The sequence below is a fragment of the Diadema antillarum genome, unplaced genomic scaffold (assembly GCF_040938485.1).
Source record: "Diadema antillarum isolate AM-2024a unplaced genomic scaffold, OU_Dant_1.0 seq00001065_RagTag, whole genome shotgun sequence".
NCBI classification, from domain to species: Eukaryota; Metazoa; Echinodermata; class Echinoidea; order Diadematoida; family Diadematidae; genus Diadema; species Diadema antillarum.
Genome location: NW_027271891.1, coordinates 65,371 through 209,549, shown reverse-complemented (window position 1 = coordinate 209,549; position 144,179 = coordinate 65,371). Strand labels below are relative to the sequence as shown.

At 38.3% G+C, this 144,179-nt stretch overlaps 3 protein-coding genes across 3 annotated transcripts; all 3 read left to right on the top strand.

Moving 5' to 3' along the window:
- Positions 1-23,212: 23,212 nt before the first annotated feature.
- LOC139743282 (mitochondrial enolase superfamily member 1-like) lies at positions 23,213-52,664 on the top strand. Its single transcript, XM_071653775.1, has 14 exons — positions 23,213-23,340; positions 30,644-30,752; positions 31,579-31,694; positions 32,967-33,053; positions 35,546-35,572; positions 36,311-36,351; positions 37,112-37,182; positions 38,143-38,225; positions 39,200-39,322; positions 40,745-40,879; positions 45,182-45,353; positions 47,696-47,795; positions 52,027-52,108; positions 52,410-52,664. The coding sequence occupies exons 1-14, from the start codon at positions 23,257-23,259 to the stop codon at positions 52,515-52,517; spliced, it is 1,338 nt and encodes a 445-aa protein (XP_071509876.1). The 5' UTR covers positions 23,213-23,256; the 3' UTR covers positions 52,518-52,664.
- Positions 52,665-61,053: 8,389 nt separating this feature from the next.
- On the top strand, positions 61,054-86,372 carry LOC139743287 (voltage-dependent calcium channel subunit alpha-2/delta-3-like). Its single transcript, XM_071653781.1, has 22 exons — positions 61,054-61,166; positions 61,606-61,755; positions 63,127-63,278; positions 64,145-64,297; positions 65,652-65,816; positions 66,462-66,590; positions 67,568-67,696; positions 68,970-69,091; positions 69,647-69,750; positions 71,359-71,612; positions 73,219-73,363; positions 73,972-74,118; positions 74,985-75,095; positions 78,513-78,618; positions 79,074-79,302; positions 79,977-80,132; positions 80,556-80,764; positions 81,438-81,639; positions 83,378-83,588; positions 84,202-84,340; positions 84,890-85,052; positions 86,159-86,372. The coding sequence occupies exons 1-22, from the start codon at positions 61,074-61,076 to the stop codon at positions 86,370-86,372; spliced, it is 3,483 nt and encodes a 1,160-aa protein (XP_071509882.1). The 5' UTR covers positions 61,054-61,073.
- A 32,731-nt stretch (positions 86,373-119,103) lies between these two features.
- On the top strand, positions 119,104-136,096 carry LOC139743288 (patched domain-containing protein 3-like). Its single transcript, XM_071653782.1, has 5 exons — positions 119,104-119,260; positions 128,846-130,014; positions 131,502-131,812; positions 131,955-133,287; positions 133,970-136,096. Exons 2-5 carry the CDS (start codon positions 129,009-129,011, stop codon positions 134,074-134,076), a joined length of 2,757 nt encoding a protein of 918 aa, XP_071509883.1. The 5' UTR covers positions 119,104-119,260; positions 128,846-129,008; the 3' UTR covers positions 134,077-136,096.
- Positions 136,097-144,179: the final 8,083 nt, after the last annotated feature.

The following is a 144,179-nucleotide window of genomic DNA, read 5'->3' as shown; positions in this document are numbered from 1 at the left end:
GATTTCTGATTTAAAAAAATCCTTCCAGACAAAATCTTTGTAAGAAACTTTCAACAACTACAAAAACGAAATGTGAAGAAAAAGTCATGATCTTTAAGTAAGGGGAGCTGAAAATGTTTCCCTTCTGAGTAGGATATGAGTTTTAGATAGTTGTTAGTGCTTTGCAGGGGAAGATTTAATATTAACTTCAAGATCACCAAAACAAAAACAACAACAACAACAGCAACAAAAGGACCCTAGTCATCATTGAGCGTATAAGAGCAGACTGCCAAGTGACTGTGTCTCTTCGATTTGAATCCCAAGCCACTGGCGCTCTGTGCCGGCCAATCAGAATTAGTCAGTAAGAACCGAATTTTAAAAGCGAGTTTAGGGATGTTAAGTAAGAATTGCATTAGTACGACGATATCTTGGGAATTACCGTCTCTATTTCCAATGTAATTAAGACACGTCTTCAGCGAGCAAGAAGGCAGGACGTGGGGGTGTGTGAAGATTTGCTCGGCGCCTTTAAGCTGTAACGTCATCCCTATAGAGGATATTACATTCTCTTATACTGGAGCTACTGGGACTTGGATGGACTACTTTCACTGTTCCTGACTAAATGAATTCATCACATTCCATTCACTCACACACTCGTCCTTGTCTCCTTTAGTGACCTCTCCGTCTCGTCACAAAGAAATTCATTTTGTAGGGTCTTTTTTTTTCTCTCTCTCTCTCTCTCTCATCATTCAATCGTATGATCCCATTAAATTCTTGTATTCTATGATTCTTATATCATCCTCTTCGCATTCCTTTTATATTCTTGTTCTGTCAATCTATTTTTTTTGTGTGGAAATTCCTCCATGTTTGTCCCTCTTTAACTGTTTTTACTCTCACGTTGTCTTATCACTTTCTTCGCTAAGGTAACCGTAGTCCGCGATGTTTACCGTATTCTTCCTAGTTTCTCTTTCATATAATCGCGTGTTGTTTTTCTTTGTAACTCATTCTCTTCCTTCATCACATCCTCCCATGTACCACTCCCTCACCCCCCTCCTTCTTTCTTTCTCGCCTATCCCTTCCACTTTGTGTGTCATTGTAGTATTTAAAGACAGATTTTCTGGGCATCTCTCTCTGTCACTGTGGTCCATCCATCATTTCACGGAAATATAACTCTGGCAGGCTTTCACTTGATTTCTTTTCTTTTTTCCCTTTCTCTTTCATACATAATGTATCCATCGTGGAGGTGATTATCTGTAAAATCGATTTTCTCCAATCTCAAGCTTTCTTGCTTCAAAACAGTTTGAATCCCAAAGAGTTCATCTTCTTTACCTCACAAGTTCACACCATTATTTCCTTGTAATCTACTTTATCGTGTCAGCAAACCCGTCAGTCACGGAAATCTTTCTTCTTAAGCCTTGACTTTGTAGTGTTAAATTAATGGATGCATGGGCAAAAAACAAACACCTTGTAAAAGAACAATTAAAAGAAGCCACTGGAGAAATTTCTCTTTATTTGTTACACTTGAATTCTGAAAGGCAAAGGAAAATAATGCTGATTTAAATAACTATGCATCATCACCTCCAAAATGAATCTTCTATTTCTTATGTCTCTTCGCTTTTGTATATTTCAGTGGTCCATGTTTTTCTGATGGTCATCTGGTCATTTTGACTCTCTTTCCCATCCAGTCTGTGACGACAGGATGACGAAGTTGAGCCATAATCTCTCTCATAGCAAATAACGAAGGACGTTTTTCTTGAGACAGCTAAAGCCACGTGGCCAGATTGTGAATTAGCTGTCTCTACACTGCCTTGCTCACTACAAACATGATAAACAAAAGAGTATGATCTAAATTTGTCTCAGCCATGGAACTCCTCCCCCTTCCCTTCTTAGTGGTCTGTCTATAGAATCGGCTACAAATTTTCGTACATAAAACTCATGATTGGCAATCGATCCTCTTACAATTATCCTGATTTTATACAGTACAGTTTGATTACAAACAGTTATGTGGAAGTAAAGATACAGATGATATGAACTGAGCAAAGGTATTCTATGTAGATTTCCATATAACAATTTACTAAGCAAGCTAGTAAAAATATCTTTCATGGAATATATCCACATAAGTAAAGCTTTTATATAAAGTGATATTTTCCGCCCTCTTCTCCTAATTGTTATATAAATATCAATTTCCCAGTGACTGAAATTCTAACTTAAACTCACAGTAGACGCTCCCAAAGCTTAGGTCCTCGCCATGGGGAGGTTTACTGCCATTTTAACACTTACATACATACAACGTCTTCATGGTTCATCCAAACCATACTATCATTGACATTCCTACAAGGTATCTAGTCCTACCCTAAGTAGAGAGTATATAGCAGTGACGACAACGTCTCTTGCTTGTTCAAGAACATATCATTTCTGTGCAATGATAGTCCATGAAAATTCACATCAACAATCTTTAATAACATTCTCTATTTTAATGACCCGCATGACAATAAAATCACATTCAAAGAAGGACTTGTCAATATGTTCTTTTGTTTGCTCGTCTTAATAGCTCTCTTGCGTTTTGCATCAGATGAATATAAGAATAATTCGAATCAAACTATAAGTTAATCAACATATTTGAACTGTCCTTGAACTGTCGTTGCACTTGCCCACACAAGCATCTGAACATGACAAAATGTTCATGATATGTGCAATAAAGCATACATGCACACACATACGCACATCATCAATTCAAAATGAAAGGAATAGTCATGAGACATGGCAAAAATACATACAGCAATAAGAAGCATGGGATGAATATACAGTAATTATATAAAAAGAATAGATTTAGTTAGTCGGTTGGACCTTCTTCTTCTTTTCCTGCGTTTTGCCCCCTTTTTAGCCCAAAGCTTTTCATTATCTCTTGAGGAGAAATCTTTCTGAAAGATGTGTGCCGCTGACAAAGGAAAGTTGAGTCTCGTTTGTCCAGAAAATCCCCATCAGTAAACCCTAACAGGTGGGAGTGGATGCTATCGTAGGGAGGAGAAATCCTCCCAGATACGGGAGAGGAGAGAGCAGGGAGACCGGATAGAGAAATGAGAAGGGAAATGGGAAGGGAGATTGAATCACATCCGAAAGCACCTGTCATTCCTTCCAGATTAATCAAAGACTGAACATGATCAATCGCCCCCACTTTGATTCCGTGGTGACGAAAATGACAAAGAATTGCACACATACACGCACACCTACACACAGACTCACGGAAACAGTCACACACACACACACACACCCACCCACACACACACACACATACACACACACACATATCAGGGACAGCTGAACAAGCGGGGGAGGGGGATGGGCGACTGTGGGTAAAGCCCCCCCCCCCACACACACACACTTGCGGCTCTTCCAAGAATAAGAATAATGATGTGATAAAATGATGTAAAAATCCCAACAAAACCCAATGACGGTCTGAAGGTTCCTCCCCGATATTCTTCCCGTCGAATGGGGGGGGGGGGGGGGGGGGGGGGGGGGGGGGTTGGAGGTGGGGTGCATGGGGCGGGTCAACCATTGACTCTTGACCATCCAATCGGCCCATTGCCCCCCATCTCCCCCCCCCCCCCCACGTACACACACAAATTATGCGGTCCCTGCATGCATGAATAAGACTGTACTAAATCAGTAATTTCGAAGAGCTAGATTATTATGTTCTGTGCTGGCTTTCAATTAGTTGAATTTTGTAATTAGCCGCTTAAATATTTTTTTCTTTTAATAAATGAGATCCTTCTACATAAGTACACAGTAGACATACATACTTACTATACATAGTATCCGTGTATAAAGGCACAGATGGTTATTGCCTGTTATCTGGTACATACTCAGGGGTATTGCACGAAAGCATTCTACATTTGCCAGCCAAAGTAAGATTTGAATCCGACTCTTCTCAGTTGCTCCGGCTGAGGTATCTCTTTGCATTATCTTGCTGATGTCACCTCTGTGTAAACGACCTCTATCTTTCACATCCTAAATACACCGTGATAAACACCACAAGGGACTAACTCACAATACTAAGAGCAAAAATGCTGAAAATAATAACAAGAAAAAAGAAAAAATAACATCAGCCAACAAATAAGCCTTATACGTGATAAAAATTTGAATTCTCTTCTTTATCTATAGTTGCATTGACCTGTTGTCTTATAATTCCTGGGAAAAGAACGAAAATCATTTTTCACGTGCTTCATTACATCACGTGTCCATTTTATCTATCTGTTTTTGATATTTCTTATTACGACAATGAGCAAAAAAGAAAAAAAATAATAAGAAGCTAGATGCCATCAGTCAACAAATACCCATTAAAGTAGCGAAAAACCGCAATCATCAAAGTAATCGTGAACAGTAATCTCTCCGAATTTCTTGAGAATAATTGCAACACAAACACCAACAACTTAATTGTCGTGGATTGCAGATAGATGAACGCTGATGACGTAAAACCAAAATGTAAATTAAAAAGAGCAGTAAATAATACGTAACACAAAATAATAAGTAACAATCGTCCAACACAAGATAAGAAGTTAGAGATAGGTAACTTAAAGAGAAATGAACAAACGACAAGATAACGGGATAGAGATGCATTATATGAGATGTATCACTGCCAAGAAGGAAAAATGTAAGATAAGGGAACAAACTCACATTATCAGTATCGCCATACCTACTGTCTGCTGACTGTGACTGTTGGTTATGACGTCATCAGTAGCTCTCTGACGTACACTCTGGATCGTTGATCGGTTACCGTTTGGACTGCTGGCCCAGATTTCTTTCTCTCTCTCCGGCTTTTTGCTTCCTTTGTTCTCTAATGAGAGAAACTACGAGTAGAGGAAGCAAGAGTGAGCGTCTCGTGATAAATCAGGCTTTGGAATCAATGAAAGATAATTGGCTGGCCAGTGTGAGGTAGATTATCTCGCTATGGGATCTGTGCTGCAGGTTTTGTGATGAGTACTTGGAATTTACCAAAAGCAGACTAATGTGATTAACGGAATTCATCCCCATAAGGTACATCTGTACTTTTTCTTTTTGAAAGAAACAAATCTCAGTATAATATTTACGGCATAAATGTCTATCGACCAGGTTTTCCACGTACTGCAGTGATTTGACGAATAAACCAGCCGAGATTAAAAACTCGGGTAAGTAAGGAAATAGAAGTACTTTCCCAGGGACGTAGGCCTACAAAAGAACCAAAGTGCGCCCATGATGACATTGAATTCACTCGCGGTCTTTCCAGCTGACCAGCTACAACATGTGTAGGTATCATAGCCTTTTCTTGATTATGCAATTCCGATATTTTTTCTTTTTATTTTTCCTCCTTTTCGTGAGTTTTACTGAATCGATTAGAATAAGGTGAAAAAAACTTCAGCTGATAGTTCAATGGAGAATATACGAATGTATATTCTTCACTTGAATTGGTCGAAAAATGGAGACATTCATACACGTATTATATTCTGAATGATAGAATTCTATATAACCATATAGTTGCACAGTGAAGAATTCAGTGCAGTGATGTGTTCACATTGTGCTTGGGCATGAAATTCAAACCCCGAAATTCCCTAGCTAACTCACTGGTCATAAACGAACTATAACATTATCACATGATGAGCAGTATCTACACATTCACGTTCTGCGCAAAGTACAACTCTTCAAAATCCATATTATGCAACATTGAACGATAGTGTATATGAGGTATGGGTTCTCTTCAATTTGTCTGATGCCCTCTGTACAAATGAAATTTGTACGATCGCAAGGGCTGATCTACATTTTAACAACCTTGTCGGAAGAAGGAACCAGCGAGAACCGATCCTGTCATCGAACTCATACCTCATACCTTCGGGTGCACGTCATGAGCTCGACACCTACGAATCATACAGCCTACGAGTCCCGCCCATGAGTTCGGCACTAGGCAAACAAGGCCCACGAGACCGACACATTAAGCATGTGTAAAGCCCTGCATTGTAATGTCGAACCCATGGGCTGTTTTTACCTGTAGTGTCGAACTCATGGGCTGCATGACTCTTATCATGGGCTGTATGACTCATGAACCTTTTTTCAACGTCGAGCTCGTGGGCTGCATGACTCGTGGGTGTTGGTCTCGTGACATGACTCCATAATATCGTCACCCCTCTGCTTGATAATCTCTTTCTTTCAGTGTATAATTATTATTGTATACTCGCAAGAACTGTTTGCATTGTATCCATATTTTTACTGATCCATTCCTCCACTAAATCTCAAAAGTTAACACTGAATTCTATTGTGAACAAGGATATGACATATACAGAGATCATACCATGGTGCCGAATCATACTGCAGCATTGTGCCTAATAAAACTAAACTGAAGAAAGCGGCTGGCATGAAACTTAAACCACATGCACCTCTATCACTCATGGTTACAAGTGCAATCGACTTGACCTAAATTTGAGGAAACTTCAAGTATATCATGATGAGCAGTGGGGGGGAGGGGGGGGGGGGAGAACAATGATCACAACAAACACATGATCATCTAGCCACTAGTGTAATAATGGATTCCTCGGTGACAGAAATCGAATGATTTCTTCGGAAAGTAGTCTTATTCCTGCCACCTGGTTTTGTCAAATGTACTACCTGAAGAGTCCGACTTACAGTATTTCAACAGAGACAGACAGACAGACAAACAAACTTTTCCGCTTAATCGCCTTGAAGTTTACTGTAACAAGCATTGATTATCGTTTTGTCCAGTTTTTTTTCTTTGATATCCACATTGCTAAAGCTCCCGTAGCTCCTGATGTAAGTAGGCTAATTCCTATAATAAGATTTGATTGCTACTTGTAAAGATTACCTCACTATGTTTTGTTTTTTTAATTGCGTCAAATGTAGCTTGATCTATCGAAAATGTCCTCACACAGGCCTACAACAACTTAAAAAAGGGGTCGGGGAGGGAATGTGAAACTTCAAAGACTTTTGTTGTTTGGCGTTTACCCGACAAAATCTAAGACAAGAGTAAATAAAAATGTTTTCATGAAAAGTCTTTAAAAATAAAAATAAAATCGTAGGCATTGCAACAGTCAAAAGCGGATAGTAATCACTGAAATGTCACCTCGTGAGCCCTTTAAATCTAACCGGTTTCTCATTTTATAGCCACGCATACTCATTGCAATTCAAGTTTTTCTTTAAACCTTCTTGAATGAGCTAGCTATAACTGAAAGCAATGTGCCTGTTACCACAAATTATAAAATGGCACGACGCGGCGCTTTTGTTAATGTCTATGACGTGATATGTAAATGTAGAATTCGGTAGACATACCGATGGAACACTGATGATGTAATGAGAGATAAGAGTTGATGGGAGGTGAAGAGGATATAGATCACTAAGGGAAGATAAGACCTCTTGAGATTATCCAGAGAGGTCACCGCATCGATTAACCCTGTTATTGCCACAACTTTACTTTACTGCATAAAACGCTGATGGCATTTCAAAGTAGTGGTCCTAGGGGGCTTAACCTGACCTCTTCCAGTGATCAGACACACACTTAGATTAACATGAGGTTGGGGTACATTCACGCGCTAAGAAAGCAGCATTGTCGTACGGGGCGTCGCTTCGACGCCGGTTAATTTTGGAAGACTTTTGGCGCGCACGCGCGCGACTACTCGAATTTCGGCATATTATTACTAAAATGGATGAGGGAGGGAACGAGCATATTGTATGTATCTAGGACGCGAGCATGATTTTGAAAGCGTAATTTGCTTCCGGTGTACGTAATAGGCCAACATGTGGGCAAAAATGTCAAAGTGCGCCAAACTAAATGACGTCACGCTGCCTTCGGCACCTTACTTGTATCACCCCCAGCCTGGAAGGTGTGCATTGGTCGATTACCGGAAGGAATTCTGCGTTTTTGTCGTTTTCATTTCGTTTCCTTCCGTTGGTTTGTTTGCGCATCCTCACGAGAAATGTAGGCATAATGATAATAAAAACTCAGCAAAGCATAGTACAACACACATAACGGTTTGTCAAATACACACGTGAGAGTTGTAGTAAACGGATTATCAAATTCATTACGATTTTACCATCGTGCCATTCCTATAAGGAGGTTTATTTCTTCTCTCGTCAATTATTTCCTCTCCTTCTATCAAATTTCCTTCTATTTCCACTCTTCTTCTCTCCTATACTCCCATCTCCTCTATTCTTGTCTTCCCCTTCTCTATTTTTTCTCCACATCGCTATCTTCAGTGCAATACTGGTCATATTTTACTTTATATTCTTTTTAGTCTTTTCCTATACTTTTGCATCACATGGCTTTCTAGATTTTCTTTTCAAACGTTTTTGTTTCTCTCTCCTTAATTAGAACATCTAATGTCTCTGAGAATCTTCCTTCTTGGTACCTATTTTTTTTTTTTTATAGTCAAAGGCATTCCAATATCGGCACACTCCGGATCAGCAGATGTTATGCGTGGAGACCCCAACGCTTGCTGCGTCTACCACGCAGACCAAGAAAACTGAACGGTTACTTCAGCGTGCCTCAAACATCACAGCAGTCAGGACTGTGGCCAAGGCGCCCCTAAACGTATCCTAGCTGTACCCCGTTCCTGACAGTGAGTTTTTCTCCTCTTCTGCACCCACTTTAAAATCTAATCACTGATATGGATCTTCCTACATCCCATGGATCATTAAAGAACATACTCCAACCTGAAATCTTCCTTCAAAGGAGTCCATAGCCACCCTAAAACAATTTGTGTCAACATCCATTTCTACGTGGCATAACACATTTCAGGCATGATGATATATCTCCTTATGGTTCTATAGACTTAGCTCCGCTTTATTCAATTTCCTAACAAAATTCTATGTATTTTGTGCATTATACTCATTCGAATAATTAAAATCTGTGACCCTGCAACTATGGGTTTATTTTCCAGTAAAGGTCTGAAGAATAAAAATGCTTCCCTGTAAACTAGGTCTTTCAGGTTTTGGAAACATAAAGGAGTTAATTTCGTCAATGTTTACCTGAAACTTACAATCTTTTAAAATACGTTATATTCAGTATCAGGGGTACTTTTCCCTTTTTATTCCTGTGACTTTGATTAACTGTTCATTTTCAACAGATTTAGTCCATTACAGTCATATGGAAACTTGAAAAAAAAAACTGACCCAACACAGCCTGATAGAGCATAATTTGAATAAACCATCATATAGAATGTGATGAATAAGTATAAGGCCTATCATATGCAAAGTTTTATAGTAGTAAGAAATCCTTTTATAGTGGTTACTATTATGTGGTTCTATTCAGCAGAGTGCACTTCAACTAAAGTCTGCTCAACTAAAAAAAAAGACCTTCCTGAAGGTAACACTTTCTATTTTTTTTATATTCATGTAAAGAATATATTTGCTAAAGTTTCTTGATGACCGTGATTCAAAATAAGAATAATTATAGTATAAACTAGACAGATTGATAACTTTACATTTTGTGATACATGGGACTGGCATGGTGGAATGCCATGCCTAATCAGATAAAGTTTTCTAATAGACTCTCAATATTCAATAGAAGCTATAAATTCTGTCTTGTCTATAAGTATATATCATAAATTGTCAGCTCCATTTAATATATAAAGTGCCTCGCTTTGATGACTCTAACCTTTTGCCTTTTGTTTTTTTCCTGTAGTTTTCTATACAGTTTCTTGTATTACTGCACACTAAAATATGAAAATTGATACGAAAATGAAATGTGAAAATGAATTGAAATCAAAATTTGAAATGAAATTAAAATCAATGTGACCATTTTTAGCTGTAAATCTCGAGATCGGCCCTAGAAAGACCAACAGTCTGTTGACCTCCCTCCCCATATTGAAACAATTGTTTTCATGTTGTGTTTTGTCTCTTGTCAAAATGCTATTGCACTTTTTTTCCTGTATTGTTCCTATATTCTATGTATAGTCCTTTTATTCTTTGTGTATGCTTTTTCTATCAGATGTGGAAATTAAATGCGATGAAATGAAAATGAAATTGAATAATGTTTCAGTGACTTGGGAACATCCAATTTGGATGGGTTATAAAGTGTATATGATTTTAGATTTGAGAAGCCTTCCTTTCGTTCTAGTAAGGATATACAGCTGTGTTCATTCATATTTTACCGTGACTATACAATCAAATCAAAATTATTATACTATAGGCTGAGGTCTTGCATAAATGGTTCTTTCCGTATCATCAAATGTCTTGACAATGATGAAGATCTCTCAAAATAAGATTAAAGAATCACTTACAGAGATTAAAAATAAACACTGAGGCACCCAGGTAACATCATTATAGGTGCTAGTATACCAAGTATACGATACAATGGGTGTTATTTGGCAATCCTTCGGATCATTATGAGCTATCAATAGGTGTGGACAGAAATATACTTCGTTTGTTATGTCTTTCCTTGTCTATCATTGAAACCCTTTGCTATTAAACAGTAACTTTAAAATCATCTCTTGATATTATCTTTGTCTTTAATCTTCTAATATGCATGAATTTATTCATATGTAGGGAAAAGTCAGAGAAGGACAGGTTTTCTCTTGGGGTGAATTTTCAGTCGACTTCAAGTGGAGGAGCCAGATTTATGTACCCTCCCGCGGAAGACAACAAATCAACGGAGCGTGGAGGGACTCCAAAGGCGGGTGGTTCGGCGTGGCTTGCATATGAATAGAGGTCCTATGGGTCGAGGCTGCCTGTCTACCTTGGTCCAATGGAAAGTTCGGATGGAGATTCGAACTAGGGCCCTTATAAACGAAGCCGTAACGTCGCTGGTTTCATTGATGTTGTTTTATCCATATCAGTAGTTGAAACCATGCATGCGCAGGAAAAGTGTTTTTCTCTCTTTTTTCTTATTGTGGCGGTCGTAGTTGTGGCAGTTTATACGAGAACTGACAATAAGAATAGCTGGTTGTTGGTTTTCCAGTGGTAGTGGTTACGGTAGCACCATGACAGCAGCAGTATAGTAGTAAAATAATTGAATGGAAATGATAGAAATGACGATAGACAGCAATCGATATCTGGTATCTATTGAGATAAGACATAGTCACGGTGATGACGTTAATGCTACGATTGGTTATAGATTGATTAAATTATTGGAAGTACAACAGTGAAGATGGTTTTGCAGAATACAAGATGACCCCACCAACACGAGAAAACAGTATAGATACGATGAGCAGTGGTGATATACATGAGGAAAGAAGTCAGTAATCATTTCAGTATCACTAACTGCAAGGCTTTGTTCTGATATTTTTATGCAGGGTGTAGCAGCTGTCAAAATTGATCCTGTCTGTTTCCTCTCATAGGGCTACTGTTCTCTTTCTTGGTGATAATGTTTGTTGTTGTTGTTATTGTTTTTTTTAAGCACCGCTTGAGCATGCACAGATTTCGTATTGACAGAAATTTATTTCTTTTCATAACTCGGTTTGATTATTGGAGATAGATGGCGTCGCCAATGCCTTTGTGTGAAGAAAAAAAAAACCCAAACACAAACACAAACCCATGCATGGATTCGTGGCAGGCAAGTTCGTATAAGCATGATTCTGTATTCAACTCGAGCAGGGAAACTGGCGCGCGTAGCGTCTCTTCTTCGCCGCCAGACCTGGATGAAGACGCCCCGGCGAGGCCGAGGGTGTATTTGCTATGATTAATATTCAGAACTTGGAAATAACTGTGGGGGAAAAAATCAATCAATTTAATTCATGACTGCAGGTCAGACTGCGTGGTCCGATGATAAGTTGGTCGTCGGGGATCGAAGCCTTAATCTGACAGGAGAAAGAAAGACGGAGGAGGGAGCGGGGAGCAAGGCCTGGTAGTGTGATGATGACAGAAGAATGGGTAAAGAACCAGCAGACGCAGATTCGCAACGAGAGAACCAACCAAGTAAACTTTAGAGAAGGGAATATCATTGAGAGAGGAGGTGGAAAAGACACATAAACACACACAAAAATGGGGTGACGTTAATCTCCTAAGTATATAGAGAGATGAAACTGGAAACACGAATTCTTAGGATGAAGTTTGATACCATGTTAAATATCAAACGAATATCAAATAACGATTTGACGACGTCCTTCTGATTTTTACACAAGATGAACTTTTTAGGATTGCCGGTTGCGAGCGAAATAAGGATTATCTTAACAATGGATGGAAATCATTTAAAAATTCCATTGAAAGTTGCGTGCAGCGTATGAAATGCACTACGTTTATGAATTGAATGATGAAGAGTGGAGAAGATAAATTCCTGTCAATAAGCTTTGGACAAAGGACAATTCTAGACACAGTTATCCTACAGTGAATTCCAAGATTTTGAGAGGGTCCGTAATACACCGCAAGTCCAACCGTATGGTGCAGGTTAAGAACGGAAAGATTACATGCTTCTATCACGTTTCTACATCAATGAGAGGGTGAATTATTGATCATGTATTCTCTACAAAAAGACAACAACAGATAGATCTGGACAAATAAGAAAGGAAAAACGAAAAGACGACATGAAAATATAAGACAACGCAAAGGAAAGACTGAATAAACAGCCACAATTCGAGTATAGAGAACAGCGGCCCTCAGAGCGCACGCAAGTGATGATACAGCGCACGTGCGCGGGAGTTGATTGATTGGTTCGCCGATTCGGCAATGATTCACTCTCGAAAAAAAAAAAAAAAAATGCGCATGCGCATGCGCATTCATCTCGTATCCTTGTGCATGTATTTCAACCAAATACTAAGGTGGTATATTATGTATGCACTGGGCATTGTAAGGGAATGAGAAGGTTTTTCATGAACACAGCATCATTCTGCTTTTGCTATCCCAAGCTTATGTGACACGACACTGAATCCAGGCGTCAGTTCCAGCTCAGGCCCCACTCCTATCTCACCCCGCCCTCCTTGATTTGACAGCTAACTTCTCGTTTGTGAAAGCCTGCACCAGAATTACAACTAGGGCATATCAAACTGCGTGTAATGACTATCTCCATTGCTGTTCATTAATGTCGGTGATACACATAAAGGAATTACAATCTCGTTTGACAGAAACGCGAGTCAATCTCTTAAATGACTGAAGTGATTTGATCTGCAGTACTCAGAGGCACAAACAATCTTTTAGTAAGTTTACAAGCAATAAACTCTGTTGATTGTGCATTAGCTGCTAAAGAGAAAAGGTTCACCATATCAAGGACAGCTAAACGAGATCAAAATGATACCCATTTATTTCCGGCCCTGGTCAGCACATGGGTAAAAGCACATCTTTACCTTACGAAGACCTAGGAAACCTGGTTGCGTTCACACCGCCTCAGATGTCTCCGATTTCTCAGACCATCACCAACCCAAAACACGTGAAAAGAACTGTCGAAAGTTACTGTCGGTTGCATTTCCAGTAGGATCGATAGTTATCGTCGTTGTTATGTTACACAAAAATAATCTCTCTCGTCATAACAGATGACGTGTGGATTTAGAGTTTCACTTATCGGCAGACCAGGTGACTTATATCTTTCTCCCTTTTTGCAAAGAGTATGTTTGGCCAAATACTCAATCTTACATTTCTCTGAATCCCTCGTCGAACAATACATTATAGACTCAGGAGCTTACGAGGATTAGAATTAAATCCACATTATGTATCTCACGTTTTTCATCCTTGGTATTGCTTACGGGGTTGCGAATAAGTGGGACTAAACCAATTCGGCCACGTTCTCCCCTAGAGGAATTCGGCTCACTTCGATATGGCACGATTGATTTTTCTTCAGGGCAGGTTCTTTTCTTTTCTTTTTCTTCTATTTTTGTTGTCGTACACAATATAAAGGGGACCTAATAATTACTTCGATACATGCCATGAGAACTTCAAACCTCGTATCAATTAATATCGGGAATGGAAGGCCTACGTATACTGACGTAGGATATACCTTTACATCTTGTATACGCACATGCATAATTATACTAGTACATGTACACCGACATCAAGAATACATGTAATGATATTAACCTTCACTCACATCACACTTATACAAACATGCGGAAATACATACATACACACATGAAAATTCAATTAAAAATATTCTTTTATCAGTCTTTTTTTTCTTTTTCTTCTGTTCCCTTTCCTTATAGTAACCTTATGACACGATGCGACCAATCGCAGTCCACTTCTTTTCCTCTTTTTTTCTTCATTCATTTTATCGTTTATTGAATGGTTTATTGATCATCGAACTTCGCAGCCGAATGGCTGAATTGCGTCTGATAAGACCAAAAAAAAAAAATACAATTACAAAACACGAATAAAATACAATCCTTACACCAACAACAAAAACACCAACAAAATTCATGAGCATATAACGGACAGGTGGCAGAGGAGCTGTTATAAAAGCACGTCATTCGCCTCACTGAAAAAACAACAGCACACACACTCTTAATTTTTAGCTTTTTTCATGATTGTATTGTATTCTTTCTGTCGACTCTGCTCCTCGTCATATTACTTTTAATGTCATCATTTTTCTTCATTATTGCTGTAAGAAATTATATGTTCATATGAACCAATGATTCATGACGTCGATTTTCTGTGATGTGAATGGGTGCATTTTCGATTTTTTGTTAAGTAAGGTCATCATCAAACATTTTTTTCGATATATTGTATACTTGTTACATAACAAGAAACATTTTTTGAAGATAGTGATTATTATCACGTTATCATTTCAATCATTTCCTATTATTTTCAGCATTTGTAATCTCACTTATCTTAAAGTGATAAAAATGGATATATCTGACATGCATTACTAATCTCTTCATAGATTATAGTAATGATAGTGATACGTCAGAAGATTTGAATTGTAAGTATACGTATGACATGCAGTAGCATGCTCAAAAAAAAAAATGTTGCGTGTCCGTGCTTTGTTATTATGATCTTTGTTATGGTTGTGTAGATGCTGCATGACATCATAATGGTTGTTTTCGCTAGCCTTCTTCAAGCTTTTATTGATACACACAAATGTGAATATCTTCAACTGTACAAATCCTATCGACAAACTGACCTCTTTGTTGAGGTGGAGAGCTGAATATCTTGTGAGACTGCCACCGACACCTTTACACAAACTGTCCGTAGATGGGGCAATTTCATTTCTTTTTCTGTCTGGCTGCTGTACGCGTGCATTTTCTCCATCCAAAAATTACTCTCTATCCTTCTCCTCGTCCTCTTCAGCCCCTCATTCTCTTTCATCCTCCTCCGTCCTTCTTATTCTCCTCCTCCTTTCTTACATTATACTCCTTCTCTATGTTCTTCTTTGTGATTTCTCCCCATTCTTTTCCGTTCTCTCTGTCGATTATTAGATTGTGTCCTTAATTCTTGTCATGTTTGTGAACAGTTTGCCGTAGCGATCCGCACGGCGAAGTGCAGGATGATCAGATAGATATAGAATTTGCGTTATCAAATGTGGTGGGTTTTTTTTTAATTGTAAATGTCTTCTATTCATGAAATGGCATTTATGTACTTTGATAACCCAATATCATGGTGATGGTTCATGATCAAACAAAACGAATCGGGCTGAGGCAAATTTCCTCTACACATTTACGATCACAGAAGGGTGCACGTCACGAGCTCGTTATCCACGAATCATACTGCCTAACAGTCATACAGCCCATGAGTCATGCTGCCCAACATTCATACAGCCCATGAGTCATGCTGCCCAACAGTCATACAGCCAACGAGTCATGCTGCCCAACAGTCATACAGCCAACGAATTATAGACAGCTCACGAGTCATACTGCCTACGAGCTATTGACACAATGGCCCGAATTCACGAAGGTGGTACAATCTTTGTCCATGAACCATGGACAAAGACCGTAGTTTTGTATGGGGCGCCAAGTGTCGCATGGCCTATTTCGTTACGAAATGTTAACATTTCGTCGATGAAATGACTGATTTCGTAACGAAATAGGCCATGCGACACTTGGCGCCCCATACAAAACTACGGTCTTGGTCAATGGTTTAAACCATGGACAAAGATTGTACCACCTTCATGAATTCGGGCCAATTATTCAATTCAATTTATTCAAAAAACCAAACATAAATAACAAGATAACACAAATAATACGGCCGACGGGCTCAACACAAGGCAAATAGGCCCACAAGCTCGATACAATGCATTACACTTTTGGGCTTGACGTATACATTATATAGTGTCAAGCTCATGGACCTTATTAGCCTGTATAGTGTCGAGCTCATGGGCCTTATTTACCTAGTGTCTAGTTCATGGGCTTGTTTTGCTTAGTGTCCTGAACGTGGGCCTGCATGCTTTACTTGGTGTCTAGCTCGTTGGCTGTTTGACTCGTGGGTTGTATGACTTACGGATGTCAGACTCATGGACCTTTTTTTTTTTTTAATGTCTCTGACCCCTCAGACACTATAAGACAGTATTTGACAAAATCTCATTTGCAGCTATTCCGATCACATTTTCGTACTTGGATGTTTGTTAGGTTCAAGGTTTAGAGATGTACTTACCTGCGTCAAATGCATTTTCTTTTTGTTCCTACTCACAAAATTACGAAACTGCTGCGTGTGAGGGCAGATTTTGTCGCATTTGTATACACAACAAACTCAAATTAAACAAATGATAACCATGGATATCAGAGAGGATAATATCACTTTCAGGGACACCAATGCAAAGTTTTCAACATCACAAAGTTCATGCAGTCCATAGGTGGTGGAATTAGTAATGTATGTATTCCACACTACTGGTACATTAAAATGCAAAACTCTGTGATTGTTTTGTTAGATATCAAGAAATAAATGGATTGATAATACAGAGAAGTACATAGATAGGAAGGAGGGTTGAATAGAGAGGAAGAGAGAGAGAGAAAAACAATCCATCTGGAGACACGGGGGGGGGGGGGGGGGGGGGGGGGGGAGAATGGCCGTCAAAAAGTGATTCGCAATATGCTGCAGAGAAGAATGACCAGGCAATTGTAAGAATACATTTCGGTTTCAAAAATCGAGGAGGGTCGGCATATACCGGGGAAAATTGCAATCGCAATTTGGGATCACTCTCGTAAATCGTTGAGGTTTCAAGGAGTTACCCAGGAGCAATTTATATGGAAACAATGTCCTCCCAAATGTCAAAGCTATAGAGCCTCCGTGCACGCATTGGTAATATCAGGCTGAATAACATGGCTACGTGGGTGGGTAAATGGAAGCAAGACACAGAGACAGAAAGAGATAGAGAGAAAGAAAGAGATAGAGAGGGAGGGAGTGTAAAGAGAATCACATACATTGTTTCGCTTTCTTCATCTATAAGGTGACGAAGGCAGATCGCTGAATTTGTTTTCTCATAAAACAATTTCCAAATCGGAATGTTTTCTGCTGAAATCTCTGTTCGACTTAACAACCATGCAGATTGTGCTAGAAACATCTCATCTTTTCTTACAGTATGGAATATATACTTTGTATTACAAGTGTATATATCGGCCTTTGTTCAATGGAAATAAAGTAAGCAACTAAATAAAAAAAAATCTTTTTCTTTTTCATCACTTTCTTCTTCTGTTTTCACGCCTGACACAGTTCGGTTCTCAATTCATCAAATTTTGCCTGAATGACAAATAGTTGATTGAGTCTAAAAACCATACTTTACTTTCTTACATAATGGCAGTTTCCAAGTAACGCCTTTAGTTCCCTTTCTTTAATACCAGCGGACTAAATGCAGCTCAAAGTGGAGTTGTCTTTTCTTCATTCATTCATTCATTTCATTTCATTCATTCTTTCTTTTTTTTCGGCAAACATAACACGAAATGAATCAGAAGATATAACATAGGCATGTATTCGACTTTACATGGTAGATTATACCTAACAAATAAAAAATCATACATGCATACCGGCAAAATACAAAGTTATGTCTGGAGAAAAAAAAGAATTGAGAGGTCCACTGAAAAGCATGCTTGTAAATTGTGAACAACTCAACGTGCTTCGGGAAAAAAGAATCCATTTTCCGATGATACCTTATAGCGTTCCTCTTTATTCTATCTGATAATACTGTCTGTGGTCGGCCACAAAGAAAAATAGAATTCCATCCTTTGAGACGAAATTGACATTCAAATTAAGGTTTCCCCATATTTCCCCATAATGTGTACATTCACATTGACATTGACCCATACGTAATGTCATGTCGAGTTTAAATTCTTGACTGACTGAGTTTGTCGCATATACTACATATCGAAAGTTCACGAATTTTGATGAAGTTGTTTTTTATTCCATTCATACGCGGAAAAACATTGACACTTCATCTAACTTGAGCTATTGGGGATACTAAAATTAGTCCGTTTTCCAGAGAAGAATAGTGTCAAACCGATAGGAGTTCACTGTAAATTGCAACTGGAGAACTTTTTGTATACCTGTAACCCAAACTTCATCTAACAGAGGGAGGTGATTAGAAGTAAATGTCTCATTAAAGTCATCTCACTACCCGCAGATTAAAAGAGCAAGGGGTTCAGAAAGAGGCAGGGATACCAGTATAAAAGTTAATAATTGAACAACATTGAAGAAAATAGAACCCCAAATAAGCTAAAGTGAGGATATCTTATTGAAAGACTTTCAAGGTAAGGCAAACACAAGCTTTTTATAGCATTGCTTCAAAATAAGCTATGTAGAATACGAAAGTAAGACCTACATTCCAACCAACCAAAAAGAATGCATGGGACTTCATATTAAGTAGATGTATAAGATGAAGGGATTCCAGCAAAATAAAGAACATCGTGTTTACTGTTTATGAAATTGTTTTGTGTTGGCACGAGACGATCCTGCAAGAAGGAAACTAGTACGTGGGCAAACTGAGAGAGAGAGAGAGAGAGAGAGAGAGAGAGAGAGAGAGAGAGAAATGAGAGAGGGAGATAGATAGATAGAGAGAGAGGGGGAGGGAGAGAGGGAGAGGGAGAGAGAGAGAGAGAGGGGGGGGGGGGGGGGGGAGGCAAAAAGAGAAAGCGAGAGAAGAACGAATGATCACTCAAAATTGTTTCAGTGCTTTGATTTAGCAATTTAGTATGCAGGGGCGAATGCCAGTAGAGGAGTTGAATTATCATCATAAGTCGAATCGAGAGGGGTCAATCGTACTTCCTGGTCTTGGAATTCTGGTTTGTTTACGAGACAATTTGCGATGACATTTCAGAAGATAAGAGCGCACGAACAATTTGATGATTCCAGAGATCCCCCCCCCCCCCCCCCTTGTTGGCTATCTTGGCCATAAATAATGATATCTGCTGAAACGAATGGGCTTGATAATTGAGTAACTTTACTTAATTAAAATATCTCTTATGGTCGTAGATCTACAATCACCATTAAGAAGTAAGAAAAAAAAAGAAACAGACACAACTTTGCCTCTTGTCTACGGGTCATTGCAAAAGTATAATGCTGTGCCATCCAAGTTTTAAACTTGGATGGCAAAGCATTTATGCCATATACGAAATGTTGTTTTGATTTTGTTCTGCCAGTGTTACTTTGTTATGCCTTCAGAATAGACATGAATTTGTTCAATGAAAGGCTATTATTTTATATACGGCCAACAACTGGCCATTATAGATTTTACTGTGAAGGACGTTTCTGTGTTATATCCCTCCCCATATCGCCATACATGACCCCAGAGACAAGAGTTTGAGGGTCATCTAGCGCAATTTCAAAAACATTTTTGAAGACAATAATTATTGCAGAGTACATGTACTTTTACATCTGCACTGCATATTGTTTTTTTATGTGTTTTATTGGAATAAAAAACAAATCAATACATACATGAACATGTAAATAAGAGCAATCATCGGGAAAGAGAGAGAGAAAAAAGAAGAAGAAAAAAGTAAAAAAAAAAACAGCAGCACTACTCAAGCAATAGCAAATAGTTCTAGATGTGCTTTAAAAGCAGTCACTTTGTCTCATATACAAGATATCTATGTATAACAAATATGATACGATATACATTCTTTTAAAAAAATAAAAGTAGATAACACAAAAATAACATAGATTATAAATTTGTGTTACGTATAATTGATAAGAGGAAATAATTATAAAATGCCAAGAGAATCATTAAACAACACCCACAGGAGGGCACGGGACTGATTTTTATGCACATTTTATCACAGAACTGAACAATTATATTCAAGACATAATTAATTCTAATACATTTGGATATACAAATGTGTAACTGAAAGAACAAAACAAATCCCATATCACTTGAAAGGAATCTCAGCCCATACACCCCCACGCGTGGTGTCCCTTGGTACATCAATTCAAATAAATAACAAATTGAACAGCGTAACGATTATCATTATACATTGTATTCATGTATTCTGCACTGCATATTGTCATGAGGAATTGGAATGACGAGCTTGAGAGTGAGAATATAAATCACGTCTTCATCGTGATGAAAATGATTGTCATAGTGATTGTTATGGTCTGACGACATAATGATTTAACTTGATGATGAAGATCAAATTTTGCAACCAAGACTGAATTTACATGCACGAGAACACACTAGAAAATTTACTTCTATACCTGGTCGTCAACAAACCAACAAACTTGAAAAGATCAGAAACTACGATCAGTTAAGATCAGTACGCATGGCATGCAACAGTTCAGAGTCTGTGCTTTGCTTTGACATTAAAATGTCAGTATACGTCCACTCACAATATATGCAATATATATAACACAATATATAGTATCCGTTGGGTATAAGATATATCCGTCTGGAATATAGTTTGTTGAGGATCCACTGGGCCACATAAACACAGAAGCACATCACTTTGAAAGTCAGTCTGCCTGAAGATCGCCACAGCATGAAACCGCCGGTAGCGGACAAGACGCCTAAGCACAGGTACGCCTATGTATGTATATACTGTGTATGTACAATGTATGTATGTATGTATGTATCTATCTACCTACCTACCTATGTGAATATGTATATATATATATATATATATATATATATATATATATATATATATATATATATATATATATATATATATGTTGGTTTTTCCGCGTCGAGACTCCTGAAGAAGGTGGATGGAAGCCACCGAAAATTTGAGTTGCATAATAAACTCTATATTGGCGAAATATTGCATTACCGGTTTATTCTTCGTTATATATATATATATATATATATATATATATATATATATATATATACCCTCAGCTAAAAAAGAAAGTAAACACTTTTTCAAGTTTATATTCATAATTGAATGTTAACCTAAACGGTAATGTATTATATAACATATGAAAGGTAATTCAATTGGCTATCAACCTGGTATGTCAATATATATGTAAATTTTACGCATGAGTGAACACCTTCGTTTTTCTTTTCAAAAGCACAAATGTAAAAATTGCAAAAAATAGCAAGTTCTTATTCATGCGTGCTATTCATAAGTGCTTTTCCATGTAACAATAAGGGGAAAAAGACAAAGTTAACACATTGAAAAAACATGAATTAAGTTGCAACAATGAATCTTTGACCTCTATAAATCTTTGAAGCCAAAACTCAATAAAGGCTAAAAAATATGGAGGAAAATGAAGAATCTTCTGTCAAATCCAGATTAAAAAAAAATGAGAGAAGAAGAAGCAATAAAAGCAAAAATGGTAGAGATTTGAAGTGATTTCTCATATTAAACAATTGTAAATGATATTTGACTCTTGAATTTGTCTGATGAATTCTTAAATTACTAAATTAGAGTAATGAAATAAAAAGATATTCTGTTTATCTAATCATCCTTTTCCCTTGCTCTGTATGTCATTTGACGTTTGAGTTGACAGAGTATTTTTATTTCCCCTTTTAGTTTCCAAGTTTGCTTTTGTTTTAGGCTATAAAGAAATAAAGAGATCGAAAACATATTTTCGCTATTTCATTCATGTCTCTCATTGTGTTACACTGTTTCATTTGTTATCATTGGTATCTTCCAAATGAAAAACAACATGTCATTTTTCGCAATTTTTTTCACTTTTGTGCTTTTTTTTACACAAAAACAAATGTGTTCACTCATGCGTAAAGGTTTCTTTTATATTTACCCATTAGTTTGATAGCCAATTAGATTAGCTGTAATATGGTATATAATACATTGATTTTCATCAAAATCTGCTTTGAAAAATATGAACTCGAAAAAGTGTTTACTTTTTTTTACTGAGTGTATATATATATATATATATATATATATATATATATAATTATATATATATATATAATGTTACTATTTTTTTTTGGGGGGGGGGGGGGGGGTATTCTGTTAAAATATGATTCCACATCACATCAAAGTTGGGTCACTGCATAAAAAGCAAAATTAAACCAACAGAGGTAGAGATTTCTCAGCATCAGACCTATAACAAGAAAGTTGTAGAATTCAAAAGTTTAACAATTTTTTTTTTTAATGAAACAGTGGCACCACTAGTGACAACCAAGATCAACTCAAATGAGATGATGATCCATGAAATTCCATTTCAAACCCATGAGAGGTCCAGCCGAGGGGAGTTTTGACAGCTTCCTGAGTTAATGAGTGCCTCAAGTTCAAAAAAATTCACGAAAATACATCCATACATCACAATGCTTTGATGGATTCAAAAATAATAAAATGGTGAACTTATATTTCAAAGCATGTGTCAGCAAACACTGATTGATCCATGGTCACATATAATTTTACATGAATGATTTTGTCAGCGGGTGGCACAAGTGCATTTCACCCCCCCCCCCCACATGAGTGGAGAAGCAATAATAATCATAAGAATGTGGTAATCAGTGATCAGTTATAAGTAATAGATAATCAGTTCGTATATGCACGGCAATTAAGCAATAGGTTAACACAGATTTAGAAATCCCCTAATTGATTTTCAAGGGTTTTGTTGTTGGTTCGGGTTTTAGGGGTTTATAATTCAGAGTATTTTATAGAGTTGAATAATAGTCATCCCAAGACAATCATCTAACAAATACCTACTCATGATGCAGGTCTACTTGTTTGTGTTTTTTTACTTTTTAAACGCCTCCTTACCAAAAAAAAAAAAAAAAAAAATGTATATATATATATATATATATATATGAAGTATAGATCCATACTAAAAGTAAAGAACAAGATTGCGCTGAGCAGCTGAGATACAACACGGCATGCAGCAGACTACTTTCAAGGGGGCGTTTTCCCAGGGACCGGTGTGGGAGTCGATGGGATGTAGGGGTACACCTGCGCCGCGCCTGTGCCTAGTGCCTGGGCATCGCATGCAGTGCATGCAGTGGGCACCCGTTTGTACAGCTTTAATAGAGAGGAGTCAAGAACAAGTCCCACCACCATGTCCAACGCTAAAATTGTGGAGGTAGACGTCAAGGACATCCGATTTCCTACCTCTCTCGAAGATCATGGATCTGATGCCATGGTAGGATTGTATGATTGAAGTCTAGGCCTCAAATATTTATCGTTTGACACCAAGATAGAGCTTGCGGCTTGGCATGGGAGCTACTAAGTCTGAAATATTTGTTTGTGTAGTCCCATGTACTGCCATGTACTGAAGTATGAGTGTGTCACTTTTGGAAACGATAACGTTTGCGATTAGAATTTTATCTTTAAATTACCAAAAGCAAACAGACCCTGGAGTGCACATATGAAAATGACAATGCGATTTATGAAAGTATCCTATAGTCCCTGAATTAACACAATCCCACTCTTTATCGTCACACTTACCAGGGGTGGATCTAGCTTTTTATAAAGGGGGGGGGGGGGGGGGGGGGGGGGGGGGGAGGTGTGGGAAGGGGGTGTCCCCCCTCCCACAGTAGGGAGAATTTTTGAAAATCTGTGTGTGAAAATGGCGTTTTCTTGCATCTAAAACACCACTATTTTTGGTATAGAGGTCATTGCCAAATTAAAAATTACAAGTTTAAAAAAAAAAGATAAGATTTAAAAAAAAATGGTCCCCGGATTTTTTTTTTTTTTTTTTTTTTTTTTTTTTTTTTTTGGGGGGGGGGGTTGCAACCCCCCCAACCCCCCCTCTAGATCCGCTTCTGCTTATGAGAGTCTACTAACCCTTTACAGGGCGTTAGATACCCCTTGAATTTAACTGGGCGTTAGCTCGCTTCAGGTGCGGACCTGAAGCAAGCTAACTCTCAGTATAAAAGGTCGAAAAATAATTAGCCCGAGCTAAAGTTAGTCCGCTCTAGGAGGGGGGGGGGGGGGGGGGTGGATCAGTGAACTCTTTGAACTAGCAAACGACATGATTTAGGTCTTGAGAAAAAAAAAGATAGACTGGCGCAGTGCGTATTACATGTAGATAGATAAAAAAACAAAACTAGAACAAGGTTCATGCTATATTCACCAACTGTTTATTTGTGCACACAAATTTTTGAGTGACTCGCTCTTTCTCGGGGTCATCCCACGAGACTGACACCCACGAGTCATACGGTCCATGAGACCGACAGCAATAATAGGTTCATGAGTCATACAGCCCACGAGTTTTACGGCTCGGGAGTCATACAGCCCACGAGTTCGACACTACACACAAAAGGCTCATGAGACCCACACTAAGCAGACACAGCCCACGAGACCGACACTAAGCAATAAAGGCTCACGAGACCGACACTAAGCATAGAAAACCCACGAGACCGACAGTAGGCAAAGAAGGCCCACGAGACCGACACTAAGCAAAAAAGGCTCACGAGACCGACACTAAGCAAAGAAAGCCCACGAGACTGACAGTAGGCAAAAAAGGTCCACGAGACCGACAGGATAAACAGCGCCAACTACATGTCATTTACCTGTACAGGGTGTTCCATGAACGGAAAAATAACATACTGGCGGGTGCAACTTCGTCAAGTGAAAGATGGTAACCACCTACATGAACGACATCAAATATGTATTTCTACATACTTCTAGGGGGCAGGTCTGTCAGGGAGCGACATTGTTATCAATTAGAAAAATAGAATTGTATTCTTCATGCCCCCCCCCCCCCCCAAAAAAAAAAAAAGAAGACAAAAAACACAAATGAAGTGATAAAAAAAAGACAAGAACGATGTATGGATTAATTTTAGAGCTTTGATAATGCTGTCGTGCTATTTTTAATAAGCTTTCCCAGTTTTTAGCTGGAAGATGGACAGGATGTACTTTTTACCTCTTCTCTTTCTCGATTTACCAGTTACTTAGGCTATATTAGATATCCTACCCTCCTGCTTAGACGTTTTGGAGTAAGATCTATTTGTAATTTTCTCTGTAACTATAATGTTACATGTAAATCAACTGATTAAAATGTTTTATGTCGCAGGGATTCACCTCAATTTGTGGCTTGTGTTATTCTCCTCCAAACAGTACATTTTTCGTGAAATACAATAGCTGTTTTCATGGATACATCTTGTTTTTTCCGAATCCCTAATGCTACCTTAATAGACGATTATGTTATTTTGTTTAATTTATACTAAATCAACACCCTCGCAAGTGACTACCCCCTATCCAGATCATGTAAAGCAGGAGTGCAATGCAACATTGACCATTTTGTGAAATATAATTCCTTGTAAACTTTATTTCTCTGCTGGAAAATTTTTTTCTAGTTGATTGATCTGAATGTCGAAATAATTTCATTATTCCCCTAGTAAGTGTATTAAATTTTATTTTTGGCGAAAAGGGACAGGGATGGCAGTGTTTGTTTGTTTGTTTGTTTTTCTTTAAGTACTTGTGTTTTGCGGAAAGGGAAAGGGATGGCATCGGGGATGAATTCCTCTACCTCCTCAAAAGATAAAGAAGGGATGGTGAAGGTACAATTTCTATTTCATAAAGAACTTAAAATTACAAATAAGCACATAAAAATACATGTATCTTTGTACTGAGGCGAACCTTTGATTTAGATCAGAGAACATTGAAAGATTGATAGGCATCATTATTATTTTGAACAATGAAGAAATGTGCTGTATAGGCAGGTACACATACGGATAGCCGAAAAAAAATATGAAGAATTTTGAATAAAAGGCAAATTGAATGTCTTCCCTAAAATGCTTTTTGTGAGTAATGAATTTCTTGTTGAGGGCTCTATGAGGAACCAATCATGATAAAAGAAGAAGAAAAATCGCTTGCTATATAATTTGACTGGCAAAAACTGTCATTACCGTATACATCATCAATTTATTTTTTTATACGGAGTCTCTGGAAGACTAGACAAGACCGGGTATAGTGTCTGTTAACTGTATTTACAAAAGAAGAAAAGGTAATGAAAAAATAACCCCAAACTTTTCAACGCAAGCAACCACACTTTTTCCCTTTTACTCGTTAAAAAAGGCTCCCTTTCAAATCTTTCGTTCCCGCTTTATTCTCTTATCTCGACTATTTTTTGTATGAATATTCTATTCAACTGTTATCCCCAGTCATCGTATGTTGACCAGATAGCGGACTATTTCATTTTTTTGCAACCATTTGCCAGACGAGAAGTGCATACTTTCACTTTAAAAACTTTTAAAAACTTTTTAAAAAATGTATTAAATTCTTGTCTGCAGCCTCACCTTCTCATCATGTAATTTAAGTGATGTTAATTTGCCAGTTCTGTACCGAGTTTTCCACAAGCAACCGCCTGCAAGAAGAAAAACGTAATGATTTTGGTAGCCACTTTGTTCATGCAGTTTAGATGGAATTGCACTAACAATTTTTCTTACAAGGCCTTTTTTTCTCTATTCAACCCATAAGCCTACTCGAATCATGCCGATTTTCACTCTATAAAATGCCTCTCAATGATCCCAATAGAATATAATAACAATCAGCGAAGGCAGATCTCTCTCTCTCTCTCTCTCTCTCTCTCTTTTTTTTTTTTGGGGGGGGGGGGGTAGGAATATATAAAAGATGTCAAAGGGTTAACTAGCAAACGAGGGTGTCTTGGAATCTTTAAGTTAATGTGGAAAGATCTGTTGCACACTTTTACTGAATTTTTTTCATTTTTTTTCACAAACACACACCCACGCAAACTCAATTAAAGATCTTGATCATTTCGGGGGTGGGGGCAACTGATGGGGTAACACCCTGGCAACTCTTCTTTTCCATCTCTCATATCTTCCTTATGCCATTATCAGGACACCCTATACAATTTATTGGTCTATAGGTGGCGCTGTTCATCCTGTCGGTCTCGTGGGCCTTCTTTGCTTAGTGTCGGTCTCGTGAACCTCTTTTGCATAATGTCGGTCTCGTGAGCCTTGTATGCGTAGCGTCAGTCTCGTGGGCCTTTTAAGTGTAGTGTCGGTCTCGTGGGCTTTGTTCGCTTGGTGTCGGTCTCATGAGCCATATGTGCGTAGTGTCGGTCTCGTGAGCCGCATAACTCCTGGGCTTATGTTACTTGACGTCCAACTCGTGGGCTTTATTTACACAGTGACGAACTCGTGGGCTGTATAACTGGTGGGCTGTATGACTTGTGGACTGTATGACTCGTGGGCTGTATGACTTGTGAGCTGTATAACTTGTGGGCTGTATGACTCGTGGGTGTCGGTCGTGTGACGTGCACCCCTCTTTCTCAACACTTGTGTGCAGAAATAAATCGTTGGTGAATACAGCTTGAACTTTGTTACAGTTTTGTTTTTTATCTTATTATCTTGCCAACACATGGACAACCTATATATATGTAATATATATATATGTGTGTGTATATATATATATATATATATATATATATATATATATATATATGCATACATTGTATATACATATATGCTGATAAATGGTTGAATTTCGCGAGTAACGTATAACAACGGAACTGAATTCGTACTCGTAAGTATAAGCATGAAAACTGTCACTAAATTTGCGCAATGGTGGGAAGGACAGCAGGCTGATGGGGGGGGGGGGGGGGGGGAGGCCGATAGGTCTGGTCTTGCACGTAACCTTGGGTGGTCGAGAATGGCAGTATAAAACGACTTAGCCCGAGCTAAAGCTAGCTCGCTTCAGAAGCAAGCTGAAAGTCGTGGGCAGTATAAAAGGGGTATATTTTGCATTTTGCATTGGAGTAGGGTCTAATTACGCCTTTTTGTAACCTAAAGTTTTATGGTATGATCACAAGAAAATTTTGACCTAGGGCCTGCTCACCTACAGACCTAGTTCTATCTGATATCGACATGTGATGAATGGTTTAATGGGCATGGCCAAACACATGCCAGCAGTGGCAGTGCCCCTAACTCTAGATAGATCTTGGCTGCAAGCCTCTAGATCTGTACTATATTTCTTGGTCTATAAATACATCATACATGCATACATCTCAATGCTTTGTAAAATGGGTTCATAAAAGAATCAAATGGTAAACTTATATCTTAAAAAATGTTGACATTGAGTCGTCCATGGTCACACATAATTTTATGTGAATAATTTTGTCAGTGGGTGGCACATTTTCACTTTTCCCCTTGAAACATGAGTGGAGAAGCAATAATAATCATAGACAGACATAAATGAATGTGGATCATAGGCAATCAATCAGTTAGTTTAGAATAACTGTGCATGGCAATTAACCAGTTAGAATCAGAGATCCACTAATTGATTGTCAAGGGTTTTTTTGTTGTTTGTTTGGGTTTTAGGGGTTTATCATCAAGAGTATTTATTTTCACACTGTTGAATATTTACGCCATCACGACATCACATCTAGGGTACAATGTATAGTTGCAATACAATTATTCAACCCATGCTAACTCATGATGTACTTGTTTGTGTACAGCTTGGGCTGATTCATTAGAATTTCTTTAGACTTTTTAAATGCCTCCTGAAAAAAAGAAAAGAAAAACAAATGAAGCATGTGAGATAAAAGTAAAGAACAAGATTGCCCTGATGTAAAAATTAATTTAGGAACCAAGACGGCATGCAGCAGACTATTGTCAAGGGGGCGGTATCGCGCATTTTCCCAGGGACCGTTGTGGAATGTAAACAGTAGAGGACATATAGGAATTGGGGCGCGCCTGTCGACTGGGCACATTTGTAAGCTTCAAGAGGAGTCGAGAACAAGTCCCACCACCATGTCCAACGCTAAAATTGTGGAGGTAGACGTCAAGGACATCCGATTTCCTACCTCTCTCGAAGATATATCTGATGCCATGGTAGGATTGTATAATTGAAGTCTAGGCCTACGACACTACGTGGCAAATATTTATCTGTTGACACCAAGATAGAGCTTGCGGCTCAGCACGGGAGCTGCTAAGTCTGAAATATATATTTGTGTAGTCCCATGTACTGAATTTTGAGTTTGGTACTTTTGGAAACCAAAATGTTTGCGATTAGAATTTTATCCTAAATTGCCAAAAGCAAACAGACCCTGGAGTGCTCATATGAAAATGACAACGCGATTTATAAAAGTATCCTCTAGTCCCTGAATTGTCACAATTGCACTCTTGGTCATAATTACGCCTGTCTTGTTTACAGTGTGATCACAAGACAAGTTTGACCTACTCACCTATTTCTATCAGATATCGATGTGCCATGAATGGTTTAATGGGCATGGCGAAACACATGCTGCCAGCACACCTAACTCTAGATAGATCTAGGCTGCTCTGCTCTAGATCTGTAGATTTCTTGGTCTATTATCAATATTAGAAAATACAAAACAAATGCATCGACATATTAAGCACTTAGTCTAGATTCCTGTAGAGGCATTACAAATCAAACAGCTGGTAAATCTAATTTAAAAAAAAAAAATCTGATCAAAATGATTATTTACGCAGTTTAATACACATAAATTTACACCCTCACATACTTCGTCCTTTTTAGACCTTTGCAATCACTACATGTACAATGTACAAAGAGAATGCTTTGTAATTAGCTGTTCAACTCTCAGTCAATTCTACTAGTACAGGTCTGTAAGGCTGTAATGAGGTGGGCGTCACCACCTCCACCTCTATAGACAGGAGCCACCTTTTACTCAACCAGCAATGCCAATAGACACTTCCTATTTACCGGGTACTTATTTGAATATAATCAATGTACTTTGGAAAGTAGAAAATCAAGAAAAATTGCAAGTGACAGCTGCACTTGAAGAAATTATTGTGTGTCAAAATAGTCCTGAAGGAGAATCATCGATGAAAAAAAAAAAATGATCTGACATGTTTAGCTATCCTCCTAGTAATGTAAAGGGAATCATCCCTAATCAGCACTAGGATCTTGAAGGACTGGTCCTTACCGGAAAGGGTGCATCAATGTAGCTTTGCCATTCTGGAACACTGCCTTTGTCCTACATGTACAGGAAATGTTTTGATTGTTTTATAGATTTATGCTTCTTTCTTTTGTTGTTGTGTGCTTTTGTTGTGTGTTATTTGTTGGGGGGGTGGGTGTGGTCAGTAATCTCACAAGAATTCCAGGAAAACCAGGAAACAAAACAAATCTGAATTCAGTGCATATTTTTGTGTAATAATGTATTATTTGATATTGTTTGTAACTGTGTTACATTGATATAGCTGATTCTGGTTGCATGCACTGGTTGTGGAGGAAGGCCCCGAGCCTTGGTGAGTTTGTCTTTTAACCTGTTGAGGACGAGTCTCAAGTATACTTGGGCAAGTGTCTATGGGAAATGCGTGTTATAGCAAAATCAGTCCGTCCTCAACAGGTTATAAAGTTTGTCTTTTACTCCGGCCGTGGCAACCAGCGATATGCACGTAGAATCACCACATCTTTATATGATTTTGTGTTTGTAGTTTATGTTGAAATGCCAAATAAATAATGATGATAAGCCAATGTTTGAAAATGTCTATTAGCACACAGATCCAGACTACTCCTGTGCCTACGTCATCATCAAGACAGATGCTGGTGATGGCCTCGAGGGGCACGGACCCACATTCACCATTGGGAGGGGCACAGAAGTTGGTAGGTAGCAACCATCATGCTAATGAGCCATTCACCTTGTATGCGCAAAAGTAATTAGATTGCAAAACTGTGAAGTTAGATTGCAAATCTGAAGTTAGATTCTGATTCTGATGATGATAATGATGGCAACAATAACATTTAGATACTTAGTGCTCGTGATATCAAGTGCATATTTTACCTGGAAGAGCTCAGATTACACTGCATATAGAAACAGATGCTCATACAGAAATACCAAATTATGTACCAATAGCAGTTTTTAAATATGACTGGAAAATAAGTGATGCTGTAGCATTTTTTGTTTGTTTGTTTGTTTGTTTCTTTTCTCATTCAGACTTGTGGTACACATTTATGTACATGAACAGTGGTGGGGAAAGAATTCAAGAGTGTGGTGACTGTTGGAGAGAAGGCTCTTTCACCATAAGTTTTGTTCTTTATTGGTTGGGAAGAAGGGGGGGGGGGTGTCAGAGTGAATCATATGTCAGAGGATCTAATGCAGGGAATTGTGCTGGAGTATAAGGAATCTAAGATAGGATGTGTCTTTTAGTAGTAAAACATTTCTTGGTTGGGTTTATGAATCTATGTTGGGATGGGGAACATAAATAATTTCTCCAGTAATCCTTATCAATGTTCTCAAAAGAGAGTGTGTTCCTTTCAGTAAAATTCATCTCGTGTTTGATTTATTGTTAATCCATTAATAGCAAAGAGAGGTGCTAGGAGAATTCTTTCACCTCCCTACTCACAGTGCAATGCTGTCAATATTTGAGCAATTTCTGATACTCTTGTGAAATATTCTAATACTGGCCATGATCGTTTATTGCCTTTGAAGTCGTGGCAGGGGTAAATGCTCTGGTTCCGTTTGTTGTTGGCGTCAACTTATCGGAGATCTTTGGAGATTTTGCTTCATTTTGGCGGAAGCTGACAAGCGAATCCCAACTCAGATGGGTAAGTGACTGATTATTAAGAATCATCCAAAAATATCCACCATATTTGTATACTGAAAAGAAAGTCTTTGTAGCAGAATGAAAAAAAAAATGTCTTAAGCAAAAACAGATGATTTTGTAACACATTACCATTGAGCACTTCACATCCACTCCCAAGGAGGTGTGAGTGAGATCACTGAATGGGAATGATCCTTTTTTTTTTCTGTACCGAGGAATTAGCATTTAAATTCATGATCCAGATCAAAACCCATGACCATTTCTAACATTTTGTAGCTTCTCACTATAACCCATTGAGGACAAGCTGATTTTGTTGTACCACATGTTTGTCCATAGACATGTGTCCGAGTGCACTCAGGATTAGTCTTCAACAGGTTTGATAAAAGCCATGTAATGTTCTAAAAGTATATTCCCTCAAAGTAAAAAATTTATATCATACAAGTTAATTTAGTCACATAGCAATCTATAATATGCAGATGTTTGCAAATTGAGCAGCTGATTAAAGGCATGATTTACCATTTGCAGCAAAAACAAAAAACCAGCATTCGTGCTTCAAAATAGTTCTAAAATGTGAGTTAGGGATAGAAATAACCACTGTAAATATTTGAACCAGTATAATCAATGTTTTAAGTATTGTTAAATGTACAGAATGTGAACAATACAATTGTAGTTATAATGAAAATGTTTCCAGACTAAACCATCTACAATTATGGTTTATTGAGAAAAATAGTGATATCTCCTTATATTTTTGGCTTTATTGCAAAAATTGTATATGGTAGGATGTTTTGTAATACAACTAATCTACACATACACTATGCATCAAATGTGATAAATCACTGCTCCCAAAGGTATACAGAACCTTTATTTCTCTCTGCACAATAGAGTGATGCAACTGAATATTAGTGTAAACAAATGGCTTTAAAAAGTTTGATAAAAACAGCAACCAGATAGACAGCTGTTGATAAGTCAGTAACAAATTTATCTTGAACATTAACCAGTTGAGGATGGACTGATTTTGCTACAATACACATTTTCCATAGACACATGCCTGAGTATACACAGGACTCGTTTTCAACGGGTTAACGAGTATAGGAATTGTGTATTACAGCAAAATCAGTTTGTCCTCAATGGGCTAGAGTCATGTAGATAGTGAAAAGGTGTACAAATTACCAACCCAAGGTATCAGAGAGATACGACAATTCTGGCTGGAGCTTGAGAACATCCAGCACGATCAGGTATTCAATTTCTTCTGTGTGCTTTTTTTCCCCCCATTCAGATTGGTCCAGAGAAAGGCGTCATCCATCTTGCTACAGCGGCCATGATGAATGCTCTCTGGGACCTCTGGGCCAAGAGAGAAGGAAAGGTATGTTTTTGATAAATTAGAAAAACAAAATGGCATCAGAGCCAATCTTTTTGCCATCCATGAGCTGGTGCCAGAGGTGTGGAATATGTTTAATCTTTATTCATGCATACAGTGATGGTACATATCACAGTGAAAGAGTAAACTTATTTATATGCCAAATTCGACTCAAAATTGTTGCCAAGATACCCTATCAATCCTTCTTTTCCTGTTGTTCATCCACTGCCAGATCTCTTGGCATGCATTCTTTAACTGAGTAGCACAGTAGCACAGACATCCCAAACAAACTATTGATCAGTGCATAAAAAGACTGTTGTGTTCAGACATCTAAGTGAGTTGCCTAACTTAGCTCAGGGGCAAGCCGCCATGAAACTAAGCAGATACTATGGAAATATAAGGCTGATCTGAGATATACAGAATAAGGACCATCCATCTATTCAACTCTTCAAAAACATCAGGCTCCCCTGGTTCCTTTCAGGAGCTTTTTGAATTACAAGCCGTGGCACATCACTCTGTTTGTTATCATCGATGTAATTTACATGGTATCTTTTTTTTATGCCTCCGCCACGAAGTGGTGCCGGAGGCATTATGTTTTCGGGTTGTCCGTCCGTCCGTCCGTCCGTCCGTCCGTCCGTCCGTCCGTCCGTCCGTCCGTCCTTCCGTCCGTCCGTCCGTCCTTCCGTCCGTCCGTAATGAATTTTGTGGACAGGGTAACTACCAAAATCTTTTGAGGTATCCTAATGAAACTTGGCATGTATGTGTATTAGGGGGTGAAGTTGTGCCTATCAACTTTTGGGTGCACATGCTCAAGGTCAAAGGTCAAAAGGTCAAGGTCAAATGCTTAAAATTTTACTATTTCCCCCATATCTATGCAATGCCTGAAGATATTTTCTGGAAACTTAGTGTATACATGTACTACCCAATTAAGATTCTCTGGTGAAAGTTTGGGGTCATGAGGTCAAAAGGTCAAAGGTCAAAAGGTCAAATAAAATGTTAAATTTTCACTTTTTTCTCTGTATCTTGGAAATTGTTCAAGGTATCTTCATGGAACATAGTATATATATGCATCTACTGACTGGCAGTGGTTATCTAGGGAATTTAGGGTTCATGGGGTCAAAGGTCAGGGGTCAAAGGTCAAGGGCAATACTTCAAAATTTTACTATTTTCCTTATGTTTATAATGCAATGCCAGCAGGGCTTTTTTTTTTAAAAACTTGATGTATGCATGTATAACCCAATAGAGATTCTCTGGGATTTTTTTTTGCCAAGAAGGTCAAAGGTCAAAAGGTCAAAGATCAAGTGAAAGTGCTGAACTTAATTCTTTCTCCATATCTCGGAAGTGGCTCAAGTTATCTTGAAACTTAGAACATGCTGAATTTATGTACATGTTCTGCCTGACAGTGATTCTCTTATAAATCAAAGGCCAGATGAAAATGATAACAATTTACTGTTCAATACAGAAATTGCGCTTTTTCTCCATACCTTGAAAATTACTCAGTGCATAAACTTATGAAATGGTCAAAGTCAAGTTAAAGTTCTTAAATCCCCAAATACATGCTCTCCTATTCATCCAATAAACATCTAGGTCAAGGAAGGTAAACATTCAATACATTTGTGACAAACATGTCATTTTAACATTTTGCCAATTTTGTGAAAATGTAATTACACATTGTCCACATGTACTATAGACCTACTAGGAGAATCATGCATTATGGCGGAGGCATACCAGTCGCCATAGCGACATTTCTAGTTTAAACCTGTCCTGCTAACTTCATCATCTTCAGGTGTGTCCTCCAGTCATGGTTTAAATCTTTATGTGCCATGGTGTAAGCCTCCTGTGCACCACATTATTCTGAGACAGCAACATAGTCATGTTTAGGCCATAGGGGAAACATTCTGTTTATCAAATCTCTGTAAATTTTTATAGATTTTTGTTACCCTGGACATGTAATGAACAAAGTTGTAGAGAAAATGCCAAGCTTTGCTTTCAGTTAAATTGTATGACAAATCTATGATTGATTTTCTTTCAAATGACCAGTAGCTACTTATAGAGGCATGACATTTGCACAATTAACAGTGACAGAAACTTAGAATTTACTAAAAAATCCAGTAGGTTACAATGCTTGATAGTCAATCACCACATAAGATGCAAGTTACATGTGACAGGAATGGAATCATGAGAAACACTTTCATTGTATGGTGGTATTTGGCAATTTATCGATCAGTTTGGGCAGGTTTGTGCGTTTTGAGCAGAATGTGCGAACTTGGCTCTCCATTGACTGAGTTGGCCCAAGAACTTGGCACATAAAGTGTTAAGGTGTAATGTTTAAGGCTGCCAATGGATTTTAAGTAAAAGTTTGATTTTAAATTTATAAGATAAAAGGTGTTTCCGAAGCATGAAGACTGGAACTTTGATACAAAATGCTAACTGAAAACATAAATCAAGTTCTAAATCATATCGTAACATCTTGATCTCAATTCATTTCTTTTTAACAGCCATTGTGGAAACTTCTGGTTGACATGGTAAGTATGGTGTACATTGTAGGATTTAGAGTAATACCCACCACCCTCGAATTCATTAACCAAAAGTGCAGCAAAAACTTTGATCAGCTTCCAAATATCAAGTGATGATAATGTCAAATGATTATTTATTCCAACCAAGAATAGGACTATTAATAACTGCAGAACTACTAGTATGCAGAAGGAAATGCTTATGCTTTTAGATTAAAGTTATAGTCTTATTTTTAGTCATATGTTTTTTTTTTTTATAGTGATTAAAAGTATTTCTTGACCAACTTCTGTGATATCACTGTGACAGAAAGGTGAAAGGGGATTGATCAAAATCATATATATATATATTTTTTAAAACCACGATTTAATTCTTGAAGCACAGCTTCCATGTAATTCAGCGACAAACTCACCCTTTTAATGGACATCTTGTATGAATATTTGTGAGAGAAATTTCTCTGATCTGGAAATCACATAGAATTAGATTGACTACTATTTTCCAATGAGTTGAGTTCATTTTCTCAAAATTCAACTTTCTATGTGTATGAATGAATACTGTCAGCATTGGCATGAAGTGAATATTGCTCCTTTATGTTTGTAGTGTCTACATTTTTTTTTTAAACAATGGGCAAGCCTCAGTTTAGAAAGCATACACCATACATTGTAAGGAGCATTACATCATGTATTCATCTGATTGAAATCTGATACTTGGAGATTAATCTTCATGTATTTCTTTACTTCTTCTCCCTGTAGACACCTGAGCAACTTGTCAGCGTGATAGACTTTAGATACATGTAGGTGAAGTTACTGAGTGGATGAAATTGTTGGACAATCAAAGGAAGGAGGCATTACCTGCTTAGGAAGCCATTTAGCATTGTAGACTTCCTTCAATTTGTGTATAATTACAATAAGAAGCAAATGACAGTTTAATGATATTGTTGATGTGATTACATGTTTTGATGCTGATCTATTTTAGCAGACATGGTAATGTCTTCACTCCCACCCCCCACCCCCCCCCAAAAAAAAAAAATTCAAGTTTCTGATAATAGATACAGTTACATTTTAAAACAGGCATGGCAAATGAATTAAGGCAAGTATGCATGCACTGTACAATCAAAAGTAGAATATTCCTAACTAATGCCAAAAGAAAATAAAACAAAGAAAGGAAGATGTAAATTTCAGGTTTGATCCCGAAATCTTTGTCAGTTTAGTGTCAATAAATTTTCAAACGACTGCTAATTAAGTACTTGAGTTAAAAAACACTATTAATTTGGTCATGTAAGCCGCTATAAATTGATATGAATAATTTTACCTGCCTTGAATCATGATATCAAAATGTCAATTACATGTATATGTTTTGTGTTTGTAGTGAAATGTGCCTAAAGAGACAGAGTGCCTGCTTTTGTTTTGTACTTATGATTTCACATGGACTATTTTAGTTGACCGCAATCCTATGTATTCAAAAGTTAGTTTTATAGGGAGAGTTGTTTGGGTAGATGATGAATATTCAAATGAGGTCAGACTGATGTTTGATGTGTTTTTTTCTCCACTCAGAACTGATGCCTTGACCAAGGAGGAGGCTATAGAGATCTTGAGAGCTAATGAAGCCACCAAAGGGGAGAGAGGTATGGTGTATACCCCTTGATTTTCTCTTGTTGTAGACATGATTATGATGTGTTTAAGTGCATTTTAAGTGCATTTAGTTGGCAGTGGGTTGGGTCTATCATTGATGATGGCCACTTGCTATTACACCAAGCACAAAAGTGTTTTCAAGGACTCATGGCAGACCACCAAACATAGTAACCTTTGATAACCTTTATTCAGGGTTTATGAAATTTGTGATATATTTGCACATGCTGTGTAGAAGCAATACCTACCTAAATCACTTGCATTGTTATTATCATTATTATTATTTTTTTAATCCTACACTACCAGTACATTGTAAACTGTGTTGTTAAAGAGGAAATCCAGTCCAAATATAAGTTAGTCTGATAGGAAAGAGTAAAATATTATGAGTTCAAGTGTAAGATTTTGATTCATTGGGAAAAATTGGGAAGTTATGACACTTTGAAGTTTCATTAATTTTTCAGGAAACATTTCCTGAACGGTCAATGTAAATATGCAAACGGTAAAGTGAGCATGTCATTCCCTCGCAACTTGCGATATAGTTTGTACATAAGATTTTGAAATGTCCAGTTTTTTAGTCAGATGCCATACGCCCGAGGCTCAAATCCTTGTATATCTAACTGATCACTATTCTGAAGTTATTTAGCCAGGAATAACATCATGTTTCAGACTTCAATGTCAGAAACATTGCATTTTCATCATTTTTTTTTGTACATGATCAATAAGAAATTGTGAGGTTATGACATGGTTAGCTCACTCATTTGCATATTGATATCCACTATACAAGAACTATTTTGCAGAAATTAGCAAAACTTCATAATGTTATAACTTCCTTATTTTTCCTCCGATTTCAGTCAATTTTTACCATTGAACTCTTAAGATTTTACTCTTCTTCTCTACAGTGTACATCATAGTGCAACTGCTTGATCAAATTCCCTTTTCAATTTTGATTCCAACAGAAGCAGAATTGATCAAAAATGGCTTCCCAGCATACACTACATCCACTGCCTGGCTCGGCTACTCAGATGAGACTCTGCGACAGGTAGAGAAACATAGAAAAGGTTGATAAAAACTTGGTAGAATGATGATTTGTCTCCAGATCTCAATGAGTATGTAAATTTTGGATAGCTCGTGTAGATGTCACTTTTGATAAACTCTTATCTTTATACCCAACATCAATCTCATTTCTTATTCCCCACACATGTTCTGTGTACAGTACGGGAATAAGTACTTCAACATTTTATAAAAGGAAATATATCTCTTAGGACAAACACTCAATGATATGCTATTCATTCATCTCCTGTATATTTGTCATATATAATAATTCTAAGTATCTTATATTCACATAATTTAATGAAACTTACCAGTGTATCATACTTGATGCATTTGCTGGACTGATAAAGAGAAAGAAAACAAAAACATATCTGGAAAAAGGGAGTTGGATGACGCCTTGCCTTAGCACATGGTTGATATTATGTGGTGAACTTCCCCTCAGGTTTGTCATAAAAAAGAAAGAAAATGATTTGCTTTTCCAACAAAGTCACCCATGATGAGCTCAAAATTTGGTCTAAAGGACATCATCATTCTATCAGTATCTGTAACCCGTAGCAATATTTTACATCTCTATGGCTTGTATCATACAAAAATTGTCTTTACCCCAGTGAAGGTTTGTTCCATAATTATTTTGCATAGTGGGTAATTTTGAGGTTTATAATCAAAATCAGCTGCCATTACTTTTGATACAGGGCCCTGTGGTACCAGTCTTAGAAAACTGAAGCCTCAAGGTCATGAAAAAGAGCTAGTCACAGACAAACAATCAAGTTAATGTTTTCTTCACAGCCACTGTATGTTTGATTTGAACGAAAGATGTACAAATTAATCATATGATTTTAGAAAACTGGTGCTCCTGGAATGAAGGCTAACATAGCTACTTTGTTCCAGGTCTGCACTGATTGAGTGCTATGAATAAGCATTCAGCAAGGAATCCATTCTAGCCTGTCTTCCTCCTTCATGCAGAGATGTCGAGCTGCTCTCAGTGAGGGATGGACGTGGTTCAAAATGAAGATTGGAGCAGACATTAATGATGACATCCGCAGGGCACAGCTCCTTAGGGAGGAGATTGGATACGACAAAGTCTTGGTGAGTTCACAGAAATATTCAATCATTGATGAGTAGGGCTGCATAGCACCATCAAAAGAAAAATATATCTCATCTTTGCAGGATATGATCAGAACCAATGGCATTGTTTATGACTTGAAAGTGCCTCATCTTTTGACTAGCAGTGGTACATGGAAAAAATATAATGAAAAGTGGAATGGTAACAAGATGTGAATGTATTGACAACTAATGATGACTTGATGATGGTCTTTATGGACTTGTGTGCAATTTATTTTTTTTTTTTCAGTAATCTTTATTTGATTTCTTCAATACATAATTCTATAAATCATTAACATTCAGTTAGATGTATATAAAACAGGCCAATGAAACTTTGAGCATGATCATCATTCATTTAAAAACAAATTTACATTGCTCATGATGCATAGATAGATATTGAATCATTCACCCACTTTGTTTATTGTTTTATCAATAATCTCTATAATCTCTCATTTTTAAGTAGCAAACCATCCGTCTTAAATGAATGCAAACAATATGCAATCGACAATAACTAGAACAGCACTTGGAGAGCGCAGACCTCCGCCAAGCCAGCAACTCATATCCACAAAACATGCATGCAATTTCCGAATATAGAAGCCTTTTGTTAACGTCATCAGCAGAGCACGCGCTGTAGTGCATGTATGTAAATCTCCAGTACGCGCAGCTAGAACTCCCAAGTTTATTGACCTTATATGCCAAAAGATTCAAAAATCCTTCAAAAATCTATTCAAATTCCTGGATCAAGACCAAAATTTAATCATCTGCTCCTTGTGTCATTATCAACTTTTCCTGCAAGTTTCATTCAAATCCGTTCACAACTTTTTGATTTATTTTGGACAAACCAAGCCAATGATACCTAACCTCCGCCTTTCTTGGCGGAGGTAATTAATTGAATGGATCATTATAAGTGATGTGACTTGGAGATCATAACATATATCTTAAATTTATACACGAACTTACACACAAAATAAAACTCTCTTTACCTACCCTAGGCCCCTTTACCCCCCCCCCCCCACACCCCTGCAGTCCTAGGGATCTTGCTCACATCCCACTCCCCCAATTCATAAAACCATATTGAAGAAGAGAGTTTTGTAATGTATTCATACCTTGTACACAAAGGTTGCTCACAGTACAATCCTGAAGCTCGTTTGAGGTTTGCCCTACCAAGTAGCAGCTAGAGTATGCAATGTGAATTCCAAACCCTTAAACAATGAATTAATGAACTGAAGGTAAAAGAAATCACAGCTCACTAGGCATGCAAGCACACACAAACACCTACACACACACACACACACACACACACACACACACACACACACACCCTCTTTTCCTCTGATCATCAATTCTCAGTTACATGTAGAGTTCTGCATACAATTTTGTGCTTCCTTCACTAATTGTCAATGTTAGATGATGGACTGTAACCAGAGATGGGAAGTGTCCCAGTCCATAGATTGGATGAAACGACTTGCAGAGTTTAAACCGTACTGGATCGAGGAACCCATCTCACCAGATGACATCATGGGTCATGCTACCATCTCTCGGGTAAGCCTACAAGTCAAATCTCAAGCCTTAGGTGTCAGACTCATGCCTCAGGGGTCTTCCTAAAGTTCTCATGCCTCACAAAATAAACGCTCCAAGCCATTTTGAGGCAATACACTCAGCAAAAGAAGGAAGTAAACACTTTTCCAGCTAATATTTATACCCCCGCCAAACGAAGTTTGAAGGGGGTATATAGGAATCAGCGGACGGTCGGTCGGGCGGTCGGTCGGGCGGTCGGTCGGGCGGTCGGGCGGTCGGGCGGTCGGGCGGTCGGGCGGTCGGGCGGTCGGTCCGTTGCAAATCTTGCGTCGCGAACTACTTCCTCAGTTTTCAACCGATTCCCATAAAACATGGCACAGATGTGTGCCTTGGGTTGAAAATGTGCAAGACGTATTTTTTGACAGTACCCAAAAGTACGTTGCCATGGTAACGGCATATTATGGGCAAAAATGGGTACAAATCTTGCGTCGCGAACTACTTCCTCAGTTTTCAACCGATTCCCATAAAACTTGGCACAGATGTGTGCCTTGGGTTGTAGATGTGCAAGACGTATTTTTTGACAGTACCCAAAAGTACGTTGCCATGGTAACGGCATATTATGGGCAAAAATGGGTACAAATCTTGCGTCGCGAACTACTTCCTCAGTTTTCAACCGATTCCCATAAAACTTGGCACAGATGTGTGCCTTGGGTTGTAGATGTGCAAGACGTATTTTTTGACAGTACCCAAAAGTACGTTGCCATGGTAACGGCATATTATGGGCAAAAATGGGTACAAATCTTGCGTCGCGAACTCCTCCCACAGTTTTTGATCAATTTTTATGAAATTAGGTACAGATGTTCATCTGAATATGTTAATGTGCAAGACACATATTTCCGCAGTGGCAAAAAGTGCGTTGCCATGGTAACGGCATGTTATTGGTAAAATATAGGGCAAAATGCTTCATGGCAAAACTGCTTCATCAGTGTTCTTCCAATTCTCATGGAATTCATATTGAATGTTTGTCTTAGGATATAGGTCAGCATGACACATTTCTTGACAATGACAAAAAGTATGTTGCCATGGTAACAGCTCACATATTATGAGCCAAAATGATGGAAAATTTTGTGTTGCAAACTACTTCCTCAGTTTTTGCCCAATTTCCATGAAACTTGGTACAGACGTGTGCCTTTGGTTGTAGATGTGCAAGACGCATTTTTCGACAGTACCTGAAAGTACGTTGCCATGGTAACGGCATATTAATGGCAGAAGATCAAGGAAAGATCTTGCGGATTTAACTACTTCCTCAGTTTTTTGACCAAAGCTTATCAAATGTTGTTTTGACCAAAGCTTATGAAATGTTGTTTGACGGGGGTATAACCAGTCGCTGTAGCGACATTTCTAGTTTTCATAGAAGATTTTTATAAAAATCAATGTGCCATATACCATATCAAAGATTATTTAATTGGCTATCAACCTGGTAGGTTTATACAAAGGGAAATTTTATGCATGAGTGAACACATTCATTTTTGTCCTCCAAGGCAGAAAAGTAAAAGTTGCAGAATTGGACATACTGAAATTCATTTGCAAATGCCCTCCAAGATAGCAATGATAACAAAAGACCAATTTAACGCAATGAGAGACATGAATGAAACAGCAGAAATAAGTTTGCGTTCCCTTGTTTCCCTTTGTATTCAAAACAAAAACATAGTGGGGAAACTGAAGGTGGAACATAAGCATTTTCCATCAATTCAAACTTTCAATGACATAGGGAGTAAGCCGTAAAGGTGATAAAATTGACAGAATTTCTCCATTTTACCTTTTGATTATTTAAAGGAATTAGACAAATTCAAGAACCAACTATTATATCAAATTTTGTTAATTTGGAATAACGTTTCAAATTTAATAATAATAATAATAATAACCAATATTTGTATAGCGCTTTTTCTAAACAGACACAAAGCGCTTCAACAATTGTAACAAAATACCAAAAAAAATCAACAGTATTTACAAAACAAAACAGAGAAAGTACAACTTTTAACTTTCTTTTTTACCATAATTTTGCTCTTATGTCTTTTGACTGCGGATTTGACAGAAGATTCTTCATTTTCCTCCATTATTTTTTGTTTTTCTTTTACTTTGGAGGGTTTCAGAGACATTATTGAGATCATAGGTTAATTTTTGCAACTTAATTTGCATTTCTATTTTGTTGAATTTGTCTTTTGTTCTCATTATCATACGGAAGAGCAAATACGCTTGAAGAACAACTTGTCCATTTTGTAATTTTTACTTTTGTGCCTTGGAAGAGAAAAACGAATGTGTTCACTCATGAGTAAAGTTAACATTTTCATTGACCTACTGGTTGATAGTTAATTAAATTACCTTTAACATGGTATATAAAACACCAGTTTTAACCAGATAGTCTATGAGAAAGATAAACTTGAAAAAGTGTTTACTTTCTTTTTTTGCTGAGTGTATATGTATTTTCTTTTTTTGTCAGAAAATGCCAAGATATTACATTTAGTATCCACTAGGTTGCATAATTTACAGCTTAAAAATGCTAAAGCTCCATACCATGGGAGGAGGGGAGACCCCTAACCCCTCCCCCCACTTCTGTCGTTCGGGTGGTGCTGATGCACCACAAAAATCCCACACCTAGTTGCCTTTGGCCTTAACATCTCTGGATTTGATGTATCACAGCCTTCTTAAGGTATTGCAAGGGATGGATGAACTCAAATCTAGGTATTTCAATTTTCAAACTGGAGTTAAACTTTCACAGTTGACTTAATCACAATACTAAAAATGTTGCATTTCGTTGATGTTCAGGTTCACAAAGTTTGTCCCATTTATAGAGTGTTGTGTGTGGTAATTGCTTCGGTGACAAGCTTTATAAGGGTAACAAACGTGTGGGTAGAATAAATCCTGACTATTGGGCTTTACCATAACAGGCTGAATTAATATCTACCCATGCCTTTAACCCATGGAGGACAGTTTGATTTTGCTACAACACGCACTTCCCATACACGCTTGCCCGAATATACCCGGAACTCGTTCTCAACGGGTTAATACTGAAGCCCCAGCTAGGTCTATTCCTGTATTGGCTTAATACACTCCTTCATTGATGTGAAAGACTGTCAATGGAAATTAAAGTTCCTTATCCTGTGAAGTATTTATGAGCTCTGTCTGTATTTTACATTAACAAGAACTTTCTAAGTTGTATTTAGATTTGTGCAAGATGTCAGGCCTGGCAAGTGCACGGAAGTGCCGTATCAAAACTAAGCTTGCTTAACAACAGCCTGAGAGCAAAGTCCAGCGCTGTAGACAGCATGAACCTACCCATTCTATACATTTTATATGAGAAGATTCATAACAGAACGTGACCTTATTTCTTTGCTTTTTCCATGCCTTGCTAGACCTATATTTGTCCTAGATTAGATTTTCAATCTGGTTGGATTGTCAACCCACTCACAAACCTCAGACTTGATTGGCCTGTGTACATAGATCAGCAATATTTATTTTTGTCAGGTTGTGAAGGCGGATTTTTATTATGAAATATGGTGGCCAATTCTCAGAGATAGACCACAAGAGGGCAGCAGATACATTCATGGCTCTGACTTCTTTTGGCACAAGCTTTGATTCAATTTTCTGTTTACATAAGACTCCATGTTATGATTTGGTTTGTAAGCCAGAGGTGTCTTGTTCTAATGTTTAATTTGTTTATACAATCCAGGATAGAATTGAGAATGTTTTGCAGCTTTATCAGGACAACAAGTACAATATATATTTGTGCGTGTTCTAAACCAATAACTGGAGCGCAACTCATTTCACATGAAATCATTTTGTAGCAAACACACACTCACACACACACACACACACACTCACTCACTCACACTCACACACAAACAGACTCAAATACCAAACTACCATGTAACTTCTAGCTGGGGTTTGAATTTTTCAGCTCTCTGATAAAGAACAATAATCATTTACTCCCATGTTATCATTTTATGGATCATAGAAACATTTGAAATTGTTACATATCAAGAGTTAATTTTTACTCAATCCCTTCAACGTAGAATACATTATTGTACCATACACACTGACAGATCACATGGCTTGTCTATGCAATGTTGGAATTATATGATTTTGTTTTCTGACCCTTATAATTGAAGCTGTAATAATCAGTCCCTTATGTTTAAATCCTTGTTTGCATCCCATTTCATAATGCAAAGCTACAGTAACAGATCAAAATTTTTCCAACAACTGTACTGACTCAAATGGTTTTATACAGACCAGCCTTTACCACCTGTTAAAATGCACCTCTTTCAGGCTCTCAACCCACTAGGGATCAAGGTGGCCACAGGGGAGCACTGTCAGAACCGAGTCATGTTCAAACAATTCCTTCAGGCAGAGGCGCTCCAGATTCTCCAGATCGACAGCTGCCGGATCGGTGGGGTCAATGAGATCCTCTCAGTCATCCTCATGGCCAAGAAGTTTGGAGGTTGGTAGGCAACAAGGGTTGGTTACCTATCAGATGATGAGTGTTGGTAGGCAAAATGTGACCCGCTACAACAAAATGGTCCTAAAGTCGCGCACAGTCGAAGCCGTGAAAATAGAGTTTGAAGTCAGAGCATCAAAATTGGCCAAAACTTATGATTTTCTGACTTTGACATATTATTTGAGTCTGACATGTCTGCTATCATCTGTCAAAATTTTGAAGCAAAATGATGAAAGGAAAGACCAAAAAATTGCATTTTTCTGGGCCATGTTTTTTGGCGTTTCAACGAAGCAGAAACTGGTTCGAACATTTGGATTGAGCGCCACACATAGGCTCCACCCCTAACAACGACCAGAGTGATATCATTAGTCAGTTTGCTGCTTGCCGCTTACCGAAGCGTGAAGCTCGCACACTGCCCAGTCGACTGGAGCGTGCTGGCGGGGTGTGCAGTATGCCCAGCTGCTTCTCCTGGCATTCTGGTCACTGATTGGTCGGTGAGGAGACCGCAGACGTTGTGTTTGAATGAGCATTTCGGGGGTTGCTAGGGCTTACCTTCTATTGTCCAGAGGTGAATACTAACTTGCGTGTCCCTTGATCGTGATTGCGTCGCAAGGAGAACTTTTAGGGCGCTTTTCTCAAAACAGTGATTTCCCAGACGTTTCGACATGCTCTCTTTTAAACATCGATATCTCTGCAGCCGATTATCTTTATAAGATGTGTTATATATCAATTTAAAGCAGAAAGATTAGGGAGTTGTGTCATGTAATTTTCAAATAATCGACCTCGCCCGACTTTAGGATCATTTTGTTGTAGCGGGTCACAAATGATCAATCCACAAGAGATGGCAACTCAATGAATGATTGAGATTAAGAGTTTGTCAGCAAGGAGATTGCAAACTTTGTTACAATTGTGACCGTGCATCACAAAACGGACAAAAAGTGGCATCCCTTGATTTTACGTGAGGACTCAAAATAGGTGAAACGGGTCAACTAAGTCAATATTGAGTTTTTCATATCTTCTGTAAGAACTACCCTTCTCCTACATTATTCTTAAGTTTGGGATCATTTAATGAATGGGAAAGTGCATTTTTAACAGTTTTTCTACATCTCTTTTACTATTGTAGAGTAGTGAGAACAGGTATGTCTTAGAGGCCCCTTTTATTTCTTGATAACCCTTTGCACACTCTTCACTTTCAAGTCTGATAACTTTTGAAGAGATAAGGCAATTGCTTTGAAAGTTGGCATTAATCATGTATAGAATCTGCAAATATAGCATGCTCAATTTCAACTTAATCTGATAATCCCTTCATTGTTGTTGCCTCAGTGGATTACATCATGTTTTTTGTCCCATTCATTGCACAACTAGCCCGGTTTGGTAAAGATTAGCGCTTGAATAGACAGATAGACCCTGTACTTAGAGCCTCTTTTCTCGGTTCAGACTTTTCTAGAGTATGTGCTTTCTTTCCAATATTTAGATAGGTTAGGGGAGTCCATTTCAATTGAGCTATGCATCATTTCAAAGCTTAGAGTCTGCTCTTTCAGAATCTACCCATAACTAAAAATCCATGTCTTGCGACTTTTTGTTTGTTTTGTGGTGCAGGGTCACAATTATACAATGTCATCAGGAGCAGAAATCCTGGGGGGGGGGTGGGGGGCTCACCGGGTGTGCGGCCTCCACCCTTTGATTTTTCCCCTTTTATTAGAAAAAGAGATAACAAAATTAAAGGGGATGGGATCCAGTGCACCCCCCCCCCCCATCCCAATCCGCCACTGGTCATTTTGATTGCTGCAATTCTGATTTGTCAAACAGTCCTAAATTCTGTCTTAATCAACTGCAAGTACTGCAAAATAAGTCATTTCATATTGTAACGAAATTAATGTAGAATAGATTTAAAGCAGCACACTGTTACTATCCTGTAGCATGATCCATTGTAGTCAACAAGTGACAAATTGTTTTGTGAAACATATTGATTGCTCAGAAACCAATGAAAGCATTGTCACAAACATTATTCAATTATCCTATTTTTAAAGAAATTCAAGTAATGGGACTAATACGTGACATTTGGTTATTTGACATCTATTCTTTCAGTGTTTGGTTTGTTTTTTTCTGAGCCTTGAATGCAAGTTTCAAACTATATTAACATTGACGCAACAATTTGACTTTTTGGTCCATCTTGTGCTCACAAAGTGCCTTTTTTTTTGGTTTCTTCATCCTCTCTGTATCATTCAAGAGCATTTACTTCAAGTGCAAATGACACATTAATATATGTTGAATGTGTCAAGCCATGACGCAGGTAGTGGATAATGGTCTGTGCTATATGTCTGTGCATACACCCATCCATGCAGTGCCCGTTTGTCCTCATGCCGGTGGAGTCTTGCTATGTGAGCTGGTGCACCATCTCAGCATGTTTGACTATGTCTGTGTATCTGGGACTAAGGAAGGGAGGTGAGTTCTTTGCTGATTGTGGCGTTCAAAAATGTCTCTGTTCAGACAGACATGCTTTATTACTTAAAGGGAAAATGATGAATGAGAGTGATGAATATACACATACACATGAAGCCAAGTTCCTTTCCAAAAGGTGGTAAATCCATTTTTCATCAAAGTGTACTTTTAGCCTGAATATATTCATTTTCAGCAGTCTCATACAATAAAATAAAATAAATAAAGTTTTGAAATTCATTTGAGGAAATACAGAAATCGGGCAATGAAAAATTAGTTTTGTTCCAAAATGTGCTAATCCATTTCTGTTCTGTTCCAAATGATGCTAAATCCAGTTGGATCCAATCAGAAACCGTGTGAATGCTTGTCTGCACTTTGATCCCATAGTAAGGCCAGGCTGGTTTAAAATACAGTGTAGTATTCCAGGGTCCCATTTCATAAAACTTGTTACGAGTGACAAGTTGTGATAGTTGTTACAAGCTACAGAAATCATTGCATCTGATTGGCTGAGAGCAAATTTGTCGTAGAAATGTGGCACTTGTCACTGATAACAAGTTTTATGAAATGGGGCCCTGGCTGCCTAGCTGCCCAGCTTTACAGATGACCCACATATTATTGTAAATGTGGATATTTTCACGCGACTAATTTTTCGCGCTCGGCCGAGTGAGAAGAGTTTTGCGTGTTTTTAATTCCGCGGAATCAAGCCATCAGCTGCTGGAACACATGGCAAGCAAAAATATTCGCGTGCTTTTATTTTTGCGCTAGTTTCTGGTTCCGCGAAATGCGTGAAAATTTCAACACCGCGAAAATTTCCACTTTTACAGTACCACATTATTAGCTGTGAAATGTTTCTACGCACATAAATTTGTCAAAGGGATGGAGGAAATAAGAGATTGTGTAGTCATAGCAAATCATCCCCCAAAATACACAAAGTCACAGAAACTAGTCATTAAAACAACATTTACTTGTTGTGCATGACCATCCTAAAAATTTTAGTTCCAAATGCTAAATCTACAAAATACCAAAAAGTACTAGTTCCTTCCAAATCTGTGTAGACACGTAAATTTTCCAAGACACATTTTCTTCATCCCATTTTGAGGTACTCCTATGGGACATGGAAAGTCATTGCATGAAAACACTTAAAAGAATGTAAGAGAAAAATCCAAGTTTTTCTCCTTGCCATCAAAAGTGCATTTAGCACCATTTGGAAAGAACCTGTGTATGTTATTTGTCAATCCTTTGTGTGCCCTTACACCATAGAGATGTATACTAAAGAACACTAGAGCGCGGACAGCGTGTGGCACGTACGCAGTGCTCGTGTGCCGAGTTGAAGAGGTCGCGCACCATCTTTGTCCGGGCAGCGCAGTAGTAGTGGGACACGTAAACACGTATTAGTATATATGCCTTGTACTTGTCTTTCAGCAAGAAGATAAGGGGGTCGGAGATGAGAGGAGGAAACAACTCAAAAATCTAAATTGCTTGCAATCTCTTATTATGAGTGGTAAAGAAAATGAAAATTAAACAAAATTTTACCTTATTCTCCACGAGGTAATACTTTCTCAAGCCGACCAACACGACCATGGTCCATGCAATACAAAGGGTTCTCTTGATCTCCAGACAGCCGGGTGCCTTTTGTGATATAATAATTACCGCGTCAGTCTTTGTACTGTGAAATAAATTCATTCACATTGTCTGAGATGGTTTGCTGCTCTAAAACAAGTTCCTTAATGTTTGCAATTAATAATCGTCTGATTATTCTCCATTCCACAACATTTCCTTGGTCAGTAAATGTCGCTTGGACACTTGGTTTTTTTTGACATATCTTTCAGTGAACAAACAGCCATGATGATGCAAAACAGTTTTCAGAAACAGGCCACTTAACATTGTGACCAGCTGGTTTCCATGATCATCTTCTTGCGACAGGTCTTGCTCCGAGAAGTGTTCGGTTAAGTCTATGAATACTGTTTCTCTTACAGAGGACACGACTTCAGTCTGGATTTGCTTGATGAGTTCATTCAAAGTTTTCATTGGGCCAACTGTTGACAGAGTTCTCCTGGGAAGAAAGCCCCAAAAGGGGAACACTTAATTAAACATTGTCCCATTTTTAAATCATTTTTATAAGTACGTGTAGGCATATTAGTTCCATGACACATGCTCCAGCTCGAAATGCTAATGTTGAAGCTTACATAAACCCTAACCCAAACCCTAACCCTAACCCTAATCCTAATCCTCACCCTGCCCTGAACCAAAAGCCCAATCAGACCCATGATGCTAACTCTATTTTCAGAGAGATATCAATGCCGGAGCATATGTCGTATCACCTGGCATATATTACGTATACTAGCTTTTCTCACACTATCACCATAGTAAAATTAACTGCTGGCACAGCAAAGGGTGGAGGAACAAATTTTTTTTTTTTTTTTTTTTTTTTTTTTTTTTGGGGGGGGGGGGGGCTCAAGTGCCAAATAGGGCACTTAGGAAAGAGCACTTTTCAAAATCAAAACAGGGAGTTTTTTTAATTTTGGAAAGGGGGCAAATGCCCCCCCCCCCCCCCCCCCCCCCCGTTCGCCGACCTTGCATATAGTTATGTATTAGCTATCTAGTAGCACAAGATCAAGAATGGCTAAGGGAGGGTGGAGTACCCCCTGACAAATTTTGCAAGACCTTTTCTTTTCTTTTTCTTTTTTTGCTTGAATCAATCTGTATAAGTCAATAAAGTTATTTATCAACAAAATAGTCGAGCAAAAATCGTATGAAAAAAAAAGCAGGTTTTACGTGAGCGGATCAAGAATTCAATTTGTAAAAGAGGGGGCCCTTTCACCTGAATCCCAAACCCAACCAGGCTTGTTGGGGGGGGGGGGGGGGGGGGGGGGGTAGTGACCCATTCACACTTTAAACTTTTATTTTTTTTGTGATATAATTTTACTATTTGGTTGCCATAAAAAGAGGGGGCTGGAGAAAGTGTCAATTAGTCACCCCATCGTTGTTTTATACAAGATGCAATTCACTATCTTTATATTTTTATAGGCCCCTACTTTTAAATGCATGTATAATTTTTTTTCATCAATACAGTAATTAGTTGGGTTAAATCAAACGATGTTGCGATTTAAATTAACAGGTAAGAATAAATTTGAAACTCAAATGGGATAAAAACATGCATGCTTCTAAAGAAAAAACCCTCCATTTTACCATGCAGAAATACAACAAAACTCCGCTCCCTTTCTTTCTCCTGTTTCTACATCCAAAAGCAGCACATGATTCAGGCATTTTGCAACATAGATCTATGCTACTTCAAGTAGAATTTAAGAATTTAAGAACACTTTCAACTTTCCAAACTCCGATGCAAGCCTACTGCCTGGTTGCATCCCGTCGTCGATCTCCCTGCATGCTCCGCTAGCGCTATACATTGTCGGTACGGTCGCTAGTCGATATCTAGCTCGCTCCATCCAAATTTGCCTGGACCAAAATGGCGAACGCCTCCTTCTATCGGTCACAGGGATTTTACAGAGTCCGCCCTCCAGTGTTCTTTAGTATATATCTCTATGCCTTACACCAAACCATAATTTACCATGGTATGGAGCTCACTTGCCTGTTGACTAACTATGTCAGTGCCAAGTATGATTTCATCGTCATCAAGTTTTTGGTCATGGGGTTAAAGGTCAAAAGTCAAATGTCAGGTCAAAATGATAAAATCCTATTATCTAAGGTTGAAATTTTCTCCATACCTTGGAGATTACTCAATGCATACACTAATAGGTATATACATGCTTTACTGCACAGTGATTCTGTAGGGAAAGATTTGGGCCATTGGCCCAAAGGTCATGTGAAAATGTTAAAATATCACAATTTTTATCCTACATTTTGAAAATAGCTGAAAGTATTGTGAAAATTGGATGTTACCAAATAGTAATTATTTGAAGAAAGTTTTGGGCCATGGGGTGAAAGGTCAAGGGCCAAAGATCAAGTGAAAATGCTCAAATTCCCAAATACTTCCTCTCTGAAACAATTTAGCTATCCAATTGAAACCTGGTCCAAGAAATGTAAATACCCAACACATTTGTGGTTGTTCCAAACTTTCAAACATGCCATTTCAATTGTTTACCAATCATGTGAAATTGTTGTCTCATATTGTCAAGATGTACTCTATCTAGACCTATTGGGAGAACTATGCAATATCGTGGAGGCATACCAATCGCCATAGTTTCTAGTTTTTTGATGATTACCTCTGTCATACCAGGGTTATCGAGTACGTAGACCATCTCACCGAACACTTCAAGTATCCATCCATCATCAAGAATGCGTGCTACATGCCACAACAGGTAAGCCTTGTAAATCTATTTCACATAATTTTTGTCAAAATATTCAATGCAGACTCTTACTTTGACTTTGACATCATCACCTCATTGCACATGTAGTTGTGGTTGCAACCAATATCACTTACTTGTAAAAACGTGTGAGACTTTAAAATTCTGTAACTTTCTTATGTGATTAGCAATATATCATAATGAAATATTCACCATTTTATTTTTATTGATTTCATCCAGTTTTGTAAAGTTCAACATTATCAGAAGAGGATCTTTCTTCAATTTAACTAAAGACTTGTCTAACTTCACTGTACAGAGCCCTGGTTACGCCACCGAGCTGAAAGCATCCAGCATCAGAGACTATGTCTATCCACAGGGGAGTGCATGGCAGCAGCTAGCTAGAGAGGGAAAGGTCAAATTGTGAACATCAAGTAAACCATTCATCTCATCATAGAATATGAACTATGATAAGAGTAAATGAATTATGGATCTTTACTATGCAAAGTAACACTTTCATCTTCTTTGTCCATTTAATGCACTCTGCTCATCCTCATTTTTGAGTTGTAATTCTGTAGGCATGACACAGTGCTATCATCTCTGTACTGAAGAACAATGATTTGGTGAAAGCTGAATGGTCTCCATGGCCTGTAAACTGGCAGAAATGAAAATAAAATAAAAAACTACAGACTGTAATAGTCATGTACATGCAACTATGAAGACATGTACAGGTGACTTTTATTTTTAACAAAGTCTTTGGGACAGGCAGTTTTCTTTTGTCATATCGAAATTTCATTGTTATTAAACAAGTAAAATATATGAAGATATATACCTGGGTAGATACTAATTTTGGGACCTGAATTTTCACTTTGCTGTAACAAAATTTTATCACAACCATGCATGTTATAATATATGGGATCACACTGTACAGTGTTAGGGGTGGTAACTGCTATTACTAAACACTGTTAAAAAGTATGAATTAACCACTTGGTGATACTTTGTTATGTTAAACAGTTTTAATGTATACATTGTTTACTGATATCACAGACTTGACTTTTATTACAACCATGTTAGGCGATAGACAGTCTTTACAGAATATGTCTCAACCTGTTCACTGACTTCAAACCTAAAATATTTTGGGTTCCAAGGCACTAGCACTCCACTAGGTTTCTGTGATAATGGTATCAAGGGACAACTAACATTTTATAGTAAGGTAGTACACACAGTGTCCTGTTTTACCCATGACTCTTGTACAATCAAACAAGTTGCCAATTGCAATGATGCACTGAATGTCTTTACTAGTGGCACTATGGAACACAATGGAACAAAAACTTTGAGTCAGTCAGGAGTTTAAAACAGGAGCAGAGACTCCAACTCTCCCGCTTTCGACGGGAGATCTCCCGCCGAAAGCCCATTTTTGCAGAATCTCCCGTTCTCCCGCTTGAGATTTAATTTCTCCCGCTTGAAATGATTTCTTCCTTAATTTCATTGTATGTTGAAAAATAAGCCTTAAATAGCGTGAGAGAGCATCTAGAACCCTAGACCACAAGGGACTTTGTGCTCGATCAAGTTGGAGTCTCCCGTTTGCTAGGGGTTTCAGGCGGGAGAATCTCCAGATCAGAAGGTGCTTGGGGTTGGAGTCTCTGCGGGAGTCATTGGAATGGATGGCATCAGCCATGTGATCCATTTTTGCTCCAACAAAATTGCATGGTTGACAGCCACAGCATTCGATAGAACTTTTAACTAAATGTCACGTGATAGGCAGTGGACCAATCAGATAGCTACATTCTTTTTAGGTGTTGTATAATAAGGTTTATGTCACTGCTGACAACCACTAAAATGAAAGGTCTCAGAGAAGGGGGTCTATCTAACATGTCATACAGGAGGTACATCACACTGCATGGTAATTCTGCAACACTTTACGCAAAATCTTTAACCTGTTGAGGACGAGTCCAAAGTATACTCAGGCAGGTGTCTATGGGAAATGTGTATTGTAGCAAAATCAGCCCGTCCTCAATGGGTTTAAATCACAGTGAGAAATGAAGGAGTGCCTTATTGATTGTTTGTATAAAAAATGGAAATGTATGGGCGTATAAAGAAACAACAAGAGTCCCACATCGATGATTGGTACTGTGTGTGCTTCCTTTATGTGTCTTACGTGGGTAATAGAAGGACTTACTAATTGAAGTGAATGTTTTTAAAGGCCAGTCAATTTTAACTCAGGGTATATAATGTAATACATGTTAACGTACAATGTACACGAATCTTACATTTGTATTAAAAACACAGTCTTGCTTCCTGTTTCAGGTGCAAATTAGGTCATGAAGAATTGATCATATATCTCTTGACAGAGTCAGGAATATGACTGAAAGCATGGAATGAAATTCCTGTTTTTATATCATTTGTGAAGCAATGATGTAAAATAGCTAATAGTGTTCATGTTGAAATGATGCTAAATCCGTAAATGGAAGTATGCTTGACTATGTACTTAAGGGCCCCGTTGCATAAAACTTACCATTGAATTTCAATGGTAACTACCGTCAAAATTAGGCATCACAGCCAATCAGCATCAAGGATTATAAAATTTACCGCTAATTTGAAGACTTACCGCTAGAAAGGATCGGGAAGTCCAGCGGTAAGGGTTTTATGCAACAGGGCCAAGATGTACTGTGGGGTAGTTTGTGCCAACAGATTGGAGATGTGGCAACTTAAAATGTGCACTTATCAGAGTAACACAAAAGAGTTAATGTGCAATGTGAGATCATTAATCCTCTGAGAGAATTCTGAGAGAACTCTGAGAGAATTGTGAGAATTGGTGTGCTACAGAGTATTTTTGATTCAACAATACTGAACCGTCTGGCTTGATTGTTATGCAATAACCTGAGTGCATTCCATGATATGTATCTCCCATGGGATATATAAAGATTTTAGGATAACCTTGGGTAAAAGTGCTGTGACAGAATCTGCTGGGTGAGAAGCCGGTTGTGAACAAAGTTTGTATCCACTTGTGTGCATTCTACATCAAAAAAGAAACTGCAGTGGAAGTGTCCATTGGTGATACAAAACATAAGTTTCTTTGCTACAAAACATACCTTGTGAATGAAAACATATTCCACTGTACTTTGAGGTTCTGTATCCTCCTACTTGAATTTCATCACAAATCATTTGGCAGAACATTCTTTGTATATTAAATGTAGTTATGTTGCTGCAAAACAGATTTGTAGCAAACAGTTTGAAAATCAGCACTATCTTTTTTGAAGTACATGTTTGAGATGTATTGAGAAGAATTATTTTGTATTGTCAATTTGACCAAATCACTGTTTTGACATGTGAGTAGAAAGAAGTATATTTGAGAAACAGGAAAGATCATACCTGGATTTGGAGGTATGCATGCAGTGTGGAAGATAGAAAGTGAAAGGCTAGTGAAAATGACAGATTTTGGTATTTTGTCACTTGTGCAGAAAGACACATTTCAGTGACATAGAGTAAACAGTGAATACTTTGAATTCTACATTGCATTTTTGAAGATTTGTATGTGTATTTTCACAGTAAACAAAACAGTACTATAAACTTGACAGTGAATACTCTGAATATTAGTCATTACATTACAATTCTTTATTATTTCACATGTCTTCATGTATAACAAAAGGCATGATGGAATATCAGTGTGTACAATCTGACTTCCAACTGATTCAGATAAAATAGTCACAGTCATGTGAAACAGATTCCAGAACACTTAATTGATGAATTCCTTTTGTTGTCAGAAGCAAATTGCCTTATGTACTTTATTGATTAGGAAACTGGATTGTAATTACTTATGAAGGAAATGTACTGAATGATGACAAAGTTTCAACAGCCATAATGGTATTGATTATGCCACATTTCTTCCACCAAAGAAATACATTTTTGATGCAGATGAATCACCATTATTCAAGACCTCCAGCAATAATTGATGCTTAGGAAATGATGGTTTTTAATATACTATTATGAGATGTGAGTAACCCAACACTGCCATTGAGGTTTAAATGGTCAAAACTAACACTTACATTTCTGTATCTTCTTACATGGAGTAGATACTTACATTAGAATGTATTCTGGGGGGGGTCCGAGCTCTCATGTATAAGTTTGTAAGTCAAATACAGGAAAATATTTCAGATTGTGGATGTTATCTATATTTGTGCAAAGGAAAGTCTTCCAATCAAGTCTTTGAATAAAACAACAAATCTAACTCTAGTAACAGGACCTACTAGTATAAAACCAGCTGACCATGCATGCATTTAAAGTGGCCTTATTTTTGCATTTGAGCTGACCAAGTGTTGGTTGGATTCCATCCTGGCTCCATTTCCTCTTGTTTTCTTTATGTGTGTGATTGTGTGTGTGTGTTTGTGTGTGTGTGTGTGTGTGTGTGTGTGTGTGTGTGTGTGTGTGTGTGTTTGTGTGTTTGCGTGTATCTACATGTATTATGATATATCGGTATGTGTATGTATGTATACATGCATGCATAATGTATATATATGTTTACATTGTATATTTTGTTATTATATGATGTGTACACAAATACACATAGATATACAGGGCAGGCGCAACGTTTTCAAAAGTGGGGAGGCCCACTTCTGGGTTTCATTTGCTAACAAGCAAAAAAAAAGAAAAAGGATTCGGCGCATTTTTCTCACTCCACTTCCAGGTTTCTTCAGCTGACAAGCAAAAAAAAAAAAAAAAAAAAAAAAAAGGTCCTCAGAGCAAACACAACGGCCTTACCGCCCTGAAAGGTTTCATTCTATTCTTTTCTACTGCCACTTCCGGGGTAAAAAAAAAAGTGGGGGGGGGGGTGGCCACATAGTGATGACACCCTTTATACTCCTATGTAAGGGTGCAAAAAAAGTGGGGGGGGGGGGCGCGATCCCCCTGCCCCCCTCCCCCGTTCCGCCGGCCCTGATATAATTATATAGAGAGAGAAAGAGCAAAAGAGAAACTTTAAAAAAAATGCCACTTATTTTTTTTGTCTCTTGAACTCTTGGAAGGTGTATCTTTGACAATTCCACATAATTGATAAGACATTGCACTTATTATTATTATAACAAGGCTCTGCAGATCATCTTTTAAAGAACAAATAAATCAAAAAGAAAATAATGATAATGATAATAAAGGACATTTGTATTGCGCAGCTACTATAATAATATACTCTACTGCGCATTACAAAATGACATGCATACAAGAAATTCAAACAGAAAATACATTACTTCAAAAGATGACTTTTCAACCTGGCCTTAAACTCATTAATTGTAACTGTTTGTCTTACAAACAAAGGGAGATTATTCCACAATTTTGGTGCAGCGTACAAAAATGCCCTGTCACCAAGAGTAACTTTTGATTTCCCCGATGGATACACTGTATTTCAATAATGTTTGATCCCGTGAACTTCGAAGATGATAAAATGTTTGAAATGATGTTTTTAATTCTACAAGTTCTTGTATGTACGCTGGTGCTGTACCATGAATAGCTCTATATACAATTAGCAGAGTTTTAAATATGATTCTCTGCTTTACAGGTAACCAATGTAATGCACGTAGTAATGGACTACAATGAGAAAAACGAGGAGAGTTACAAACTAATCTAGCACATGCATTTTGCACCCTTTGTAGTTTACCTAATTGATTATCAGGTAAGCCATAAAATAAACTGTTACAATAATCCAATCTGCTTGTGACATGGATGAAAACATATATATAGGGTGTCCTATATATATATATATATATATATATATATATATATATATATACATATATATAGGGTGTCCTGATGATTGATATCCAAAGAGTGACATGATTATAAAATTCAAATATTTTCCATTGCAATGCCATGTTAGAAACATTGTTGCACTTTTTTTTATTTTGTTTCCGGAAAGTTGATCTAAGACACTGCTTTATGCGTAGAGATGTGTGATTATACTGGTGCTGTCTAAAGTATTAGGTCAATAACCTCCTTGGCAGAGCTACCAAGTCTCACGCATTCTGAGTGAGACTCAAGCATTTAGTGGTCGTCTCACGATCTCACGCATGGTACCCATATTTCTCACGCATCGGGCAAAGTCTGCAATTTGGTCCCATAATAAGGAGCATAGCTCAAAGGATAGTTACAAGGATACTCAAAGTGATAGTTACAATTGAAGGTATATTTTCCTTCTGTCTTTCAAAATAAGTAAAAAATAGTCACTTAAGTATGCACCTGATTGCACCATTCAGAGCTAAAGATTGAAAAAGCTTCCTACCGTGGGAGTCCACGGGGGGAGCTGCGTGCACATTCCCTCGCCGAGATGCAGAGTCATGAAAATCTCACTCATAATTTTTTTTTGAACTGGGCATCCCTGCTGGTCCCATGAATGATATAGTTATAATTACAATGTATCCTGGAACCACTGAAAAAAAAAGGTTCTCCATAACATCACCATGTTTAAATGTGGTACTCACTACATATATTGCATGCAGCCACATTACCAACGGGCATGAAATTACTATGGTAACCTAAGTAATTGGCTATTGATCCCCTGAACCTCCACTCCTCCCCTCCCCTCCTTTTCTGAGAAAAGAGAGAGAGAGAAAAAAAATCAATACTAACTATGGCCAAGATTTTGTCCGGGATGATTGCTTTCATTAAGTAAATGGAGTCTACAGTAGCGTCATTTCCTCTAATTTATTTGCTGAGATAGATTCACGTTCTCGTTGCATTCTTGATACAATGTACTTGTACTTGCATGTGTGTGTCTCCCCCTCCCCCCATCTCTCTGTTTTTAGTACAGTATGAGTAGTAGAGTAGACGTATAGGCTTACGGAGATTAAAGATTTAAAGAAACAGGGATAAAAGAAAAATGACTTGTATACATACTGCTAAGATGAACCTATTAAGGAGCTCATCAAACCATGTGAGTTCATCTACGTAAGATATTGATATACTTCAGAACTTCCTGCCTCCTGGTATCAAACACCACGATTCGTTGTATTGATCAAAGCATCAACACAGTGTTGAACTTAAAATAATATTATGATACCGTGTTGATGCGATTACCTAGGGATAGTTTTGACCCCTCAACCTTCATAATACTAGTAACGTGCTTGGGTTGAAATGGTGGACATGTGTTTACAATCGCCCGTGTGTGTAGTAAAAACCGGCATTTCCCAGCTGAACGCTTTTGCGACGTCGGACACACCATCGTGTGTGTGTGTGCGACGAGCATGATTATGCGGAATGATGAGTCCCATCTTTATGTGTGTTTCTGTGTGTGTTTCTGTGTGTGGACGTACGTGTCTGGGAGGGCTTCGCCGCATGAGTATGGATTTTTCGTTGGGGTGCTTCGGCTGCCCGTTACCACCATGCATGGCAAAACAGGGAGAAATGCACCTGCTGCTCGAGACTGGCTCAACGAACGTCTACTACGTGAGATAAATCCCTAGGCCCAACATCCACACAGTGCGTGCGTGTTGTACGGTATGTTCTCTGTAACTCAACTCCCATACCCAGCGTGTTAGGCGATAGCGGGTATGCTCGCTGATCTGACGTCCAAAAGTGGTGTGAAATTGTGGTCGTTGTGTACCAAGCGCTAATCTTGCGTTCTTTAATCTTGAAATCGTCTTCATTTATCCAGCAAACCCAAGATTGGAGGCAAAAGGCGAGTATAGAGCTAACTGGCCATGTTGAGGCATGACGTCTGAGTTGTTTGTCCTGAAAAGAAGTCGTCACCGAATTCATGACTGGTCAGTCATAAACTGGGGCTATCACTAACAGTATTATTAATACCGGTAGGTCTAACCAGTTACTATTATTATGACGACTGACCATTAATTTATTTTGCAAATAAGATTTAGAATACTGAATAGTCTATTCTGATATTCACAACACTCACTAGACTCTCCAGTCTATGTCCTAGTGGACCTAGTCACTCCCAGTTGACCAGTTGTAGCAGAGGATGCACCTTCTAAGTTCTGATGACTCTGATTAGTAGATACATAGAATTGTTTGTGCATATTCCTATTTAAAGACAAAAGTGCCTGATTCTGTAAGTCCTGATCATGATTAAGACGGTAAAGTAAGATCCAGCAAATAGAGATTCTACTAGGTTTCCTACTAACCGGTTAACTGTTAAATGATTCCGCTTATAACCAAAGAGACAGTTAAAATTGGCTTTACCAGTTGTTTGTGTGTGTGTGGGGGGGGGGGGGGGGGAGATGGGGGCTGCGGGTGGATGGCTGATGATGGGGTGAAGGGGCAACGGTCCCCCCCCCCCCCCACCACCCACATATGCACCCCAATTAAATCATAAATGGAAACCCCACTGACACACTGTGCTGCCAGTCTGTAGCGTAGACACAACTTACCGGTAAAGTTCAGATGCTAATGTCAGACAGAAGCAATTTCCAGGCACAGGCCTAATAGTAAAAATACACAGTTGTCATTTAACAACAACCAAGTAGGGGCCTACAGTCGTAACTACACCGGCGCACCAGCGACGCTGTTACTGGTTTAGCGCCCCAGGGTTTAGTCTACATGTACATGTAGGACATAGGTGTGTGTGTGTGTGTGTGTGTGTGGTGTGAGCATCCTGTGTTTATGATGAAGCAGGTAACTTTTGCCTTTCTATCTCTGATATTTGATCTCAGGACGTCGGGCACAAGAATGGACAAAATGCACCCAATTCTTATGCATAGGGAGAGCACCAGATCTGTTCAATTGTATTGAATAGGCCTAAATCTATGTAGAGAGAGATCCCTAGAACACACAATCGACACCACCTGCCTACACAGTACGTGGATGCTTCCTCGTTCCAGTCTGCTTGTGACAGTCTCATGAAGAAAAAGACATGGCAAGTCTTCAAAGTGACGTCTTTGTAAAGATGGTGCACATTCGATGTCTTGGAGTGGTTCTGGTGGTGATACTAGCCATTGGAGGCCTGCCTGGGCTTGGCCTGGCTGAGATCCAGCAGTATGATGAGATGATGTACAGCTACCACAAGAGCAGTGAGGATGGTCGTCTTGCTGGTCATGTGCAAAACTGGGCGACTCTTGTCCAAAACTACATTGTACAGGTTAGTTCTGATTATTAGGAGTGTGGTTCATACACAATTGAAATTTTGTCTACTAGTAGTACTAGTAGCAGGACCTATGTGCCTCTGGACATTTCACTTGCTGAGAAGCTTTGTATCAAAGAACAGTGCTTGTGTGTGATAGGCAGATGATCACTGCCAGAAGTATGTGTTAATGTCATACAGAATACATGGCGATCAAAGCAAATAGAAGCTTAAGTATTATGAATAAAGTGATATTATTTATCAGTAAGGTAATTGCACTGTGGAATCATGTTGTGGCGTTAAAAACTCACTACAGGCTTTTTTTGCTGCCTCTGCTAGCAAAATTAAACCTTGGACAAGTATTTTGACAGATTTTAACTCCCAGTATTTCATCTCATCTCATGATTTAAATTGTGTCCTATTGTTTTCTCCCCCCCCCTACTTTTTGTCCCCAAAGCTTACGAGTGATGGTCTGCAGTCACATCACACCCAACATTTCTTTGACACGGCCAACTACACCTACCAGATCAAGGACGGCAACGATACGGTGAAGAGAGTCAAAGCCTTGCTTGGAGACTACTTTGTCAAGAAAGAGAGATCAGCTCGGGTGAGCAGGTCACCAAAACACAGGACTTCGTGAAGACATCAGAATATCCATCTCATATATCTTCACACAACATCTGCAAAGAGCAAACGACAAAAACAAAAAACAACCATTTGTGATTGCCTGATGCTCAAACTAAATTTAATGTTCACTTCTGATTGTAACCACTGATGGTGCTGTTCTGTTGTGTTCAAATTTTCTGCAGCAGTGAGTCAATTCACAACTTTCATGCAAAGTGGGTGATGTTGGTATTGGGTCTTTGGCAATATAATAGTTTAATATCTTATTTTGATTACAATGATTACAGTAAAATTTAATGTTCTGTTTTCTGAAAATTTTAGGCAGTTACCAATTAATTCACAACTTTTATACAAAATAGGTGATGTCGTTCTTGGTCTTTGGCAACATAACAGTTTAATATCTTATTCTGATAGTAATATTGACTGTTAATGTTCTGTTTTGTCAAAATTTCTGGCAGTTGCTAATTCACAAGTTTCATACAAAGTAAGTGATGTTGGTATTGGTCTTTGGCAACACAACAGTTTAATATCTTATTCTGATTATAATAATTACAGTAAATGTTCTGTTTTCTTAAAACTTTAGGAAGTTACCAATTCACAACTTTCATACAAAATAGGTGATGTCGTTCTTGGTCTTTGGCAACATAAGAGTTTAATATCTTATTCTGATAGTAATATTGACTGTTCTGTTTTGTTAAAATTCTGGCAACTTTCATACAAAGTGATGTTGGGTATTGGTCTTTGGCAACATGCATGATAAAACATGTTAGACTCGTCTTGGATATGAAGTACCGTACATTGATCAATTCTGACTGTAACAAATGCATACACTGTGCACTATGTCTACTGTGTAATCAGAAACCTACGAACAGATTTTAAAGGGTGTGTACAGTTCTGGTTGAGGTGAGGATTTAGCTTTTAACGTTTTGCGAGATATTCAGAAACCACACAATGAGATGTCAAAGAGCATGCAATTCTAAGGGGTATCAAAAGTTTATTTGATGAAAATCAGTTTTGAGATGGCTGAGATATCCAAAAACAGGGCAAAACAAAGAGATCCTAATAAAAGGTGTGGCCTGTTGCCTTTTATCATTATCACTGTTTTTGGATATCTCAGCCATTTGAAAACCAATTTTCATCAAATAAACATTGAATCCTTCTTAAAATTACATGCTCTTTCATATTTCATACGAAGTTTCTCATTATCTCACTTACATTGTAGGAATGTTCAAAACACGAATCCCCACCTCAACCAGTACTGTACAGTCCCTTTAAACATGTCTGTTTTCATTACGCTGCTTTAGTTTGGATGACACTGAACTTACCTTGAATATTATTTTAAAATTCTTTCTAGAAACTAGTGGAGAAGGTGGTGGAGCTGCATGATAGCTTCTTCAATCAGTCTATGGACTCATTCTCCTTCAGCAAACTGTCAGACCTCAATGATACCATCTACCGGGATTCTGACATCGCCAACAAACTTCCAAAGGACCTCAACTTCAATTCGTAAGACTCTTCCTTTCAATATTTGTTGAGTCCACAATCTAGAAACACTCTCTCTCCCCACATGAATGTCATAAGAGTTCGTACATTGTAGTAGTCCTAACATTTTACACTTCTTTCTTCTCAAAAATAGATTTTCATCCTTCAGGTGTATGTCTTGAGGACGAGGCGATTTTGCTTTAACACACATATCCCATAGACACCTACCAGAGTGTACATGGGAGTAGTCTTTAACGGGTTAATGTGTGTGTGTGTGTGTGTGTGTGTGTGTGTGTGTGTGACACACCTACACTACAATAGCTTCTGACCACACAAGCATTGAGAATAAGGATTCCTGGGACTAACACTACCATAGAGCTTTCTTTAGCTCATTAGAACACTGGTCTGGCATTCTGGAGGTCTTGGGGTTTGATTCCAGATGGAATCCTTTTTTTATCCTCAGTTTTTCATTGATATTGATACATTTCTGGTCACTTTCCCTTTGTTTGCATTTATCATTATTATTCAAAATGCTGCATCACTTCGGTAATCTCTCACATACATCCCCAAGTTGATTTCCATCCTTCAGGTGTATGCCAGGTTTAATGTTTGTGTCACACACACACACACACACACACACACACACACACACTACAATAGCTTCTGACCATATGAGAAATCGAGAATAAGGGGTTTCTGTGACAAACACTGTATTATGGCTTTCTATAGTGCTCAGTCAGTGGAGCACTTGTGTAGCAATCCGGAGGTCTCGGCTTCAAATCCTGATGGAATCCCTTTTTTTCCACTCTTCATTGAAAAAATTAATGTTGGTAACATTTGGGAAGTGCCTTGCTTGTTTCGTAATGTTTCTGTTCAATTTTTTTTTTCAGATATTTCAAGCAGAGAGTCAGCAATACATCCAGCATCATCAAGGTATCGGACAGTGTGATGCGTGATGGTCAGGGGGTCATTAAAACCACCTACTTCACCACTGGTCTAGACGAAGCCTTCAAAGAAAATGTTGCAGATGACCCAAAGTTGAGGTCAGTATTTTGTTGCTTTCAAGACTCCTCACCTGTAAGTCAATCAATCCATGTCCTGATGTGAAGATTGGAATCCCACTACATATGGGAAGCTGGTATATTCTCCACAAAGTCTGTGGAGATTTTATCATCTCTCTTTGGATGTATTAAATAAAGATTTCTAGTCTAGTAGCACTGCATATATATTAAAAAGAAATTGGAAAGCCTGTCAGCGTGCCATCATGGCTGTAAATTTCTTGGAACATTAGACTTCGGGCTGGTTCCCTAGTCGCAAAAAACAAAAGAAATTGACCTGCATACTGTAAAATATAATATATTCGCGGCACGAAATTTTCGCGAATTGGAGCCGACGGCCTTTTTCGTGGCAAGAAATTTTGGCAAATTGCCACTTGCGTTCATTGCATATAGTGTAGATAGCATTCATTGCATATAGTGTAGATAAGGAATTTCGCGTACATTTTAATTTTGCGCATCTTGGCGCTCGCGAAATTCGCGAAATTAAAATGCATGCGAACATTCCTAGTTTTACAGTATCTGTCAATATTTGTTGGTCGTCAGTTGTCACGATTTGAGTGCTAGGTTGATGACTTAATACCATTCTTTGCAAAATGTTTCACCTTTGTATTTTCCAGTGTGTGAAGAGCCATTGCCATGCCAACGTTATTAGGTTAAAGAAAAAAAAAAATGTGACCAAGTTACTTCAACATTTGGAGCAAATTGTATAGGATATTACATACATTGCCATGACCTTAGGATGTCAGTATGCAGACTGTTTTGTCAAGAGTTCAGTACACTGTTGCCATGGCAATCGCTTTTGGGGGGGGTGGGGGAGGATAATACAAAAGTTAAGTGCTTCCACAGTGTTGAGCTGGTTATAGTTACTACATTGTAGTAGTCTTTGTGCACATTATTGCCATAAGTATGGATGTTCAAGATAAAGTCTTGTTGGACCACATCTTGCCATGGTAACTATATTTTTGGCAAAAAATATCTTTTTGTCATTAATTAATTCAGTTTTGTTTACTCCCATAAAAGGGGAATCAATCACATTTAGTATTAATTGTATTTTGCTCTGAAGAGGTCTGTATTCAACTGTAAATGATTGGTGTTATGTTCCTTCAACCTCATTCATGGCCTAAAAACTTGCTGTATGCAATTTCTTAACCTGTTGAGGACGGACTGATTGTGCGACAACACGCATTTCCCATAGACACCAGCCCGAGTATACTTGGGACTCATCCTCAACAGGTTAATCTCTGTACATGTTGTATACCTGCATATCCCAAACTATTTCGTGTGAGCTATGTAGTGACATAAAATCTGTTTGAGAATGCTGTGTTTCGTCTACCCATAGGTGGCAGTATTTTGGCTCTGTTGAGGGGCTTGTCAGACTCTTTCCTGGACGAGAGTGGGATACCAACTTTGTGGGGTTCTACAATGACTATGATCCACGGGTCAGACCTTGGTACATCGCTGCCACCAGTGGGCCCAAAGATGTCGTCATTGTTCTTGACTGCAGGTTGGTTTCATGCTTTAAAGTACCTTCGAACTCAGAATGCTTACAGTGATTAATACTGTATATACTTATTTATTGCTTTGATAGAGAATGGAAAATAAGTCCTTCATGTCATTGTGTAAAATTCCAAGCTCAATAGTGGCTGTATGTACTACGCATGAATACAGATACTTTCTTGTCAATTAATGGGTATTTAAGGACCAAGTGTAAACAAAACAGCCACAAAGATTAAATATTTGGACAACAAGCCAAGTAACACTCAGATTCCAACTTATGGCTAATAGGAGAAAAGATAAAAGAGGAATTAGGCCTATAATTGAGGTCATGTTTACCAATACATCATGCTTAATATATATAGGACTGCCTGCATTTTCAGTGGGTTCTACACAAGGTTTAATAGCTGTACCCACACTAATACATACATCCTCTAATCTTAGTTTGTATTTCCTGTCAGGTTTCTCTGTCTTAATGCACTAGTAAGTGAGTAGTGTATTCTTGCACAATAATTATGATAAATACATTTTTCTGTCCCATGCATGTACATGTATTATTAGGTTGTGTTTTGAAATGGCTGCAAAGTGTATTTCAGAAGTGTAGAGCTCATGCATGTGCAAGCAAGAAGAAATGGTGCTATGTCTCTCTTTCCAGTTACTCAATGCGAGGAGAGAAGTTTAAGATAGCCACAGAGGTTGTAAAGACTGTCCTGGACACTCTGACCAAGCAGGATTATGTCAACATCATCTGTGCCCGGGCCAGCCACTGGGATGGAGAGGGCAAGTGAGTTCAAAATAATCATCTCTACCTCCACCATGGAGGTTGTGTTTTTACTGACATTGGTTTTTCTGATGGCAAAATAACGCTGAAAATATAAGTTGTGAACAGATGGGGATAAAATTTACAGGAAAAGTTGATAATGGCACAAGGAAGAGACTGAATTTTGGTAGTGATGCGGATCACCGTCTGGATCCAGGAATGGAAAAAAAAAAGTAAGAATTTTTTTACCATTTGCAAATAGGGCCAACAAACAGGGGATTCAAGCTGCACACATTTGAGGTGCGCAACCGGGCAAGGTGCAGTAGGAAGCTATGGTAGAGACACTAGAAAGGATTCTGAATCATTGGGCAATATGGTCATTTCAGTATGTATGTATATTAGGGGAAATGAGGTGCTTGGTGGAGGTCTGCACTCTCACATTGCTGAATTTTCTATTTTTTACAAGTTCTTTTGTCATTACCATAAATTAGTAGTGGTGATATTGTAATCCTCATCATTATTACTTATTTCATAATCTCATTATCATTAACATTGTCATCATTACTCCCTTTGTGTGCTACAACAAGATACATTTGTAGCTATTTCTTTTTTTTTTACGTCATGAAAATGACCGTCTTGTAAGTAGTATGCTGTAGTCAGAGCAATTTTCAGTTTTATGACATCTCAGTGGAAAGCCACTGATGACTTTTCCCAATAAAATAGTGTGCTGTTCATGAATTTACAATGTCCTCTGTAATCTATTTCACAAACTGAGTGCTATAAGTTCTGCAGACAAGTTTAGGTATCATGCATGTGAGGACTAAAGGTCTTTAGTGCCTTAGGCATTAGTGCCTGTTGTCCAGGAATTGCTTATAGTGCTGCCAGGTTGCTACAACAAAGTCCACTTCATCTTTGTATCGATTGATTGTTTTGCAAGTATAGCTTCTGCCAATAAGACTCTTACATGTGTTATTCAATGTTACATTCTTCCTGTGATTCAGATGGTACTACTATGAAACAGAGGTACAGAGTTGTAAGAATGACACGCTGGTTCCTGCCACTACGGCCCACCGCAAGGATCTCTACTCCAAGACCAGCAATCTTGTCCCAGGTGGAACAAGTGAACTTAAGTAAGTGGAATTTTCTTTTAAAAGCAGAGACAATGTGCTAGCCATGAGTTGATATGAGTTTGGGTTGCAGTGTGGCCTTCAAAATACAGCTACAACTTATGTCCTGTATTCAGAGGGGAAATTTGTGTTTGTGTTTTGATAGCATGTTATATCATATATTGTGAAGTATGTATATAATATTATGTTGTCTGTTTCATTTTGAAAGTCAAGCCCCAATTCTTTCCAGCTTGATTGTATCAATATAATCATTCCCATTCATCTTTCATGCAAATGATGCGGCACAAATAAACAAGAAGAGCACATAACTTACAGACTTTGTCTTTCTTTACTGCAAATTAATACTGTAAATTACAGTTTCAGCTATTGTTATGATACCTGATAGATATAAAAATGTGTTTGAAATACAAATGTCCTGTATTAACCCTATTTTAACTGGGCTATTTGAGACCAGGTTTTTACGGGGGGGGGGGGGGGGGGGGGGGGGGGGGGTCAATTTGACCCCCCCCCCCTTCAGATCTCGGCCGCCGATCACGCGATCGCCGCAAAATTTCGCCTGAAGATAGAGCTGGATGTCCACTACAAGATTACATTGTCATACAATATGAAAATATTAGCTTTGTATTTTTAGTGAATTAATTATGCAAATTTATGCATGAAATCGTATTTTAATCTATAACTCTATTAAAAAGACTGAAGGATTGCTAAATTCTTGTGTCAGAGTTCCTCAAGAAACATCCAACAATTTTCATGCAAAAAAAATAGCATAATCAAAATTAGTTTCTTCTGTTTTTTATTGTTTTGTTAATTTCTTATGTATTTTATTGTTTTTTCGACCTTTTTTTTTCTTTTTTGTGTTTCTTTTTCAAGATTATCTACAATAGAATTGATTAATTTCAATGGTTGAAAGTTGAAGTAATCTAATTTATATCAATTTTACAAAAGAACACAATTTGTGTTGGATTTGCACACGATTTCATTAATTTGAGCTGTTTTGGGGTTGACATGCATATGCAAAACGTTACATAACTTCAGAACGGTGTACCCGGACGTCGCAAATTTGGTCGCAAAATATGCGGGAGACTTCAATGAAAATAGTCATGAAACGACGCAGCAAAATCTTTGCGCATTGCGGAATCGTAGCACGAAATGTCAAGGGGGGGGTCAATTTTACACCCCCCCCCCCCCCCCCCCCCCCCGCCATTCAGAATAGGGTTAAGTCCATAGAGGTTATCGAGGTGTTATGTCAAGAAGTTTTCATACATTCTCCCTGTAGACATGGTTTTCAGAAAGCTTTTGAGCTGCTGCGTGGTCGATCACGGACAGGATGTCAGGCCCTCATCATCCTGGTGACTGATGGGAAGGATACAGATGGAGAACATGTCAGGTGTGGACCAGGTAAACACAAATCACAAGACAATTTGTAATCATTTCATTTGTAAGGTTAGGGCCCATTAACCCCAGCTGCCTAGGCACAAGCTTAGCTGAACTTGCCAAGCTTTTTACTCAGAGCATTCATTAAATCCGTCCAAACGTGACCTAGTTGCAATGCTACTAGCTACTCAGTTGTAGCAATGTGCCTTATACTGTTTACGCCAAATATTTCGAGAGGTTTTTATTTTTGTGAATTTCGCGAGTCGGGTGCTGTTCGCGAAATTAAAGACATGCAAAAATATTGACTCTGATCCCGATTTGAATGTGACGTATGCGTGAACACTTCCCCGTTCAGTACAGGACTCCACAATATTGCATAATCTCTGTTCATTTACCATAATTAGTTTCTGTGGACATGTGTGCCAGCAGTATATGTGCCACACAAAGCTCAGTAAAAGAAATCTTCCACAAGTAGGTTTTTTTTTCAGATGTAAATATAGTAGCCTTCCAGTGCTCTTGTATGAATTAAAAAATGAAACAAAACTAAGACAGTTTAACAATGTTTTCTGTCCTGCATAGGTTACTACACCCGCAGTGGCTTTGTTCCTGGTCCTATCTGCAAGTATCAGTGGGAGAAAGTCTGGGACACTGTCACCAGTCTCAACAGCAAGGCCCATCCAAAGGTGAGTGTAGCAGACCCCAATTTTTTTTTTTTTTTTTTTTTTACCGCAGTCCCATGGTTGTGAATCACTTACCCAGCAGCCGTCTTGATGTCATGGACTATTATCTTGAACCGTAGTGGTAGTGGCTCGAATAATGTAATTCTTTCTCTTCCCCTCTCTCTCTCTTTCTCTCTCTCTTTCTCTCTCTCTCTCAGTAATGAAAAATAAGTAACTTTATTCATAAACAGAAAGTCTCAAAATCAAGACAAAGGGAGCATATAATTTCCAGGGGATATACTGAATGTAATTGAGAATATTTATATGTGACTCGCTACAACAAAAGGATCCGAAAGTCGGGGGAGGACAATTTTCTGAAAATGGAGTGACATTATTTCCTTACTCTTCTTCTTTGATTTCATATATAGCACAACCCATAAAAGTTCTCGGTTGCGGAGATATCGATGGTTTTATTAGCACATGTCAAGTGGTTGAGGAAATCAGAGTTTCGAGAAAAACGCCTTCAAAGTTTTCCTTCCGACGCTATCATGATCAAGGGGAGGCGACACAGTTTTCAACGCTTGACAATAGAAGACCTGCTCCAAGCGACCTCCGCGATGAAGCTTAGCGCCAGCGGTCTACGCACGACCAATCAGTAATCAGGGTGCCACGCACTGACCAATAAGATCACTCCCTCATTGCTAGGGGCGGAGTATAGCTGTGGTGCTAAATCCAAACCTGATGACGCGTTTCTGTTACGTTGAAAGTCGGAAAATCATGGCCTATAAAAACGCTGATTTCTTGCCTTTGATCATTTAGCTTCGAAATTTTTGCAGATGATAGACAAAACATTAGACTACAAAATTATGCTAAAAACAGAAATCCGATTGTTTTGACCAATTTTGATGATGTGAATTCAAACTCGATTTTCTCGGCTCAGCCGTCATAGCAACTTTAGGATCCTTTTGTTGTAGCGGGTCACATATGGTTGTAGCCAAAATGAGGTATACAGAAATTGTTTTTGTGATAATTATCAAGTGATTTCAGGTTTTAAAAAGAAGAAGAAAAAAAAAACATGTCTGGAATATTCCACTTTCCTTTAAAAATACTGGGCTATGTTCATGAAATTGAGGTGATGATTGAAGTTTTGCCCCCCCCCCCTCCCGTCTTGAAAACTGACCAACATACATTTACCATGCCTAAAAACATGTATTTTGATATATTTGCAGATTCAGTTTGTGAAGAGTGAGTTTAGGATAGTGCACACTCTCCCTGTCTGAACCTATGCACATGCTATACTTTGCCTTTTTTTTCTCTTTTAATTGGCAGTCAAATAACTGGCCCTAAAACTTGATTGTAGCTTATTAAGTTAGACACAACCTCTCAATGGGACACATCAACCCAGTTGGACTCACCCTCCAAGGTGAAACGGTTTTGAAAGCTCTCATATATCACAGGTTGTCTTGACACCAAAGGCTTCAGAAGGTTTAGGTAATGCATTAAAATTTGCTTTCAAGACATCTCTGTGTTAATTTATCAATAAAACACGGTGTGGGCTAAGAATGACACATATAAATCAAGAAAACTTGAGTTTGATGTGATAAGACGGTGTCTGCCTCTATCTCCTACCAGGCTCGGATCTTCAGCTACCTGACCATGGACGACGGGGAACAGTTTCCTGGCAAGCTGTCATGTGACAACAAAGGTCACATGCAGAAGTTGCTGAATGGCGAAGATCTGATCTCTCAGATGGGTCAATATTTCACCTTCCTGTCTAACAACTCCCTCAACCCTACTGGCCTCTGGACTGCTCCTTACCTTGACTCGTGGGGGCTGGGCCTTATGGTCACCATAGCCATTCCTGCCATCAGCAAGATTACAAACAGGTTCAATATCTATTATCCCTTTACTTCATTTATCCAAGTAAGATATCACTCATACTTTAGCTGTCTATTTACCGTTAGAGGGAAAGTTAACAGACCATTAGAGGGAAAGTTGACAGAGAAATATTGCTAGTCAAACCAGTAGTCATGTTACATTTGTAGTTTGAATCCATTTTTAGTGTATATCTAAACTCCATTCACTAGCTGTTTGACAAGATGTTCTAGTCATTAAATCCTAATTATGTTGATTGCAACAACACTGTAAACCCTGCTTTATGAGATACATTGTGCAATTGCAGTGGCCTAGCAGCACAATATTAAAGCAGCCTTATTTTTCTTTTTCTTTTTGCACCTCTAGAGGGAGTTACTTCTGTATTGATATTTTTATGCCTCCGCCACGAAGTGTCGCCGGATGCATTATGTTTTCGGGTTGTCCGTCCTTCCATCCTTCTGTCCGTCTGTAATTAATTTTGTGGACAACATAACTAAACAACTGTTTGAGATATCCTAATGACACTTGGCAGGTATATGTTTGAGGGGGTGAAGTTGTGCCGGTCAACTTTTGGACGCAGATTCTCAAGGTCAAAGGTCAAAAGGTCACGTCAAATGTGCAGAATTTCATTATTTCCCCCATATCTATACAATGCCCGAAGGTATTTTCTTGAAACTTTAGTGCATACATGTATTATCAAATAAAGATTCTCTAGTGAGAGTTACGGGTCATGAGGTCAAAGTTCAAAGGTCAAATGAAAATGTTAAAATTTCACTTTTTTCTCCATATCTCGGAAATGATTCAAGGTATCTTCATGGAACATTGTACATATGCATGTACTTACTGGCAGTGATTATCTAGGGAATTTTGTGGGTCATGAGGTCTAAGATCAGGGGGTCAAAGGTCAAGGTTGACTCATTAGATTTCACTTTTTCCATCATATTTATGCAATGCATTCAGAATTTTTCTTGAAACTTGGTGAATGCATGTATTACCCAATAGAAATTCTCTGGGGAGTTTTTGGAAAAAAGGTCGGATGTCAAAAGGTGAAAGGTGAAGTAAAAGTGCTACATTTCTCTTCTTCCTCCATAACTTGGAAGTGGCTCAAGGTTTCATCATGAAACTTATGTATGCATGTTCTGCATGACAGTGATTCTCTTAGGTATTTCTAAGGTCATAGGGTCAAGGGTAAAAGGCCAGGTGAAAATGCTAACAATGTACTATCTAATACAGAAATTACACTTTTTTCTATACCTTGAAAATTACTCAATCCATAGACTTATAAAAGGGTCAAAATTCAAGTATAAGTCCTCAAATCCCCACATACATGCTCTCTTAGAAAATGTAGCCATTTATCCAATTACACCTAGTTCAAGGAAAGTGAACATTCAACACATAATGATATGTCGTATTAATATTTTGCCATTTAGATGAAACTGTCATCACACATTGTCAGCATGTATTAAATAGACCATTAGAAGAATCATACATTATGGCGGAGGCATGCCATCGCCATAGCAACATTTCTAGTCTAATTTGTAATTATACAGTGATACAGGGAAATTAGAAGACTAACTTTATCATTTTCTCCACACGTTTGTCTGTCACTGTGTACAGTGTGATCGGAGTGGTTGGGATTGATGCTACCTTGGATGAGATTGAAAACCTGATTGTCAATAATCAGTGGGGTAGCGTCTATGCCTTCCTCATTGACAACGAAGGAGAAACCATCTTCCATCCATTGCTAAAACCCAGTAAAACGGTAAGCCACTTGAAGAAAGATCCAAACTTATTTACAATATGACCTATTCCATACTGAAAAGGTATAGAAAAGCAAGGAAATCTTATTTTCGTGATCAAACAAGTATGAAAAAACCTAAGAAAAAAATGATTCCAATACTGAACTTCTGTCTTCAGGATCACAGTACTGCAAGCCCATACCTACCAAGTTTTCCTGTTTTATAGAAATATGCCTCTTTCAATTTGTTTTGTTTTTTTAAGGAAAAAAAAGAAATTTAATCAACATAATGTTGCTTTCCTATTTATACAATCGTTTGTAATACTGAAGTATGAAAGATTGCTGGAAATTCCTATTTGACAAATTTGTCTCTGAATGTTCCTGTTAGCCCATTGATGATGGGCTGATTTTGCTACAACATGCATTTTCCATGGACACCTGCCAGAGTATACTCGGGACTAGTCTTCAACGGTTTAAACTGCTTCTCTAATCTACTCTATAGTGCCCATTCAAACCACCTGCCATTTAATTCATTACATATGTCACCAAATTTCAAATAGAAATAGGGTGTTGGGTGCATATCATCCAGAGTCACTGACATGCACCCATACTTCTTTTTTTCTGCTTCACAGCTTGTGGACGATCCCATCTTCATCAACATCGGTAAGCTGGAGCAGCCGGAGGGGAAGCCTGAAGCCTTCAGTAAGGTAGTTTCTGAGATGAGACAGGGTAAGAGTGGTTCCCTCTACATCCAAGATGCCATCAGGGGAATCCCCAAGGTAAAACAACCTTCTTGAGTCCTGCTTTATTGATCCAGTAGTATGAAATGGTGTGAGGGATAAAAAACATTTCAGCCTCTTCACCTCTGTTTAAGAACATCTTTGTCTGTCAGTGGTACCATGGATCCATGGATACATCTGAGAAATATTGATATTTCATAGACGGTATTAAGAAAAGAAAGATTATTTTACTCACTTTGGTTTTTAGTATGCAAGCCACCAAATGTTGCACACTTGTGATGTGAGTTGTAATATATAAATCATATATCTAAATCCAATAATCAGACATGTCAACTTTATTTTGTTTCAGCAAGATATTATCTCCCCAGTCTTTATGTATAATGTCCCATAACAAAAGTTATCTGACAGGAGTCCCAGTGTCAAATACCACAAGATATGTTGACTAGATTGAGTAGTATGTGTACAAACTACATGCAACCATGCCCACCACTCATCATCACACTTCATCCATATGCAATCACCAAGAGCCATGAGTTAGAGACCTTTGATAGTCTGATCGAGTAACCTGTCAGGATACAAACCTTATACCCCTTTTATACTGCACATGACTTTATTAAAACTCGCTTCTGAAGTCGGGTTAAGTCGTCTTATATTGCCATACTCAACCACCCAAGGTTATGTCCGTGACTAGACCTGTTCCCCCCCCCCCCCCCCCAGCTCGGGCTAACTATTTTTCAACCTTTTATACTGAGAGTTAGCTTGTTTCTGGTGCGCACCTGAGCGAGCTAACCCCCAGTATAAAAGGGGTGTTAGTACCCCTCTTGGCTTTAATAAACCAATTAATGTTCCAGTGAGTTTTCCAGGGGCCAAACTTTCTATATGACACTCCTTTCAACCATTTACAGGGAGATTTTGCAGATGGAGTGAAGACCCAGAAGATGCCAGCCACCTACTTCTACACCTCTCTCAATGACTCTGTCTATTCCTTTGCCTTCAACCTTGCAGACACAGACAAGGTGAGGGCATTATGTCATAGCTTGTCATCATGTATGTTAAAAGTTCTCATGAATTCATTTAACCCTAAAAAGACTGGGCTATTTTGGTAGCTCGAAAGACTGGGGGGGCCTCAAGGGCCCCCCCTTAAGATCTTGGCCGTACGTGGATCGCACGATCGCCGCGGAACTTTGCACAATGGTAGTGTGCGATGTAATCTACAAGATCGTGTTTTTAAATTTTCCAAAATAGTCTACTTTTATTTTATTTTGATTAATTATGATAATTATGCGAGAAATCAGAATCTTTCATCAAACTCAGTAAATAGAGCTCCAAAAGTGTTCATTTTTGGTATAATTGTTCTTTGTGGCATTCTTAGCAAATGTACTTGAAAAAAAATTTGGTATCAAAATTAATTTCTTATTCATTTTATTGTTTCATGAATTTCTTATGTATTTCTTTGTTTTTTCAACCTTTCGTTTTTGTTGTTTTTGGTAACAAAATTTGTCACAGACACTTTTTGAAGCATAATACTCCTAAAACAAACTAATTTTAGCCATTGAGAGTAAAAATAAGCATATTTATATGAACCATGTGAAAAAACTCAATTTACATTGACTTTGTACGCAAAATCAAATTTTGTAGCCATTTTTGGCCTCACGTGTATGTACAAAAAGTCATGTAACTTCAGAACCGTACCCCCAGGCATCACAAATTTGGTGTCAAAATGTGCGGGAAACTCAAAAAAAATAGGTTATGGAGCATCGCGGCGAGAGCATTGCGTGTTGCAGAGTAATCGTGCGAAATGTCGAGGGGGGGGGGCCTCCAAGGCCCCCCAGTGCAGTTAGAGTTAATAAGGATAATAGTAGCTGACTGGTTAACTTTGACTTGCCAAATTCTTTTTCATCAGCAGTCAGTAATTCATGTAAACTTGACCTAGTTGTAAAGGCTTGTAGATTGGTAAGCCTACTCAAGTGTGTTAATGTGCCTCAATCAAACAGAGAAGCCATGATGACACAATAGGGATTAGGAGGATTAGTTAATCTCTGTTCATACACAATAGGGATTAGGAGGATTAGTTAATTTCTGTTCATTGACAATTAGTTTTCAGACGTTTGTGTCAAGCAGTGTAGAAAACACTCCAGACTTCTGCACCAATCTGCAAACAAAGAGTAGTAAGAATTAAAGGGATCCACCTTTTACTAGGACCACTTTCTTTTATTTTGTTTATGGATATCTCGGCCATTTCAGATAGGATTTTTATCAAATAAGTTTGAATTCCTCTTAGAATTGTATGCTTTTTACTTTTTTCATATGTGATTTCTAATGATTTTGCAAAAAGTAAAAATCTGGATCCCTCACCTCAACCAAAACTATACCATCCCTTTAATGGATTTTGGTGTAAATGTATATTGGTCTCATTCCACTGTTCAATCAGCTAACTAGATTATATTCCCAACAAGATAGTGATCTTGCATTGTAAGAGATTATTTCATAGATGATGAGGTTGAAAAACCTACTGTAATTCACATTCTCATGCTTTTTGCAATGTTATATCCCATCTTGCTTATATCTCATCAGCTCTCTTACTGACTGAAAAAAATGCAAGTAATGGTTGGCATAACATTCAAATGTCTATAATAGTTTGCTAAATATATGCTGTGGATTTGTTGGAATCTGCATGGCTACGATCCATAAATCGCCAAATGCGGCAGTACAGTGAAAGCGTTTCTCCCGCTTTTGTTCCTCTCACATATAGCTTGCATTTTATGTAGTGATTGACTAACAAGCGGTGTTCCCTACTGGATTCAGGTGTAAATTCTAATTTTTTATCACTGTTTTGTGTGCAATAGTCATGCCTTCAGAGTAATTTAGCTATTCGAGTCATTTGAAAGAAAAACAGTCATAGATTTGTCATACATGTTACATCATTCACGTTACATCAAAGCAAAGTTGGGCATTTTCTCTACAATTTTACTCACTATAAAGCATGACATCGTTTGTGTCTCAGAATAATGTGGCACACAGGGGGTTTCCACAGTGGCACATAAAGAGTTAAGAAAGATTAAGGAAAATACTTGTAGGTTATCAACGTCAATCTATCATCACTGGCCAGAGATTCAATGATGCATTCATTTTGGAATCTCTGGAAACGTTCTCAATTGGTTCCACTCTTACCTGACTTTGAGATCCCAAGTAGTTACTTTGTTGGATTCTTCATCAAAGCAGTGTTACATCGAATGTGGTGTCCCGCAGGGCTCCGTGCTGGGACCTATCCTCTTTACCATGTATACTTCTCCTCTTTGTGACATAGCAAGACATTTTGGCCTGAGCTATCATCTCTATGCTGACGACACGCAGCTCTATGTTGCCTTCAAGCCAGGAATAACCGATCAGGTCTGTTGTCAGCAAATTCAGGATTGCTTGGCGGCAATGCAGGACTGGATGAGTGGCAATTTCCTGAAACTTAATAATGACAAAACTGATGTGATCCTGATTGGTTCCCGACACCAACACTCTGTGTTTGAGATGGAGCACATTTCCCTGAATGGCCAGAATCTGTCGCTCTTGGAATCAGTTCGTGACCTTGGAGTGATCCTAGACAACAGATTGAATATGAATGACCACATCACAAGTGCCTGTAAGAGTGCCAACTACCATCTGAGGAACATTGCAAGAATTCGCAGATTCTTGTCTGAATCTGATGCAGTCAAGGTTATTCACGCCCTAGTATCGTCACGCATTGACTATTGTAATGCAGTATTAGCTGGTCTGCCTAACTCTTCTATCTGTCGCCTCCAAAGAGTACAGAACAGTGCCGCCCGTGTTCTAGCTCGTGTGAGGAAGAATGTTCACATCACCCCAATACTAAGACAATACCACTGGCTTCCAGTCAAGAAGAGGATTGAGTACAAGATTCTTACCCTTGTTTTCAAGGCATTACATTGCATGGCTCCGAAGTATCTTCAGGACTTGGTCACAGTAAAGCAGTCAGCTTATAGCCTACGTTCTTCGTCTTCGACGGTGCTACATGTTCCCAAAACTCGGACAACCTACGGGGATCGCGCCTTCCTCCATTTGGCTCCTTCACTTTGGAATAAACTTCCGGATAATGTTCGTAACATGCACAGCCTAGTTACTTTTCAACGACATGTCAAGGCATACCTTTTTGCTCAATCATATGATTAGGGTTCTTTTTTGTGTGTGTTTTTTTCTTTTTCTGTTAGGCATTGTCATTGTATTGTATTGTTTTGTATGGTATTGCACTGTATTGTAATGTACTATTTATTTGTACCTTTTCTATTTTCTTAAGAGAGAGCAGAAAGCGCTTTGAGTAGTTTGTAACTGGACATAGCGCTTTATAAGAAATTACTTATATACTTATATATATATTTGTTTTGAAAGAATATGTAAGGTTTTGTGTGTCTTATCAACCACAGATCTTTCGCCGTCTTGCTGAGCCCCCAGACCGGTCCCGCTACAACACCAGCTACTTCAACCTTCTTATTGAGTATAACAGCACTCTAGCCAGGCAAGACCTACCAGGTAACTTTAAAAGACAATGCATACAATCTCGGATTTTTTTATACTTCAACACAGAAGGAGATTTCACTTTGCACCCTTTGATGGTAGTGGGCCTTGCGTGATAATCAATGTTTGAAGTAATAAGGGATATGGAGCTGACAAAACAGGCTCATTTGTGATGTAATACTCGTGTCTGTGAGAAAAATTGTTTACGTATCAGAGAATTCAATTGATGGGTTAAGTACATGTACATAGCATTTGCCCAGTATTTATTTCTTCTTTTTTTATTCATTGTTATGTAAGGTATTGTACCGTGAACATTTATATGTTAAGGAAATGGAAGGAATACATTATTTTCTCAATGGCGATTCAGAGCTGGAACTAGAAATTGGAACCACTACATATGATTGTGCAGTATGTATGTGGAGAAAAGGAAGCCTTATAAACATGAAAGCATATGTTGTCATTTCTTCAAGGTTTGATAGACGAGATTGAGGTGTACTATGATGAGCCCAAGTATCCCAAACTCAGGGTTTCCTACAAGTACTCCTCCATAAGATTTGCCCCCAAGTGCTACTGCAATCCAAACGATTTCCTCTTTGATGATGACTTGGCAAAGAAGACAGTCCGGGCACACAAATTCTTCAATGGCAACGAGACAGACCTCGGCTGTACAGAAGGGGGCTACTTTGAAAAGAATACAAGGTAGGAATATCTTTGAATAAGTGTAATGTACCAATGTCTTTATATAAATTGCGAAATTTAATGTACTTTTGGTTGGCACTATATAAACAATATAGTAATCTTTATGAAATGTCTTTTTCAAATGGTACAATTCATCAAGCTTTCAGTTTTGTGTATGTGTGTATGTGTAAAATGAATACTGGTACACGTTTGTAGTAAAGATCTTTTGGTATTCTTGCTTTATAACATTCCACAGCCAATTCATTTACTTGCGACATTTGAAATACAAGACTCACTGCACTACTAAGCTAAAGCAGATTATTATGTTACAATGCATGTGCATTTTGATACGTAGGAACAGACTTCATAACATATAAGTCACTTTCAGCAATTGTACCCTGGTCATCATGTGCAATGCTCAACTGGACTATGCAGTGATTACCCCTCAAAATCATGTAAGTTCCTTAATTCTATACTTCCCTGGCTTGTGGGCACCCATGGGTGTAAGGTAGAAATGACGTGATTGGAGCCTTTGGAGTTAGACAGTGACCAGATCTTGCAAGGTGACCAGACTGTACTCCAGTGAAGGGTGTTAGTATAGAAGTATGCATGCCACATGATCTTCTGATCTATACAAACAAAGGCCTGACAAGCTTGAAGATATCAAGTGTTCTAAATGTCTGTATCTTGCACAGGGCTGACGTACTGATAACGTCTCAAATTGAACCCATCTGGAGAGACAGAAACTCACCCCTTCTAAAAGATGTCAAGTGGACATACATTGGGTGCCGGAGTGGAGTGTTTCGTACCTACCCGGGTCATAGGTCAAGACGACCTTATGATCCTACAAAGTGAGTATAGATTTGCACATCTCAATTTGGAGACTTCCGTCTGAGCACAACTCAGCACATTCTGTACTCCTCACTGTTGGAAATTGGTCCAGACATCTTGCATAGTAAAGTTTGATGCAAAATTTGTTCAAATCCAGTATACCCTAATAAATTGTTGCATGATGATTATGATGTCCATAAATCACTGAATATACATCAAGAGCATCGATCTGCCCCGAGGAGGAGGAAAAGGCGGTGAATTTAACCCCTGGATAGTATTTTTTTTTAAAGATATTACTGTGCTGTTATGTGTAATGGATGCTGAACATGCCACAACATACCATATAATCCAGTCTCGTAAGGGAAAGAAATTTTACCCTCACTCATAATGAAAGCTATGCACTTTAGTATTTCCAAGGCAACTCCTCCTTCCTCTCCCCGTAGACGGCCATGGTTCCACCGTGTCATCGTCAACCCTGACAAGACCACCATCTCGACGGCTTACATGGATGCTGCTGGTGTGGGGAAGATTATCAGTCTCTCTCAGGCAGTCTTTGAGGGTATGGAGAACAAGACTAAGGAGGAGTGTGAGGGGCTCTCAGGAAAACTACCAGGAGGATGCCAGTGTCATACCAACAGGGACTGCATCTCAGGTGAGGAAATCAAATACATGCATTCTCCTCCAATGGAGGGTTTCCATGGAAACAGTATTCTAGGGACTGCAGGGCATATCAGTATTTCTCATTATCATGTGCTATCAGAAAGTGATATGTTTAGCCATAATCGGATCATGAATATCCCATACCCAAGTTTCTTTTCTGTATGTTTTAGATTGTGTTATGTGCTATAATATGTCATCTTTGACAGAGAAAAACATATACGCGCGTATTTCATGATTTGCCTGAAAATGAGGCTGGGTGCATATATAGGGCTGTTATCTCACAGAACTTGTACAATCATCCCTTGTGAATCATTCACTGGACAAATTATAGACTGCAGCGTGTTTGTTTTCATGGTCAAAATTAGAATAAGAGATGTGGAGGGTGAGTCACAGACAAGCTTGAATTAATTGATACCTAGGACATTTGTTTCTGTCCATTCATTATGGTGGTTGTAGAATCCAATGTTGGTAGAAATATCATTTTGATTGCTTTTTGCACTTGACCACACCTCCTATGATAAGTATTCACCCATTCTGAACATTTTGAAGTCAAGGCAGTGACCTGTGGACATCTATACCTTGATATCAGTCCAAACCACTCTTTTAGCTTTGACATCACCGCATTCCCATGTTGATATGATTGTTTCCGTCTCCCACACGTATAGGGAAATGTTACAAGAGCGAGGCAGCAGGATACACCAAGAATACTCGCTGTGCCTCAGAGCGTGTGGAGGCCGTTACCTCACTAGACATCCTCTATAATGACTTCCACAAGAACGTCTATAACATCATGCATGACAATGACATGCCATACTCCTGTGGTGACTTCTACAGATGCCCAAATGGAGAGCCTGGCTGTCAGACAAGGTAGTCATCACCTTTCCATCAGCATAAGTGTATGTTTACCTCTTGAAAACGGTCTGATTTTGCTATACAGCTGTAACACGCATTTCCCATAGACGCCTGCCTGGGCATACTCGGGACTAGACTTTAAAGGGTATACAGCTATACGCTGTGTGTATGTGCAAGGGAAAAATGTGCAGAGTGCTTGGATGTTAAATTTGTGAAAAATATATTGTTGCTGGGGTGACAAGACCTTGTATCAGCAATTTTGGTGAAAATGACTTTCTTGATTAATGGGCAAACAATGGGTTAAGTGATGTCCTGTCCAAATTCCGACTGTCTTACTCCAAAAATGAAGCCACCACAGCATGTCAAAGGAAAGGCTATCCCATTCGCCACAGTGCTTTGGCCGCCATGTTTTTTGGCTCTCCTGAACATTTGACATTTTGTAGATACGACGTCTTGTCGCCCCAGCGAAGATATGCTTAGTAGTGTTTGTATTTCGTGAATCTATTTATGTATGTTGCCTTTCAAATGTCACCTGTAATTTGTAAATGACTTACATGTCATATTTATATGTAATTATGTAATTGTATGAGATTGTTGTTTTAGTATGTTACTCTGTCTGATGAACAAATAATCCATTGTATGTAATAATGTTATGTGGTGTAATTGTAAATTACCTCAATTTGACCTGTGGACTTCTATGGTAGTTGTTTTCAATACCGTTAGTGAATAAATGAATAGATAATAGACAAAACCTTTCAATTTAATACCCTTTGCAGTTTAATTAAGTTATTCATTTCCATGGTTCACAGAGACACCTTTCTTTTCCCACATGTGGTGTAAAGATTAAAAAAGCAATTTACTATTAAACATATTATGCAAATTTTCATGCCTACTCTATAAAGTAGTATACAAATGACGCACAGGTCTGAGTGCGTCAGTCGGAATTGTGTGCATAAGGTAACTATGGAATGCTTAACCCACGAGGCGAAGCCGAGTGGGTTTAGGCTAAATTCCATAGTTACCGCGTGCACACTATATTCCGACTGACGCACGAAAAGACATGTGCGTCATCTGATTTATAGAATGGGTAATTTTCTTGTCAAAAACCCATTTTTCTATCGTGTTACCCGATGACAAAATTACTGGATGCATTTCCTTTTGGCTTGCCGTAAACAAGCATGCATCAGTTTTTACTGGACGCACGGCCAGCCATGCATCAGTATTTACTGGACGCATGGCCAACCTGAGTGCGCGAACGCTTGCTTAGTGCGCAAACCTTTGTTACAAGTACGCGTACTCTTGCTACAAGTGCGCGATAACATGTTTACCACGGTGACTCAGCGTACGTAGCGTGCAGCCAGTAAAAATCAACACATAGCTCTCGACCAATCAGATCGCAGGATTCTCGCTACCCATTCTATAATTTATGATGACTGGAAATCTTGCCCAGGGATTGTCTACATGAACTTTTGATACAAACTGGATCCCAAGAAAGTAAAGTTTGAAAAGGTGAACTGACCAACCCTTTATAAACACAACAGTTTAAAAGACAAAAAGAAAATTCATCCATCCATACCAAACTAAGAATCTTCATACTTTGAAACTGGCCTTGTAGAATAGGATGTTATTGTCTGGTATGGACAGAACACTATGTTTGCACAATGAATGCCATCAGTTACAAGGATTACTTTTTATAAGCTCTAACCTGGAATATCAAAGCAATAATGCTGTCATTACCCTCTTTTTCTCACAGATGTTATCTCTTTGACAACTATGCCAACCTGGTGACTGACCCCGTGTTCCTCAACATTAGTGATCTGGACACGGCTAAGTACAACAGGGTCTCGCTCGGCAAGAAGGAAGGGGAAATCATGCACGACCTCATCTACAGACATGAGTTCTTCCAGCGGAAAGAACAGATCGATTTCCAGGGAAGCTGCAGTGTGTCTCCAGGCGCTCCCCGGGTGAGTGCAGTCCAAGTCTGCTGTGGTATGATGAATCCTCATCAGTAAACAAAGAAATGGAATTAAAAGGCCCCTGCAATCTAAGATGTATGTTGACCTCTATTGATGCCCTTAGGTCACTTCCTGTGCAAATATGAATCATATGTTTTAAAACATATTTTAGTTTTCCTCATTCTGCATCCTGTGAACACCCACCTCTGAAGAAAAAAAAAAAGAAATCCTCCAGATCATCTTTATTCATATTCCAGTTTGGACATCATCCTCTTATAACACTTCAGCTGAACAATAAACATACAAGTAGTAACGCCTTACCATCCATTGCTACGTCAAAATGTATACATTTCCATAAAGTGCTTATCATGGACTCCATAGCTCTGGTTCCAGATATTGGAAATATAGGAAATATCACTTAATAAAACTTACGAGTCTCAACAATCAAATTAGTGCACAAAAAGTTGATGAGGAATGAAAAATCAATGAGAATGACAAAAGTTAGTTTCTGAATGATGCATCTGTCATATGGCAAACACAAAGTTTTTGCTTGGCAGTACTTAAAGTGGAGTGCTTAGGTACATAAAAGGTTAAATTTATCTTTGTCTCCGAAATAAACAAGGTCTCCCTGGAGGGTATTGCCAAGACACCAGAAGAGCTGGATAACTTCTACCGGTACAAGGGACCCATCCCCTCCTTCTCCAACTCCATTGGTTGCATCCAGGATGTGGTTGGTTACCAAGCCAACTTCTCGGCCCTGGGTGAGTGAAAGCTTTTATACAGATAATCCACATCATGCATTGAGGGAATTAGTAAGAATTACACACACAAGGTACCTTCTAAACAGTCTAACATGCCCAAAGTGAGAGCCAAACTGTTTGGAATGTATCGAAGGTACAGAGTTTGAGTAAATTCTAATGCTTATACAAACTGATGTGTAGTATTTGATTTATAGAATGTCCAATGATGAACCAGATCCTCATCTGATGATGATATTGGGATATATTCATCTTATTTATGTCTTTCCTTGTCTTCTGTTGAATAGTGAAATTGTTATCCATGAAACATGATGTTGTTTTTCAAGCACTTACACGAGACAATCTGCTCCTCCTCTCTGGAGTATATCTGAAAAAAAGAAAAAAGAATAATATGAATGAAACCATCTGCTATCAATATTTCATAATTTACATTATTTTCTAGCTGTGCAAGAGATTTTCTTAAAGATTCTTTTTTTCTTTTCTTTTTTGGTTATAGTAAATATGTGAAGGTTGCAATGATTTATTTTTTATTGCATTTGGTCTCATTTGCAGGATCTACTGGAATGATAACAGGAAACATCTCAGGTCCCTGTAAGTCTGGCTTCTACTATCTGACCGCTCTGCCCAAAACCAATCTCTTCCTTCTGGTGGTGGAAAACTGGCGAAATGCCAAGGAAACCCTCTACTTCAACTTCAACTGCAGAATAACAAACAGGTGAGACATATTGTTCATGATTTTAGTATAATTTTAGTAAAAAAAAAATTAGTACAAAAAAGGAAAACAAATTAAAGACTTTTCTCTTGAGTTCATTAGTGCAGTCTGAAATTTTCTTGTGCCTTTCAGTGACAACTTTATGTTGAGTAATCCATAGAGGAACAAGCAAGTCATTAGATTTCTGTAAAGAGTTTTTATAAATGTTCAAGTGGTCAGGATGACTAACTTGTGAAAGACAGACCAATGAGGACAACACCAGTAAACCTTTAACCCTAACCAGGCCGGGCTTTCTTGGGTGTTCTGTGGCCGGGGAGGGGTTGATTCAACCCCCCCTGAGATCTCGGCCGTCGCTCACGCAATCGCCATGAAAATTGGCACATACATTACCTGTGGCGTAATCTACCAAACTATTAAAAAAAAAAATGGAAATTTTCATCATGATGATTAATTATGTTAATATATGCATAAAATCATACTTTTTGCTTTAAATCAGAAATTAAAGCTCCTAGAATCCTAATTTTTGGTGATAACATTCTTTGTAGCATTCCGAACAATGTACATGAAAAAAAAATCTGGTATCAAAATCAATTTCTTATGTATTTTATTGTTTTATGAATTTCTTATGTATTTTCTTTGTTTTTTCGACCTTATGTTTTATCATTTTTTTTTCTCAAAATTTATGACAGAACCTATTTCAAGCATAATTATGCTAAAATTGATTAGTTTCAGCCTATGAAAGTGAAAATAATCATATCTTTATGAATAAGAAAAGAAAACTCCATTTGCATAGACTTTATACACAAAATCACGTTTTTGAGCCATTTCCGGTCTGACAGGCATGTATAAAAGGTCGCGCAGCGTCGTAACGGTATGCGCGATTTTCGCGAGAATGGTGTAAAAAGATGCGCAAGACTTGAAAGTAAAAAGTCAGCAAACGGCGCGGTCAAAAAATTTCGCGCGGCGGAGTAGTTGCGAAAAATGTCGAGGGGGGGTTGATTCAACCCCCCCCCCCCCCCGGCCTTTGTAGGGTTAAGGCATCTCCTTCTACCCATAGTATGTATACAGGAAACAGGAATTGATTGAAACTTTTTCTTCTATCTTTATAGGGTGTCAGCCACAGGGGCCTTTCGCATCATCAACGGCACCTGTGCACACACAGATGACAAGATCCCGCTGGTCAGTCAGAACAAGTGTGCCATCATTCGTGACGTCACGATCCCCTGTGAATTCAACGTAGCGCCTCCAATTCAGATCAGCACATTCTCTTCCCTCATGATACTCGTCTTTATCCAGCTACTATTCTGCAGTGTTCTACACTAGTGTTCTACACTAGACAAGTTTTGTCTGTATAATGCACTTAATCCAGAAGCATAAGATTATTTGACTGATTTTTGTGCAATTGTTTGCTGCTTTCTGTATGGCTGATTTATCATTGATATTCAAAAAATCTTCTAAAGTTTTAAAACATGTTTTGCTACCCAAAAAAGATGATAATTTTCAGCAAATAGAGAGTTATTATATTCTTGTTAGAACCAGTGAATGTGTGTCTAGTGTTAAAGGTTCTTTAATTATGCAATAGTTTTTACAGCAATGGTCAGTGTAATGTACCGGATCGCTTTTCAAGTGCATGCTTTGATCCTTCTCTTTCTTTCTGTCTCTGTATCTAACTGGTCAGATTTGTATGTTTTGGCTTGCACTTATTTTTGCATTGAGGTGAACTTTGAAAATTAGCCTGCATTTTGTTGTGCCATAGGATTACAGGGTTGTAGGCGGTAGACTTGTAAAGACTTAACAATTTTCAAATGTTTGTAAATATGCTGGTAGAAACAATCATAGGGAACAGAACTATATATTGATACTGAAATTTAATTTGTAGAAGTGTGTGAGAATTTGATGTTCATACAACTTGCAGAAATAGAAGAGTGAAACTGATAAATGAACTGAATTGTTTGTGTATGTGATATTTGTCTTTAGTTGCTCAATTTGATATGAAGCTGGAAAGAAATGATGGACCAATGTTGAACAGTGTTCTTGTCTGTGTCAGTGTACCCTTCAACATTACTAGTATAACTTTCTATGGAAAGTCAATGTTTGCATGATGCCTTGGTATGCTATTTTCAGACAATATCGGCCTATGATCGATGTATGCCTATGATATGTGTAGTTACCATTGCCACTGTATTCATGATTGTGTACCTGACCTTGTCAAGTTCCTGAAGGTTGTATATGCTATACTTGTGTTGAATACTTAAGGGTATAATATTTGTATTTCTTACCTTTAAAATGACTATTAAACCTTGAAATGAAAAGGTGAGGGTACTGAAGAAAAGCATAAGATTATACTGGTTGAATTTGCAATCAAGAAACACATTTATGAAATAAGAAAGATGTGTTGTCACTTTTCTAGAGACAAAGTTAGCAGTCCCAAATTTTTAAAATGACATTTTTGTCACAGGAGGTAAGCTGTTTGTATCGAGGAATATTGGTCAACTTGCAAAAGTCATGAAAAAAAGAAACATTGCAAAATATATTGCACATACGGTATCTTGTTTCACTGCTGATGAGCATGTTACGAGTGTACCATGGGGATGAACACACATTGATATTCTGCTAAAAACTACAGGCAGAGTTATTAATTTTTTTCTTCATAAAGTGATTATGATATGAAAGAATTTATCATACAGAAGCATGAAGGTGTATATATATTTATGTCATGCCATAGTTTTGTATTTAGAATGTATAGTTTGATAGGATGGCAGGTACATGTAGGTTGGTGAGTTGTCACAACTTCTCTTCACATTGTGTACCACATTGCAAGGGTTTTTTGTGGAACTTACAATCGGTCTGTTTACACTGTCAGCTTACCAGAAGTCTGTGGCCGTCCAGTCTGAACACCCAGTGTATGTCCATGTGTATGATTGGTGCATGTACAGCTATGACCAGAAAGTCCTGTCAAATTGACTGAGTCATGATTGAAGGCTAGTCATCAGTGTTTTATTAACTCATTCCTCCCACAATTCTCTGAGAGCCTTCAAAGCCTACAAAGCAGATTCGTTTTGCCGGTCGACAAAGACCCGACAGGCTGGTAATACGTCGGTGCCAAAGCAGTTAAGCAGTATGTGTTTCCCCTTTCCATGGTCAACCGTATGTGCCATGACGAAACAAAATATCAATTGGACGTGAGATATGAATAGAGGGTTTGCTGCTAGCTCACAGATTCTTTTCATATACACTATAAGGCCCAAAAGGGATCAAGGAAAGTCAAAATCTAAGGAGCCCGAGATCAGCCTTGATTGCTATGTACATCTTCATATGTGACCGTGCACCTCAAAACGAACATAAAGTCGCACACACTGATTTTGCGTGAGGACTGAAAACAAGTGAAATGGGTCAACCTAGCCGAACTTGACTTTTTCATATTTTCTGAAAGAGCGGGTCTTCTTTTACATTATGCTAAAATTTGGTATCATAAAACGGGCAGGAAAGTGTGGTTTTTTTAGCAGTTTATCTCGAACATTTCTGGTAGAATAGTGTGATTAGGTGTGTCTTTAGAATCCCTTTTTCATTTCTGAAAAACCTTGTCCACACTCTTCACTTTCAACTCTAATAACTTTTGAAAAGATAGTGCTACTGCTTTGAAAGTTGGCATTAATTATGGACAGAATGTGTTAATGAGGCATGCTTAATTTCAGTTTAATCTGATAATCCCTTCATTGTTGTTACTCTGGTGGTTTACTTCCTGTTTTTTGTCCCATTCATCGCACAGCCAGCACGGTTTGGTAAAGATTAAGCGCTTGAATAGACACTGTACTTCAGAGCCTCTTTTCTCAGTTCACACTTTTCCTGAGTTTGTGCTTTCTTTCCAATATTTAGATACATGTAGGTTAGGAGAGTCCATTTGATTTGAGTGATACATCATTTTAAAGCTTAAAGTCTGCTCTTTTCAGTATATGGTCTTAACTAAAAGTTCATGTCTGGCGACTTTGTGTTTGTTTTGAGGTGCAGAGTCACATATAAGTATCATAGCAAAACAAGTACACCACTAGATTAGAAAAATGTAAATTGGATAAAAATGAGTGATTTCTGGTAAGTATAACAGAAATAAACTTGAATCCTGACAGTCTTGCCATCATTTTGCAAACCTGGTATACCAAATTCCTGAATAGGAGTTGATGCCTTTGGAACATTGGAACCTGGTATACCAAATTCCCATAAGGAATGGGTTATTTATTGTGTCTTGACAAGTTTGTCTGTATTTCTTGCCACTCTGACAGTATTAGGTAAGCCTTAACAGATAAGGTCTAGATTGCACTGATTATACAGAAGATTGGTAATACATAATGTAGTAACATTTCATAGATCAAGTCCTTTGCTTGATGTCCAAACCCAAAAGTCAAATGACATGCATTGGATTTCCTTGAGTTCAAAATGAAAGCTATCACTAGGGGTATCTCATGGTGACAAGTCTTTACACTTTTTTATGCTTTTCATGCTTTGTGTTTTCTTGTTTTCAATTTTCCTGTGTATACAATACCATCTTTCATGGTCTGCTCTGAATATCCCCTGCACATCCCACAGTTCCTACTTTTGTGCAAACATCTTTGTAGTAAAGTACACTCCAGTTGTGCAGTTGATTTGTGCTGTGAAGTAATCTGAAATAGCGCCCTCTAGTGACCGGTGTACTGAGTAACTCATTTCAGGACTACAACTCGTGTTATTCGTACTGGGCGATTCCTGCTGAAGGAAGATGTAATAATGATATGTGCAGCTGACGAACAGACTATTTTGGCAGACAGTTTGTATACAAAAATGTCTCAGCCACATATTTAGGAGGAAAAAGTAAGTAAGTAAATATGCTGAGCCAAGAATAATCCAAAGAAGTATCATGTACCAGAGATGTGTAGTTTTCAAAATGCAGTAGCACATTTTCCTGAGGATGGTAAGAACATTCTTACGTTCAGATTGAGTAGGTCCTTAACCCATTGAGGACGGCCTGATTTTGCTGTAACATGCATTTCCCATAGACACCTGCCCAAGCATTTTAGGGTCTTGTCTTCAACAGGTGAACAGTAGGGACCACACTCGCATCCAAGAAAGAATACAAGGTGTACTATGAAAGCACCCACCGCTACCACATTTGAAACCTTATGTATAGCACACTGTAGCACATTACTGAAATCAAAGTATGACAATATTTCAAGTATTGTGTTTTCACAACAGTGTGTGCAAATTCATCTTACAGGAGTCAAATCAAGACCTTGTCAAATATTACTGCTTCCTTTGTGATAAAGTCGATATGTGCAATATTTCTAAACCTTCCTGTCGGGGAATTTAGCTTAAATCTTAGCTGTTCATTTTCATTGTATGGAAAATCAGACCTTTCCCTATGACTGTAATTTCATTTTCATCAACTTTATTTCCTACCTGGCTCCATGGTTGTATCATATGGAATTCTGTCCTGTATGAGTGTTATTCTTGTTGCTGATATATATTGGCTTAAGGAGAATATTCATAATGTGCTGCTCAGATCAGTGTAAGCAACATTGTAAAGTACAGTGTAGATGGTTCTTCCTTAAATTCAGTTGAGTATTCACAACTTCTTGCCAAATTTTTGGAGAGTATTCATTAAAATCATGCCTGTTAAAGTGGTGTGGTTTTCTGCCACATGGCCATGTATTCAGAGCAAAATTTTGTAATTTCCTGCTTTTAAATGAAAGATTTCACCATCTTTGAATACTTTGTATGAAATGTTCTAGAGGATTTGGGACAATAGCAATTACTGGATATTGTAATAGTAAGAGAGAGAGAAAAAAAAACACATGATATCTAAACAGTTCCTTTCGTACATAGTGATCAATGTAGCTAGAGCCTTTGCAGTTTGTTACAGTAAGATATACATACAAATTTGATGTGTTGCAGTGAATTGGGAGCCTACAAAGATGTGCCTAGCCCCAAAGTTTTTGTAGAATTAATCTTTACCATATATTCATAGAGCATGCTTTCTATTTCATCAGAGTAAATTCTACAAAGGTAGGATGTATGTATTGAAGCAGGTGTTCACTTAATATATTACACTTATACTTTAATTGTATGCCCTTACTGGATGCACTGGATTGTTGATTACACTTTAATTTATCTTTGTTGTTGTCAGTTTATCTACTGTATGTCTGGCAGTATTTTATTTTGTCAGATCAGAAAATTGTGTTGTAAGATTTATTGAGTAGCGAGTACTTCACAGTCTCACTTCACAGGGTATAAATCTAACATTTTTTTTTTTTATTTGATCAATACATTACTGACTGCTACTTCACCAACTCCAAATGAAATTTGCTACAGCTGACAAGACTTGGACAGGAATACTATAACATTGCACAGGAAGGACTTATCAAAAACAATTTCAGGTTGGAGTGTTGCAGTGATGATTCAGTGGAAACGTTGGCGGTTAATGCGCCACAATCTGGAGGAGAAATGAAAGAATGAAATAAAGCGTGTGAGCAGTAATGTGATTCCTGATAAAGATAAATTGGCCAGGCATCTCTCAGTCACACCAAATGTGATATAATCAGGTCACGTTCGCAATGCTATAAACAAGATTAGTAAATGAATGAACAGCGTGCCCTTCAATGAACCATGATGTGTAGGAAGAAAACTACCCCCAAATTCAATTCCTTGCTGTTATTATACTGGTACCAGTCACATGTTTGCCCTCCTGCATTTTATCAACGGGAGGAAGTGACAATTATATCACACACTTAGTCTTTAGTTCAGCCGTGTTTCATAAAGATAATAGTGAGTCTTATTGATACTCTACCAATAATGTAAGAATACATGTTTGAGAAAAAAAGTCATAATTTTAAAAGCAGAGTTGTGACTTCACACAGAAATTCCTCTTGAAACTCCTTTCCAGTAAAAATTTGGTTAATGTGTAAATGATTATATGGAATCTTGGGAAGTAATTATTGAAATAAAAAATAACATATTGTGGGTGGCAATTAAAGCAATACATATGAATTTCATGAGAGTGCATGGCAGACAGTTCTGCCTTCTACATTTTAAGATAAACCCTACAATGCATTTGGAACTGATTATGTACTTTAGAAGACTGTAACCTTCATTTTGAAAGTGTGAGTGTTTCAATCAAGTAACTTTGAAATCATGGCAATATATAATGGCTAAAACCTTAATTGAAGCCCACTTATTAATTTCTGAAGTCTACGAAAGCTTGCGTGCTACCCCCAGCAACATGATCACAGAACGAATTCATTCTTGTCAACCTTTTTTGTTTGTTTGTTTGTTTTTAAGAGGAAAATTATCACTAGATATACAATTTCACAGAAAGTTAAAGTCCTTGCGTGAGATATTGCTGTGGGTACTGGTGCATTCTACAGGTGCAGTTTCTCATTACGCGTTTCAAAGAGAGGTGTCCTCATCAATATAAACATGATGATACAATGTTTATTACCTTGATAATGCTGAATTATCTATATTGCACTATTTTTTCTACTTCTTTTCTGCTCTTTATTTTTTAATTACACCTTGCTTTTTAACATCATTTTTAGCTATATCATTTTTATGACGGTACTGTACTTTTACCAAAGATAAGTATGTTAGAAAACTGGTGGTAGATGCATGCATACTGTGAATCAAACTCCTTTATATTACATGATGTGTATGATACTAGCTACTCTGTAGTAGACTGCATTAAGTAAGAGGCAATATGCAATAATACATGTAATACGATCTATTATTGAAATGCCAAATGTAAATCTTGCTTTGTGTGATTTTTGTACCATGAACCCTGATGAGCTGATGGACGGAGTTTGGATTGAGGATGTGTCGTTGAGAGAGCAGAGCGTGTCATTGATTTACATGATTTTGACAAAAATTACAAAGTGATCGGTGACAATCAATCATGTTAAAGGTTGTTTACAGTTCTGGTTGAGGTGAGGATTTAGCTTTTAACGTTTTGCGAGATAATCAGAAACTACTTTGTGAGATGTCAAAGAGCATGCGATTCTAAAGGGTATCAAAAGTTTATTTGATAAAGATCGGTTTTGAAATGGCTGAGATATCCAAAAACAAGGTGAAACAAAGAGATCCTAATAAAAGCCGTGGCCTGTCGCCTTTTATTATTATCACTTTTTTTAATGTATGTCTCAAGTGACACTACTACTGTAGCCGACTTGAAGACCTCTCAGGAATTGACATTGTCAGATTAAGGAGTAGAAGGTTATTTCGTCATTTGTATGGAGTCATTGTTAAATGCATGCCGAGGTATAGGCAGGGTCTAATTCCAGTCATAATAGATTAATGAATAAATGACAAACATACACACGTAGGCCTACATATCCTATCCATATAAGCTTATGTAAACTTATATTCCAATGATCCACGCACAATTGCACGCTATAATGAGCGATTTCATTTTATTTTTAACACGGTGACAAATAAAGCTCTTGTCTCGCCCTGTGGCTGATATTCTTAACGTCCGTGCTGAAATAATGATCGATATATTTCATAGACGCAACAATGCAGTTGATATAATTTACTTGAATTTCTAGCATTTTATTAGTAACATATGTACATACATATGTATTAGTATACATAATGCATGCATAAGCATCTTTGAAATGATAAAAAAGGAGCAAAACGCCAGTAAAGGAACTTGCACACAGAAACTAACAGGGGCCTATAATGTCCTTTCCCCCCACGGCCCGAGTATGAATTCATGATGACAAAATTGATATCTAAGCCATCCGAACACTTTAACCTATACAGGCTCTATAGTTATGACATGCCTATGCTGACGTGTGCTGGATATTTGAATATGAACGCTTTGTTTACTGCACAGCGATTTCATTTTATTTTTAACACGGTGACAAATAAAGCATTTGTCTCGCCCTGTACATGTGGCTGATATTCTTAACGTCCGTGCTGAAATAATGATCGATATATTTCATAGACACAACAATGCAGTTGATATAATTTACTTGAATTTCTAGCATTTTATTAGTAACAGTTTGGAAAACAATATCAAGGAAAGCTGGTCAGAGATACGAAGAGAAAATAATTCATCATGCAATAGTCCCTACATGTGAGAGTACCACCAAAAGAAATAGTATCACATCGATACAATACAGGACCATGTCATGTCAGTCTGTAAGGTATTGTGCCACTATTGTTGAGTTTGAACGAAATTTGAAAGGAATTTGATATCAACAAATTCACGCATCTCATTAACCACTTCTCGCCATGAAATCCCCAGAGACGCCATATATCTTTCATCCTCGCAGAAGTCTGCGTGGAGCCACGGGCCCCATTATGTGGGAACATAGCCTACGTGTATGACATGTACTCAATAAAATGTCATTTTTGTCACCGAGTAGAAAAACAGGGAAAAGTTAAACGTGACGTCATGATTTGGTGCTGACGTCACTAATCAATGCACCAGAGATATTCACAAACAGAAAACGAGAAAGGTGGGAATATTTGCAACAGCTGTTGCACAGCGTCAAACAAAGACTGGTCACGACATCTTGTCGACACAGTTTCCTGAAAACCTTAAATCCTGGAATTTTGTTGAACTTGCCTCTCTTCAGTGCGTCAGTTCATCTATGAGAAAAAAAGTAATGTTAATGGTGTTGTTTTATTTGTAAATATATTCAGGTTTATGTAAATACATTCAGGTTTATGTTAATGCGGATTTCTTTTTTATTCTAAATAATGTGCAATTTGTAGTCGTTTTAACCCTTTGACGTATTGTCTGCTGTCTGACGTGTCACAAACTATATCACGGCCGGATTTTGTGTAATTGAATTTGCATGATTAATGTTGCACACTCGTTCTATAGGCTTCCATAAACAAAGCGTTCATATTCAAATATCCAGCACACGTCAGCATAGGCATGTCATAACTATAGAGCCTGTATAGGTTAAAGTGTTCGGATGGCATATCAATTTTGTCATCATGAATTCATACTCGGGCCGTGGGGGGAAAGGACATTATAGGCCCCTGTTAGTTTCTGTGTGCAAGTTCCTTTACTGGCGTTTCGCTCCTTTTTTTTATCATTTCAAAGATGCTTACAAATGTATACATGCATGATGTATGAATGTGTGTGTATGTATGTGCCTGTGTATGGTATGTGTGTGTGTACCTGTGTGCGTGATCATCATTTTGAGCAGAAATTTGAAACTAATACTTGTCACATGCATGAAGGCCTAAGGTTGATGTGAATTCGTAGGTAATATTCATAAAATTTTGATCAATATTTCAGCTTTCATGATTTCCCTTTCTTGGCCTCTTCCAACAGACATTGTCCGGCAGAGAAACTCCTTCAGCAAATAGACTTTGGTTAGTCACTTTTTTAAGTCCTCCTGGTTACTGTTCCCATGATTATGATAGTTGTCATGCCTCGATAGGATCTACTCACCAGAGCGGAAAATTCTCTATTCAGTTCTACCTGGCAAACACACGGAGAAATGCTACATAATTATCATTTCTGCAAGTGACCTCAGATCTATCTGTGCTAATGATTACACATCAAACCAAATGAAAAGAGATAAAGCCACCAAGGTGGGTCTCTCTTGTGATACTAACTGCATAGATAACATCGGGTGTCAAAATAACTTGCGTCAATGTTATGTCTAATATGATTCAGTCACTTTCATCACACGTTGGAAATCTTCCAGCCGCTGAACGGTTAAAGGGCAAATTCCGTGGGTATCATACTACGTCGATGTTTTTAAAGGATAAACCTGAAAGATATGAATATATTCAGATATCATCCTCAGCCATACCTATGCTATTATGTGCAAACTCGAAAAGATGCTGATGTGATAAATCGCCATATCTCCAGGAAGAGTGCGTCTGACCCACACAAGCTGGGATAAACATTGATGAAATTAGAATCACATTGCTGAACATGAACGACAGTTGGAAATTTGTATCATATTCCAGTCATTTTTGGAGATGGACATTTTTTTTTTGATAAGTCCTTTTTAAATTCTATTATGTGCTTATTTCCGAAATTTTATAAACTATAAGGCAAATGTCCGCTTGGTTCTCAATCAAATTTGACATGGTAAATCTTGCATTTGTTTCCTTTCATTTGATATATTTGATGGAGGTCAAACTAAAACTTGAGCAGTTTACACATACCTCCCGGACATCATCCACAATAATGTTCTGCACTCCGTGCTATACATGTATAACAAAAATGGTACAAAAGGGAACATAAAACAACAAAGACACTGCATTTAACTGTGAAAATGAAACTATGGTGGCTACCGGTAAGTTCATTTCACTTTTTAGAGCCCATCAACGTGGGCTTAAATTAACTTATCTAAAGTGTTGTTTACCGGACGAGGTTGGAAAAGCGGCCTACTTTTACTTCCGCCTTCTTTCACCCACACAGATGGGGAAAACCATTGTAGTAACACTTCGCTCGAATCAGACAACACTCTCACTATAATTCCAGCGAATTTGGGTTGAAATGAATTTACGCAAAATAGATGTGAAAAAGTAATTTTAAAAAAAGATCACTCAGTGTTCCCTCAGAGCTGTATGCAAGTACTCAGTCTGTGCCATGTCTGCTATGATTTGGGGAAATCTATAATTTTCTTGTATGTGCAAAAGTGAACTTTTTGCAGTCGCTATCTGGTCGTGTCCAAAGTATCTTTTTATCTCTATGGAGAAGAACATGCACTAAAACCATCGCATGAACTTCACAAACTTACCTGAGTGTAGATTTTTACTGTACAAGTCGTTTTCTTGTATGTGATACTCTACTCAGCAACATAGATAATTACTTTTTAGAAAACTAACTTCAAAACCACTGCAGACCGCAGAACTTTTCTGAAGGACGTGTATGTAATTGTTCTTTTTTATACTGGGATATATAGATAATAATTATATTGATATCTACCAGTTTAACAGATATGTATCTCTGTAGGTATAGAATGTAATCATTTCATCTATAATCGATAAAAAGTCTGACACAACACAAAGTTTAAATGGAATTGATATTGAACTGTCGGGCGAACTTTCCTGCGATATAGGAGTTTATCATACCAGGGATCTCATGGATGACTGAGATTGAGGAATGGTAGTATGAGTACTAAAATGATGAAATTTGTCTGCTCAGGTTCAGCTCGAAAAATGTACTGAAGATGTTATAGCATGGATGCGCTCACACTCACTCAAAGTCAACAATGCAAAGTCTGAATTTATATTGTTTGGTTCTAAGGCCCATCTGTCAAAGTCTGGAGCATGTATTATCAAAGTAGGGGACTCATTAATTCAATTGTCTAACAAATGCAGAAATCTTGGTGTTACTTTCGATTCTACTATGTCTATGTCATATCAAGTCTCTAGTATCTGTCAGTCTGTACGATACCAATTGCGTAACTTGGGATTTATCAGAAAGTACCTCACTCAGTCTAGTACAGAAAAGATAGTGCATGCACTTATTACTTCTCGTTTGGATTTCTGTAATGCTCTACTGTTAACACATCAAAGTTACAACTAGACCGCCTTCAAAAGCTTCAAAATAATGCTGCCCGTTTAGTTTCATTGTCATCTACAAGAAAACATGTGACACCCTTACTTATCTCTTTACACTGGCTGCCCATTCATTATCGAATCATGTTCAAGTTACTGCTATTTGTTTTTCATTCATTACATGGAACTGCTCCTCACTACAACTGTAGTTTGATTACTCCTTACAATCCTTCTAGGCGCATTAGGTCTTCAAACTCATCTCTACTTGCCGTACCACAAACTCATAATTCTTGGGGTGATCGATCATTTCTGTATCTATGCTGGCCCATTCCTATGGAATAGACTCCCACAAAACATTCGTAATCTGTCCTCTCTATGTGAGTTTAAGAGCTCACTTAAAACCTGGTTATTTAGACAAGATTTTTTTGTAAACATTTCCTTTATTCCTTTTCTCATACCTCCCTTTCACTGGTTTTTTTCTCTCTGCCTCTCTTTCTTGCGCCATGAGCATCTATTCATGATGGATACCGGCGCATTACAAGTGTTCATATATTATTATTACTATTATGAGGACTGAGAGATTATAAAGTTACTGCATGAAGATTACCTGATGATATCGTGTCTACAGTGAGGTGGCAGGTGATCTGTGGTCTATAACCATGTTGTTTCAGTAACAGGGAGAGTATTATGATGCTAGATAGGTCTACATACCTCATGAAGCTTCTACCATTCTATGTCCTGGATGTCACCAGGGTGGTGACTCTGTTTCCGTGTAAACTTGAACATGCAACAATTCACTTTAAAATCAGCTGAAAGACGTTATAGCAGTAGGCCTATACCTATCATCAGGGAGGTGGTCTTCCCACCTCCCTGCTAACACCATGGTGTACTTGGAGGCACCTTGCCTAAACTATGGTGTACCAGCTCACAACATCGCGACCGATCGTTTATTTCTTTACAAAAAAAAAAAAAAAAAAACATTTATGAATTATAGTGAAGGGAGGGTTGGGGACGGTGATGCTCACTCAGCTGACTTAGATCTAATAACCCTACCCGGATTTGCAGTATACAGTTTATAGAGAACTCTGAAAATTCTAAATTTTAAATATCAGTACACAATTTATTTGTTTGATGCATTTTAGTTTGCTTGGAAAGATTTTTTTCTCGGTTATGTATATGTGTGCGCGTACCAGTGCCAATTGTGAAGTGTTCGTTCTATTTGGGATTTAAACTTCTGAATAGGTTTGAAGGCCACACCCTCTCCCCTCCCCCTCCTTTGTCACTCGCAATTCTCTTCCCACCTCCCTGCTCTCTTGCTTTCGTCATCTTTCTCTGTTTCTGTATTTCAAGGGTTGTATCCAGGGACGTTAGATTACCCCGAGATGACTCAATGAGGGAGGTGCTCCCTCCAACCTGCCTGACTCAACCTTCATCGACCTCTCCATAACCTCGATTGTCAGTCCGGAGTCTGTAACGAAGGTTAAACAGTCTTAACCAGGTTAAACCAGGTTGACAAACTGTGGTATCAAAGATCATGACGTTTCTAACACTTTGTCTCTGTCAGACAAAATGAACACAATTCACCCTTTCCATTGCTCTCCTTTATACAGGATTTGAAATGTATTAGAAGTCATTTGACCGACTCTAATGTTCTTTTGTCACAATGGCATGCCCTTGCTTAGACTGGAGATAACTCCAGTATTCAAGCAGGACAAATCCGATTTGTATATACCCACTCCACCCAGACAGTTTGTGACCTCTTGCAAATATGACTTTGTATGGATAATAGGCCTATGCGGAACTCGCTCCAAGTGTTCGTCATGCGTGACATCAGAACTGAAAATGAGGCAAAGAGGTATAAATGCACGCTTGAGCTCGTCTGGAGAAAATTGAGGAATTTTCCCAAAGAGTGAACAAAAGTTTGTTGACCTGTCTGAGTTGTGACGGGATAAAAGTTTGTTGAACCGTCATGACGCATAGACACGTAACGCTATAGTAGGCCTACGTGAAGAAACAGGTGATGGCAAGGCACAGCACTCTTCATCCGTTCATGTCCGAAATTCATGGACATGATAAGTCCAATCCACTAAGGAGGTGGGTTAGTTGACCTTGTCCAGGTACGTTGTCTCTTAAATCCTGTATGCCACATTAATTACCAGTCCACACGTTGTAGGTATGTCTGCACATTTGACTCATTGGCACATGAAGAATAAACAAGTTTTGCTACACACTAATTATCATTATAAATGTAACTATTTGCTTCATCCTAAATTTTGTACCTTCACGTGCTCTGTAATCTACTCAGAAACAAGGATTTCCACTGAGAAATCTGTCAAGTCCCGTTATGTTGGTTAAGAACAATTTATTGCGAAGTGAAATCAAAATCTGTGTAATGATCATTTTTCTTCGATCTTTTTTTTTTCTTAAAGAAGTCCAAAGAATGCAAAAAAAAAGGATGAAGGAGATAGTAACCACAATGCTCTTTATATTTCATGCCGTGTTCAGATAGTACCTTGCCTAAAGAGATAGAATTTGTTTCGATGAACCTTTAAATATGTTATATTAGAGAGGACTTATTATGATCAAATGGAGCTGTCGTTTGGGTGTAGGCCTAGACTAACTTCAGAGTGTCATTCAATCGATCCAAATGATGTATGTTTTCTCTGCCAAAGATCTCCATGACAACCAAAAAAAAAAAAAAAAAAATCCAGGGGCCCGATTCAAAGAGATGTTTCAAACTTGTACTAACGTCATCACCAGTCGCAGTTGCCGCAGCAGCAACTAAAATTGACAGCTGCTGCTGATTATGATCCCCAGTGGCTACTGCCACAGTAAGTGCTATTGTTACAACTAACAATGACTCTAAACTTTCTTTATAAAACGGGACCAGACTGTCTGTCTCCTGTGTCGTCGACATTATTATTTTTTTTGACACATGTAGAGAAGAAATGTGTATTTGATCATCTGTGTGACGAAAGTAATAAATGGACTCACAACGGTCCTTAGATTACATTGGCACGGTGACGAGGTAATGGTCATGGGAGGGCGCCATCTCTTGGAACCCCTCGCGACTTGATTTAGGCAACTGTAAAACATTTGAAATCACTCTCTCTACTCGTGTAATGGTATGAGGACTTTTGCTTGTGTACGTTTGGCTTGAATGAGTCCTCAACTATAATCTTACAGCTCGCATGCAATTAGAGATTTGATTTTGAAATGAAATAACTTGAAATAACTCGTTCTCGTGTATTCTTGTCTTGCTATGCACCGATGTGTTTATCCCCCGAGATACAATAATAAGTAATATGTATTTACTGTACATTTTGCTTGTTGTCGTTTCATTTTTCCCCAAAAAGAGATCTATTTCGTAGTTGTAATCCTATTCTTGGTTTTATTGTTCTTGTTCGTTGGCGTTTGTTGTCGTTGCTGTTGTTGTTTCGGACTTTCTCTGCGCTAATTCATAAACAGCAGGAAATAATGCAAACGATCCTGCAATTAAAACAAATCTTTGTTATACAATATGATTGACCTGAATAAAACCTCTGGGCAGCTTGTCATGTCGATTTTTGCGGTCTGTAACCTAGCCTTCTTCAATGCTCTTCAGCCTGCTGTTAGAGCCAATACTCGCTGATGGCTTTACCAGTCTGGTGTGATGTCCCTCTGTAGTCTATTAGCTTTATTATTGCAATTGCTACGGCGAGAGTCTGTGACAAAGGCTATTATGTTACTTGCCATCAAGTCCAAGTTCTTTGGGCCATGACGAGAAAGACAAATGCCAAGGTCCAGACTTGGCTTCCATAGGTCAAAAGTCCTGGATTTTTACTTGTGGTGAATGGTGCGCACTCTTAGATAAACCATCCGTAATGGAATTGTGTTGGTGATCCCGAGTCATGTTCAGTTGAAGGATAATATCACGTAATATAATAGTAATAATATAATATAATATAGTATAGTATAATATGATATAGTATAATATAATATAATATAGTATAATATAATATAATATATTATAATATAATATAATGAAATATAATACAATACAATATAATGTAATATAGTATAGTATAATATAATATAATATAATATGATATAATATAATATAATATAATATGATATGATATGATATGATATGATATAATGTAATATAATATAATTTGATATAATGTGGCTATAGACGATCGCTCTATTTTCGGATTTCTATCACAAGCTTATCTTAATCCCATAACATGACAAAATCATGTCATGCCGTTTTGTCAAAGGGAGGGAGTACCCATACAGTTATATTTGATCTGGATAGCATTATTTCTCATTTGGAAACTTCTTCTGCTCAAATTAGGTTGTATTTGGATTGTCTTATATTCTTGTTACATCCAGTCAAGCCTACTGCTTATTGGTGACAATCTCCTCCACCTGTACCTCTATTATATAATTCTATGGTAGTATATGTTATTTCTTTCATGAACCTTTATGTCTATTATGTTATGAGTAAGATTGATATATCCGATTTTTTTTTGTTGTATTTTCATGGTCAAACTGTTGTTAATCCATTATGATTCATTCTTTTTTTGACTTAAAGAAGGCAACTTGAAACTGAAACTGGAAATTCACTAACTACCACGTGACATGTTCCTTTTGAAATTACCTAGCCAACCTAGCCAACAGTTTGTAAAATAGTACGCTCATCTTCGCCAAATAATTGCATTGAAAACAACTCAACGCAGCTTGGAAAGCGATTAATAGAATGAGCCGGACCTAATGAGGTTCGCATCCCTGAATGCTGCTTCTGCATGGTCATTTCCTGTTGCTGTAAATGTGCGTTCACCTTCACCTCCAAATGTTGTTGTTGCACTTTCCATTTTTTTTACTATTACCGTTACCACTATCATGACTATTTCTTGTATAACCACAACAGCTTCTACATGATACTATCTTACAACTATACATTAATGTTACTCTAATTTTGCTACTACCGTTACTATCAAGCCTTCTCCTCGTATTACATGTGTACTACTTCTACTTCTATCACTACTGATTGCTATTATTGCAACTCCTATATTGAAGCCACCGCCATCACCACTATATCATCACCCACCACCACCATTACTACTACTACTACTGCTACTACTTCTACTTCTACTACTACTATATACTACTCCTAATGCTACGTACTTCTACTACTATACTACTACTACTACTGCTGCTGCTACTTCTACTACTACTACTACTACTATTTCTACTACTACTATACTACTACTACAACTACTCCTACTACTACTACTACTACAACTACTCCTACTCCTACTACTACTACTACTACTGCTACTACTCCTACTATACTACTACCACCATTACTACTAATATTGCGCATTAGTTCCTTTACTCTGTGTAAGTAATTATACTGGGCAGCCGACCAACTCTCGGCAGTGCATGGAATTCGTCCCATCCAGGAGACGGACTCTGCACTAAACCCAGTGATGAGATAGAACTCTATAGAATAGTGGCTTACTTACCCAGACTATAATCATACTACACTCTTCACACGTAAAGTCATCATCACAGCTCTTTCTGAGGAGTGTGTTAATATTATCACTCTAGAATTTAAAGGTATCCACATATTCTATACACCTGTGTGAAGCATGACGTCATCGTCCAAGGTTAGACGTCTTGTCCGAAGAGGTATACACCATACGAAACGTGCAGACTTGAACTCAGGAATGCTATATGCAAGTACACAGCATGACAGCTTTGATTGAAATATGAAATTTATTGGTCTTGCAATTCCCCCCCCCCCCCGCCCCCCTCTCTCTCCTTTCATGTTTTTTTTTTCTTTCCTGTCGCTGTTGTTGTTTTTTTCTTTTATACTCTTTCTCATTTCTCCTTTCGTTTTTCTTCTTATCAGTTTCAGGGTATTAGTACAAATTAATCAACATCTCTTTCAGAAGTGCTTGTTGTATGCACATGACTGTGATCTCAGAAAACCACACATCTTCGGTATATAGCTGAAAGACAAAGTCATCTTAACGTTTTATCATCATGATAGAAATGGGGAAATTAACCTTTTGGAAAAGTTGTAGTTACAGTTGTATCACGTTATTTTCATGCGGAGAAAGTCAAGTGTCAATGAAGGGGGAGAGAGGTAAAAACCATTATTGAAGGTCATGTACAAAAGCTGCCAAAAGTAGATACAATGAAATCAGGCTGCCTGGAAGATGCAGGTCAGAACTAATCTGCTTTGAATAAATAAAATCACTGCACCTGGATGTGTTGACCTTGATCATGCCAGTTGTAAATGATTGTTTACGAGTTAAACGAAATGTCGCATGAGGCTGAGCAGATACTAACTTATAGCAGAGACTTTTGCAATGCGTGGCATTCCGCCTCAGAATTTGGATTTGATGTGTAAGTCTGACGTTGATGCAGTAGCGTTCATTGATGATTATTGTTCACATACGGACGGAAGATGTGTATGTGCGTGTATGTCAATTTGTATGTGTTTGGGTGTGCGCTCAAGTCTTATTTTTTTCTTTTATTCTGTATGAGATCAGGTCTCTCTCTTTCTCTATGTAGTCGTCTTTGTCTTTTCTTTTCAGGTCGAATTTCAGGACAATCCTTTTGTGCGATATTCAAAGATGATTGAATTTGGAGGTAAAGCGGATGACATTAAAATAGCCAGCCTTCATGCTGTTGTTATTTCTTTTTACTGCCTTTCAGTTTCTTATCATAATTATTTAGTTGTCAGAGTTGTTGAGTCAGATATTGAGTTGATATAGATATGAGTCAAGGTCACTCAGGATAGACTCAAGTCGAAGGCTCTAGAAGCTCAGATATCGTCTCAACCTTATTGGACGATATAATGCTATGTCATGTCAAACCGTCTTCCACAATATCTTATACCACGACCAACCATGTCGTCGGATAGTATATCCGATGTAGCAACGAGAGATAACAGTTCTTGAATTAGCAACTCTTCCGTGGTTAAATTTCAAACTAAAGACAATATTTACTCAAGTGTCTCTGAGTGGTGTCGTTAAACAAGATAAATTTGACAGTAGGTTGTTGATTTTTCGCATTGTTTGTGAAAAACCGCAGAGTGCGTTGCGCTTGGGTCTAAGGCCAATGAACTATAAGGTGACGCACAAGTTATTTGCTCATAATCTTTTTCTGCGATTGGTCCTTTGGATATGAAGGTCAAGATTAAAGATTTGAGATTTCGTGTCAGCTGAAAAGAAAACAACAATCATGTTTCCTTTTAGATAATACATGTACCTTCAACTTCAGCTTGAAGAACTTCAAGTGCTTTCATACACTGAGGAGATTGGACTCTGCTTTACTTCATCCAAGAGTAAACGTTAACTTAAAAAAATAACAACTACCAATATCTTTCCTCTGATCTATAGATCAATAGCGTCTTAGATGGAAAGCTTTGTTGCAATTCTTCCAAAATCAAAAGTAGACCTATACGATATGTAGTTATGAATATTAATGTCATTAACCAATATCGGTCTTAATTCATTTCTAATCTAAAGTCATAATTTTCGGGGTGAACGTGCATAGAAGTTACATTATCTAGACTCAAGAATCTCGATCACAGCTGAATTCCTTTTGATGTGGATATAATGTCATTCTCAATGGTATGTTGTCAATGGTAGACTCAAACGGACATTACTCTCATTATAATTGACTGATATACAACATAACACTCTGTATGCTGGAGTTTAGATGAAATGTGTTTATTAAGTAAGAAATTATATCTCGAAGGCAAGGGCTTAATGACATGGTACCAATTACTTTTATTTGCGTCAGTTCAGCAGATAAACAGATTGAGATATCTTCTATGGACCGTTATGTCTCATTTTCATATACTCGAAGCAACATGTTAGTACAAGTCATCCCACGTCTGATGTACTGCACTAAATATACTAAAAGAAGTTTGTGTAAATTGTTTTTTTTTTCTATTGTTTCACATTCGACTGATCTATTCCATTTAAAGATAAAATAAAACTTGTTTACTTCCATATAGATTAGTTTTTGCATATTCTTTATATTCGTTAAGTGTGCTCTGTTTGATTTTGATACATGCAAAGTAGTGCAAAACTATACAGAATGATGAGATAATGCGTAATAATTATTGGCATTCTATACGTTCCCGACGATTTAAAGGCCCGAACATTACTGCAAACAAACAAACAAACAAACAAACAAACAAACAAACAAACAAACAAAAAACAAAACAAAACAAAAAACAAAACAAAAACGCGACATTGAACAACTGTATAAGCATATTGAATAGTTTCACCTTTGTAGAGACTTTTATACGCCAGAAATCAGGAATCCAGCTGTATGGGAGTCACGTGTCGAATACCTATCTCTTCCTGGTTGGATATTGCAGACTAATATCTGCCACAAGAGGAAGACGGTTCAATCAGATAGCTATCACGAGCGAGTAATCATAAGCTAATCACTGTGACAGATCCTTTGAGTAGTTGTGATAGCTTTAGTTTCTCTCATGTCAACTGACAAATTGTTGTTATAAAACGAGATGGCCAGTTCAGCGGAAGATAGTAGAAAGATATCAGTAAGAGTGTACTGTAACTCTTTCAAATTCCTCAAGAATTCCTACACATTATGTGAAGGGCTTGGAATTAACATCAAGAGCAATTTTCTTGCGAAAAGCAGACAATTTAAGCAACTATCAGAAATAAAAGATCGCATAATTAATTCAATGTCATGTATAACTATACTGGATGATGACTACTTTATATAGGAATATCATAACAGTATATTGAGAATAGGAATAAAAATCTTGCCATGTTTATGATTCCATTCCTTTGCATGGAGTCACATAGTTCATAATGTTATATTTTTTTTATTATAGTTACTTTCAAAACATCGGTACACACGTCACATGTTACGTTGGCTGCTTATTTGTTTACAAACCCATAATCGCCTATAGAGTGCTATGTTTGTACTCACAAATATAAAGGAAAATGCTCTTATGGTGTTTTAAGACAATTTACTTGTGCTGTACGCAAGACTAGCGATTTCACCCAATAGAATCCCGAGCCAAACCAGATCAGGCATTCCTGACAAACATTTATTGATTTGTGTTTGGTACAGACCTCTATATCATGCCACACACATTGCACAGACCTTTTGCTTGTTATATCGATTGACTGATATCGATCAGGTGGTTCAAACAATGTCTGCAGAAAGGAATATCAATATCCATTGCCAACTGAACAGGACGTATAGTATACGGTGCCGTCAGTTCTGTACAGCAATGTTGTATGTCATTCAGTTCATCAGCTCCCAATACAAGCACAAATCATTTTAAAACGTAAAACATTAATGATACTCATTGCTCTTATAGGCACTTTACACTTACGACAAATCACTGATATTCGGGCAGAGTGAACAAAAACTTTAAGTTGTTGTAAAACATTTAAGAATACTGTATCTGATCTCTGAAAATAGGCACAAAATGACAGTAGGAAATTCATAGAAATTTATATAGCGAAGAAAAAAAGAAAGAAAGCTAAATCAATGCTCCATCACATTCAGGGGGTTATTCTCAAAGCGCTGCTTTCCAGGATCGTATCTAAACATTCGTTTTTATTTGCAGCAAAATTGTATTTGGCAGTCTTGTATCTATGATCACAGTAAGAATGTCATTTTATGAAGCTGTAGGCAAATTTAATACATCTGGATTTGTTTACATTTACATAAAAATCTGTCGTTTTCAATATTTCGCTTGCCAATATGAACCAATAACTGTAGACGTGATAAAAGCTTAGTGAGTCCGAACTCCACAAGCACCACCATTATCAGTGACATGTGATCAAAGCTGGTGCAGGTAAAGATTAAAGAGAGACGCTTGACATCTTCTCTGTTACATCTGAGCCTCGTCAGCATAATCTGTTAACAGATATTATACCGGCTTTGAAGCAGGGTAAACACAAATAGATAGAATAACTATTTGAATTCATGTTACTTGAAGCATTATAGATATGGAATTGCACTACACAACAACAAAAAGTGACATATACGCAAATGACGCTAATGAGGGAATATGATAATAGACATCGTGTTTACCCTGGTACAGATAATGATATCTGTCTTATGCTTTCTGAAGTGGAAATGTTGATAAACTTTCAAGGCCAATGGTTTCGTGTAACCCCAAACTAAGAATAAGGCGAAATCGAACGGCAAAGTTCATTCCATTAAGAAATTAGTAATAATAGCAATGTTAGCAATTTATGATACATTTATGTTGTATTTTCATACATTTTGTTGTTATTAGCAATTTATGTTGCATTTATGTTGCATTTTTATCCAAACGGACCCGCAAGGACAGTCCTCTGACCGAAACATGTATGAGCTATGCATAAATAAAGGAATTGAATGAGATGACATTTTTAAATGTAAATGACTACAATACAGATTAAAGATTGGCACAACACCGATATCATTAACTATTTTCCTTTTAGAATGCTCGATGCAAAACTAAAGTCCATTTTGTCTTAAATATTCCATGAAAGCATCATTTTGACATAACATTAATAATAGCTCAAAAATGCTGAAAAAAGAAGAATACTGGTCAATCGACAAATCGACTTTCAGCAAGCAAATCATAAAAATGCGATATCAAGAAAGGAAATGAAGACACTGAACCCCCTAACGCCTAAAAAAGTTATGCGAAATGCACAATGCTATATAGTTTAACTCGTCTCAATGCGTATAATCCGTCTGTATTATACATCATGACATTTCAAATGAAAATCAATATCAAGTATATTCTTATGATCCTCTAAAGCAAGACAAATATAGGAAAACAAATAAACAAAGACAGTTAGCATTCCAGAAGGGTAAATATCGTTTCTTCTCTGCCCCTATAGGGGTCATTATAGACAGGTTTGTTGGCCTACTGTATTGTATAGGCTACATAATGATTAAGAAAGATGAAGGTTACGTCTGCAGGTCGTCACACCTTTAACTTGTGCTAGTATCTTTCAAGGTCGGATTAGTATGGACGTGCCAAAAGTTATATCGGCTTTGTTTACTTTGCGATATAAATATCAGTGATGTCAGATTTGCTGAGCACAACGAACTGTAATACACTCTTGTTTTGACTCGCTGAATTTCCGTTGAATTTAGATGAGAACTATTTTTACTTTCCTTCTGTCTTTTAAACATAAGACAGATAATGTGGGTAACCGTTATTCCGAAAACGAAATGTTCATTCAATTATTTCGAAACACGCAAATTCCCTGCTATGTATACGTATCAGAAGTTTGTTGAACCGTGAAAAAAGGGCCCGTCAATCCTAACGTTAGTGGCGTTATTCCGAAGGTTCGTTATTTCAAAGGTTCGTCAATCCGAAAATGAAAAGAGGTGCGAAATAACGACCTCTCGGAATTACGAACCTTACTTCGTTTTCGGATTACCGAACCTTTGAAATAATGAACCTTATTTCATTTTCGGAATTACGAAAATTCGCCATTGCAAATCTTCGGAGTATATACCGTAACAACATGCCTCGTACTGGATGTATATGTTGCATGTCTTTCGTTGTGTTTTTTTTTTTTTTTTTGGCCTTATCTTTGCCTTTGCTTTAATACTGATCTGTTTTCATATCAATCAATCTATCACACTACTTTGTATTGGAAGTGGATTTTTCTCTTCATTTGCCAAGCATGTGATCATGCACGCATCATCTATGATACAAAAGCCGGTTAAAACCCATGACCCGCATTGTCGACGACTTTTATACAGGAAATTATCTTGCCTCTGAGCACACTTTGTTTTCTTTTGGTTGCCAGCGCAACCCTGTAGTTACCACTGTCACCACAGGGGGGAAAAACTTGATAAAATAGTTTCAGATATTTGAAGGTAGAAAAAAACTAGTATCCGAGCGTAATGTTAACAGGAATAAGACTTTGAATGACCCGATATTGCTGTTATCCAAGTGCAAGTCCTCTTTTCATAGAAATAAACCACAAAACTCTTGCGATCTGGGCTACTTATCTCCTACAGAAATATAAATTTCTTTTATCCCCTGCGGAACACCCAATCCATTGCCCAGAAGCCCTTATCCCATACAGTGAAGCGAATTGCTTATCGATAACGGTCTCCTTCACCTGTAACTCAAGATAATATAATGAACGTATATATGTACGTATGTTATGTAGTTCAAGGTTAGCCATTGTTCATTGCTGTCTTCACTTAATTAATTCCCTCTTTTTAATTGTTGTTGTTGTTGTTTCGTAGGGGAAGGAAGAGGTAAGGATTTTTCCATCTTCATCTAGCGGGGTCTTTACATGGGACTACTTGACTCTGGATTAGTGTCCCTGCTTGAGTCATTATTAATAATATTATCATGTGATTGCTTTCATTTCCGATCAGAGTAGTGGCAATATCAATAATGTGGGCGTTGAATGGGTCCATGTCAAGCAAACATGCAGGTGGTGCATTACATGTTTTAATGGCTATTAACGAGGTTGTAGATTCGAATCTCTTCGAAATTAATGTGCGTGGATTCTTCGCTATCCCCCCCCCCCCTGCTAAATGACCGAACACTACTGAAAAGGTCAGTCCGAATCACGAGAGACGAGCAAGCTTTTTTTTTTTGTTGTTGTTGTTGAAGGGCAAGGACATAATTGATGAAGAAGATTGTATTGTGCAAATCATCACGCCGTGCGAAAGAGTTTTGATAATAGTTAACGGTATATGATAATTTGATCAACATTGTTCGAACTTCCACCTTTGCCTCCGAAAAGGAAACAATTCAATTGGAGTCATACCACTAGCTGGTACGAATAGGAGAAAAGAAAAAAAAGATCATGACTTCATGTTATCATGGTTGATAAGTAGAGGACAGGGCATTCTCAGTGATACCGTTCATGTTAAGTGAACAAAGTACACACAATTGTCATGAGAATTACTTTTTTTAATCACGACAAAACAATCATCATGTCTGAAAATATTGGACTTGTCGAGTAGAACCTTTTGAATTCCTAGGCCGACCTTATACAAAACATTGCGCTCAGTGCAATGATAATAAATGTGACTGGTCGATGTATTGATAGTGAATTAGCAGATTTACTCCTGATGGTTGACCATATACGACACCGTGTACGAAGTGCTATAGCAATGATAAATGAAACAAGATTATTAAACAACGACATCCAAATCTGCCATTCAACACCCAGCAGCGACTCACCCATATGCATTTCTCGAAACCAACTTATGACAATCTTACACTGCGAGAGAACTCGGTTCAAACGAAGTGATTTTCAAAGGAATGTGAATGATTGCAGTGTTTTGGATCAGATATTAGCCACATTGGAAGCTAATGGTCCAACAAAAAGACGAGATATCAAATAATATGTCGTCCTTTTTCCTTTTATTGGCGATAGCAGAGTTTTTTATGGACCTATTAAATAATAATTCCTCTCCATTTCTGTTGACATCGTTAATTCTTACATACGTCCGTGGCTCCTAGGATTATTGCGCTTTTGAAGTGAAACATCGATGATTTTTTTAATTCATCGCAGCTTGCCTAATGATCACCACAGGTAGTCCATCTTAATGTTGATTTATGTTAGCATGCATTCATCATTCATTGACTACACTATCATTATGTATTTTATCCTCATTATGAAACACCTACCATGGCATGTCGACATGTATTATAGTCTCCAGCCTGATTTCCATTTTCTGAAAATGAAATTGCATTACACACGCTACGATTATCTCTTCTATACCGGCATGGGGTAACCAAGAGGTCAAAATCCAGGTTGATTTTGGAAGAGAATGAGAGGTGACAAAGATATCTGTCTTGTTATCTCGTCCCGTTTTTCTACCTCCACAAAGGGTTATTTGCTGTCATTTGTCTACGCGCCTGAGCTCGAGGAAGGACCAACCAGACACATAAAGGGTCGAACTAGATTTCAGAGAAAACTGGACAGTTTCTTGACCACATTTAGGTCTTGCGACGTCAGGTATGTCTCATTTTGTTATTTAAAAGATAACTACAAATCACTGAAATGATAATGATAACTGTAGTTGACGAAACATTGTGCGCGAAGTAAGCTCTCCTCCTTTTATCATTTTCTTTTTGTCAGATTTTATTGACAGAAGGCAAAGGACATTGACATATCATTTCACATGATTTGCCGTGGAATGCTTTATTGCCAAGAATCCAATAAGCAAAATATTATTATCAGTGATGTGTAATAAGAAAGAAAATCACATTACTAAGCGTGAACAGTGAAAAGTAGATTTCCTGTTCTAAGTCTCAATTTTCCATGCAAATACTCATTTTAACGGCCACAAGATTGGTATATTCTTTTTTAAAGCAAATTCTATGACGACAACAAATCATTTTTCTTGTTTATATACAGTCTACTGCATATACAATAGTACATAGTACATTATAGTTTTGCATAAAACAGGAAGAGACTAAATCATTACTTTCCTTACATAACCCTGAATTGAAATTATGCTGAATATTCACTGGTCATAGGTCTATTTTGTGAAAGAAAATCAAATAGCCACAGACATGTAACTTTCCAAGCTCCACGCTTCTTCACAGCGAGGCAAATTTTGTCTGATGCGACCTTCTGATGCAAAGTCTCATTTTGATCTTACATTAGTGGAATGTTATAAAATATTATATTCATTTTATATCCAATGCAGACAAAATCAGATGTCTTTTCCTCGTCACTTCCCCCTTCTCCTTCCATGCTTCTAATATCAATTGAATGTGAGTTGACTTCATGGTTTGAGCAATCTTTGTAATACAGTTGTACATGTATATGATTGTCCTTTTCTTCTGTGTCACGTGACTTTAGATATACCATGTGACCTACGTGATGGCAGGAATAAATAGGGACATGTACTGTAACTATATGAAAACATTGAACGATAAGACAGGTGGTCCATTGTGTCAATTCAATCAGGCAGATGTTGCTTAAGCATAATTATTTATAAATAGATGAGTTCAATATCCGAGAAACCTTCTCTATGACACTCGATGTGCAAATGATGTAAACGGCTGATTATCTCATGTGCGCAATGAAAAGAAAATCTGGGGATATAGAAATAACACGTTACTACTTCCTGAACACGGTATACCGAGATGGGTAAACCAGTAAGGGGCTCCCAGATCCCAGCAGGGCATGCATAGCTATGTGAAAGGCACTGCTCTCCCTCCCTTATGATACACGTGATCCAACCAAGGGGCCTAGTACCTCCTTGATCCAACTGGAAAAGCCGATGTATACATGAAAATGTGCTTTTGTGAGAAAATAGTATCATGTGTACGAAGATATAATTATGTTGTACATGACTTATATATTATACCGACCAGTTCTGGCTATTATCACCTATCATAATGACTGTAGCATGCATTGATGCCGGTTGCTCGGTCTGGGCCGCGTTTTATCAAAAGATATTATCAATTGTAAATTCCCTTACCACACAGGCTGCCATAGACTTATGATAGAAATCAACTTATAATCAATTTTAACTCTTCATAAAACAGGCCCCTGGTGTGTATTGTCTTCGAATCTTCCACAGCACATAAAACATTGTCACAACTTTCATTTAACTGCCCTGCTGTACAAAGTAAAGTTATAGTATAATGAGTAAAACAAATTAAGTGGTTTGAAATCATGGTTAAAATGAGGAATTGCAAGGTGCTAATAGTTTGAAAGTCAGGAAATCATCTTATATGGGGAAACTCGGAAAACTATGCTGGTCACGTGATATTCACTATATCTTTTCCCCAAGCTGGAATAATTTCTCACTGCATGTGTTTTGCTCACCGAAAATTCAGTAGATTCGTAATAGGGAATACAAAAACGTTTACATCTCATACGTTCTTTTCAACTTCGTCGCTAGGTTAATCCGATTTCAATTTGTTGATATGCCAGCACTATACACATTTATCATCTATAGCTTTGTTTGTTTGTTGTTGTTATTATTGTTGTTGTTGATAATGATGCTGCTGTTTAGGGGAGTTGACTTATTTCCGATAGTATGTTATTAGCTGGCATGCACAGGAACACTTCTCACTCAACATGTGTTAGTCAAGGTTACAAACGAAAGTGATGAGTGTGTGTATTAAGTATATTTCCTATGAGATACCAGTATAGGTCAGAGAACTTTAAAACAAGGGCGCATAATTTCATGAATATACTGCTATCAGGCAATAAAAGCTTACAACTTCAACCTTCGAAACCATGCAGGAAATACACTTGAAAAGCAAATAAACAGGAAAAATCGCGATGACGGTCTGTAAACGTAATTACATGGGAGGATATGCACGGGATGTGAGCTGATTTATATTTTACGCCTTTTTTGTGCAGAGGGGTGATGGGTTAACGGAGGATCGAGCAGGGAGTATTGTATACCAGACTCTAAAGTTATGCGTAGATTATGCATCCCGTGATATACTTTCGTCTGTTAATTTTGGTCTTATTCCATGAATTTCATGAATTTTGATGTTGATCAACCTTCAATTTGTTTGATATCATGTTTTCTTTGGAAATAATAGCATATTTTGATTGTTTTCCTTATGATGGCATATTGTGTAATTTACTCACCAAGGAGTGTTAAAGTGAGGATACACCTTTCATCGATGCTGTATATAAGAGATGCCTTTACATGAATTTAAACATCGAGATAAGTTTTGCTTCGCAGTCCAGATTACCAGGCAGCGCGAGATAATGCATCATTTGGTGTATAGTTATTTATGTCAACAGATAAGGACTGGATGATGGATGTTAGGCCTATAAATAGTAGAGAGAGAGAGAGAAAGAGGGAGAGAGAAGGAGAGAGAAGGAGGAAGAGGTTCATATTAGAAAGTGAGAAACCTCATTCATCGGTTTGAATGGCGTCAATTATAAATTTGTTTCGTTTAAACACGATTACCATTATGCATCAACACAATTGATACTAAACAGTAACACCCATGTTTATACAAAAATTTAATGTAAGCAGCATTGTGTTCAGACGGTTGATCAGCTCCAGGAAGAGAGCAGACTGTAGATTACAATAGTACGCACTATACACAGACTCATTCGAGTCGAGAAAGTTTGTTGACACCGTGCCTCATGAATATTCTATTAGTATAGACGCATATCATTAGTTCATTCAGGCTACTAAATTCAGGAAGTGCTGTTTGATTTATTGGCTCAAATTTCAAAGAGGTGAATTCTTGCTAACTCAGGCGTGAGAATGGGGAAAATGCATGTTTAACCTAATGATTAAGTTAGTCATGAACCCATCACGCATATATTTCCAATCTTGTGTAACCACCATTTTTTTTTGTGTGTGTGTGTGTAATCGCACTGCGTGATTGGTAACCAAGATAGCATACCAGTAAGGAGATCCTAGATTAACACATACAGATACATCATAATATTTTGTCGTAATCATTTTGCACAACTTCTCTGTATGAAATCAGGTTGACGTATGCGATCAACTTCTCACAAAATAAACAGACTTCTATCCAGTCTACATTGGTGTCGATGCGATCTAGTTTTTATGGTCCATTCATTTCGCTATTTTGAAGTAGGCAATAAACTTCATGTCTGTGGGTTCATTTGTTGTCTATTGACGTCATTGTTATTTCGGTCTAACCTTGGGCATCGTCAGGATATTAAAAAGGAAAAGTGTGTGTTCATTATGAATCTTTACAGTATTTAAGGGAACGCACTGGAATTTTATATGACTATAATCGCAGGTACACTTTGTGCTGCATGCTCCTGACCATTACGACTAGTCAAATTATGATATGCCAGCTGAGCGAGCCAACATGATTGTCATCCAAGATGCAAATTAGACTCCTGATAAATGAATTGAATACATTCATTACCGGACATTTTCCATGGTAGGAAATTTGATAAGGTCACAGTACAGTTTCGACAATTTGTTATTTAATTGGGTGTGTGTACAATGTGTGTGTACATGTTCCGCATAATTTTCCCCAAAATATAACTTTTTATTTTAATAAAATCATGTTGTCAACAGCAAAAGCATTGCACAATACATTAAACTTACTGTGTCATAATGTTTTTAACCGTGTTATATTATTGTAGTAAAAAAAAAAAAGAAGGAACAGAATTTTGCCGACACGATGATATAGTTGATATTGGATCATGAGCAACTCTTACCGTTTCTGGAGAAAATTAAGCGTCGTGGAGAAAGTTTGTTGACATGCGTTCGCGTGAATATGCATGCACAAAGCTCATGCATTAGTATTCTGTTTAAACACAGCATTAGCATTTTCCCATTAAAGTTTGCTTCTTTTGTACATGTATATCTTCATAAAAGAAACATAGAAAGCAAATTATGCGCACATGAGCAATTTCTTCGTTTTTCGTCTTGCATATAAAGACTGTACTATATAGGGGAAAAAGAATTTCTCCTCATTTTGATAATATATTTTCACTTGAAAAAAAAAATAGAACACACAAAATTAATAAACCTGTATTTTATTTTGTAAACCATAACACATTTGGATGCTAACATTTTACAGATGGAAATTCAGGCATTCTGTTTCTGAAATTGTCTTTAATGAATTAAAAGTACTTTATAAAGTTTCCCTTCATTTCCACGGGATACATGAGAATATCATGGCATGGTCATCAAGAAGGACCTTTGCGTTGCCTTTTTTTTTTTTTTGGCCATGTGGTTTCTGTGGACAGAAATCATAAAGACAACAACGCACATCAGTAATATTGAGAGTTGAAATACATTAGTGTGTGTGTGTGTGTGTGTGTGTGTGTGTGTGTGTGTGTGTGTGTGTGTGTACGTGTGCGTCTGTGGGACATTTTTATAGTAGGGACTACATTCAGCAGGTATATTAATTCAAAAGTGACAGTATTTTGATCAGCGGTAATTCACTGTGAGTCAGATAGAGTCTGATGTGAAGAATTGCACGCAACCAGAGGTTGATACACTATATAACAGACGTTCTCATCCTTTAGCTGCTGCATTTTGGGATGCAGTACAGTACCCCTCGAATTTACATGAGCCATCGGTGACAAGCAAGGACGCTTACATAGTTCAGGTATGATTTATCATCTGTACAAGGAGGATTTTAATACATTTCCATCCAAACTGCTGTGAAGCACGTTCAATTTCTATTCTATAGTGACAGAAAAAAATGAGATAAGATGTTAATGTTATCATTTTTTTGATTGATCATTATCACACCTATTATTAGCACTATAGTACTTTTCCATTGTAACTAATATATTCAAAGCCTCCCCCTATCTCTTTGTCTTTATCCCACTTCTACTTTTCTAACGTCTAATTACTAATAATTATTTTGTCCACTTATCTTTTAAGATTTCTACCTGCACATTTGAATCACATTAAATCAATCTATGCAGCCATCTACCCATCTCTCTATGGTATATAGGCTTATATCTTTCTTTCTCTCTCTCTCTCTCTCTTTCTCTCTGAATCTATTCCTCTCTTCCTATCTTTGTAAGATATTTTCTTTCTCGGAAACATCCTGGGTTTGAACACAGCTGTACGAAAAAAGTTTGTTCGCCTTTCGGCTTCATCTATGCAAATAAGATTATAATAACTGTCGGTGGCGAAGGAATGGGGGATTGGACACGTAAACAACTAAACGCGTGTAGTATTATGGAGGAGTATGAGATGCTCAGTCCCTGCATTGATGGTGTGTGGGAAGCACTGTGTGCTCCGAGGCAGTTTCTATGACAACCATTTGCGTAGATAGCTGCTATATTCACATTCGCTCAACCTTCGCGCCCTTCGATGGGCTAAGACTGCGGGGAGGTAGTCAATGTACCGTGCCTTAACTGGTCTAAATGTCACCTTATTACATTAACATCCATCCTTCGCACAATGCATGTAAAGCAGAGTGGCCGAGTGTACTGCAGTTTACATTGTACCCGTCCTTTGTAATGAGCAATGCTGATACCAAAGCGAAGTTTATACCTTTAGAACGTGTTGTTTTTTAGACTGATCATCGCAGTTTCGTGTTAGATTAGATTACGTGAAGGTATGTTTCTATAAATAAGGCATATCATGAGACACTCTTTCTTTTCAAATACAATTAGATTGCTCTAATCTTCAAGTACGATACACGACATTCATCCCCAGGCAATCAAACGTAAATTTCCTTACACTTACAGTCAATCCTATGTAGTGCCGGCTTTATATACATAAGCTCATAATTTTCTGCATACTGCTTTTGACACTTCGCAATAAAGCATTGTATTTTTAATACAAGGGAGTGGTTTTCTCAAAGCGAGATGTAGAACGTGCATCCACACACCTTGAATCTAGCTCCTTATAAAAATATGAAGAATTGCGAAATATTTCCTTTACCTCCTCGATCCAAGTCACGTCCACGCCTCATTACAGTTATTTTTGCTGAAATAGTAGGCCTAACTCAAAGAAAAAAGTTTGGCTGAAACCGCCTCAGGAGCAATTAAACTGCATGAAGACGATCAAAATAATTCGCTGACAACAAATTGACATATAAATATGCCCGCATATTTAAATGAACAGTTTAAGAACCTTGACTATTTAGCAGCCTTCACTATTTTCCTTAGCTTTGCTGGTTTACATGACGCTTGTCAATCAAGTCCTTAGTGGATGAGAATTTGGATCTACTTACACTGAACAAATAAACATGAGATTTCAGTGGATTCCTTTTGAAGATAATGACGCTTCCTTGAGCTTCAATTTTCCATTATCATTTTTATCACGTCAAATTAAATTTGAGGAAAATATGACCACCATTATCATTTCAGAAGTTCCTATATGTATAGGCCTAACCAGTGACTACAGTAGTTCGATAATAACATTGATCAGCTGGATGGAAAGAAAGAAAAAAACACTGTATGAGCATTATTTGAAATAATTTCATTATGTTTTTCTACATAAGTGATTGTTAGTTTTGTTGAACATTCTTCTCCTGCATACTTGGTCATGTGTATTTCTGAATTTACCAGACCAGTCTGCTTTTCTTCCCCCTGTCTTTTTAAATAAAGACATGACCATGCTTCAGTGTATGTGGGAATACCACACAAAGTTTGTTGAACTATAGCAACATTAGAGGAGGAAGCTCTCACAGAGCATCTATTAGAGATGCTGGTATTATAATATTCAGCAGTAGCATAAATATGCATTTTGACAAAGTTTGTTCAACTGGATGCATACACAGGAGTGATTCACGCTCTAGCCATTGGTTAGATGAATATGCATGAAGGAAAAGTTTGTTAACCCGCGTCCTATCGCGCACGAGCCAACGTCATGAATAGATGAATATTCATAAATTCATGCTTGAATACTTTCCCCGACGTTCCAGAACCTACAGCGTGTGTTCTGTCCGGGTTGTGCCCTACTTAAAAATATGAATATTAATGAGTGGGCTGGATCTTGAAAGTTTGTCGACCTGAGGGAAACACCTCCGCTTTCTATTTTCTCTCTCTCTCCCTCTCTCTCTTCTCGTGATGTGGCGGGTCGTTGAAAATTGTGGTTTCATTTAGGAAGCAAACTTGGCGCGAGAAAGGAGATGTCTTTGTGGATGAGTCTCTTTGTGCAGTGCTGGTAGTCGCCTAGACTGGGGTGGTGAGACAAACTGACGACTGCAAACTAGAATACTTTGCTTCATCCATGCCTGATTCTATACTGGTACCGGTATAAAGATTGCACTCCTGGTAAGTTTGCCCTTGATAATGGACATGTATTTCATGATCTTCCATCAATTTCTCACGTTACTGGATATTCCCACGTTATTTACTTTAAATTTAATCACATGTGAAATGTGGTGGTAGATCTCTATGGGAAATTCCGATAAGTTTTTTGAATCGTCGGTGATTCAGTGATGATGAGTGAAATATGATGGGGACGTTGCTGAAAAGGATTATAGGAAAAATGATGTCTGTATCACGTTTAGATCAAGGCTCATCAGAAAGTACTGTGACATCGTTTCTGATCACATTCCTACACTCGTGTGTTTTCAATGAAGTGTGTTAAAGTTTTGCCATCTCATTGTCATAGCAGGGTCTGTCTATCTAACTGTTAACCCCTACTGTAATACTAATCAGAAAGAAAGCACAGGAGGTTTTCGCCTCTTATGTGTTTTGTATTGGAACTTTTATGAAGATGTGGGCCCTAAATCTTGACCGAATGAATTGAAATAAACCTATAACGTTGGCTGATTATGTATTTCTCTCTTTTTTTGGCATCCCGCTTTCTTTTTCTATAACAGGTACGGTACCACCATCATTATCAACAAGAGATTGTTATACTTATAGGAACCCTATAAGCCTAAGTACTATATCTTACTACTCAGTAGCAGTACTAGCGTTTGTATGACCTATTCACCTTTTCTAAAATACTTCTGTGAAGACCATGCGAGTTGAATTTCTGTGATAAATTTGTCGACAGTCAACTGATCAAGGGATATCCACTAAAATTTTTCCCCTTTTTAACATGTTCAAAAAACAAAAACAAACCAACAACCAATGAATAAAACAGACAACTCGAAAAGAGAAGGTTACGGGCCTCTTACTTTAGCTGATTCACGTTTCACGGACGTTACTTCAATTGAAAAAAAAAAAAGAGTTCTAAACTAAAGAATTCACCATAACAATAGGTTCATTTACCTGTCAATCACGCGTGGCTTAATAGAGAGAGAGAGGGGGAAAAAAAATGATGCAAGGTTACCCGGGTACGATTCAAAGGTTTTCGAGGTGTGTTTGCTATAGGGCCTACGTAATGTACTTTATGATTTTAATACATGTAGTACACTACGCCCGGTGTGGTTTCTAACCTAGACTTGAATGCTCAGCTTGATCGCTCGTCCTCCATGTGGGGGCGTATCAAAGAGGAAAATTTGCGGCTCATTGCTTACGAAAAGGGAAAAATAACCTGAATATCAATTGTTTTCTGTTTGTCATGATACGTGCTATTGTTATCACATTCATTGTTCTTTTGATAATCACTCAACGAGAGAAAAACATGCAACTGTGTATGGTCATACTTATGTGGGTATCTGGAAACTGGATTTCATCATTCCTAGGCAATCAAGTTTTGATACTAGAGGGCCTGAACTCGTTGCAGACATAAAATACGGAGCATACAGCTGCTAGACAGTATAGATCTAGATCTGCAGGCATATGGAAATTAAATGTAGATCGATCGGGAATACGCGGTACTTTGGCACTTGGTAGTGATATGATCCTCTAAAAGACTCCAAGCGGAGTTTAAACTGGAGGTGGTGGGTTCTGTGCTGTTACTCAAACTTCGAAACTTTCTACCTGACCAATTTTAGCCTTTGTAGTCGAAGATAATTGTACCTTACAGATGAACGATAGATTTCAAACATTCTAATTTGGAGCTTCTTAAGATGGCATCGTTCGAAATGTCTTTGAATCTCATATAGATCTACACATCGCACACTGTATAAATTTAGTTATGCTATTGATCATTTGATTTATCATTTTGGCAGACTACATTTTTTATCATAGCCATAAAAAAAAAATCCGGAATGAATTCGTAGAATTTATGCTTCGACCATCTAACTATCCGTACCACACCAGGTAGCCCATTCATTCTGTTCCTAGTTTTCGTTCATTTGTTCGATAACCTCAACAAAGAGTCGACAGCCTCTCCACCTTGTCCTCAATTCATCCTGTTCGTCCATGCGCCAAACTGTTGCACAAGATCAAAGGGGAGCTAGCTCTGTGCATGTTATAGTATACAACTATTGATTTAATAATCCTAGGAATACTGGTTACAGCACTAGCCGAGTAGACCCCTTGTAGTGTACTGTTGTGGTTCACTTTCACAGCATGGCGTCCATTACAACGCGGCAATACATGTACCAAGATAGTCATACTCGCACGACTAATAACACTGATAATCCTTGTTTTGAATACCTCCGGAAAAGTAGTGCATCTTCTGCTTTTTTTTCCCGAATTTTTACTCTCACTTGTGAATTTATATTCGTTAATTTCATTCCAGTCCTATAGTGTAAACCCTACGAGTATTTGGCTATTACATTGTACATTGTATTATGATTTTTTTTTGAAGTATTATTTACTTTATCCCACAAAATGCGCGTTCACTGTGCATAAAAATGGTTTGTCGGTGATGAATAGCCAGCTCGAGGCTTTGGAGATGTCATCCATATTATGAACAATGCATCAAAAGCTACGTTGGTTTCTCTAGATCTCTTTCATGGCTGTTATCAGAACGATAGATTTGGTTTACAACCTTTTGTATCTCTTCCCGCATATATTACGGAGTAGACGGCGGATGCGTTTTATGGTGATACTGCAAGAATGAGAGGACAACACAAATAACGGGATGCTGACGAAAAACAAAAGTTTGTCGAACTCAACTGTATCGGCTATAAAAGAAGGCATCGATCGAGTACGATGTGTGTGTGTGTGTGTGTGTGTGTGTGTGTGTGTTGTATTGTTCGTCCTACCAAGGAGGTTTTATACAGTGCCCATCGTATTGAGCGGTAAAATTAGATGCAATGACTTGAATCACGTGCGTTGTAGCAAGGCAGGAAGATAGATCCACAAAACCTCCGTAGTACGTGGTCATGCATATTGATGATGCATAATATACCTCCAGCGGAGGAGAGGACACGGTTGGTTGCTAGCTGCTTACCGCCGTATTCATTAGACAAAGTTTGTTCACCTCTCACTTTCACTGCGCGGCGTTGTTACAATCATGGAGCGGAGGTAAGTGGGAGGCGGAGCGACAGAGGAAGTGTCTAATGACTATTCATGAAGGATAGTTTGTTCACCCTGTGGCTTCGGGGTAGAGGAAGGGGCAGTCGTGAATATTCAAGACAGAAAAGTTTGTTCACCCTCAGGAACCCCCATGTTAGGTATCATCAGAGGATGACAAGTCTCTCTCTCCCTTCCCCGTTCTCTCTGCATAGTATAACGACGTTGCCTGAACATTTCATAATACATTTACACAGAGCTGGTTCGAAGGAATTGCTAAATACGATGAAGAAGATGAACAAAATGTGAGATCTTGTGCAATTTTGTCATCACGCTTTCCAATTCTCTTCTAGGCTAGGCCATACCAAGCTATAGTCTTTCCCCACGTACCTAATTGAATTCAATAGGGCTGCAAATTATGTGTTTCAGGCTCTACCCATCTATTGTGTTACGTACAACTTTGGTAGCTCCATGCCCCATCTGAGATTTCGTGAATTGGCGCATGACTAGGTTGATCCATGTAGGATGGAGCGACAATTTCCGCTGTGGGGGCTTCACACAGGATATCCATGGTGATTGAGGCAATATTTTGCTGTCCAAACCGATTCTTTTCTCTTATCTGTCTCCCACCACTTAATCCAGCGAGGCGAGTGACTATACCTTTTAGTGTTTATCAGCTGAAAAAAACTTAGATTGTAGTGTGGTTTTCAAGAGAAAGTCACGGTTTAAACACCTATCGTCAATGCATTGCGAAAAGTACGTCATTTGCATTGATAAAATGATACAACAATATGGCCGTTCTATGTGGATCCTACTGTATGCCATTCAGAGGTCGTCATCTACAGTCAGATCAGCTGTGTAATGGATGTTTCATTCAGTCCTGTCCTAACTGGGATGGCTTTCTTCGCAGACATTTCAAATCAAAGCCGTAAAAAAAAGAAGAGAGCAGATAACGATCTGATTTAAAGTTCAGAAGGCTGAACATGAGAAACGTCAAGTCAGTCGATATAATCCTAGATGTCTGTGAATTAACTTCAGGCGAAGTGATGATGTTATTTTTGTGTTGATGGAATACGATATCGCTAGTATAGATGACTGAGATTAGCGGCAGAGAATGAACTTGCCAAAGTCATAGAATACCATGCGTAGTCTCCTCTCCAGTCCTTATAGCCACGAGCGTCGTGAACAGAACAGTCAGTGTACCGCCTGTGATAATTATGTTCATTGTTAAAAAGTATGCAAGAGGTTCACGAGTATAGAAATCACAGAATTAGTGAGCTAGAGCTGTAGAACTTGGCCCAAACGGAGGCGGGGTCTCGTCCCACCTCCCTGGTCCGAAAGGCGAGATGATAGGGAGATGTACTATACGGTCTGTTGCATCAGTAGGTGGGAGAGAGATCCCCTGCTCGTATCACGATACCTGTACCTTGAATCGCCTCGTTCCAAGACTCCCTCTCTTTCTCATAGGGACAGCTGCTATAGCAGCGAAGAGGTAGGAAAGAATCACCTTGCATTCGTAGAAGATGTCAAGGCTGACAGACGAATATGAAACATGCGAGTAATACTAGTAGACGAAATGAAATGATAGAGACAACAGCGCTTCATAGTAAATGGCGATTTTTACCAGGGAGGTGCACCTCCATGGTTCTACCAAGGAGGTAGGGTTGCTACTAGTACTTGGCGATACCCCCATGAAGCATGATGCTACCATAGAGCTACATGGTCCTACTAGTGAGAACACCAGTAGAGAGACGTTTTATTATCATCCCGTCGAACTGAAGATCCAGTGGTTGTTGCATGCTTTACAGATGTTACTTCTATATCCCCAGTTTGGCAATTGCAATGAGGTACCTCACACTTCCTTAGTTTAATCATTTTTTGTTTTCTCGCAGGCATATTCTTTGATTTCAACTTACAAGAGTGTTTTTGAGTATGATAATATTAATGAAAGACATGGATCCATGTATAAATATTGACCTTTCATGACAACTTCTACGATGACTGACTGTTACTCTGTCACTTACATGGTGCGGTTTGGTGTCTGTCGCCGTGGCAAACTGTACTTCATCTTCCCGGGGAGCCAGCTGTTTTTGAATGTAGTCATTTATAGACTTTCGAGTTTGCATACAAAATACACTTTATAGGCCCTATTCCCTGAAAGGGGTTCAAGTTTGTGCCATTGGCTGGGTCAGCAGAATAATAGAGCGCCGCCTGTTGTTGGCATCACACGGCGTCTAGGGTCGTAGTCTGTGTCACCGATTCCCTTGGCGGCAACCTTCAACGTTCATCGTCTGTGACCTCTGTTGAAGAACGTTATTCAAAGCACATGCCGTAGACTCTTTAACCAGTCTCTTTGCCTCGATGTTTTTGCTGATAGCATCAGTAACTCGTATATAGTCAGAGATGTCTTCTTAGAATATTTTTGTTAGCAGGTTTTCATCTTAGGGGAAAATAAGTTTTCGACTTAAATGACAAAATAAGCCTACATGCTGTAAATTTTATGTATTTGGCGTAATGACAATCTACTTATAGCGTCGTGTTCAATGTTAAGCAGCAAGAATGGTAGACGTCATAAGAATTTACCTACTAGTATTAGGGGCGAATCCAGGAACTCCGTAAAGGGGAGGCGCTTGTGCAAAATTAAAGGGGTGAGGCACACGCACGCCCCCTTTTTTCTTTTTCTTTCTTTTGTTTTAACCAAAAATAAAGAGGGACGCGCGCCCGGTGCGCCTCTGGATCCGCCACTGCCTAATAGCTCCCCCCCCCCCCCCACACACACACACACACCCTTCACAACAAGATAAGGAACCCATAAGAGTGAAAATGTATTGTGAGCATTGCGTCATCACTTTCAGACTATTGAGCAAGACTTGTTTATCGAGGCTCATGGAGGAGCACCACGTGGTCGGAGATCCGACCTACCTTTGTATACTAGTAGGCCACGTCATGCCCATAGGGACTGGTTTAGAGTCTAGACTGAAACCAGCTTACCACCTGTTATCAATGCAACGGGGATTTGAAGTGCAACAGATAATCTTGAACAAATGTCTCAAATAATGAGAACTCTGTGGAATAACTGCAGGAACACATGAGAATAATTTACCTGTTGATTTTCGCCAGTGGAAAAAGAAAACGAGATTACATGCAGCATTAGTCCTGGTGGTTTCTATTTAGATCAAAAGTACATTACGATCGTCATATTCCAGGAAGGATACAATGCAAAATGTACCATAAACGCTAAAAACAGGATATCCGACTACCATATTTGCAAACCCCAAGGTTAACAATCTGAAGTTATGCCAGAAGTCAAAGTAACAAGCATGCATTCCCGCCTAAACTTGAAAAGCTAACCCTTTGTGTCCGGATGTGTGATGTAATTGCATCATCTTATAGGCATGTAGTGAGGTCCGTTAACACAGCTGTCCAAACACGGTTATCCGTCCTTCCAGTTGACAATTCGTCCAATTTTCACAATGGTTGTTTCGCTCAGATTTTTGATCTAAGAAAGATGGATAGCCGTTAGACGAAGGTCACTAAGTGCACGTTTTAGATCGAAATGTTGCGGTTGGTGGTTTTAGGTTTAGCTTTATGAAGAAGACAAAAGTTGGTGGCGAGAACGACTGAGTCATATCCTGGTGTGACATGGAAGAAAAAAACCCCCACTTTTTCTTCTTCTTTTTTTTTTTTTGGGGGGGGGGGGGGAAGATTTTGTGCTATAATCATTGTCCTTTAATAAATTTCGGAACGATGGCGGGAAGCATGGGCTGGTCTAACAAACGCCCTCACGTGGGTTAGAGGAGGAAAACATGCTAATATCCAGCGAAGTCAACCTCACTGGTTGCACGCAGCGGACTAAAGATTTAATTATTAAGGGGCCTTTTAGTGATCAAACAGTCACCTTCAGTCTATAAGTATAATGCTATTGACACTAATGGTACAACATCATTTAGAGGTGTAAATACAGATGTGTGTAGCATACGTCACTGTAAGTTCACAGCTGAAATAAGAGAACCTGAAGAGAACCATACAGAATGTATTCTCTCCTCACATAGGCGGTAGGCCTACTCTGCGATCCCGGTTTCTTGATTCAGTATCGTATACATAAAAAAGATAGATGGTTTAATCTATTAATGGATACACGTGACACAACGGTATTGGTGACGCTATAAACCTTGTCTATCTTCACATGCACACAAGAAAAAGAAGCAATCTTATAGAGGGACTTTCGAACGCTTGAGCCTTTTCTTACTCAATTACTGTGGATTATTTAATCTGCAGATACTACAGTTTTGGGAATATGGGGGGGGGGGGGGCTTTGTCATGAACCTTCACATGATTTCTTTTTTACTGCCCTTACCAAATATGGGACTATGGCGAGGGAAAAACACCACCAAAACAATCAGAAGCACTTTCAATCCAAGGGACATTCACTCTTGAACGGATCATCAATGCCGTTCCCGTGTGAAATCGGCCTCATACTTAGAAACGTAAACAATGTAGGCCTACACTTTTTATGAACTCTGCAATGAGGTCGTTAAATGGAAAGTACCGTGCACTCAAAAAATATTCCACTCGTCGATTTAAACAAACAAAATCTGGAAGAAAAAATACAAAGACAAAAATGCATAGAACGTGTCTGCTGCGCCCCGTAATTTTGCGTGCCACACGTGTAAAACATAAATCTTTCTGTTGCACGACACAGATTATTTTAGGCCCTCTTAAAAGTTAGCACCGAACTTTCCTAAGCAGTGTAAGCACTTTTTAGTGTGTTGTGTTGTGTGTGTGTATTTTTTTCTTTTGCGTGTGTGTGTATGTGTGTGTTTTCTTCCCAATCTAATGTTCTACGGAACAAGTTCAATCGATTCTTGACCCTTGCTAATGTTTAGCAGCCTTGCAGAAATGCAGAAAACCGTGAAAGGAATGGGGGGGGGGGGGGGGGTTCGCTGGGATGTAAGTAGTGTTGAAAATCGATTTCCGCGCAAACATTACCGATCTCACGTGTTTAAACTGGAATCCAGTGTACAATATTTTAGGAAGATTTTTTCCCCCTCACCTTACGATCCAAGCAGCTGCCGTCTGGATGGATTTCATATCATTTCTGCCAACAGTTATCCCATATGTCGAAATAATTCAATCGTTACTGTGACATGTAGCATTGGTCATTGTCTTGAATACTTAAAATCAAATGAAAATGAAAAATAGAATTAAGAAAAAAAAAATATCCGCGCTTGGTAACTGTAGACCAGGTGGTAGAATCGCATATCACACGGTCTGTTCTTTTTCTACACAAGAAAACGTGTGTATAATTATGAAACTTGTAACTGATCAGCAATAATACTGGAACGCCGATCATAGATTATGAGGTAAACATGCGTCTTGTAACTATAACTTTCCCTTAGCTTGTGATCGTCAACTTGATTTTAAATATGATATCAAAAGTACAATGTACATCACAAGCTTGTCTCAAATGCCTGCGAAATTTGCCATTTGCCATTCTCAAGAAATATGTTTTATTGCTGCATGCTGCATTGTCTAGTTGTAGTATAGTATTATACAGGAGTTGCTAAATGCGTCACCATTCGATATGATCTCACCTGCAACCCGCCACGGTGTGCGAAAGTTTGTTGCCCTTGCTTTACCCTCTGCTGCGCCCAATCAGATATGGTGAAAGTGGGTTGCCTAGGCCGTACTGCCAATCAGCGGTTGCTACGAATAATTTTTTCATGAATATGTATGTTGTGACAGAACGCCACTGTTCGGGGATTGCTATGCATATTCGGGGAGTGGCTTCTTGAAGAGACCCTCCCCGATATATTAATATGCATTAAGAGAAAGTTTGTTCACCTGCCGTTGTTGTGGTTGATGCGTTGAATGCGCATAGCTTTCTAAGGAAATGAGATATTGTTCAGAGGATGTAGCTCGTGTTCTTGAGCCATCTCCGTCTTGCCATGACTTTCTCTGCTAGGCTCTGCTACAAATCATTCCTGTGTTCGAGTTACATTATGGCATCTTCAGCCGGGAAAGAATGAGTTCTGTTATTTTGGGAGCATTAGTGAGAATACTTCAGCGACGGTATTATTTTTGTCTCCATACAGTCGAATCTTTTCAAGTGTTACCATCAGGCCTTCTATAGGCATAAATATTATAAATATTATGAATTTATTTTGTTTATATTGCGTTTATAATATGTAAGAATAATAATGCAAACGTGTTCACTGGCCTTTGGTGGAATGGGTGCGGAATATCGTACTGAATTATTCTTCACCTCTTTATTTTCTCTCTCTCTCATTGCGAAAACAAACTTTTTGTCCTTCAATATAAGTATACATGTCTTTGTTGCCGTCTAATGTTTTTGTTGAATCAGTGTGTGTACACCCAGCCCACTTACCTCTTTGTTTTAGCTATATTTTGTTCTGTTTCAGGTAGTAAAGTTTGAAAGTTTTTTTTTTTCCTGTGCGCACATTTTCCTTGAAAAAAAAAATGTGCAAACGAAATCAAAAGATCCTATGTAAAGTCTGTATTTTTGAGTGGTATGCTTTCTTATTTTCTCCTCAGATCTCTAACGCCACTGTGTAAACTTCACGCCTTCGTCTGACCAACGATTCCAAATGTTACATTCCACATTCCGTGTGAGAGCGGAGAGGTGACAAGTAAGAGATCAATCGTCTGGATCCAAAAGAGCACCATTTCAATTTGTTGGACTGTCAATCCATCAATCATGGCCAGGTATGACTGTGTCGATCGCTGTATCAGCAAAGCCTTTTACAAGCTTGGGAAAGTTGTCTTTCGACATAAACTCATCTTCCTGCTCATCCCACTGGCAATGGTGACCTTTCTAATGACGGGGTTCACGCACTTTATCATTGACGACAACGTGGAGTATCTATTCACGCCCGAAAACAGCCAGAGCCGAGACGACCGTAAAGTCACCCGGGAACTCTTCATGACCGGTGATGAAGGAGAAGAATTCCTACCAAACCGTGAGCTCGATCTTTTCATCCGACGTGGACGTCTCATCATTCTACCTGCAGAGGGCGACAACATCATGAAGAAGGAGATGTTCGAGGAGATCGTGGAGCTGGATGAAAAGATCCGCACCATCACGCTCCATGACAACGGCACCCTGGACAACTATGGCACTCTCTGCATGAAATGGCTAGGCCAGTGCCTAGACAACAACCTCATGATGATCTATCGGCAGAACGTCGAAATGTTCAACTACATCAACCTCAGCTATCCATTCCACACTGCAGGGCAGTACCCCCTCTTTATCGGACCCAACCTTGGTGGTGTAGAGCTCCACGAAGGCTCAGACGTTGTGAAGAGTGCCAAGAATGTGATGCTGATCTACACGCTGTCTACTGGTGACAAGGAGAAGGACAAGCTGGCTGAAGACTGGGAGATGGTCTTCGACAAGCTGATCGAGATGTACTCTAAGGAGATGAAACACATCAAGCTGGCGAGATGCACGTCGCGCTCCCTGTCCCACGAGATCACCGAGGCCAGCATCCACGTGGTTCCCCGCTTCGGTGGCACCTTCTGCATGATGATCCTGTTCGCTGTGCTCTCTTGCATCATGCGGGACTGGGTTCTCAGCAAGCCCTGGCTTGGTTTCCTTGGAGTTCTTTCTGCTGTCTTTGCTGTAATCTCAGCAGTGGGTCTTCTCAGCTACTGTGGACTAAAGTTCAACGAGATCGTCTCACTCATGCCCTTCCTTGTTCTGGGTAAGTTTTTCAGCCACTGATGGCTAAACAGATTTTCAGTCAGAAACTTAACTATGGTATACTTGTTAGGTTCCATGGTTGTTGCTGCTGTTGTTATTGCTCCCTGTTTGTTTTGTTATTCAAGAGCAGTTGACATTGTTAAGAGTTGTTTGTACTTGCCAAAGAAATGAAATGATATATCCTTGAAAGTCGAATATGAGTCGTTCATGCAAAAAGTAAAACAATTTTGAAGACTACGATTTTTATGCCTCCGCAACGAAGTGGCCGGAGGCATTATGTTTTCGGGTCGTCCGTCCGTCCGTCCGTCCGTCCGTACGTCCGTACGTCCGTCCGTACGTCCGTCCGTACGTCCGTCCGTACGTCCGTCCGTCCCGTTTTGTTTTTGTCGATATCTCAAGAACCGTGTGGTGGTTTTACATCAAACTTGGTATGAGGGTATATCCTTGGGGGATAATACTTGGTGTGGATTTTAGGGTCACAGGGTCAAAGGTCAAAGGTCACAGGTTATTTTGTGAAAAAAATTGAAATTTCATGTTTTTTTCCATATCTCGCAAATGGTTCAAGGTATCTTCATGGAACTTAGTATATATGCTTGTACCGATGGGCAGTGATTATCTAGGGAAGTTGGGGTCGTGGGTCAAAGGTCAGGGGGTCAAAGGTCAAGGTCAACTCCTCAAAATATCACTACTTTCCTTAGAATGCAATATGCCTGAAGGTTTTTTTTTTTTAAAACTTGATGTATGGCATGTATTACCCAATATATATTTTTGGGGAAGTTTCTTGCCAAAAGGTCAAAGGTCAAAGGTCAAAGGTCAAAGGTCAAGTGAAAGTGCTAAATTGCACTTTTTCCTCCATATCTCGAAAGTAACTCCAGGTATCATCATGAAACTTACATATTTATGCATGTTCAACAGTGATTCTCTTTGGAACTGTGAGGTCAAAGGTCAAAGGCCAGGTTTAGATAATGCTATTTTCCCATTTGATACTGAAATTATACTTTTCCTCAATACCTTGAAAATTACTCAATGCATAAACTTATAAAAGGGTCAAAAGTCAAGTAAAAATCATCAGTTCCCCAAATACCTGCACTCTGACATTTTAATCATTCATCCAATTGAACCTAGTTCTAGGAAAGTGAACATTCAGCACATTTGTGTCAAACCTGTCCTTTTAATATTTTGCCAGTTGTGTGAAACTGTCATCACACATTGTCAAGACATTGTACTATAGACCTATTAGGAGAACCATGCATTATGGCGGAGGCATATCAGTAGCCGTAGCGATATGTCTAGTTTACTTTGTTTTTTAATGAACCCTCTGACTATATTTCAGTTTCAATACAAAGAAAACAAAATGTTCAGGTCTTACTTTTACATAAGTCACCACTAACCCATGTTGATATATATCTCGTCATGATACCATACCATTAAGGACCCTCCATACATACAAATGTTAATGCGCCATGTCAACTCCCCTTCTGTATCCAGGTGTTGGTGTTGACAACATGTTCATCATGATTGCTGGCTGGCGTCAGCTCAGCATCTACCTGTCAGTAGAGGAGCGCATGGCTCGGACGTTCTCCGAGGCTGCCGTGTCCATCACAATCACCAATCTCACCGACATGCTAGCCTTCATCATCGGCGCCACCACCTCCATGCCTGGTGTCAGGACGTTCTGCATCTACGCGGGAATCGCTATGCTCTTCGTTTACTTCTACCAGCTTTCCTTCTTCGGCGCCTGTATGGCGTACATTGGTGAACGCGAGGCCAACAACATGCACTGTTACACCTGTAAGAAGGTAAGAAGACCTGTTACTATACAATCAAAACAAAAGCATTTGAAGACTGTATAAATGGAAATAGAATTGTACACGATTTGAGAAGCACTATATGCCTTAAATCTAATTTGCACTGTTTTCTTTTCCTTTGTTCTGACTTCAGGTTTTGCCAAAGGACGAGTCTCCCAACAAATTTTACCACATTTTCTGCGCTGGAGGCATTTCCAAAACAACACGCACCAAAGTATCTGATATGGAACACCTCCTCATGAAGTTCTTTGGAGAGCACTTTGGCCCCCTGCTGATGAAGAGCCCAGTCAAGGCTATCATCGTCCTCTCCTACCTGGGCTACCTGGCTGGTGCCATCTACGGTCTCTTTCACATCACTCAGGGACTTCAGCTGAACAGCCTGGCCAGGGACAACTCGCCGGCTTACCTCTACTACAGCTACGAGGACGAGTACTTCAAGAAGTTTGGGCCAGTTGTGAGTGTCATCCTGCAGGATGACGTGGAGTACTGGAAACTTGAGACGCAGGAAAAGATCGAGGATCTGACTCTGTCATTTGAAGCCAGTGAGTACATATATGGATCAGAGCTAACCGACTCATGGCTTCGAATGTACCAAAGATTCCTGAAAGCGGGCATGGGCACGTCTGACCTGGACAAAGCAACATTTTTGTCTGTTCTGCAAAATCATTTCCTGACGCGGAGCGAGTTCAAGCAGTACTCATTAGATATAAAGTTTAAAAAGGATGAGAATGGAAGAGCCACAGATATTGAGGTGTCTCGATTCCTCATCACATCTAAAGACATGATGAACACCACAAGAGAAGGCGATATGATGTTAGCAGTGCGGGACATTGCTGAAAACAGCGACTTTAACCTCACTGTATTCAACCCAGCCTTTGTAGTGTATGACCAGTACATTGGTGTCTTGCCAAACACACTTCAGACGCTGGGTATTGCTCTTGGATGTATGTTCCTTGTTGCCTTGGTGATGATCCCGCATCCTGTATGTGCTCTCTGGGTGACATTTTGTGTCATCTCCATCGACACTGGAGTCATTGGCTATATGTCTTTGTGGGACGTACCGCTGGACCCCATCTCAATGTTAAACATCATTCTGTGCATAGGATTCAGCGTAGACTTTTCAGCGCACATAACATACGCGTTTGTCATCGCGCCCAAAGACAGTTCAAACGAAAGGGCTATTTCTGCACTGAGGGCCCTTGGGATGCCCATTCTTCAGGGCGCAGCATCATCGATTCTGGCGATATCCGTCCTATCGACAGCACCTGTCTACGTCTTTCGCATCTTCTTCAAGACGCTGTTCCTCGTGATGATCTTTGGAGCATACCATGGATTGATGCTCCTCCCTGTCATACTATCGTACATGGGCCGATGCATGCCACATAAAGAGGAAGAGGAGAAGTACTACGAGAAACCTCCTCTCCCATGTGTCGCCAAGGACGTTCAGGATTTCAAAGCAATCACAGGTACAGGAGAAACAACAAAAGTTCCCGTTGTCTTTGAGGGAGAGCAGGAAGTTTTAGTTGTAGACCTGAAAATTTCAACTGTATGATCAAAGCTAATTATGTAGGAAGCCACAAGGGACTTCTTTGCTTGGACAAAATTGATCTTCGTTCAATTTTCCTGATTGTAGTTTTCAGTCGATAAGATTGTTTAATGACTTTTGTGAAGAATTATTGAACCAACGTTCTTTACATCCTTTTCGCATTGTTTTGCATTGCCATTCCACGCAACACGCTTGCGAGCAACTTGGCTGAGATGGAACCCAAATGCCAAGATTGCTACTTGTGACCGCCCTTCCCTACCCACGCTGTAGCACCAGCCTCCAACCTGCATGTCTTCCTGTTGAGGCATAGCTGCCTCTACCAAAGAAAAAGGCAGTATTAAACAAGCATCTATTAAAGTTTTTTTTTTTTTTTTTTTCAGTAGGTTTACGGAGACTTGTTTGGGAGACGGTTTTGTTTATAAGCTGCTGTTTTATCTCTTGCAAAGGCGGGACCAAAGAAAGCAAGATACAAAATCCATATATTTTTCTCCTTTTACAGTTTACCTCCTGAGACATGTCTTATCTCATGAATACTAACAGTTTTAATTTCCTATTTTCTTTTCCTTATATTTTTCTTCTCATTACACTTGGCAATATTGCAGACAAGAGAGGTAACTTGGACATCATTGATCACTGTTTCATTCCTTTAACCTCGCTCGATGTTCCTGTTTCAACCATATCAGTGTTGGCTTGTACAGATAAAACATGAATGATTCCAAAAAATTATCTTCGTTAATCCTATCCCTCCCTTTACCTTATGAGTTTTTGTTTTTAAGTGTTCGACAGTGCATGGCTTTGTTCTATGTGTGTTTGTCAGTAATGCGTGGTTTCTTTTCAGGTGTGTTTAACATGCCTTTATGTTTTGCGTCAGCTTATTAGTTTTCTGAAATCTGTAGTTGCTTGTTTTTTATCAATTTCGCCTTGTGTTTCTGTAGAAATAGTTGAAAAGTCTGGTGTTTCATTTTATTCGTGCCTACATGTTCAGTGTTAAGGGAACTTAACAGCAAGAGCATGGGTGATTGTTGGGCAGTGCTTTTGCGGTGAATCTAGGACGAGTGTTGAAGTTCATCTTTACACAGAATCGTGTTCAGAACCGTTTTATCACAGTGTCTATGTGTCTTTATAACTAGATGCAGTAATAGCAACAGTTCAATGCAGTATTAGACGGTATATTTCATACTTTGCACGTTTTCAAAAAGAAACTTGCTCTACATCAATAATATTAAAATATTGAATAGCATTAACGCGTGACAGTCATCATTAAAAATCCTTTGAGTGGGAGCCTGACACTTTATCCTGCCACACAGAAAGAATACCTTTCTTTTCTTCGTTTTTTATTGTCACATATATGCCAGGAGTTGCATGATAACATTTGCTATTCGAGTGGAGCATTTGTTTGTGTGCACGGATATGAATAGTGTGTGTTGCTCTGTTTTTCTAAAATCAGTTTGAGCAGATGCTTATATCCGTTCAGATCTAAACAAAGCAAGACATAACAAAACGTATACGAACGTGAAAGCTGACTGTTGAAGAGACTGTCTAATCCTGACAAGGATTGTTTACTTACTGGACTATTGCAGTGAGGAATAGCGTCAAAAGTATTCTGAGTGCATCCCTTTCATGGTTTATACAATGTACGTTTATCTTAAGCATATTAACCATTCATCTCGATTGGTTACACTGTCAAAGTTCATTCGTAAAACCTGGATCCCAACTACTTCGGGATATGTGCGATTCTTGTCCAAGTGTCAGTCATGTGATTTATCTTATGCAACGTTTATGTCTGTACAGTCGAAAGCACCTTGCAAAATCAATGTCTAGCAGCTATCTTCTTACCAAAAGCCAAACAGGAGCTTTATTTACTGTCGTGAATTCATGTGGATGTTCAGAACGTGTCTCTGTCCTCGTCTTTAGTTAGAGCTAAACCACATGCTGTAATGAACTTGACAGCTGTATAGATATTATTTATGAGAGCTATGTGTTCCATGATACATGAAGTGAGTCGCTTACTTGTTGCAAATTTCCATAGCGTGAACTTACTCTATCTCTCTGTTCTCTAGAGAGGGGCCAATAATATTGCATAGAAGAGTATACAACTGTATATTGCACTTGATCCGCTCGTAGTATGCACAATGCAATATAACGTGCGCTTCTTTGTGAAGCAGCGGAGAGAGGTACGTGGTACAGTGACACCTAGAAAGTATTGTACATGTACATGTATTTCAGCTGGTAAAACATGCCATATATAGGGGAGGTAAAACATAAGGTGCACTTCTCAGACGTATTAGCTGTGCTGCATTGTAAAAGGTGATTAATTAGGGATAAGAAGTTTCCACATGCAGTACAAATAATGTATCTGATTTGATAGCAGAATGACAATAGTTGCAGTAACGAATAGAACCTTGTGATATTGTCCATGTTATTAGCATGATGGCAATAGCCATTGGCTACTTCCTGACAGCATTGTTTATTTGTTTTATGTCTATTTTTCAAACAAAGAAAATTCTACATGACATGATACGTATGGATAACATGACACATAAATATTAGATACTTAACTTAATAAAGGGTACAATGCAAGATACATACCAGTAATAACTTAGCGAACTTGTAAATGAATATATTGATGAATTAATTACATGCATGCAATCATAATTTATGATTAATCTCTTATAAACGATAACTGAAAAAGGAGGTCGAACCTGTGGAAGTTCATAAACACCCTCGTAGATAGCTAAGACAATTGACGTCGATCGGTAACATGCAATTTACTTAGTTTCCTTCTATATCAGTGCGTGCTACGGGTACGTAAATGTAAGACTTATAATAAAAGATTTGATAATCCAGAAACAATTGCTTGCCATCAGTTGTGCATTCCTAACATAGATACTTGTAAATTATTATCCTCGAGCTACAAGTCGCTTCATCTGTACATCTGTCCTGAAAATCAGCGTTTGTTTGTTTAGTTATTCATATTGTTAAAGATAATCTGCACTTTATTTATTTGATTATCTGTATTCAAATTTTCGTCCTTTATCAAAGACAGAACGAATGTATTAGACATCAGTCTTTGAATAAAGGTCACTAAAATAATTTATAGGTCTTCATCTCTTACGGCTCCCTGCCCACCATGGGGTGACGAAACGAAGGGGATTGTTTATTTTCACCTGCAATCGCAGGATTCGCTTTGATTTAATATACATCTATGTTTGACGGGCTGATATGTAGCTCCTGGGTATTTCCATTACGTCGTTAATGAAAGCGTATACAGTATGTAACACTGTAAGCTGATGCTGAAAAAGTATGTGCCTTTAGAAAATAACCTCGTACCTCGTCTGAGTACAGTAAGTAATACATGTATGCTTGCACTAAACTTGTTAGAAATGGATGTTGCAAAGAAACTTACCAAATGACTTTGAATCTACTGTTCTGTTCCTATATTACTCTAGAAGAGTTCTTCTATAAGATTGTCTTTCTTTTTGAGACGATATGAATATTGCTGAAATAGACATAGAAAGGTCATTGAGTGAACAGAAGTTTGTTTCTCTTTGCTTTTGAGAATTTGTGGCTCTAAATCAATTGTATAGGGTTATGGGATGTATCATGTCTAAAATGCGCATTGCACGCACGGCTGAAAAAAAAAGACTAATATAACTGGACATGATCGCTCTGGAATCGACATGAAATGTCAGAGTAGAAAGTAAAGAAAAACCAGTATTTATCATTTTTTAGCTTGATGTTAATGTGTTCACGATTTAGAATTAAGGTGTTGTCTCTGACAGTGAATATTTCTCATTACTTTTGAAAATAAAAGTGAATGAAGAAAAAAAGACCAATGTTAATATTTGGATGTTCATAACATTTATAAATGTTGTTTCTACTTTTGTGCTCAGAAGCCGTAGTTGTTTGTTTGGATTAATTCAGAAGCAATGGTGTCACCTTAAGCACACTTTAGATTTCATTTCGTAGTCTTCTTCATAAAGAGCTTCAAACTGACTGTTACTTTGTTAAATACACGGTTAGCCGTCGTGTTAGGATTGATCTTAATGAACCAAAACTCTCTTCGGAGCGGGACCTGGTTTCATTTGCACTGTATACCAGCTTAAAGTTTCGTTTACAATCTAAATAGATGTCAAAGAAGTTAATTGTTCAATCTTATGTCATGTTAACTTTGTTAAAAATTATTGCAACAGTTCTAAACGTCATGCACATTGTATAGTTTGTGTTGCTTTGTTTAAAGAGGGGAAAGCGAGGCAAGTTAAAAAACGTTGCAGATATCATGGACCACACCCACCTGTGCGGACTTGCAATACACTTTATCTTAGCCGCATCTTGTGAAGGTCTTGTGTCACGGATGGAGGAGGCGGCTTTCAGCGCTCTTTCATGTTTGATAATGTTTGCAATCTCGCCAGATGAATGGATATATAAATATCTAATATATTCTTGTACATGTATATGAACGAACGAGGAAATATTATTTTGCCTATGTGCTGGATTATCCTGCAATAAAATATTGAAAAGAAACATGAAGTGATGATTACAATTTGTCGACTTTCAACGAGTGTTTGTTTTTGTTACTTTTTTATTGTGATGATGATGAAGACAGCGCTGATGATTGTGACGATGAGGATGAGAATGAGGACGAAGATAAAGAGCATACACTATCTTCTCCCGCAATTTTCTCACGCACCTACACTTGCTATTCAAGAATGGTTCGGAATATTTAACCTAAATTCATTGCAGTGTGATGTGAATCGCCCGAAATTCCTTTAGAAAAAAATAGAGCCGCGCCGTTCATTTATTCAACTACATTGTAATTGGCTTTGATAATAATGATTATCTTTGCTGGTTAACCACATCACTCTTCAAGGGAACAATGTTCCTTCCTATTATGGTTTGTTGTTTGTTCCGTTTCTGTACTTGTTTGAAAGTGTAATCCCACGCAGAGACGGCAAGGGCAGGGGGTGTCAATGGTTCAGAATGTATCGGAGCCTGTCTGTTTCTGTAGTCACTCATTGCTGTAGCTATTATGATCTGACGAAGGGTCATTTTCGCTCCGTAAGAATGGATTCCTTCGATTTGGTTACTGTCTGAAAGATTAAGGGATGAAATGTAATGAGCAGCAGGCGACGATTGATGGGGCGAATTTACACTGACTCACGTACGCTCAACTTTTTTAAACGCCATTAGGACTGAACAAAGAGCGAGTACAAGTTGCATAGGGAAAAGCATGAACTTTAATTGACCTTATAACAGACATCAGAGAGCATCACTAACCTCGGCAGAAAACAATGTGCTGGCTGCTCGTCGTGTTTGTATGTTTGTAGTCTCGCCTGCGTGATTGTGTGCCCAAGAGTTTGCATTGTGTGTGTGTGTGTGTATGTGCGTGTGTGTGTAGGTATTGATATGTACATGACTTGACATCTAATGCATGGCTCGACACTAACTTTTTTGTTTGGTGGCCCGATGGGGCCACCAAAATCCTAAATTTCAAATTTTTGGTGGCCCGAGAGAAAAATTTGGTGTCCCGAAAAAAACAATAAAAAACATTAAAAGTCCTTGTTTTTTAATGAATCAAATATTTAAGTTTTATGATAGTGAGAATTAGAAGTTGGACATATCTACTCATAAATAAACTTCAACAAACTTGCAACACTCACTCTCAGGCACTCATTCAGTCCTTTTCATCCATCCTTTAAACAGATTTAACTGCTAATTTCCGGCGCACAAAGTTACGAATTTATTGACATACTTTTCAAAAAATTTTGGTGGCCCGAGGCGGGCCACCAAATTTGCCCTTTTTAAAAATTTGGTGGCCCGACTTTCATTTTTGGTGGCCCCGGGCCACCGGGCCACCGTTAGTTTCGAGCCCTGTCTAATGACAGGTACATGTAGAACATTAGAACATGCAGGGCCGGTGTGGCGTTTTAAAGATATTTCTAATGCCACTTCCGGGTTTCATCAGCTGACAAGCCCCCCCCCCCCCCCTCCCCCCCCCCCCAAAAAAAAAGGGGGGGGGGGGCAAGTATTTCGACCCCATGCATTCCTATAGGTACATTGTATTTCGCAAACAAGGGGGAGGGGTGCCGAACACACCCCCCCCCCCTCGTTTCCCCGGTCCTCCGGCCCTCGAGAGAAAAGATGTAGGTCTGTCTAAATTCACTCAAGTTTGGTATGTTGTTTCATCAGACAGACAATGACCAGGAACAATGATTGTGCTAAAGGGATCATATAGTTTTGGTTGAGACCTAATTTCAGGTTTCTATCATTTCTTGGTGAGATAATGAGAAACCTCTTTGAAATATGCAAGAGCATGTAATTCCATGAGGAATTCAACGTTTATTTGATGAAAATTGATTTTGAAATGGCTGAGATATCCAAAACAGAGCAATTCTAATAAAGTGTGGGACCCACACTTTTTTACGATCGTTTTGTTTTTACTTTGTTTTTGGATGTTTCAGTCATTCCACACCCGATTTTCACCAAATAAACATTGAATTCCTCTTAAGATGGTATGCTCTGTACTATTTCAAAAGTGTTTTCTTGGTATCTCGCAATAAGTTAAAAGCCCAATTCTCATCTCCACCAATACTGTACCATCCCTTTAATCTTCAAACGCTCCATAAAGTCTGAGTATTAACATATACTCAACCAAAAATGTAAGTTCTCCCTAGCATTTTTGGATATATCTCAAAAAGTATTTTACCGATTTTCATAATTCAAACGGAAACGGAAAAGAATTTTATTACTCATAACATGAATGGCATATCATTGCCACTAGATATCATTATTGGTTTGAAAAAATGCGTTTTATGTCAAAATGCATATAAAAAAGTTGCACTTTAGTGATTTGCATTGACTTTTACATGAATAATCAAACAATCACTCATGATTCTGAACTTTTAAGCATGGTTTATTGCATATTTCTCTATCTCTTTCTTTTCATGAGCATACAGTGAAATATTTAATAATTGTTATGTCCACCATCCGCTTCAATGACCAGCCGGCGTCTCTTCCTCATACTGTTAACTCAAGTTTGTACTTGGCGCTGCTCAATGTTGGCCCATGCTCTCTTCAAGATGCGCTGAAATTCTTGCAGTACAGTGTCATCTTTCACCTTCTTGCTCGCTTTCCGCTTCATGATATCCCAAAGATTCTCTAGTCAGGGGATCTTGCAGGCCACTCCATACGTTCGACGCCATTTCCCTCAACAAACTGATCTACAAGTTGAGTGCATGATGCAAAATGGCTATAAGCACATTAATGTGATCAACCCAAATTGGAATTAAAAATCACATGGCTTCGACCAACATTTTCATCTTGAAAAGGCCTATTGTTTAAAAAGTATGAATAACTTAATAGGAAAACACAGTGCGTTTTCACATCAGCCCGATAAAAATCCAAGCTCGAGATATTTTTCGCGATTGCGAATTAGCGCGCTATTTCATTTCTTATTCACATCAGCCCGAAGAGAATAAGCCCGAATTTTTTTTTCGAGCTAATTCGACAGCTGAGCATGTGCAAACAGCATCAGTAAATTGTGTGCACTTTAAAAAATTTCTCATGATTTGCGTGCAGTTTGCCTCGATCGATCGGGTCACACACGCTAGGCATGATGGGATGCATCGCACTAATTTCTCGAGTCGTTTTCACATTTTATAGGCGTTTTCACATCAGCCCGATGTTTCGAAATAGCGCGCTATTTTCTGACTTGGGAAATTAACCCGAACACGAAATAGCGCGCTATTTGATAATGAGAACACAAATTAGCGCGCTAATTGTATCGCTCTGATCGAGAAAATTCCTCGAGTCCAACTCAGGAAATTTCTGAAATAGCGGGATAGTAGCGCGCTATTTAATAATGTGAAAACGACTCGAGAAATTAGCGTGATGCATCCCATCATGCCTATACTAGCGTGTGTGACCCGATCGATCGAGGCAAACTGCACACAAAATAATCATGAGGAATTTTTGAAATTGCACACATTACTGAAGCTGTTTGCACATACTCAGCTGTCGAATTAGCTCGAAAAAAATTCGGGCTAATTCTCTTCGGGCTGATGTGAGATAAGAAATGAAATAGCGCGCTAATTCGCAATCGCGAAAAATATCTCGAGCTTGGATTTTCATCGGGCTGATGTGAAAACGCCTATAATGTATCAAATAGCGCGCTACTATCCCGCTATTTCAGAAATTTCCCGAGTTGGACTCAAGAAATTTTCTCGATCAGAGCGATACAGTTAGCGCGCTAATTTGTGTTCACATTATCAAATAGCGCGCTATTTCGTGATCGCGTTAATTTCCCAAGTCAGAAAATAGCGCGCTATTTCGAAACATCGGGCTGATGTGAAAACGCCTATTGTACCTGAAGAAATTCCTGCGAATTACATAACAATTTAAAAAGGTCATTAAAAATTTGCTAACTTGCATAGGAAATGCACACAATATGCTTCATATAACTTGAAGTGCAACTTTTTTCCCATGCATTTTGACATAAAATGCATTTCTTTACACCAATAATAATATCTGGTTGCAATGATTTGCCATTCATGTTATGAGTAATAAAATTCCTTATCCACTCCCGTTTGAATTATGAATATCGGTCAAATACTTTTTGAGATATATCCAAAAACGCTAGGGGGGAACTTACTTTTTTGGTTTAGTGTATAAAGTGGCACTCTACTTACGCACCCGCTGAAAACATGTAAGGACACCGTGTTCTTCTACACTAAATGCTTCCAAAATGTATTTTCTCCTGATTTAAGCGTTCACATTTATTGCTGAAGTAAATTTGTATTTTCATGCAAGTCGCATCAAAACAATTAAGGCCCAACCCGACCGAGTTTCGGCACCTGACCTGGTATCCTGGCGGCTCTCATTTCCTCTATCTCTTGTGTCCATCTTACTGACCTGTGGCCGGAATAGCTAAATCCCAGCAGCCCACACATACCGAGACAATAGAATTTATAGCTCTTTCTGGAACTTGTGACCTAGGTGAAGATGCTTGAACAATTGGTACTTATCTCACCAGTATCATTATAAACCATCATTATAAGCAATCACTCTTGTACATCTCTAGTAAAGCACACACACACACACACACGCACACACACACACACACACACACACACACACACAAAAAAATCATGATATCATTGTTAAGCAAGTACAAATACTATGTAATGAATATAAAGCAGAGAAGAATTTGAAAATGAATAGAAAGTATTATGTAAATAATGAGTAAACTTGGCTCTTCGTTATACGATGAATCGATATTTTTTCATGTTCAGCTAATCTTTATAAGGACGAAGCGAATTCTAGTTCCCTTCTTCAATCGAGGTTCATGAGTTATTTTTGACAAATTTGTCCATAGATCCCGAACTCAATTTCGAGAAGAGCAGTTACACTCTTCTTCCAGTATAGTTCAAGGCTGTGAACGTAATCCCGCTATAAAAACAGTGAAACAGTTATAATCCTTCATTTCCCAGGTGGAGTTCACAACCTGGCTTGTGTGTTACCTGGAGACGGTACTTGAACAGCTTTCATTAAAGTACTAGTATTAACAGATTAAGTACACTGTACGTTCCCAATGCACACATAAACACTGGTAATAACTTCGGCAAACGTATGTGCTAACAGGGCTACAAATAGTGATCGTTCCAACGCAAAACACGCTGAACTTCCTAAAAACCGACAAGAGATTAATAACGGCTCATGCTCAATATATACAAAGCCACTATACTGCTGACGAACTTTGCTCCAGGAAAACATGTCTGTCCTTGGAAGGTTATACACGGAGCGACAAGGAACGAACAATAAGGAACGGAAAATACTCCCAGGCGGAGCCCCATGACACCTTCTGAGCTCATTATACTTGGTACAATTACAATGCAGCAGCTATCAGTGTATTGCAAGAAATCGCTTTACAAGGGAGGCCCGTTAAGATGTACTTCTCTTTAACAACCTTCTCTGAATGTGCCTTTAACATTGTCTGCTGTCATACACAGCAATCTTACAAGACAATGTGCAGATGTGAAAACTCTAGGTGAATGCATAGCGATATGATATTCACATCACTTTTAATGGCGCCGCAATCAAATACCATACAGAATTGTCATATTAAACTAGTCTCTGAATCACCTGTTATTATATAGTATAGACATTGGTACTGGAAATCCTTGTCTGAATGTTTAGCGTTTTTGTAAACAATTCGACAGTTCGAGATGTTATACTCCACGTCATGATAAACGTGAAAGAAATTCTATGCGATTAATTAATGACAATTTCAAGCTAAAAAACAGCAACAGCCAATAACAGCAATCAAACAAACAAACACCCAAGATCAAGTAAAGCAGTCGAATCTTATTACCGTCTCCATCATACTGCACTTTATTATGACGTATTTTTGTTTTACCAAGTACTTCGATTCCATCATGTAATATGAAAAAGAATGGCTACGTTTAGCTGAGTCACTTACGTGTAAAATATTTAAAACCCTCTCTGCTAAACGCATTTAAGAGCTTATTAATTGAGATCTATAATACAGTTGTTGCTTTAGACCAGTTAAACCTTGGTTAAACATCAGGCAAGCGTTGCATATCGCATAATTTCGTTCGATGATAATGATGTCAAAATGTGATGTAAATTCTGAGATATGCAACATTTTCAATAAGAGCTTTAAAGAAGTGTCAGATTTTTGGGCTTGAATTTTGACACACAAGACATGTTAAAAGTGTGTTGAGTATGTTGCATGTTATAAATGTAATGTCAAAAATTCAATTCATGATAATGTCTCGGGATTTGTAGCACAAT

Coding starts and splice junctions, on each gene's coding strand:
- LOC139743282 (XM_071653775.1), top strand. CDS start 23,257: ATGTCCAACGCTAAAATTGTGGAGGTAGACGTCAAGGACATCCGATTT. Junction 30,753..31,578: donor TGGGAGGGGCACAGAAGTTG/GTAGGTAGCAAC, acceptor TTGCCTTTGAAG/TCGTGGCAGGGGTAAATGCT. Junction 35,573..36,310: donor GGAAACTTCTGGTTGACATG/GTAAGTATGGTG, acceptor TTCTCCCTGTAG/ACACCTGAGCAACTTGTCAG.
- LOC139743287 (XM_071653781.1), top strand. CDS start 61,074: ATGATGTACAGCTACCACAAGAGCAGTGAGGATGGTCGTCTTGCTGGT. Junction 69,751..71,358: donor ACAGCAAGGCCCATCCAAAG/GTGAGTGTAGCA, acceptor ATCTCCTACCAG/GCTCGGATCTTCAGCTACCT. Junction 85,053..86,158: donor AACTGCAGAATAACAAACAG/GTGAGACATATT, acceptor CTATCTTTATAG/GGTGTCAGCCACAGGGGCCT.
- LOC139743288 (XM_071653782.1), top strand. CDS start 129,009: ATGGCCAGGTATGACTGTGTCGATCGCTGTATCAGCAAAGCCTTTTAC. Junction 130,015..131,501: donor CATGCCCTTCCTTGTTCTGG/GTAAGTTTTTCA, acceptor TTCTGTATCCAG/GTGTTGGTGTTGACAACATG. Junction 131,813..131,954: donor ACTGTTACACCTGTAAGAAG/GTAAGAAGACCT, acceptor TTCTGACTTCAG/GTTTTGCCAAAGGACGAGTC.